This window comes from Calypte anna, chromosome 4A, assembly GCF_003957555.1.
Source record: "Calypte anna isolate BGI_N300 chromosome 4A, bCalAnn1_v1.p, whole genome shotgun sequence".
Lineage (NCBI taxonomy): Eukaryota > Metazoa > Chordata > Aves > Apodiformes > Trochilidae > Calypte > Calypte anna.
The window spans coordinates 43490410-43630939 of record NC_044248.1 but is presented as its reverse complement, the minus strand read 5'-3'; the positions used below and the strand labels follow the sequence as shown (position 1 = coordinate 43630939).

Sequence of the window (140530 nt, the reverse complement as noted above, 5' to 3'; positions counted from 1 at the left end):
ATTTGATGCTCTTTCACTAGTTTAGATTTAGAACTAGAACAAAGGAGTTTGTGGACATCCTTATCCTAAACATCAGAGATTTCTATCAGCTTAACAATGGAAAAACCCAATCTGTTCCTGTATAACACCTCAACCCAGGGTAAGAAATCAAGGCAAAGAGCAGGATCTGTCCCATCAGTCTTTTGCTGGCAATTACATTTTGAATTTATCTAAAGGTGGTTTTTTTAAAACAAAATCACAGAGTATGTGAGTTAGTAAGTTCTAAACCACTAAGCTTGTTTTTTTTTCCAAACAGGGCACACTACTGGACCAAGCTTAAATAATGACAAGCTATACAAATTTGCTTACTCAGCTGAAGTGTATGTTGATCAGGTGAAAGCATCACTGCAGAGAAGTGCAGGCTACCGGATTGCTGCTGCTGTGGATGTCAACCTCCTGTGGAGAAACCCCAACAATGATGATGACCAGTTGGTCAAAGTTACAGTAAGCAATGCCATCAGACAGCTTCTCACATGCCCAAGCTTTTCTGCATTTATCTAACTGCTAACCTAAGCTGGAACTTGTTTCCAGGAGATGAGCTACATCTTCTGTTCTCCTCTGGTCTCCACCTAACACCAGCTTCTTCAACAAAGTGATTCTTACAGAACAGGACTTCACAAGAGCATATCTAACATCATAAGCCAGAAGCTCAGGATATCTCCTCTATTTTGAAACTGCTTCATGGAGCTTGTATAGCTTCAGATTGGTGTGTAAGAGTCTACTTGAGGGGCAGTTTGCTGTCTGAAGTGCTTGGCTCTAGCTGACAATCATGACATTTGCTAAATACAAACTGGCCTTGGTACTTAGCTTTACTGTGAGGTTTTCTGCCACTCATTTCCCTGGTGGTGAGTGCTGGGTTCTTTTGCAAACATGGACATGGCAGTCATGGAGGATTAATGATCAGAACCCAAACCAAAGAAATAAAAAAGCTGTACTAGGTGATTTAGTCTACCCATTCTACCCCAGGTCAATGCTAAACTGCTCTCTACATGATTTTTTTCTGCTTTTACTTTTCTAGATAAGAGATGTGCAAGTGGAAAACATGAATGAACGTCCAGCTGCTAAAAACATCTTCAAAGGAAAAAGCACAGAAAAGCTCATTGGGAAAGAATACCTGGAAGCTTTAAGGAGACCCATGGTTCTTGAGTTAGTCCGTGGGAAAGTAAGTCCCTGCCTTCTCAAATTCAGTGGCTGAGGAGACCAGAGACAAACCTTTTCTCACAGGCTTGGAGAATTTACCAGTTCTCTATCAGTGTTCTTAACATGCCCCCATGTCCTGTCTGTCTGCACAACAGGCAATGGTTTAGAACAGGCTGTCATTTACCTGCACAAGGGGCCCTTCCAGCTGAAGAGTCCCACGAGTGGAGAACTCCATCCAGTGTCAAACCAGACTGCAGCTCAGCCACAACTGTGTGGGCACACATGCAAGGAGAGGCACAGCTGCTCTGTGGGATTTGTGCTCTTGACTTCAGTGGGGCCCAGATTTTATCCATGATCTGAAAGCAGAAAAAGAGACACTCTGTTGTGAGGGAGGTTATACCAAGCCTGTCAGTTAATAATCTCAAACCTCCAGCAGGTCACCTGCAGTTTCAGGAGTCCCAAGGCAAGGAGCTTGATATTGAGACAGCTTTTCCAGGTGTTCCTCTGCTGTCTCTAAATATCAGAGGAGAAGGGACAGTGAGCAGGCATGTCTCATTCCATGCTGGGCTTAATAGCTTGCCCTGAGAAAGCAACAAAGCACTGTCCTTCTGCTGGAGCATCCAAGCTCAATTGCAGCTCTCAGAGTCCAAGGAAAATACCAAGGAAATAGCTCTCCCCCTCTTTTTTTAAGCCCCTTGTTTTCTTTCACTTGTGCCCCTACACTCAGCCTGCTGCTTTGGTCAGGCAAGTCTTGAGCCATGGCTGCTCCTGCCTCCTCCCCACACTTCCTCACCCTCTTGTTGCTTGAGGCCAGCAGCATCAGCCCAAGAGCCTTGCAGCCCTCTCTGCAGCCAGAGCAACTAGGCAGGTGAGAGATGTGGGCAGAGGGGCAGTGAGAAAGGAGAAAGGTTGAAGGTCACACTCCCTTTCTCTTCTGCAAGGGCTGTGACACCCTATCCCAGCAGGATCTTTACCTCCTGCTGTAAATAGGCACTGAGCACGTAGCCTGGCTGCCAGCTCAGCCCACTGCAGTGCAGCTGCCAGCAGCCCTGCTCAGGAACCTTCAGACTCAGCCTTGTCACCAGCTTCACACAGCATGAAAAGAAACAGGACAGCACTGGCTCCCAGTTGTACACATCCCTAAAGGAAGATTGATTCTTCCAATCAGAAGAACACAGTCAAAATACATCTGCTCTTAAAACACTGAGCAGTTCAAATGCCAAGACTGAGATGCAGGATTAAAAACTTGGGCTTTTTCTCATGTAACAGGGTCTGTACACTCCCTGAAAGATTTCTCTGTGGTCTGATCCTTTCATCCCTGGCACAGTGATTTCACTTGTCAGGCTTACCCCAAGATAACTGATTGTACTTTCAGTGCCTGGAAACAGTGCACTTTTAAAGCACTTTGAATGCAAAATGGAGGTGCAAAGTCTTGTTACTAGAGGAGAAGCTTAAGCACAACAGTAGAGCCACGAAGTGCAAAGGTTGTGATGTGTCTGCCACATCACTTGAGTAATTCTGTGATCTATCTATGATTCACTCTGGGTTTTGATGACCTAGGGTTTAAGTGCAACAGATATTATGCCCTGTGAGGAGAGATGAGCTGGGGGTTACATAGAAAAATGAGTTACTTGTGAAATCATGTAAAGTTTCCCATTTTCCTTCTGAATTCTAATTAACAGGAGGAAGGATGCTCACTGCACTGACACTGTATTAGCTTCAGCTTAAGCCCCAAACCTGCTTGTACTGCTACTGGCAGGCCCTGCAGCCCCTGAGTTTGCTTAAATAAGGTCTAAATTCAGCTTCCCAACCACAAAAATGTAAAGACTTTTTCTAGAGAGGATCCACACTATTCCTTTCTCATTTAACCAGAATTGCTCTGTGCTTGTTTTTCATTCCAACAGGTCAAAAACTTCTATTCACATCAAAATGATCCTGCTTTTACTCAAAATATTAAGAGAGGTCTGGCTAGCCTTTTCCAGCTGCAGCTGCACTCCGGCACTGCCAGTGAGGTAGGATGCTAAATCTGGTAAGATTATCATCATCAGAGAAAGAAGCAGAGCCTGCTCTGTTCTGAAAGGCAAGAGCTGTGGCTCCTGCTGACTTCAGAGGGCATCCACTGTGACAGAAATCTGTATTTGAGGTTGGGAATGTAAAAAGAGTCCTCTGAATATTTCATGGCACAAGTCAAGCTGCTGCAGTGAATGCAGAGAATTGGTGAAATCTATTTGACTTCAAAAGCAAACTTTGCTAATAAACCAACTTAAGCCAGGTCACTCTAAAAGATATTATACTGATGTTTCAAGGTGGTTGATTCCCTTCTATGATTCTAGGACTATAAGCTCAATTAAAATCAAACAGTATCTACACCAAGCAATTGCTTAGCCACATCCATTTACCCTGCATTACCCTGTTAAGCTTCTACATCCACCCACAGGAGTAAAGCTGGAGTTAAGCTTGAATATCATGCCAACTGCTTTGTGTTTCCTAAATTTTTTGTTCAAACAAACATTGTTGCTTTCCTTCAGAGCCATCTAATGAGAAAGTACCCCTGCCTAGCCAGAGCAGGAGTTAGAAACACCAGTGTCTTCCAAATGGGTAAATGAGACCAAACTCTGGAGTGGCTCGGGATTCAAATAAAAAAGAGATAAAGTAGTTTGTCTTTGGAAGGTGTTCTGGGGTCCCAAGGGTAAATTCAAGAAAATGTCCTATTTTAAATGTCCTATTCTAACTCTTTTTCCAAGGTGGATGTATCTGGGAAATGTAACACGACTTACCATGTGAGGCAAAATCAGGTGACTAAAGTAAAAGCCCTGGAGTCCTGTGAAATAGAGAAACAAGGATTTAGCAGCCACAACCAGGTAAGGTTTATTTAACAACATAAAACCTGTTCTGCTTATTTAAAAATACATTCTTGGTAGCTATTGCTCATTTTCTCCAAAGCCCTTTCTTGCATTATAGAAAGGAAATTCTACATGCACATTTTGCAGTACTACTGGTAGCCAGGCAGACAAGAGGGAATGGGTTCTCCTCTGGTGTCAACCACCTTGCCTGAGCTGCCACTGAGTACAGCACACCAACCTATGATTTTTTCATCTCATCCACAGTGTATTTTAGTTTCTCTGCAGGCTTAGACAAATCGTCCTGGCTGTACTGAAGTTTTAAGTGCTGTAAGGATTTTTTTTTTTTCTTTTTTCTCTGGAGGAAAATACTAGAGATGGTCACAGTCAAAGTGACAAGGGACCTTTTTCCCAGCTTGTAAGTCACAGCATCAGTATATGCAACAAATGCCAGGCACAACGCTGACTCCTGAATGGAGCCCAGTCAGGCTGGCCTGGAAAGTCAAAGGCTTCCCTAATTCACAGGTGTAAAGCAGGAGATGTGCTGTAGGGGTAAGTGAAGCCTTACTGGTCCTCCACCACTAATAAACACCCTTCTGAGTGGTTACTGGTGAGTGCAGGCTGGAGGCATGGTGCACTGGGCATCCCTGTCAGCAGCTGACCTTGTCCAGCTGAGAGCTGAACAAAGGCAGCACACACACTTAAACAAACTGCCTTAGCACTAGGATTTAATTCCTGCTTTTCACACGTGCTGCTAAGATGCGTGCTGTTTACAAACAGATGAAGCAAGGTGGCTGGCTTTGCTTCCTGGCTGTGAACATGACAATCTCATGTGCAAGACATTTCCCTGGAAAAGCTTCTCATCTTACCTAAAGCACACTTCAACTAAGTGTAGCAGCAGGCATTTTCTCAGTTGCTCCATGACTTACTCCTCTTTTTTTTTCCCCCTTGGTATACAATGAATTTGAAACATGATGCAGAAGAGAGTGGCTTTTGGTTGCAGAAGGAACTCTAGAGAACCTGGTTCATAGGCTTAGCTTGAGATGTTGCCAAGCCTCATGCCCCTTCCTCATTTGGCTCTGTGTCATTACCAGTTTTGCCCCGATATGGAAGCGTGAGCTCTTTTCTTACTCTGTTGATTATTCATCAGCTCTCTTTATGGTTTGTTTTTTAATGATTTTCAGATTTTAGACGTTGGTAGAAAAGCCACATCTGCCACTGTTTATGTGCTGGAAGACAGTTTCATTAAATCCATTAAGGCAGAAGAAAATTACGTTTTTGTCCTGAATTCCCGACGAAAAACAGGTGCCAAAATAGTATCCAAGTAAGTTGGGCAGTGGGACTGTCATTCCTGGTTGCAAGGAGAGCTGTTAAGTCAGGTTCCAGGTGTATTACTTACAGCACCAAACTCTTCATGTAAAGATTTAGGTCTCTTTTGCCTCCATATGGTACCCAGTCCAACTTTGATTAAGGGCTCTACCATACTGCAAATAATAAATAACAGAATTCATAAGAGATTCATTTGTAAAAAGCTGGAATTGGCCAAAAACCATCTGAAGCAACACATTACTTCAGTAGGTGTTCTGCTTCTGCATTCTCTCTTTTTTTTTTTGAGGAATGCTTCCAATGGATCTCCATTTCTAGTATGTAAAAGTTCAGAAGTTTAGAATGTAAAATCTGCTGCACAGAAAGGAAACCACAGCAAAACCTAGATCTGTGTTGGGCTCCAGATTCTAAACCACTGAAAGACTGGAGATAGAGATAAATCACTCAGGTGTTTCCTCAGTATTATATTAACAAAAGGCACACTGAAATCTCACTTTCCAGATCTTCTTACAAACAAATATGTGAAACACATCAGAATGTATCCAGTCACTGAAGGCTGCTTACCAGGTGCTATAGATGTATGCTTTAGAAGGGCTGTTACTCAGGTATTTATGTCATGTACCTCTAGCAGTAATTCTGCTGGCATCAGATACTTCTGTTATCTTTAAAAAGTCACTTGTTTTAAAATAAAGCTTCAGTAAGTCCATGTTCTAACTATTTGTTCTGTGGAGGGTTTTTTTTGTTTGTTTGTTGTGGCCATGATTTCTGCACATCTGCTGCAGTGGTTGAGCTGTAACAGTGCTTCCTTCTCTGTGTACCCAGGCAGAAACTGGAACTGAAGTCAGTGCAAGCTGGCCCTGGACTGATTGCTGGGAAGCAAGTTGCTGGTGTCATCAAAACCTTGGGCTCCAGTTATGTTCCTGTGCCACTAGTAGCAGAGACAGCCAAATCTGAATGCAAGAAGTGTCCTTCAGTAAGTACAAAAAGGCTCCTGGGATGGTCAGCAGGACAAGTGTGGGACAGCTTTGTGTGCAGGCAGCCCCCAGGAGAGGTGCAATGCAGAGGTGTAACACTCCAGAGTGGGGAGCATGTGATGGGATGGCACCCAGCACACCAGGGTGTTTTAACATCTGCCTCTAAAATACCAACTTTCTTCCTCTGTTTCAAAGACTGACCGTGGTGGTTCTGAAGAACACCAGGAAATACACCACCATTTTGCTGTCCCATCTTTGCCAGCCTTGAGTTTAACCTCAGGCAGCCCCCAGGAGAGGTGTAATGCAGAGGTGAAACACACCCCAGAGTGGGGAGCATGTGATGGGATGGTACCCAGCACACCAGGGTGTTTTAACATCTGCCTCCAAAATACCAACTTTCTTCCTCTGTTTCAAAAACTGTGGTGGTTCTGAAGAACACCAGGAAATACACCACCATTTTGCTGTCCCATCTTTGCCAGCCTTGAGTTTAACCTCAGGCAGCCCCCAGGAGAGGTGTAATGCAGAGGTGTAACACTCCAGAGTGGGGAGCATGTGATGGGATGGCACCCAGCACACCAGGGTGTTTTAACATCTGCCTCTAAAATACCAACTTTCTTCCTCTGTTTCAAAGACTGACCGTGGTGGTTCTGAAGAACACCAGGAAATACACCACCATTTTGCTGTCCCATCTTTGCCAGCCTTGAGTTTAACCTCAGGCAGCCCCCAGGAGAGGTGTAATGCAGAGGTGAAACACACCCCAGAGTGGGGAGCATGGCAGTGATGGGATGGTACCCAGCACACCAGGGTGTTTTAACATCTGCCTCTAAAATACCAACTTTCTTCCTCTGTTTCAAAAACTGTGGTGGTTCTGAAGAACACCAGGAAATACACCACCATTTTGCTGTCCCATCTTTGCCAGCCTTGAGTTTAACATCAGGCAGCCCCCAGGAGAGGTGTAATGCAGAGGTGAAACACACCCCAGAGTGGGGAGCATGGCAGTGATGGGATGGTACCCAGCACACCAGGGTGTTTTAACATCTGCCTCCAAAATACCAACTTTCTTCCTCTGTTTCAAAAACTGTGGTGGTTCTGAAGAACACCAGGAAATACACCACCATTTTGCTGTCCCATCTTTGCCAGCCTTGAGTTTAACCTCAGGGTAATGGAGCAGGTAATGACTTTTAAGAGGGCTGACCAGTGTTAATAAACAATTCTGTCCTGGAGAGCTGAACTACTAGAAATTAAAGCTAGTTGGCCATTCCTTAGGTAGGATAAACTTCTGTTGGGAATTTACCTAGCCTGCTCTTACTGCCTGATCCTGAGGGAAAGCTTTTAAATAAAAGACTTTATTGGTATTTTTAATTAGAAAATGGACCTTTAGTATTCTTTCCAAGTCCAATACTGTTCTCATTTTCCCCTGGAAAAACCCCCACCTTTTTTAAATTTAAGATATCTAAAAATTACTAATAGCTTGGTACTGTAAACCCATCCTCTTTTGTTTCACTGGTGACATTCATCATTAACTAATATACATGGCTACAGTTACTTCTAGCAAACATTCCTAAGGCTACTACCTAAATTAGCAGTGAATGAGAACATCAATTTAAAGGTTGTTATTCTGTCAGTTTTTGATAAGCAAGATAGGCTTCTAGTCAGCATACATAATTTTAATCCTCCAGAAATACTCCTTATGAGCATAAATACCTTACTGTATTTGAACCTGTGCGAGTTATTTGGAAGTAGCATTGCACAGCAATCATTTATCTTGCCTAATGCTTGCTGATCTGCAGAGAAGATAAAAGAAATGTTAGGGGAAGTGAAATAGAAACAATGCTGCCAGAACAGCTCTGAGCAGGGAACATCAAGGGATCTTAAGCAGAACAAGGAGAGATGCTTTTTCCCTCACTCTGGGTATGTGCTGACCTATTTGTCACTTGGAGCCAAGTTTGTCATAATAGCTGCAATGCTAATTTCCAGCCCAAGATAACAAAGGGAAGGTGTAATTGCAGAGCTCTGCCTGGGGACTGAGCTTTGCCATTGCAAACCTAATGGCAGGATGAGAATGAAACCCTCCTTTCTCACTCTGCTCTGCAGTAACTGCTCTGAAAAGGTGGGGGACTATAACCAGAAGGCTGTATCCAAAGCAGCAACCTAACATTTGGTACTTAGATATCACATTAATGCCATGCTGACATGGGATGCCCCACAGTTTTATGGCTTCAAAGCACCTTTAAAATCATAATGGGCCTTATCTCTGTCTCCAGGAATTTGATAATATAACCATTACTATCCTCACTTCACAGATGTAGCAGTGGCTTCTGTGAGGTTATGGCCCAACATTTACGTTTAAATTTCAGCCTCATTTCAGTGTTTAGACATCACAAAGCATGCTCCTTTCAGAAGAGCACATTTCTCATGGTTCCTACAAGAATGGATGCTTGTGCCTTCTGAATCTGGGTTTGTTCTGCCTTGTGCAGCCAACCTGTGTAAGTTGGTAAAGCACAACCTGACATTCACACCCAACTTCTGCTCAGTGCAGGACACCTGTTGGTTTGGGTTGAATTTTCCTAGAGTGCCCACAAGGCCTCTGTTCTGACCTTGCTATCAGAGATAGGTTTGTGTCCAAGCTCAGATGAGGTGCCCTGTGGAAGTGGCTGTATCTGTGCCTGAATCCTTGGGGTACTCCTCTGCCTGACACTCACATCAGGAGACAGAGGCCCCTCACTACAGCCAGGTGTGAATGCTGTTTCTTGAAGTCATGCTCACTGCAGGAGGCAGCAGATGCTCCCTGTAGCAGCTGAATGCTAAGAGCAGTCCCACAAAGAAGAAGAATTGATCTCCACTGCCTTTTGACAGAGGTGGCCCCAGCTGACATCTCCCACCTTGCCTGCCTCTAGGGCATGGGCTATGATGGCCCAGAGCAGCCCACACAGCTGGGTTCTGCACAGGAGAAAAATAAAAGATTAAAGATATTTTTTGCCAGGCTATGGCACAGCTTCAGCAGGGGGAACAGAAAGCACCCCATATGTTCATCCAATTTCAGCTTGGAATAGCCCCAGCAACCTTGGTGCTAAGCATTAATAACCCACTGAGGTTAAGAGCCATTTGTGTCTCAGAACATGAGCTCCTTCCAGCTGGTCATTAATCCCCAGGAAATATCCTATGTCTCAATCATTGTTGCCTAATTATTGTTTGTTACAGTTGATGGAAACTGCCCTCTGTACCCCTGTTTGCCAGCAGGTTCAAGTGTTATTGCCTAATGCTAACACTGCCATGAAGAGGGGAAGTATCTCAGTAAAGGTCAAATGGGTGCTGGTGTTATTTCCCACTTGGGAAAACTGCAGTAAACATTCCTGCAAGGAACAGCTGAATTTTCACCAAGGAATGTTCTTGATAGTTTGAGATAACAGAGGGAAAGGCACAATAGAAGAAAGGTCACAATACCTACACCAGTTTCTTATGGGAGTGTAACTGGGGGGACAGGTGTGGGTGCTCTGGTACCATGTTGGCTCATTCAGGGCAAAAATGTGGTGTGTGGAATAAAGACAGCAACAACAAATGAAGCCAATACCTGCTCTAATACCATCTTGCCCACAGCTTCCTACAATAACCACGAATCCCTCCCTATCTTATGCAGGTTTATGAGTGAGAAATGGCAATTATTTATGGGACATTTACTCCTCCTGTTCTAAACCAACCACTTTAAAAAATTACCATTTTCTAAGAAAAGAAAATGTATTTATGAGTTGGGGATTGCTCATCTCCCACTTTAAAAAAAAACCTGACTAAGAAAATAGAAACAATAAGGTAAACATTGTATTCAGCAGAAGGCACAATAAATTTGCAAGAGAAGAGAATTCACCTTATTCCAGTTCCAGTATGAATAACTGTAATTTTTCCAAATTAGATTGAATAGAAGGCAATGTACCCTATTAGGAAAATACTGAAGTGCTGGAAGAGAGACAGAAAGAAAAGTTGCAAAGATATTTTTGTTGGATTGCCATAAATTAAACAATACTTAGCTAAAGGATCAGCAATCCTTTGTATTACAGCTAATTTAAGTAATAGCTGCCCCACACCTGGGCATTTACTAAGTCTGATTTGAGAACTGAAACCCCAATCAGAGGTTTGATATAATGTGATTTTTTTTTTTGCAGCTTTCTGAACACTGGCAGAGCATCAGAGAATATCTGCATCCTGAAAAACTTTCCAAAGCTGAAGCAGCAAGAAGCTTTTTGTCCTTCATTCAGAACGTCAGGAAAGCCACAAAAGAGGAGATACTGCAGATTATGAGAAGGGAAAATAAAGAAATTCTGTAAGTCACTGTGATCAAGCTTTCAAAGGGCTCAAGTTGCTTAGAACTGCAGAAGGGCAAATTATATGCAAACAAATTCAGTTCTGCTGGTGATGTTCTAGCAATGCAAAACCAGTATTCAGGGCTGTCTTCAGGAACAGGATTCTTTTTTTAAAGCTGTGTCTGTTCTAGCACACTGTTCAGCCACCAAGATTTTATCTGCAATGCAAAGCAAACATACTTTGTCACTTACCCAAAGGTTCTTATCCCAACTGCTTCTTCTGAAACACTCTGTAACTCTTCTTGCCTTGCCCATTTGTTCCCTTCAAATGGAAATACAGAAAATAAGGGGATGGTTCATGCCCAGATATTGTCCTAAATTAGAGTCTGAGTATGAGCAGTGTGCACATCTAGACTTGGGAGTTGGAAAGAATGCCCAGGTCCCACTGCACAGTCAGAAGCTTTCAAACAAACCACAGCAGCTGTTAAACCTGAAAGTAACTCAGGTATCACAGAAGCCTGTTTCCTAGTTGCCACTGTGAATGTAAAAATAAACCTTTCTTTTTTTATAATTTACAGACTTGTCCTCTAAACTTTAGGATACTCTGGACAGTTCTGTTTTTTTAATACTTCTTTGGTCTGATCTTTGCTTAAATGCAAATATTATTACCCATGGACACAAACAACTTCTAGAGTTCTACTATTTTGATGTGGAAGACTTCAGGGATGCATTTTTTCCCAACAAGAGTAAAAAATTCTCTCTCTTACCTGCAATGAAGAGATCTTTCAGCACATAACTTCTTTCTTTCTATATGCAGCAATATATCTAGCTCATTACAATGCTGTGTTCATTTCCACTTCTTTGTAGCCCACAAATAGTAGATGCTGTAACCTTTGCTCAGACCCCAGCATCACTGGAGGCCATGCTGGAGTTCCTTGACTTTAAGGATGAAAGCACTTCTGTCCTGCAGGAGAGATTCCTCTACGCCTGTGGATTTGCATCTCACCCCAGTGAGCACCTCCTCAAATCTTTAACTGTAAGTCAAAGGACACAACAAAACAGAGTTAATTCTCTTGAGCCTCATCCTTGTCAATGGTAAAGGGAAGAAGAAATTACTGCTTCTGTTTCCAGTTTTTCTTTATCCTTTCCAGGGTTTCCTTTAAGTTTTCCAGTAGTATATAGCCTGAAAAGATAAAAAATGTGTACATCCAGACTGAAAATTTATATACTTTGTAAATGTTATCAATATCTACTATTTGGGAAACAGACATAATTCCCAGTGACAACAAGACAGTTTCAGGACTATTTTGGTTGTTGCCTTATCAAAGTCCTGCAACTATTTAATACTTTTTTTTTTTTAATCAAGCATAGCTTCAAAATGAATCTGCTACTTGTGAGGCTGAATGTACCTAAGGAAAAGGCAGTCAGTTACAGGAGATACCAAGAGAGCAGTGCTCTGCTCAGCCTCAGCCCAGGCCATGGTGGCCATGGCTGCTTTGGCATTCCCAGGAAGAGAGGGAGGGCAGGCAGCCCACTCCAGGATGTGGAGCATCATACTTGGAGAGACTCACAGCACTGTTCCTGTGTTCCAGGCTAAGTTCAAGGATGACATTGCAAATGAAGAAATCAGAGAAACTCTTGTCATTGTCATGGGAGCACTCATCAGAAAGCTGTGTGACAGAGAAGGCTGCAAGCTTCCAGTGAGTATCTGCTCTTTGCTACTGGTCTGCAACACCTGTGAATGACCCTTGCTGATGGTGCTGGGAGATCATGAGACATACAGGAAGCAAATTCCCTCCTGATTTAAAATACACCCACAAACTTCTATAGATAAAGTTAGAGTGAGGATTTTTTCTTTTTTATGGCATCTACTTTGTCAGCTTTAGGCTTTAATCTGGCCTCTTCCCATTTCTGTGGATGGCTGACAGAACTTTTTCTCACTGCCTAGCCTGTCAGCTGCAGCAGTACTTGTGCTCTCTTGTCCCACAGCTCTGCATAACCTCAGAGAAACACTGACAAACTCAGGATATATTTAATATTTGCAATCACCTTAGGCTCTGGCAGCTCTGTGAAGAAAATTCATTGGTTCAAGTACTCAGCTCTGCCCCAAACCTGCCAGAAGACCTCAGGAAAAAGGCTATCACTATGACCATGGACTGAGCAGATGCTGATGGCAGAGGATGAGGATGATCAGGCAAGGCACTGCTGTTTGCTGTTTGGGATGGCAGCACACTGCTGAAAAGACACAGAGCACCTGAATGGCCCTTAGAAATCCCTTTTTACATCCCTGGCTCATTGCCAATCACTCTTACCACATTCTGTTATGAAGAGTCCACTAAAGAGTACTTGCCCTTGACTTTTTCATGGGGGGTATGTCACCCCCACAAGTAAGACCTCTGATGTCCCTGGATCATGGCAGGAGCAGTTAGCAAATGATATATTTGTGCCTACAGCCACTTTGGTTATGCTTGCAGGAAGCCACTGACACACAGTTTATGGATGACACCTTTGCTACCCTGTGCAGTGATGCCTTGAAACAAAAGCTTGCTAGAACCAAGGCTCCTCTCCTGCTTCTGTGTAAATACATGATCACCAGTTAAACGTGCTGTTGAATGTCTTTAGGCTGTTGCAGAAGCCAAAAGGATGATTCTGAACAGACTGGAGAAGGCTAAGAAAGGTGACAATGTGAGGATGTACCTGCTGGCACTGAAGAATGCACTCCTTCCTGAGGCAATTCCACTGCTCCTGAAATACGCCGAGTCAGAAGAAGGGCACATCAGCAACCTTGCTGCCACTGCCTTGCAGAGATACAATCCTGCTTTTCTCACCAAAGAGGTAAGAAAACACACTGCCCAAGAAAAGAAGTGCAAGAGACTGCATGTAGTTCATTTATCAGTCCCACTCTTTTTAAAGATGTGTGGGGTTTTTTACCTCCAGGAAATTATTAAACTCCCTTTGGTCCCAGCCAGAAAACTCAGAACATTCCTGCCTCTCAAACCCCTGCTCCCAGTGGGATTTGGTGCTGGTCAAGCTTTGGTGGCAGCTCTGGTGTTGTCAGGGTGCTGCTCTGCAAGGAAGGTGCCAGAGGCCATCCTGTCAGTGGAGCTACATGGCTGTCCATGGACATAGCTGTAACAAAGATGGTGTCACAACCTTCTCAGGGACGTGAGGCCACCACAGGCACTACCAAAAAAATTCAGATAGCAAGATTTTTTTATTTTTTTCAAGTATGTATTCCTTTAGCAATCAAGGAAATCTTGATCTTAACACTGCTACAGTATTTTGATCTTAGTGCTCCTACTTACAGTCCTGCTGTGAAAATCAGTGAGGAAGGCTGTATGTGGACTGTGACTGAGAACACAACAGATGTCCCCCTTGCCCATGCGGTCACTGAGCTATACATGTCCCATACATTCCAGAAGGACCATTAAAACCAGGGTGCTGAAAAGATATCCTTGTGTCTTAGCCTTAGTTAGGGAGGTAGCTTAAGCTGATATTATAAACGAGATTCCAGTCTGTAGTCTGCTCAGTCCTCTGTGTGAGCACTGACTGAATCAGCTGTTTCCTGACCAGGTGAAGAAAACAATGAACAGGATATACCACCAGAACAGGAGAGTCCATGAAAAGACAGTAAGGACCACTGCAGCTGCTATCATCCTGAACAGCAACCCATCCCACATGGAAGTGAGAAACATCCTGCTCTCCATTGGAGAACTGCCTCTGGAAATGAACAAGTACATGCTCTCCATGATCCAGGATATAATCCGCTTTGAAATGCCTTCAAGGTACATTAAGTTCATACAGCCCCTCCTTACTTCTTTGCAGAAACCCTAAGAACACATAGGTTCTCACTAATTAATACTACTGTAAAATTGAAGGAGTCTTGAGTTTTGTAGCATTTTAAGAGTTGTATTTCATAAAAAATCTCTGCATTTCGATGGCATTCATTTAACAACTACTCACCTTTTCAGAGGTACAAATAGGAATCAGATATCTCCCTTGTACTACTGTAAGAACTGCCATCTCTTGGTCTTCATCCTCTCACTGGGGCCCTTGCTTTTATACTTCAAGAACCATTGAACCTGAAAAGCCTTAAAACATCATAGAATTAGAATGCAAGACAAGAGGCTATGGTCTCAAGTTGTGCCAGGGGAGGTTTAGGTTGGAGATGAGAAAGAATTTCTTTCTGGAGAGGGTGATCAGACATTGGAATGGGCTGCCCAGGGAAGTAGTGGATTCTCCGTGTCTGGAGATCTTTCCAAAGAGCCTGGATGTGGCACTGAGTGCCATGGGCTGGGAACTGCAGTGGGAGTGGATCAAGGGTTGGACTTGATGAGCTCTGAGGTCCCTTCCAACCCAGCCAATTCTATAAATTCTATGAAATAACAAAAAACATTACTTTTGATTAATATTATTAATAATAATATTCAAGCAATGCCTTTGCTTACCTTTCCCCCTATGACTGCAGGGAGTAGCTGAAATTGGGAAAGAGCCTTTAGGCTAAGGGCAGATTTTTAGAGGGAAAACACCAGTGTTCTGAAGACCCTCTTTCCCACTGGAAAATTCACCCTCTGTCAGACTGATATTCCTGCAGGACATGATATGTTTCTGCCCCTGGGTGTTGTTTGGTTTTCATGTGTTTGTTTTGAACCACCACAGCAAAACAGTTCGCCAGGTTCTGAAGGACATGCGTGCTCATAACTACGACCGCTTCTCCAAGACGGGCTCCTCCTCTGCCTACTCTGGCTACATGACACGTGTGTAACCATCAGACTGCCCTCCAGCCTCCTCTGCAGCCCCAAACACTGGCTTAACCCACTAGTTTAGTCACAGGGCCCTTCTTTCTCTTCCAATTAAGGTGGTCCTGATGTCACATCCACATACAGCCTTGACATCCTCTACTCGGGCTCTGGGATTTTAAGGAGAAGTAACATGAACATCCAGCTTTTCAGTAAAAATGCTCAACTTCATGCCAGCCAGGTAACTGCCACCCTGCACATAGCAAATGGAGTCAGTATGTTGGACTTTTCTTCATGTTGGCAAATACCATCAGTATCACCATCGTCCTGCATTGCCACAGGACAAAACATCTTGAAGTGTTCCTCCCACCTCTCCGTGGAAAATAGAATAAAGGAAAACTTTTCTGAAAGAAAAGGAGGCTTGGGATTGTGAGCTGCATGTGGGCAAAGTCTGCCTGCATCTAAGGAGAAAAAACATGCCATGAGATTACTTAGTTTTCCCATTTTTCTGCTTTGCCTAGTTCTCTTAAGTCTTAACCTCATACTTTTTCATCTACAACCACATAAATGAGAGATCAGCTCCCTAAGGAAATGTGTAGGGTTGATAACAGACTGTGTCAGGCAGAGTTTGGGCACTGATGCTGTACCACTCTTGCTTCTTAGGTGGTGATTGAAGCTCAAGGTCTGGAGTCCATCATAGCTGCAACTCCTGATGAAGGAGAGGAAAACCTGGACTCCTTTGCTGGCATGTCAGCCATTCTGTTTGATGTTCAGCTCAGGCCAGTGACATTTTTCCAAGGGTATGGTGATCTGATGTCTAAAATGCTCTCAGCAACTGGAGACCCCATTAACGTGGTGAAAGGACTTATCCTCCTGACAGACTACTCACAGGTACTGTTAGCACACTCTTTGCTGCTCTGTCTCTTAAGCACAGATGCTCCCTGCCCCACACTGTTACTGCATGAGACCTTATTTTCTTTCTTTTCAATGCTGATAAGCCAGATGCATGTCACATAGGCTCATCTCACTATGAGAGCAACAGAAAAATCACAAGTATTAAAAAACCAGAATGAAGTAACATTAAAAGCTAACTAGAACAAAGGTCAGAGCACCTATTGATCTAGAAAACAAACACTGAATACAAGTAAACTCAACTGAGTTTCCTGTAGAAAACTCATCCTGCTATCAGGTATGGCCTCCCCTCCCACATCTTCTTGTAATACACTATTGTCCCCATGTCACCACCTGAGTTTTCCTCTTCACAAGCTGTCCAGAGACCTCACATCCAACTCAGTAAGAGCTGTGGGGAGGACAAATCAGTGACTGAATCACTGATACTCGAATCTCCCCAGATAACAAGCCTTCAAAGAACAATGTTAATATGTCCAAATTCCAAATTCTCAGTGCTTGGCAAAATCAAGAATTAAAATGTGGATTACACAGTTTTTATGCAATTGTCACCCCAAGCAGCCTGCTATTTTTATGCTTAAATATGGACTCAGACAAATAGAACCAGCTGCAACCTGTATTATTGGAGGACTAAAAATCAAGACATGTCTCTGAAAGTGCAGTGCCAAAATTTGGCTTGATACTTTTAGTTCTTCCTGAGCAAGGATTTCCTTAGAACCTGTGGATTTAGCAGCACCACTCAGCTCATGAAACATCTGCAGGCTCAAGCTTTACTTTTGACTTTTTCCCCTTTGAGTGTGGGCAAAAGAAAACACCAAAAGCAGGTGATGAGAAAATCCACTCTGATCAAACTTGCACAGAAACACCTCCTGTACATGACAGCTGTCCCCATCCTGAACCCAGCTCAGGGTTTATGGCATTATAAGCCCAGAGGCTTCCCATGCAGTTCACACAGTGGTTAAGTGAAGCTCATTCCAACAATGCTTTACAGTTCACACGCAGATTATGGGCAAAAATGTTACCATGACCTATATTTATCAGACAGGCTGCAGAGGTGAAAAAGGTAATCATCTCCAGTCCTCAGCATGCAAGCATGGTGTTTACAGAACTGAGTATTTCCAGCTGCTGTGCATGTGCCAAGCTCCATGCATACCCTGGCTCAATCAACTGGCCAGCCACCCGCAGAGCTCTGCCAGCCAGCAGATTCTCCAATCCTCATCTTTACAGAACCTCACACAAGTCTGGGACTACATGCAGTTTTTAACAAGATGAGGGTGTAGCACTTTAATTCACTTACAGGGAGCCTGGGCAGCAGTGTGATGAGATGGGATCCCACCCTGCTTTCTCTCCTGGGTTGCCACTGGTACAGTTCCTGCCTAAGCTCCTTAGGACTCAAGCAGTGGACACCACCAAAAATGTGTGTTCCCAACCCAAAGGCACTCCTCCTTCTTACCTCTGCATGTCACAAAGGCAAAAGTCATGTAAAGGACTGTTCAGCACAGCTTCAGGCTGAGCTGTGTTTTAAACACAGCACAGTTTTTCTAAGAATGCATTTACAGCAATGTTTCAGATCAACAGCAACAATCCCTATGGTCTGGGCACTGCCACATAACCCAGTTAAGCTTCATTAGAAAGGTTTTCAGCCTGTCACAGTCCTGAACTATGATTACAACTGTGCCAAAAACCACTGACAAGATGGAAGTGGGAGTGGCATAACACTGGAACTGAGGAAAAGCAGTGCAAGGGAGTCATAATTAATTAATCTAGCTTCACCCTGGCCAGCACAAACAGACCCTATAATCCCCTTCACAAACTCAGACTGTAGACACCCCAGCCAAACATGGATTCAGCTTCTTTCAAATAAAAGCAGGCACTGGAAACAGTGCCCATCCTGTGACAGCAACACTCAGTGTGCTGCAGCTGGCTGCAGTGTGATTGCAGAGCAGGTGAAAAACAAACATTAGCCAGGCAGTGCAGCTGAGGTCAAACATCAAAAGGGTGACTTGGAAGCCAAGACTGGAACTTAAGAAATGGGGCAACTGAGTTGTCAGAAAGGAACTTATGTAATATTTGGGTTGCAAGTTTTGCATTGGTGCAGCTTGATTTTGAGAAAAGTGATTTTTAAGTATTAGAAAACTTCTGCTCCCTGTTACAGTTTATAAAGATGACTTTGCACAGAAAAACCAAAACTGAGTCATATTCAAAGTGCTGCCAGATCTACCAAATTATTTCCCCCCCCTGGAAAATAGCTTCCTTTCATTAACTTTACAATCACAGTAATCACAATGGTCACATTTTGGAGCTTAGAGTCCTGCCCCCCTGCAAGGTCTTTTCTTACACAGTTCCACAACCTGAACTCAGAGCATATTTTGCAGCCATTGCCAGCTCTCACAGTGCTGTTTGAGGGCTAGGAATAACCACCCAGAAGTTCTAACTCCCCTCTATAAAATAAAAAGTTCTTATAACACTATTTTTGAGACCCCTAAGTCACCTGCATTAAAGTTCAGCAGTGTTAATATTTCTCCTAGGCAACAAGCTTGCCAGAAGCACAAAGAAATTATATGCTGTATTATTAGGTAAGAGGAACCATTTGAAAGGCAGACCCCAGTGGAAGATGGGCAGTTCCCAAAGAACTGTCCAACTGTTCCAGCTGTCTCTGCCTTGCATTACTGTAGTGCTGTCAGTGCCAAACACACACAGACACTTTAAAAAAGGGAAACACAGCATTTTAAACAGTGACAAATTACCAATTCTGATCTTCAGGATGTCATTCTCCACTGCAAATGACACACAAAGCTTAAAATAGGGAGGGAAAGGAAAATATTGCTCCTGAGGAGGCCGAGTCCCTGTGATTTACACTTCCTGTCAGCCTGGACTGGATTTGCACAAGGCAAGGGAGAGGACTGGGCTCTAAATAAGGAAATAGATGAGCTGGTAAACCACAAGACAAGTGCTCCTTAGCTTCTCTGCTGGTTTCAGTAACAAAACTTCATTCTGGGTAGCCTTTAAAGATCTAAACTGTGCAGCTATTACACTCCAGTATTATTAGGTGCAATCTGACAATGCATCTAAAAATACCTGTTCCTCTGGTTGCATGTGCATGTCAGTGCCAGAATGTATACTGTTACCTCCTCACTCATTAACAGCCACCCACCAGTTCTGTCCCAAGCAAAAGCAAAGCCAGCAGAGCCTCTGTGAGGTCTGTGTGGTAACTCCTGGAGACAGAGGCCATGATCCTCCTTGCAGTGATACTCCTTTCAGAAATCATGCCAGCTGGCATGCAGGGGAGAGCTGAAGGATGCCTCAGCTGCACCCACTTTCCTAGGGAGTGAGGTACACTAAGGGTGCTGTGTCCACCCTTTCAGAAAAGCCCTCCAATCCTTTTTGTTCCTGAAAAATGACAAGTGGCATGATGACAGTACAAAAGGGGATAAGGAGAGCCCTGAGGTCTGCAGTCAGTGACAGGACATGTTACCTCTGCTTTCTGGTGGCTCTAGGAGATCCAGCTGCAGTCTGGGCCAAGGGCCAGCACGGAGTTCCTGGGTGGCCTGGCCATTGACATCTCAGGAGGGATGGAGTTCAGCCTGTGGTACAGGGAATCCAAAACCAACGTCAAGAACAGGTGAGATACTTCTGGAGTGCACTGTAGCTGCAGAGAGCTTTGTCTCCCCAGCCCTGCAGTCCCAATGAAAAGAATTTAAATGCAAAAGACCTCACAGGTGTGTCACAAATAAGTATCAGTGGGAGAACATTTGTACTTCACTTTCCCTTCCTAGTGGATAATACCAGTTCCCACCAGCCTCATCTAACTTTATATACCTTTACCTCAAGAACAGGCTTCTTTGGGGGCAGCTTTTATATCTTGGTGGTTGGTCTGGCTGCAATTTAATTTTTTCTTTCTCGGTGTGTTTTGAATTAATTGTAATGCCTGAATTTGTCTGCAGGGTAGCCATGTTTACAGGTGGTAACGTTGAGGTGGATTCCTTCTTCATAAAAGCTGGCATGGAAACCACTTTGGAAGCAGAAACAACATTAGACTTCATCTCCACCGTGCAGTTTTCACAGTACCCATTTTTAGTCTGTATGCAGATGGAGAAAGTTGAGTCTCCGTTCAGGTAAGAACTAAAAGCAAACAATTTCTGAGGCATCCTGAGCCATTTCTGAGCCTGAATCTGGAATGTTTGGTGTTCATGGCCATGAGAGATGAACGACAGAGGCCAGGTTTCAGCCTAACACAATCAGGTGGCTGTTGGACACACCAACCTCTCTGCTAACCCATTCTTCCCCCTTCCTCACCCCTGAGAGTCAGAAGAGCATTTTGAAGATCAGAGCTCACTCTGAATGTGCACTTCAGTCCCATTTTCTAATTCAGGCTGCAAGTAAACTGAAGTGGCATGACACAGGTCCCCTCACCTACCATCAGTTCTGATGGTGCCCTGAAACTTTGCCAGCTGGAGTTCTAGTCCCCTGTTGAGAGGAAGTGCATAGCCATGCACAAGCTGAGGTGAAAACTTTCCTCATCATCTGCTATTTACTAATGTCAACAAAAGGCCCTGGTGTGTTAAGCTCTTGCAATTGTTGTGTTCCTGAGGCACTAATTCAGCTGAAATCTAAACACCTGCACAGTAAGGGACAAAGGATGCTTCCCAGTAGCCAAATACTAGAAACTGAGTTGCCATGGGAGAAGCTGGGTTTACAGCTCCCCCCCGATTCCTGATTTGCTAGGACCTGAGAGTGGTAACATCTGCAGAGCCTCTGACAGGTTTCCATTAAGGCTTTTCTGATCCAAAAGATGGTAAGCCTGAGGGAAATTAAAGAAACCAAGGAACTCCAGGAAATCATAGGAAAACAATAGATGTTATTCTGCAAATACCAAAACACCTGCTTACACCTACACACTGTGGAAGCATGACCTCATCTATATATCAAATCTTTGTCTCCAGCTTCTACTGGAGCCCTGGAGCTTCTGCTCTGCCCTGGTGAGGCTGCATCTGGAATAGGGTGTTCAGTTCTGGGCTCCTCAGTTCCAGAAGGACAGGGAAATGCCTGGCTGAGTCCAGAGCAGAGACTCCAAGATGCTGAAGGAAGTGGTGAGGAAAGGCTGAGGGAGCTGAGGGGCTCTGCAGCTTGGAAGAGAGGAGAGTGAGGGGTGAGCTCAGTGGTGTTTATAAATATGGAAAGGGTGAGTACCAGGAGGATGGAGCCAGGATCTTCCCAGTGATGCCCAGTGACAGGACAAGGGGCAGTGGGTGCAAGCTGGAGTACAGGGAGTTCCACAGAAATATGAGGAAGAATTTTTTCCCTGTGAGGGTGAGAGAGCAGAGCAGAGGCTGCCCAGGGAGGTTGTGGAGTCTCCTTCCTTGGAGACATCCAAATCCCACCTGGGTGTGTTCTGTGTGACTGCTCTGGCAAGGGGCTGGACTCCATCATCTCTCCAGGTCCCTTCCAAGCCCTAACATTCCCTGATTTCACCCCCAGGGTAGAGATTTGGCACAAATTTTCTGATGCCAGGTGCCCACGTTGTGTCTCTGCAGGCGCCAAGTGACCAAGTATGAGAGCCTTCCCTCTGGGAGGAGGTACACTGCCAGGAGAGGGAGAGCACAGCTGCTGCCAGGGAATGAATTCCCTCTCCATCAGGAAAACTCCAACATGTGCAAGAAGGTGTTTGGGGAAAAGGATGATTCCTCCAGCAACTGGTTCTGAAACCAGCACCTGACCTTCTGCTTCCCTGAACCCATGGCTCCCTCAATGACTTAGGATGCAGGTACCCAACCAACGTGGAGCTTGACCTTGGGCTGCTGCAGTTAGTGGGAAAGTTGCCATTGATTTCAACAGGTCAGGATCAAACCCTCGGTGCGTGCACAGTGTTTACATATTAACCTGTATTTAAGACTTTTGTTAAAAAGAAAAAAAAAGCTCAGGCAAATAAAGACCAATTTGGTAGTATTCCACGCACCCCCCTAAGGGTGTTGCTAGTGCTTCATTTTTACTTTTTGGTGCCAAAAGCTAAAATGATCCCTCATTTTTCTTTCTTGGGGAATACAGAAGGAAGTCTGTTTTTGACATGCAGCAAGAACAATTATGATGTATAAAGAATGAGTATTTATGAAAATATTTTAAAGTATTTAGGTGTTCTAGGCCTATGACCAATCCTCATTCAAGTGCAATTAACATCTAAATGAGCCTACGAATTCCTGCTTACTCGATGTAGCCTGTCCACAAAGCAGCAGGTTTTATTTTACATTATTTTAAAGGATTTTCCCATTTTTTAAGTAGTCAGAGCTTGATTATTATTATTATTTATCTTTTTTTTTTTTAATTATTAACTGCTATAGTTAAAGGCAAACTGATTAAAAATGTGGAGTAAGATTTCCAGAAGTACTTACAGTTGCCTTAGTTCTGTTCCCATTGAAATTATCCCACTCATTTCTCCACCAGGAACAGTTAAGCCAACACTGGTTGCTCTCCCAGGTCACCTCTGGAAAATCGGGGTCCCTGTGTGTAACCAAAGGAGGTGCAGTTCCAAAAATGAGCACCACCTAACCTAAGGCAATTCTCAACTGGGATGAAGGAAAAGGTCCTGAAAGAAATCTATTCTGATTGCACAGTCTAGCAATACCTGTGCAAAGTACATTTTTTCTAGGTAATTTAGGCTCATCTTTCAATGCAAAAAAGTAATCACTGCTCATACCAGTCCTCCAATTAAAATGTCTTATACCTTTTGTGCTCATTCAAGCAGTGCCTTCATAAGAACTGGGTAAAAAAAAAAAAAGAGTTTTTACATTTACAATGGTATTGCATATTAAGAAAGAATGTACCTCACCCCAGCTCTGCTGATCTCTGACATGATCCATCTGATTTAATTTTTATAGGATAAGGTGGGTGAGCACTGGTCACAAGGAAGTAAAATAAAAAGCCAGGAATAATTCCTTTTCAAAAAAACAAGAACAGGCAGGAAAAACTCATAGATTGTCATGAAACAAGAACATGTATTACAAGAATTAAAAAACATTCCCATTTCTTTTGTGTTGTAAAAGAACAAGAGTGCAGAAATCTGCAAAAATCAAACTGTCAAACAGGGTGGAACAGTCTGCTTGTTGCCTTTCCTGAAAATGCTGACACCCTTTTAGTCAAAGCATAAATAAACCAGGTAAAAATACAGTGTGAAAAATTTGTTCTGTTCTCAGCCTTGTTTTTTGTCTGTCTTCTGGGTTTGGAAGGACCCTGGCTGGGTAAGGAATGGTGTTGTCAGGGGCCAGAGGAACCATTTAATTCACCACCACAAAGGAACCAGTAACTCATGCTGGATACCCACTTATCCTGGGATCATTCTGCTCCTCAGCCTTCAGTGCTCTTTCACTCCTCTGCTGAAGATTTCACAGAACACTCCATCCCCAGGCACTCCTCCTCTCTCAACAAAGAACAGTTTCTCCTTCCTTCTTTCCAGACCTCCCCTCCTTCCTCCTCAAAGCTGTCTCTTCCCCTCATTATCTACCCTCAAAGTCTGCACCCTCTATTTTGCAGACACTGTTTGAGGAGCTGAAGACAAGCCTTAACATTTGTTATTACTTCCTGCTATTTGTGCCATAGATCAGAGCCACGTATTCACACACCCAGGAAGAGGCAGGCTCCTCCTGCAGAGATCTGACACCCTAAACAAAGAGGGTGGCCAAAGAGTGGCACAAAGAAATAGACAGCATCACTATTTCACTTGCAGAGAGAGAACTGAGATACCAAAAGATGCCAACCTCAACTCCACATCCTCCTCTGCATCAGCAAGCAGCCAGGCTGACTTCACCACACAAAAGCTGAATAAAAAGGTTCTGGACAACGCAATTTGTATCTGTAGGATCCGTGCCTGCTATCAGCAACCCCACTGCAAGCCTTACCTCCTCTCCCATTTATCACAGCTAAGAACCTTTCCAATGTCAGCCTGTAAAACAGAGCACTTCCACACATAAAATCACATCAGTGCTCACTTGTAAAAAAGCATAAGGTATTTTCTGATTACAAAAAAGAAACTGCTAATGACAATTACCTGGCCCACGACACCAGGTGTGCTTCTCCTTCAAGGTGTGTTTAGCATCAAGTGTCTTTGGCTTTTCTGGTTACTCATCAAGGCCTGGCACAGCTTGCTGCAGGAGAACCATGTGCCCACCTGCACTGCACTGACCCATTTCTTCAGAGGGGCACAACCAGCCTGTAAGGGTGACCTGGGGGCTTCCACAGCAGCCCCTGGAAGGAAACCAGAGTCTCTGAGACCCATCTTGCTGCTTCAGAAGTGCTGAGTGTCCTCATGGACACCCCCTGATGCATCTGAAGCCAGCTGGCCTAACAGCTGGACATAATGGGGATTCCAGGAGGGGCTCAGTCCAGCAGCTGGGTAATGGAAGGCCAGGGCTCCTCATGTGGGCTCCATAGCTACAGAAACAACAAAACTGACAATCTTCTAAAAATAAGGGGGAATTAATACACTGCTTAAGTCGGCATTTGAAGGGAAAACACACTTAGGGTTACAAACACAGCAAACCCTGGGAGTGGTCAGCAAAACAGTGGGGGTTCACGACCATCATGCAACACAAATCCTCAACAAGGGCTATTGTGGGTACTTTTAAATAATTAGCAATGGTAGCAACTAAACAGTAATTCACACGTGAAGTTTAGAGAGGCAAATTAATGCTCAGTCCTTCCTAAAGCCACAGAATGAACAGGACAATGGTAACTCAGACAAGTCCAAAACATAACCCACTTGCAAAAGAGATTTTGAAATTTTCCCCTTAAACTTTCAAGCAGTGCTAATTTGTCAAGAGCATCCTCATGGACTCTTCAACAAAACATTCAAATGCCAGGACTCATTTTCTCACTCCACCTCTAAACACACCCTGGTGCAGAAAGAACAGGGAAATACAAAGACCACCAGTTTGGGAGGCAGACCTGCTCACAAGGTTATGAATTAAGCCCTCAAAGGTTATCAGATCTGTGGCCTAAACACAACGACTTTTGCAAACTATTGACCATAAATAACTGCTGGTAAAATACAATCTTCCCTACCAATACTGGGTTCCACCCAGGGCTGCACAGGTGTAAATCAGCAAGGTCTCAGGACAGCCTGCAATTGCACTAACAGCATCACCAGCCTTTCTCTTGGTTAGAGGCAACAATATGGTATCATATCATTATGATACTATATCATCATTATTTTACCTTTAATAAAATAATGGATACTTGGTGAATGGTGCTAGGGTTAACAGAGATGCAACAACTGGTAAAATACTTAGCCCAGATATCCAATAAATGTATATTGTCACCTAAAATGAGTCAACTATGACTTACTGAGAGCATCTGGTAGAGAGAATGTCTGGCTACACAGCACAGAAGAAACTTCAGTCCTTAAGCACAGACACATTTTGCATTCTGCAATCATACCTTAAGACACAGGAGGATTTCTTAGCAATAGCAAAATAAACCCAAGTCCTGAATGAGCAAGGCTTTTAACCACTTTTTCAAAGTGAACTGTGTGCCTTGTCCAGAAGAGGTCAATGGGAAGTGGGGCAGTGGCAGAGCTGGCAGGCTCTGTCCTGCAGCATCAGGTTCCAATTTGATAACTATATGATAGGTACCTCAAAAACAGACCAGCTGGGTAGACTAGGGATACAGCTGGGATTTGGCAAGCAGATTACTTGTTCTCAATGGCAACAATCTCAGCTGAAATAAATTACAAAATAGGTGTCTTTTTTTTTTATTTTATTGCTTTATTTTTTCCTGGATAGCTTGCTTAGTCCTGACATTAGGGAATTATCTGCTTCTGACCTCACTTTGCTCCTACTTCTGGCAGAAAGCACTGTGTTTCTACTTATTGGTCTCCTCATTCCTGTTTTAAAGACTATTTAGAAACTGGTAAGATGTTCTGCACCAATCCTGGAAATCCCAGACATATTTCACCTGACATTTCAGTTTAATTTAAGGCACTGAAAGAAACACTCATTTTAATTTCAGTGGGTACTTGTAGCATGACACACATTGCAGCTGGACAAACACTGGCTGCAAGACTCAGCCCCTTAGGAATAGGTTAGTTTATGTCCCTCCGCATTATTTACTTTTCAACTCTTTTGCAGAGGTTTCAGCTTAGCAGGTCTCTATCATAAGAACCCAGCAGCCCTGTGAGGAGCTTGTTACAGAACTCCACTGAAATCAGGCTCCAGGAGTCCTAGGAGTGAAGGAGCAATGCTCACATCTTCCTGTTGACAACCCCAGATCCCTTTGCAATTCCAAACTCCTCTCATTTGAACACTCATCTGTCACAGTTTTTGGCCAATAATTAGGTGACAGATACTCTCTGTCATTTACCCATTACCAGGATAAGGGAAAAAGACTTCAATATTGGAAGAAAAAAAATGGGACAGGTTTAATGAAGCACCAATAAAAATGGTGAGCTACATATATATATAAGTAAATGTCCCTGCCCATGCAGGGAGGTTGGAACTAGATTATTTTTAACCATAAAATGTTTTAGGTTGGAAAAGCCCCTTGGGATCATGGAGTCTCTGCAAAGTTCTACTATAAACCACATCCCCCAACACCACATCCAAAGGACCCTTAAACCCCTCCAGGGATGGGGACTCCACCACCTCCCTGGGCAGCCTATTCCCCTGTCTCACCACTCTTGCTCTCAACATTTCTTTCCTCCTTTCCAGTCTAACCCTTCCCTGGTGCAGCTGGAAGCCATTCCCTCTTCTTCTATCCCCGATTCCCTGGGAGAGAGACCAGCACCAACCTCTCCACCATGGCCTTTCAGGTGGTTACACAGAGCCAGGAGGTCTCCCCTCAGCCTCCTCTCCCTCAGACTGAACATTCCCAGCTCCTCACTCCTTCTCCATAGGATTTATCCTCCAGGTCCTTGCAGAAGAAACACAGTCCCCAGCACCTCAGTATCTCTCTTACACTGAGGTACACATATTGTACACAACCCCTGAGGTGAGGCCTCCCCATCACAGGGGGACAACCCCCTCCCCACACACACACGGGGATGCCCAGGGCTCCCTCATCAGGCCCATCTCCTCAGCCGCCATCACCCCCGACCACCACCCGCCCACAATGGACTCACCAATGGGTGGGGACAGCCTGCAACACCCAAACTGAACCTTCCTGGGAGGGCAGGAGACACAGCAACCTGTCCCCGTGTGTAGAGCCGGGGTGGCAGCCGCACGGAACCGGCATTGGGCCGGGTCAGACCCCAGCAGAGGACCCTCTCGGCAGCCATTTTGTGTGGGGCCCATCCCCTCACCACACAGGTGCAAGCTCATGGCGGGCGGGGCTTATAGCCTGCTGCCCTATAACTGGGGCACTTCTCTCTGCTCTGCACACCTGCGATTAATTGGGGTCGGGTTTGCTCTCCCATCGTCACACATTTCAGCTCCTTAGCCTCCTTTTCTGGTCCTTCAACATCTCATCTCATTAGGGTTTGATTCTAATTAATACCATTTAGCTCTCCCGCCCTCTTCAGTTCACCCGTTTGTCTCTCTGCAGAGGGATCTGTGCCCAGGCACTGAAGGCCCTGGTGACACCCATCCCAAATGAAGTGCTGAGCTCCACATCTCATCACGGAATCACAGAAAGAATCCCACAAAAGTGAGGGTTTGGAAGGGAGCTGGAGAGATGATGGAGTCCAGTCCCCTGCCAGAGCAGGGTCACCTCCAGCAGTCACACAGAACACACCCAGGTGGGATTTGGATGTCTCCAGGGAAGGAGACTCCACAACCTCCCTGGGCAGCCTCTGCTCTGCTCTCTCACCCTCACAGGGAAAAAAATCTTCCTCATATTTCTATGGAACTCCCTGTGCTCCAGCTTGCACCCACTGCCCCTTGTCCTGTCACTGGGCATCACTGGGAAGATCCTGGCTCCATCCTCCTGGCACTCACCCTTTCCATATTTATAAACACCACTGAGCTCACCCCTCACTCTCCTCTCCTCCAAGCTGCAGAGCCCCTCAGCTCCCTCAGCCTTTCCTCACCACTCCCTTCAGCATCTTGCAGGCTCTGCTCTGGACTCAACCAGGCATTTCCCTGTCCTTCTGGAACTGAGAAATTTCAAAGAATAGAGAAAGTCATGAACACCAACCCCCTGTTTTACCACTAAATCTGTGCTTCCAGCGAGGCAGTGTAGGGATGGCTGTCTCTGATACATGACATTCACAGCAGAGGTCTTCCTTCACATGGTGTAACTCCCAGATAAATAATGAGGTGGGATTCTCTTTTCCTTTAAGCACCTAGAGCATGTGATTAAAAGGAAGATCATTATAACATGCCCCTCATCTACTGAAAACTGACAAGTGAGAGTGCTTTCTAAACTCTAAAACGTGTAATTTACTTCCCAAGTTCCAAAATCCATTTGTGATTTTTCAGTGTGTGACTTGTGCTTTTTTTTTTTAAACATTTGGATTTAACATCAGGAAGCTGCTCTACCTTCATCAGCGTAGAAGGATAACAAAAGAAGCATCAAAATGCTTCCATTTGCTCCTTCAGAGCAATAATGCAAGCAGTACTCCTATCCACTAACAATGTGGTTCTATTTTTGATAGCATATTAGACACTGAAAATAACAATCAGCAGAATCAAAAAGTTACTCACCCCACCAATTGCTTTCTCTGAATACAACAACAGGAAAAGATGCAGCCCTTTGGACAACCAAACCCATATACCAGTCAAAGTTAGTCCACTAAAACCAGTAAAACCAATGACTTCTTTGAAAAGTTATATATGATTTAAAAAAAAAAATTATGAAAGAGACCCAACTGAAGCAATGGCCCCAACTTCTCTTTGTCCTACTAGGGCAGAATATACAGCGAGATCAGGGCAGAAAGGGACATCACTGGGACAAATTCAGGGAGGCTCTGAGTGCAGGGTTTTGGAGCTGCTCTCTTTGGAAATCCCCTCTCCTGTCACTCTTTACACATCAAACCTCACAATGCCTCTGTCACCACTTGTTCTGCACCCCAGTGAAGGCAACTTTGCAAACTTGTGACTGAACAGGAAGCTGCAGCCTTACTTGCAGTGTGTCTTTTACTGAAAAATACATTTTATTCATCATAACATTCAAAAAAACACCCCCAAAACAAAAAAACAACAAACAAAACAACAAACAAACCACCCAAACCCCAACATAATAACAAATGCTAACTCATTCAGCTACAAACTTTGGTATAGGGGTTTCAGAGTCCATCCTGGCGTGGTGGTACCGAAGCCTTCCCCGTGCAGCTCTCAGCGTGGCTCTGCTCTCCTCCCCTCCCAGACTCAGGGCATCTTGCAGCAGGAGCACTTCAGGCCTTGCCTACACACTTGCCACGGCATCATCCACATTGAGAGCAGCTCAAAGAGTCCATTTTTCTCCAGTTACACATCTTTGTTTCTATTCCCCCCTCCCCAGTCAACAATCATCAGCATGTTGTGTTCATAGCATTTTCCCCTTTGCCTCATAGCCCACCTCTCTCATCAGACACACCACCCACATCCTCTTAACAATCATTACCTTTACTTCACATTTGCACCTTTAAATATCTTTACACTGATAACCCACCCCCTGAAAAAAAGGGAGGGAAAAGGAAAGATAATAAAAAGAAGAAACAACAAAACAAAACAGAAAATAGGGGAAGAAACACAAGCAATTTTTTGAAGTATGTGTTCTCAGGGAGCCACAAGCTGATGCTAGTTTATAAGTATAAGGAATGACACTTTGGCCATCAGCACTAAAGAGTAAAAGCTCTGAGTAAAAGAGTAAAAGCAGACAAGGGGGGGAGGAAATCCACACAATCCATAAATACATATGAAACCATTCATCAAACGATTCTCCAAGGAATAAATTTAACTGCTTGAGACCAACCCTCCTGCAAAAGAGCAGAACAACATTTGTGCATCACTCCAGCCCCACTTATACCTGGGTTCTGACCCAAAATGCAGGGAAGTGGCTGGCCCCTGGTGGCAGGGCTGGGAGAGGGAACTGGAGTGGTGCACAGGGTTTTGCCCTGCTTGGCACAGAGGGTGAATTTCAGCTGTAATGTACCATGACTGCACCATGAAACACATAATACTAGCAGCTTGTGAACCCTGACGTGGAGGGCTTGACTTGAATCCAAGATATGTGGTTACACATCACCCCATCAGCTGGAGGAACTCACCACTGGGTATACCTGGAGGAGCACCATATGACTGGATTTTTTTTTCTGGCATTCATGAGATGATCTGCTGGGTCCAGCTAGAATCTCAAGGCCAGAGCTCTGTTTTCTCACGTATAAAGTGAAGAGCCCAGGACTCAGTCCAGCAAGGCACTCAGCACTCTGGGCCAAGTTCAGCAAAGCACAGTGTTGATGGAGGAAAAAAAAAAAAAATGATTCCACTTCCACTGAAGTTCCCAGGGATCTGCTTAAGAATTTGAGGCTAGAGATGCACATGAAGGCTTTGCTGGACTGGGTCTGCAAAGCAACAAAACTCCTTGTAAAACACAGAGCATCTTCAGTGCTACACAAAATGAAGCAAACACTGTTTGACATTAGGATTGACACATTCCACTCAAGAATCTCCCCTGAGAAAATAAATAGCTGTTGGCATCACCTCATTTCATTGCTTTTGTCTCCACAGGCAGCTAGGAAAAAAGAAAAAAAGCAACCCTGCAAAGTTTTGCTCCAACAAATACATGCTGAAACCCTGGGCACTTTGTTTTCTATGCATTATTTCTTCCTCTCAAGTACACTGGGTGAAACTGTAAACCCCGAGTTTGTGTGTGCTAACTAACCATATTATAGGGCTAGAATCCTATTTTTTCTTTGGATTTCCACGGTGAGGATGATAAATGGGAAGATGTCTCTTAAATCTCTCACTACATGGACACTTGCAACACATTTCATCCTGAGGGCAATTTCAAATTGTGCTTGTAAACAAATAAATTGCATTGAAATACACTCTCAGGTGTATTGCTAAAGGCAGCTGTAGCTGAATTTGCTTCAGAGTTACTTATGGAAATGAAAACCTCTTTTTTAAGAATGGGAAAGCCTGGAAACCCCTCAGCAGTAGGGAACCTGGAGAACAGGCACAGGAAAATCCTGCCTGTGAGTAAATGCTTTGGTTTTGTATTTCGACTTCCATAGCTTGTCATTTGTATTTTGGACTTTCAACCTGTTGCCCTCAGAAAGCCTTAACATCAATAACTCAGGCTTGATGTTACATTTACTGGCTTCTGAAAGCACTGCACTGAACTGAAAATTTGGGCAGGGAACAGACTGTTGTAGCTTGGTTTTACTGCCATTTGTAACAGTTCTTTTGTTTTAAGACAAACTGATTGCTGGCAACTAAATTACCAGTTCAAGCAAAGTCTGACATATGGACATAAATGTCACTACATTTTAAGTAATTGTATTTTATATTTTCCTGTTCAAAGGAGAAATATTTTCTTAGCCAATAGAGATAGCACAGATGTAGCCCTCAGATAAATCTGTCAAACACTGCTACAGAAATGACTGCTTGTTAGTTGGGTTGTAACATTAAAAAACTCCTCTCTAGGATTGTGTTTTCAGCAATGTTGTAATTTAAGGAAGAAAAGACTGCAGGCTTAAAGAAAAAGAAATGCTGTCCTCTCCTTTAGAACTGGGGTCTAAAATATTACACCCAGTTTCTGGCTTTCCCCTGTTTAAAGGCTGTGGTTATTAAGGCAACTTGTGACATGTAAGGCAGTGCAGAGGAGCAAATCAAAAATGAAAACAATCAAATATGTTCCCTGAAATTTCCATGACCTGTTTCCAACAGTGATGAAAAACAAACACTGAAGATAATTTAAGTAGGACAGGTCTGTCTGCTGTTCCAAGTGTGTAAGGACAGAGGACAAAGCAGACACCTGACCACAAGCTGTGACCAAACCAGCTGGGGAGGGCCCTGATGCACTGCAAGGGGAGAGACCTGAGGGCTTGCTTGCTTTTGAAGAGTTGCAGGGCTGCACTGGACCATCACAACACATTCCAGGGAACTGGATGAAGTTGCTCCACACTGAAACTCGGCTGCATTTACACCTGTAGTGGCACTACTACTGCTGGCCCCCAGCACTAAAGCCTAAAGCCTGCACACTGGCTGCAACACAAAAACAACTGTGCAGAAAAGAGAGCAGTAATTTAGTGTTGCTGGCATAATTATATGTATGCAAACTCCAAAACTGTGAGGGGAGGCAGTATTTAGGAGAAAACAAGAAGCTTACACACATTTTGTATGATGAAGAAAAAAAAAAAAAAAAAAAGAAAAAAGAGAAAACTGTAGAAGCAGTTTTTAGGATTTATCTTTAGAGTTACCAAGTGTATTTCAGATTAAAGGAGTGTGACTCTTCTTCTTTATCCCTGGAAAAAAATAAACAAACATAAAAACATCATTAATAGAAAGCAGATTCTTAGAGAGTTGCCACAAACAACTCTTAAAGAGCAATCTTTACTACTGCAGGGAAGTGCATAGTATCTGCTTCACAGTCACACTACTACTCCTGCTGATTTCCCAAGCTACTGCAAATAACCAGGCAGCAGCACCTGCCTTTTTAAACCAAGTCAGAGATGTGGCAGCCTTATTTTTGAGCAGAGCTGATCCTCTGTGCTTGAGGTGTGAAACGTGGGCAGCCTTATGACCCCACAGGTCTCTGCAAACTGGTCCTGGGGCACCCCCCACACACAGGTAGATAGAGGGCTAAGAGATCCACCTGGGATTCAGGCCATCCACCCACTTCAGCTAAAAACCTGAGCACTTTACTTGAGGCTTCACATCCAGCCTGGCACACATAAGCAAAAGTGAAACAGCCTCTCCTCAGTGTGCTCCAAGATCTGTACATTTACGACTTCACTACTGGCCCAGGAAAGCATCAGGGAGAAGAAGAGTCATTCAGCTCACACTCAGCTTCCACTGGCATCAAGGCTAAGCACTATCCAGAGTTTCCTCTATGGCTATAGATGTGAACACAAGCCAGTGCTAACTTCCCTTTGTAGACTGACTTACTAGATCAAATCCTGAAGCCCTTCTAGTTCTTGGAATATTCCTGTATTTCCCACTAACACTGGGTGAATGCTTTCCTGAATTCTCAGTAAAGGCATCAGCTTAAATAAAACCTACACACCATGTATTTCACTGCAAGTTGACTTTTTGAGTTAACAATGTAGAATATACATTGTGCTGAACAGGGCACAGCTAAGAGTTTAAAAATATCAGTTCATGAGCTTTAAAAAAATCATATATATGTTCTGTTCACCAAAAAAATTACTTTTCAAAGGCAGGCATGGGTTGTCTGATGGCAGGTGGGAAGAAACACAACCAATAAAAGCATACGTGCATACTTTGGTGACAGAACTGCTCACATTTGATTTAGCCTGCTGTCACCACAAAAAAATACATGTCCCATGTATTCCTGTAGCTACAAGGTGGCTGCAGTTTAGGCACATGTTTGAACAGAGCAGGTGTGTAGGTTCAGATGCAAGTTTGCTAGAACTCAAAAGTAGGATCTTTTTTTTTTATCTGCTGGAAGAAGTGCAGCACATAATAACAACACTGCTAAAAGCTCTCCAACTACTGTGAGTGAAGACAGAGGAGGGAGAGAAGTTATGCCATACCTCTCAGAAACATGTACATATTCCCTAATAATTGCTGCACACCAAAAACTTTAGAATTGTTCAGAAATGGTATCTTGGATTTTGCCAGAATCCCAGCTGATAGGAACCATTTTATCCCATGTGGAAAAGAGCCCCAGCCACAGGAAGAAGTGCTGTAAGAGCAGCAGTGTGTGGAAGCTTGGGGACCAAGAGCAGCTGGGGTATCACGCCACCAGCAAAGCTCCCAGGCAGCTCTGCCATGATGATCCCCACAAGGTGACAGAGACCAAGATGGAGCAGTCACTGACACAGGGACACAGCTCCTGAACAAAGATGTGGAGCAAATGGAGTAAGGAAAGAAGGAGAAGATCATGTGTGCTGCAGACAGAAATACAGGAGTGGAAAGAAAGAGCATTCATTCAGCTTCTTGTCAATAGTGGAAAAAAGGGATCTGAGAGGACATTGCTTCATTCAAACCCCACACTTAGGTGATGAAATCTGGCTGTTTTAAAACCAATTTTAGGATCTGCACACCACTGCTGTAATTAAAAAAAACAAACCCTGATATGATATATAAGCAATTGGAATGAAAATATGATTGATGGCTCACCCTCTGATTCATATCAACTTGCTCTCCTGTTCTTAGAGAAAAAGCATTATACCAAGCAAAGAAATGCATTTCATTAGGAAGAGAAAGACAAGAGATACAGGAAAAGAAGAAGCAAAAAAAATAGATAATAAGAGAAGAAGATAAAAAAAATTATCCAATGCCACATGGAAGTTATGTAGGTGAATGAAAATGCTGAGCAGGTGCAAGGCCAGAACAGAGAAATGGAGGAGAAGGTGGCTGGAGATGAGACTCCCCTCTGGCACATACCTTATTTTCCACTGAGAGCTATGTGAATAACCAGAGCCTGATGACAGCCTAACCACATCTTGCAGCATGAAGTTAAAACGACTTTCAGAACAGGTAAAGAAGTAACATCCATTACACCCCAGCAGAGCCGAGAGGGTCATGCCCAGCTGTGTCACACAACATGACAGCATGGACTGTGGCACCAGCAGTGGCAACAGATAAAAGCCTTCCGACTTCTGAATGACCTTCTGTAATAAGCATGCAACAATCCGCACCACTGATCTTCTGGGGCAGCTTTCACACCTGCCTTGCAATGGCAGAGCTCCAACATAATGCCAAAGCCAGAGCAGCCATGCAGTTATTAATGTCAGCATTAAAGGCAGTTTGCTGAGGGCATCATCCCTGGCAGGGATGCACTGCAGGCAAGCCAGCTGCATGGCATGGCAGGATAACCCCAGGGAAACAAGGGGAAATCACACCAGGAAATACCCTGGGCTTCAGTTTTAAAGACTGAACAAAGAATAAGAAGTGACTGCTTTTCATTTAAATAGTTGCTGTAAGACAGAAATATCCACCTCCAAAACAGTGGTTGTCTAAACTGAAATCCCACTGAAATAACTCATTCCTTGTGCTAGTGGTCTAAATCTGCCCTACAGACCAAATGGAAAAGTCAAATAGCTTTTGCTATTTCATCTATTTCATCTGCTCTGTCAAGACTTTGCTGACAAGACTGACTCGGGCAGCAAGGCAGAGCTCAACTTGAATTGGTAGTTTGCCTGTCCTGAGTCACCTCATAAGGGGCAGTGCAAAAAACCTTAAATCTATATCTGGGATAAAAAGATGGTATTTCAGAGATAAAATATTTACAAGCAGATAAGAAGTAAATGTATAGAGCATTTCAGTAAGGCTTCAGTCAACAAATAATCTACTGTATCACAGTAGATGGCACAAATTAAAAGAACTATGAATGCAAAGAAGAAAAGATAACCCAAACACCAGCAGAAAAGGTTTACCTTGAAGCACATGCCTAAACATAACTCAGTGCAACTGAGGGCCAACTCAAACCTCCAGCTGTCACCACTGTTCTCTTGGCCTCTTGATATACACCAAGAACAAAGCCCATGAGATTTCAGTAAACCATCAGAGACTTTAGGAGCTCTGTGAAAGATAAAGATGAGCCGAGACAAAAGCAGGAGTGATACCCACACTGAAGAATCTTTCTTAACATTTCAAGTGCTTTAAGAGATAATGTCACTGTTGTTTGGTTATTTTGTGCAAGGCATCCTGTGCCCTGGTTTCCATGCCTGCCATACACCCAGCTCCTCCCTGCTCTAGACTCAACCTTCCCACAGATGCCTCCCTGAATATGGCCCTGGGTTACAGTCCTAGGTAACTGGGCACGGGTGGGACTGTGGTGGGGCAGGCCCAGAGCAGTTGTGTGAAATCATGATGCCCACAAGCTCTGCTGTGCAGTGCAGGCACCTGCAGACACCCCTGCCCCTCTCAGCAGCCCCATGGCACTGGGGAGCACATCAGGGTCTACCCCATAGATCCTGCTCCCTCATCTTGCTAGGAAGAACTCCACATAGTGAAGTTTGCCTTCACTGCACCCCTCTCCTGCTCTTCCTGAGGAAGGGGAAAAACAGGGGCTCGGGGCAGAGAGACAGATGCTCATCTGCCCTTGGAAGGGAGAGGTGAGGAGTCAGGAATGCACTGCCAAGGGGTGCTTGCCAAGTAGGTCCAGAGGAGGTGCCCAGCCACACTTTCCTCCTCAGGAGCAAGAGGACCCCACTGAGGTCAAGAGGTCCTTAGCAGCAAGAGGTTCCCCCAGCTGCAGGGCTGGAAAAACACAGGCTGTGCGTCAAGCAACTACATGTGCTTATGCCGAGACTGCCTCCAGGCTGGAACAAGGGGGGTACTGACCTGCTCCAAGAGATACCATGTGTGTAACCTTGCTGTTTCTACCTTACATTTGTATTCTAAGCCCCAACACAGGCTTGGCTGCAGCCCTTGGGCCCATCACAAGCCTCAAGAAGCATCTGCAGCACAGCTCTCATGTGGCAGGTAGCTTGGACAACCCTCAACTCTGCTTGGCGACCCCCAGGCCTAACACTCACCCGGCTCTTCACCGGTGCTCCACCACGAAGCGCATGGTGGTACCATCGAAGGAGGGCGGCGCCACGATCCTTGGCCCGGTGGCTGGGGCCGTGATGCTGATGACCGGCTTGGTGTCGGCTGTCCCCCGGCCCGGTGGCGGCGGGCCCTTGCCGGTAGCCACATAGTAGGGGCTCTCGGCGGACGGTGCCTCTGCCGTCGCCGGGCTGCCGGGCTCGGGCGGGGCGCTGGTGTCACTGCCCGGGTGGGACAACGGGCGAGGCAGGGTGCCGGCCGGCAGCATGGCGGCGGCGGGCAGGAGACCGGGGTACAGCATGTAGGTGGCACCGTAGGGCCCGGCGTTGAGGGCCAGGGGCGAGAGGGGCAGGGGGACGGGGGCGACGGCCGGCTGCTGGGGCACCGGCACCTCCACGTACTGCCCGGTTTCGGGGTCGAAGAGGCGCCGCTTGACGGGCTGCTGCACCGGCGTGTCCACCACGTAGTACTGCCCGGTGCTCACGTCCAGCAGCACCTTGCGCTGCGTCTGGGGGAAGGGCTCGGCCGCCGTCCCCGCCGCGGGCACGGAGGGCGAGAAGCAGAGCAGCGACGGCGGCACGGCCCCGGGCAGGGCGGCGAAAGGCAGCGGCGGGTGGAAGAGAGCGGCGGGCAGACCCTCGGCGGGCGGCGGGGCGGCGGAAGCGGCGGGGGTTTGCTCCTCGGCGGGCGGAGGTGCGGGGCTGCCGGGGCGCTTGGCGGTGCCGAAGGGCTGCAAGCCGCACAGCGCCGGCCCCGACACCGGGCTGGGGCGGACGCCGCCGCCGCCCGCCCCCGACAGCGGGGAGGGCGGGGAGCCGGGCTCCTTCAGTGGCAGGGCCAGGTAGTTCCCGCAGTCCGGGCCGCGCTCCGCATCAGCACCGCCCGCCGGCAGCCGGGGGGAGCGCGGAGCCGCCGGGCCCCGCAGGCCGCCCTCGGGGGAGGTTTGCTCGGCGCGGGGGCTGCGGTCCCTCCGGTTGCTCCGCGCAGGGTGAGAAGGGCGCGGGGGGCGGCGGGGGGCTCGGTGCGGGGAGGCGGAGGGCCGCGCTGCCGCTGCCGGGACAGGGTCTCGAAGGCGGCCGCCTTGGCCGAGACTTTGTCGGCGGCGTTGCTGGGGAGGCGGCGGGGCAGCCGGTCTCCCGGCCCCTTGCTCGCCGCCTCCTCTGCTTTATCCGCCGAGGGCGGCGGGGGCAGAGCGGCGGCGGGGGGGATCGGCCGGGTCCCGGCGACCCTCTCCTGGCTGGCGATAAGGGAGAGGACGTGGCTGTCGGTGATGGGCAGCGGGTCGCTCTTGCGCTTCCACTCGCGCTTGTTGAAGCTGTACAGCTCCTCCATGCTCCGCACCGCCGCCGTCAGCTTCTCCAGCGCGTTTTGCACCGGTGCCGCTTTGCTCTCCTCCCGCGGGTCCTCCTCCGGCCCCCGGCCCTTCTCGGCGGGCGGCGGCGGGGGCTGATGCCGCCAGGGCGCGGCGGATTTGGAGACGATCTTCAGCACGGCTGGCTGCCGCGGGTCGCTCTTGTTGGGGGCGATGGTGGCCACCGGCAGCCTCCCCGAGGTGCGGTGCACCAGGACGGTACCCTCCGGAGGGCAGGCCGGTGCCCGGGCCGCCGCCTTTGCCGCCTCGGTGGGCTTGGTGCCGACCGCCTGGCAGGTGATGACCACCGGTGACAGGGACCTGGGGACGCCGGCGATGACCAGCTGCTGCCGGGGTTTCTGCTCCGGACCGCCCTGGTCGGAGGCGACGCTGCCTTTGTCGCTGCTGTTGTCCCCTGAGTCGCAGTTGTAGGAGCTTTTGATGAGCTTCCGCACGTCCCGCACCTGGTGGAGGGGTCCCTGGGCTCTGTGCTTGCTCTCCCTGACGTCGCGCACCAGGAATTGTGGCACCTTGTCGAGGCCGTCCCCAGCCTTGTGCAGCCTGAGCTGCTGGCTCCTGCCCTCCTCCGGCGTCCGTCCCGCAATCTGCGGGGTCAGGAGCTGGGCGATGCTGAAGGCGGCGTCCCGGGGCTGCTGCAGGCTGCCCAGGCTGATCTTGATCTCGGGAGCTTTGGGCTTGGCGTCGGGGGGCGAGAACGAGGCAGCGGCGGCGGCGGCAGCAGAGCACTTCGTCGCTTTCTTGCCGGGTTCCTTCTCCCGGGGGGTGCGTTGGATGGCGGGGACGAATAAGCGGGACATCTTGGTGGATTTGCCGGCGGAGATCTCGCCCAGGTCGGCCCGCCAGTCATGCCTGGGGGACAGTTTAAGTTTTCCGACGGGAGCCCTCTCCTCCTTCCTCTCCGCCTCCCGCTCCTTCCAGGACCTGAAGGCGCTATTCTGGCTGCGGAGGAAAGTGGCCTTGATGGCCTCCGAAGCGCTGCGCTTCACCTCGCACAGCTCCTCCGACAGCGCTCGGTCCAGGTTGCGGTTCCCCTCGCGGGGCGTCGACGCCTTGGAGGCGGGCGACCGGCCACCGCCACCCTCCCCCGCCTCCTCCGCCGTCGCCGGGGTGCTGTCCGAGCCCCCCTCCGAGTGCCGGGAGCTCTGCCGCTGCACTCCCCCCTCCTTCTGCCGCTCCCGGCCGCCGGTGGGCTCTGGCTCCCGGCCGGAGCCCAGCCCGCGGTAGGAGGTGTCGGTGATCTCGCCCCGCTCCATCTTGAACTCGTGCTCCAGCTGCATCTTTTTGGAGATGACGTTTTTGAGGAGGCTGGAGGCGAATCTGGACTTCTTACTGAACCCCACCCCGGCGCCCTCCGCCGCCGCCGGCTCCCCGCCGCCCAGCTCAGGGGGCGGCCCGGCCTCGGAGCCATCGCCGAGGTCTAGCAGGGTCACCACCCGGGAGCCCCCCCGCAGCCGCCGCGGCGCCTCGACGTGAGCGATCTCCCCGTCGAGCTTGCTGACCACGAACTCGAGGGCTCTGGTTTGTGAGCGCCCGGAGCGCAGGAGGCTGGGCTCGGCTCTCGGCCCCAGGCTGCCGCATTTGAGGTCCAGGTAGGTGGACCAGCGGTTGATGCCCAGGGCATTGTCGGGCAGGGAGGCGGAGGAGGCGCGGGAGCCGGGGCGCAGGGTATCGAAGTAGGGGTAAGCCAGGCTGCGGAAAGCCCTGGCCGTCAGGTTTCGCACTTCTTTGTCGGCATCGTCCAGCTCGCTGACAGCGCTGGAGGCGCCGCTCGACTGCTCCCCCGCCCTGCCGGCCCCGCAGCGGGTCTGCAGCCGGGCGGGGACCGCGATGAATTTTTTCGGGTGGTCGCGGACCGCGTCCAGTTTTAAACTCGCATCGCGTTCGGGAGCCGCGGGGACACGGAGGCTCATGTCGCTTTCATGCTTGGCAGCGTAAAAAGTGTTTTGCTTTCCGCGCACGTTGCTAGACTCATTTATAGCCCGGGAAGCGGCTTTGATTGATAGGAGAAGCTGGGCGGCCGGGCTCCCGCCGGGACGGCCGGGCTCCTTGGACCGGCTTTCCCCCGAGCTGTCGCGCTTGTCCCCGCCGGGGGTGTCGTGTTCGGAGGTAAGGCTGACGATCTCGGTGCTGCTGGTGTTGTCGATGCTGTCAGTCTGATTGTTGGGGTCGCTGGTGGTCGTGCTGAGGTAGCAGCTATTCTCCTCCTCTTCCTCCGTCGGCGTGTCCCCGGCGGTCTCGTCGCTCCCGAAGGAGGCGTAGTCCACGAAGGAGTAGATCACGTTGTTGTCCTCGAAGTCCCAGCGGGCGGCCAGCCCGGCATCGAAATCCATGTCGTGATCCACCTCGCTCAGCTGGATCTCCTGCGTGCTGATATAGTGCGCCTCGTCGCGGCCAACGCCGGGGGGGGTGCGCGGGGGGGCTCCGGGGGGGGCCGCTTTGCGCCCCGCGTCCTCGTCCTCCTCGCTTTCGTAGCCGAAGGAGGACGAAGAGGTTTTGCCCTCCGTCGATACCGGGTCGCCCACTGAGGAATTGCCCGCCTTGGCCACAGGCGAAGGGCAGGAGGAGGAGGAGGATTCCGGGCAGGCCCCAGCCTCCGGCGGCTCGCCGCTCCCTGCCGCCTCCCCGGAGTCGGGGCAGGACCGGGCGCCGCATCCCGCCGCAGCTTCCTCGACCGGGGACGCCGGGCGATCCTCCCCCTCGGGGTCCGAGGGTGCCTGTCCCTCCGCCCCGCCCGGCAGCTCGCCGCTAGCCGAGTCGCCGACATCCGCGGTCCCGTCGGCTCCGCTTTCCGCTGCGGGACCGGCCTCTGGCTCCGCACCGCTGGCTGGGGCCAGCTCGGGGGGGGGGCTGGCTGCTCTCCTCGGGTCCCGGCGGCGAGCCGCGGATCTCCACGTACTCCGCTGCCTCCTCCTTCTCCCCCTCCTCGATGGCCGCCTCTGGGCTCGGGCCCCGTTCCGTCGCCGCGCCCTCGGGGGCGTCCGTGGGGCCGGCGAGCGGCTGGCCGGGCGCGTCCATGCCGGGGCCGTCGGGGCGCGGCAGTGTCCCGGGGAGGCGGGCAGGCACGTGCCGACAGGGACGGGGGGGCAACGGGCCGCCCACCCCTGCCCTGCCCTCCCCTTCCTCCTCCCGGCGCCCCGGCTCCCGGCCCGGGGTGGGGGGAGAGCGGGGGTCGGGGCTACCCGGGCTCCGTTCTCCCCGCACCGCGACCAGCCACGGGACAGCGGAGAGCCCTTTGGCCACCGGAGGGAGGTGGCCGGTCGCCCTCCGGAAGGTCCCAATACGGGCTCGGGTGGCTCCTGGTTTTGGCATGATGGGCGTCACTTGGCCGGTCCCAGGCGCGGACTATACATAGAGCCGGCGTCACGTAACGGCGGTTCAACAAAATCCTATTTTAAACGTCTGGGTTTGACGGAATAAAGGCGCCTGGACACCCTTCGGAAGGGAAGAGCCACCCCTGCCTGCAGAGATGCGGCTGCTGCTCGGCACCCAGTGCACCCACGTCACACGCAGCAGTGGCCAAGCTGCTCTTTTCCTTCCCGAAACTACCCCCTGCACGCCGTGTCCCCAGCCACAGGAGCTGCTTTGCAGAGCAGTGTCCTGTGAATGCCAGCCTGGCCCTGCTCCGTGGGACAGAGAGCTACCAGCCAAGGGACACCAGATGCATTGATCCAGGAAAACAACCAGCATCTAAGACCTATAAATACAAGCATTTCTGTGGCACACCTCACCCTCAGTGGCCGAGGGCTTTACTGAAAGGTCCCTAAGATGCCACACCAAAAATCACTCCAGAAGGAAAAGGTGGGTTGTAAAACACCGAGGAGGAGAAATGGAGCAAATGAGCAACATGGAACAGCAGCCCTCAAACATACCATGCAGATAACAGCTTAAATTTACAGATTAAAACCAAATAAGCACCCACGTGGTTGGGTGAGCAAGCTGGCATTAGGCTGGCAACATCAGACATTAGGTTGTGAATCCCCCAAAACAAGTACCAGGATCTGGATGCAGTGTCAGGAGGGACATGGTGCATAGCTCTGCCAGGGATGCTGCAGGGATGCAGGGACCAAGAGGTGAGGTGGACACCATCCTCAGCACCATCCACATCAACACAAAGGTTTCCCAGTGCTCCCAGCTCCTCACCCCAACCCACAGCCAGGCTGCTCTGCTGCCATCCTCCCCGTGGGGCTGAAGTGTCACTGATGCCTCCAGGAAAAGTGGCCTCTCTCCTTTACTGACCCAAGTGGTGGGTTGTGAGGGTCCCTGCAGCAGTGACAGGCTTCATATCCTGTTTCAGCTAAAGATCTCTCTGCTGTCTAGAGGAAAACCAAGGGAGGAGGCTCCAGCTTTTAGTACCCTACATGTTTTGTTCTTAGGCTGCAGAGTGACAGCATGAAAACTACTGCTAGAAGCACCACCAGGTAATATTTTAACATCAAGACACATTGTCCAAACTCTGAGGGTTTGGAGCAAGTCAGGCGACACACAGTGAGGCTGTCCCCATGCAGCAGGGACAGCTGGTTCCCATCCCTGCTGAGCCTGTCCTGCCTCCCGTGGGCTTCTCATGAGAAGCTGGGCACCACCTCTCAGAAGTGCTGTGCCTGCTCAGCCTCAATCTTTCCTTGGACGAAGCTCACGTAGCTCCTCCTCCCCTTGTGCAGGCAAAGACTGGGCAGTCCTCCCCTGAGCCATGCTAAATGGCATCAGCATTCCCAAAACACAGCTTCAGGAGCTTATGTGGCTCCTCCACACACATTTTAGACCTGCCCCTCTGTCTCAAGCAGCCATAATGAAAACGTAACTAGAGAAAGAACATTTTAGCACCTTATTATACAGACATCTTAGTTTTAGTTGTCAGCCAGGCCAGCAGATCCTCAAATACAGTCCTTTCCAACCAGATGCAGAGGGATACCATGATTTAAACCCTTACATTCATTTGGTGAGTGCTCCCAGCAGTAGCATCCCTGCACCCTGCTCTGCCTCTTTTACCAAATGCCTCCTCTCAGACAAGATCTCTACTCCACACTCTCCCTGTCCCCACCCTCTGAGCTGTCAAACCAAGCTCCAGGGTGTCAGTCTCTCACACCTTACTCCCATCTCTCCTATTTGGTTTTCCTGCATTAAGAACATACAATAAATCAGATCTTTGCTCCCCAAACCTGCACAATTAAGTGCTGGTGGTTTAAGTTGTTCATATACTCCTGCCAAGATCACCAGACAAGATTCCTACCAAAACAAGCATCGAAACTTGACTCTTTTATCTATTTCCACACTCCAGTTCCCGGTCATGGTCTGGAGATGTTTCTTTTGCTATTTTCCTTTGGTGGTGTCTTGAACTGAATCTACTCAGTCTTAGAAAACCAGTGGCTGGCTCTCACAGCTGAGGCTGATACCATAATGGCACTTGGACATGTATGTTTATAACATATGTGTGTCTCCACCACAGGGGATTTATACCCCTGATGACAAAAATACATAAATATAAAATCCACACCTGTTCTTCCTCCCTCTCAGCTCTGGCTAGCCCTGTGGAGGCACTCACATCACTGTATTCCTGTGGCACCCAGGGCTTGCTGCACTGCACAGAGCCACCCACATCCTCACCCCCTTTGACAAAAAGTGCATCTGTAACACCCACCTCTCCTCACTGTGTTCGCTTTAGAGGAGAGGGAAAAATGAGAAGTGTTTCCTCCTCTTTTTTTTTAATATCAGAAATGTTTGCCATGATATGCTGCCAGCCCCTTAGAGATGCTTTGTTGGGAGTCTGGCCCGGAGCAAAGTGTAAAATTCCTGAAGGGTTGAGGCTTAATTCCTTCTCCTCAGCCTTTCCTCCCAGCTACCTCACTGGTGGCTTTTGCAGAGCCCATTTCAGAGGTGCCTAACAAACCTCAGGCATCACATCCAAAGCTTGGGTGCACAGCTTGGAAACAGGGACTGACTTCCCAGCACTACATCCATGGTGTAGATGATTTGGTTTTTCTTCCAAGGTCTCCTATATCTATTACTGTTACCAATCAAACCCTATAGCAAGCAAAAGTGTTTCCAAGTGCTACCCAATATATTAAAAGGAAATACAATACTCACACATGCACTTTGGGATGGAAACTCCCTAACAAACCCAAGTGGAAATTAAATCAGATTTTTGTTATTCACACTGAACTGGTGTCTCCTCTGAGGGTTGGGCAAGGGTCTGCCTGGCACAGGACTGAGTCTTGAGGAAAAACAACACCTGGATGGGTCAGACCCTTCTCACACAGAGAAAACTGAGCCCCTGGGAGAAGCAGTGGATGAAGTGCTTGTCAAATGACCAAAAAAAAAAAAAGACCCCTGTGGCTCTCTCCAGCCCTTGCTAGAAGCAGCTCCTGTTGGATACCTTACAAGGTCTGCAGAAGATGTATATATTTTTAAAACAGATCCTCCCCCTTGCTACCCATCCTTCTCTTCCAGACCCCAAAATCTCGTGCCAAAACAAACAGGCAGGAATGTAATCCCAGAACAAGCTTAGGTTTCTTTGCTACTTCTCAGTCGTGCCACAAATGCAGTCTAAATATGAGTTCATGTGGGGAGTCTGCTACTCAGACAAAAGAAATACTTGCTGAATTTTCCATGTGTCAGCTTAAATGCTGCCTTTGGTACAAAAGAATCTCCTGGTGGCTAGTGCAGGTAGACAGCAATAGGACACCCAGACTGTGGGAACATGTTGAAAAAAAGTATTTATAAACCCTTTATTGCCAACATCCTGACAGGTCCTGCCCAGCCTATCCTGACACATCTTGCTTCCCAAGGCTTGACAGCTTCCCAAGGCCACCCACCCTGGCACCTGGTTATCCACTGCCATCAGAAAGATGGTCCTCATGTCCTTCTGACTTCTCCCTGTCCCCACAGCCATCATTTCTGCCACAGGGGGAAAAAGAGATGATTTCCATGCTCTGTGCTGAAGCTTTTTGCATATCCAAGGGTGACCAGTCTGTCTCCTTCACTCTCCATCTTTTCACTCAGCCTACCAGCCCTGATTCACTTCACCTTTACTGGGGGCCAGATCCCCCATCACTGCTCTCTGGGCTTTCTTTCACACTTCTGCATGAGCAGTGCCAAGATGTGGCCACAAGATAGAAGGTGGAGCCTCACTCCAGGTGGAAAGAGGGAAGGGATGCCTTGGTGTCATGCTCACAACCCCCTGAGCAACATCTGCCATCCTCACATCTGCATTACCCTGGCCTGCAGCTCAGGACCTACTATTGCAACCACCCTCCAGTCCCTAGTGAGAACACTGAACACATGCAACCATGCTGGCTCCCACAAGGTCACTGCTAATCCAAATGATGCAGTTTGGAACCAACCTTCAAGCACGATCTGAGCAGTGACTTCTCACCTGCACAGTGCTTCCCTAGCTGGATAAGAGTGCCATGTGCTATCAAAGCCAAATGTTATTTCTGCTCTCTCCACAAAACCCACTGCCCTGTTCCAGAAGGAATTCTGAGGGGCTCTTCAAGAACAAACCCTATCAAACTTTCACTGGCTGTTCTTTACCTGCTCCTTATCACTTAAAGGCCTGCAGATAGTACCTGCCTGCCAGGATTTCTCCAGGAACTGAAGTTACACCCACTGATCTCAACTTTGCTGCTCCTTCCCCTGGGCCTCTCCAGCTCCCTCTTCCCTGGGACTACTTCTCCCAGGCTGCTGGGGCTGCTCCAGTCTTCCACCATGGGCCTGCCTTTGGAAAGGCATTTCCTACAGTGACCCTGTTCTTTGTACAGTATTATCAGGTAACCTGAGAACTGCAGATGTATCTGATTATTGCAGCTGTGGAGATGATTGCCACAACACTCGAAACCGTGACCTTTCCTTGAGGTGTTATCAGCCAAGAGGGTAGGGGGACAAGGCAGATGATTTATGACCATTCATTAAATTTACATGAAACTGATTATTTATAGAAGTAGAGCTGAGCTGAGAAGTTCAGCCTCAAAACCTGTCTTCTGAATAGTCTGGGGTCTTCTGAAATGGGAAGACAAGGAATGATCTCTTGATGCAATGTAGCTGGATTACACTTTAGGGTATTGCTATTATATTTTTTATTATATTTCTAAAATATTTTTCTTCTATGTTTTTAATAATTTATTAGCTTGTTACAGAATATTAGCTTATTATTTTTTATTAATAGGTTTAATGAGACATTTATAATTTTAATCTATTTTTAAGGAAATTTCTAATTTTAACTCACCAGGAGCTATCACATGAAAACACCAAGTGGTCCCACTGTTTGTCCCTTGCTTTAGAAGCAGGAACACAAGCAGCCAGGCTGGATTTTATGTTGGATAAATCCATCCCTTTACTCCACCAGCTGCTCCACAGAGGGGTTTTGAATTCTGGCAAGACTGTTGATGCAGAAGATCTCCTACAGAGGGACGTGCACCCAAGCAAGCAGTGAACTGCATATCTGGTATTGTGAGACTGTAAGATGAAATTGCCAGGCTTTGGAGGGCAGCCAGCATCGGATTGGGATTAATTTGCTCTCAGTGTTCAATAAATAATGTTTGGGGGGCCAGGTGAAAAGTGATCCCTGTGGGTTATGCACACCCCTCTACAGAGGGCCTATGTTTGGTCACCAAGTTGGGGCAGCAAACGTCTCGGGGCTATTTCTCCCTGGGCTTTAGAGTCCAAGCCAGCTAAAGTGCCTCCCACACTGCCTCCTGATGAAAAGGAGGATCAAGCAGCCCTGGGAGTGAAGCCTCTCCAGGGCTGGAGTTACTATATATAGGGGAGCTCAATAAACACCATTATGAGCTGCATATGATCCACCTGCCCAGAATTAAGGTCACATGCATGCTTTTGTGGATGTTTCTCCACTGGCTGGCTTTACTCACAAATTAAAAGAATTCCAGGTGAGAATGATGGCTATATAATGTGCAATTAGAATTCCAGCCAGCTCCCAGCCAAGAAATCTCTGCAGCCAGGGCATGAGGCAACTGCTGGGGGAAGTAAGATGGAGATTTTCAAACCCAGGTGTAAAATCCATTGTAAAGGTCAGGTTTATAAGGAGAGCATCCCCAAACGCTAATGACATGACAGTTTTATGAGGCTGGAAAATGATAGCTTGGCTGAAGCCAAGTAATACTAGAGCAAGGGATTTATTTCAATTGGACTACTTCTTTATTTTTCATTTTATTTTGAAGTTTGTCCTTGATCCTGCCACATCTCACCGAGATGAGGAATCCTGCCTTGTGTAAGTAGCTGCCCACATTCAGCTGAGGTAAGGAAAGGTTATTTAATATTAAAGTGAGGTGCTGTTCTGTCATCTTAACTTCCAAAAGCTTGCCACAGTTTTCTGAAAACTGAGAAGCTACGCAAATATTAACATCTATATTCTGAAAAAATAAAAAAGCCACAAGTAAATCCTGCCTGCTGTGGAGACCACTCTGCCCGATCCTGATGGATTTGCCCATGTTCATAGAATCACAGAATCATAGAAAGTGAGAGGTTAGAAGCTGGAGAGATGATGGAGTCCAACCCCCTGCCAGAGCAGGGTCACCTCCAGCAGTCACACAGAACACATCCAGGTGGGATTTGGATGTCTCCAGGGAAGGAGACTCCACAACCTCTCTGGGCAGCCTCTGCTCTGCTCTCTCATCCTCACAGGGAAAAAATTCTTCCTCATATTTATCTGGAACCACACATTGGCACATAGCTCCTCAGCAAACAGGGCTTGGATAGCAACGTGCTGGGGTGATGGACTTCCTGTCCAGCCCAGCTGGATACCACAGGGTGTTCTGCTTCCCTCTGGGCCACTCTCCTCCTCCAAACAGCCTCTCTCTTGCAGTTGTCAAGTGGCTTCCAATTCCCCCCCCACTGCCACACCATGGTCAGGGAACTGCACACCTGAGAACATCGTCCAGCTTTGGGTAGAACTGCAGGGTGAGTGAAATCAGAAGGAAAGGCTTCCCTCTCCTGTCTGGGAATGGTTTCCAAGCCTCCCTGGGAAATGAGGCTGGGAAACAAAACCAATCCAAAAGCATCAGGAAATAAAAACATTACCAACTCTTTCTACTTGTCTTTTCCCAACTTCAACTACCTACTGAATTTACCCCAAATGACTAAATAGGTCTGGAGGGTTCAGTAAACAAGCAACCAGCTGGCAATTTCATTTGGCCACACTGTAGCTGTTTTCTGTCCTATGAGTACAAGGCCAGACCCCAGGGAAGATGGCTACAGTGACAGGAGGTACAAGTGTATTAGGCTGTTGTATCCCCCACAGCAGTGAGATGGATGAGCCAGCTGGAAACAGGCTGGGATGCTTCCTGCAGCTGCACAGAGTTCAGCTGCACTGGGACCTCAGGCCTTTAGCTCTCCTTGTCTGAAGGTTTTATGGCCTCATCACCACATCACAGTCCCCCCCACAACAGGTCAAACCCAACAACTTGCTCCTTGTCAGAGAGGAGGTTAGGTTTAGTATTTGTGATACAGAAAAGATCTAAAACAAACCTAAAGAAAAGATCTAGAAGAAACCAAACCCCCCTAGAATTCTTTTCACAAAAATCTCTCACCTGTTGCTCTCTGTTTTAAAAGACTGGAAGGCAGAAACTTTATCTGAGTTTTATCCCTTTTACAATTACTTTATGTATTTTCATTCCTGTTTCCTGACCCAACCAAGGAGAGGCACAGATGGGAGAAAAAACTTCTAGAAAGAGACTTTTCCCCTAGACTTGAAGACAGAAACCAAAACCAAAATCCCCAGCCACCTCTCCAGCCTCCTACATCCAAAATAACCCAATACAAACCAAACAGACAACATACCCTTACAAACCTCTCAGCCTCATTTTTGAGGCTGGAAAGGCTCCAGGGGAGACTTCTTCATTTTAATGTCTCTCTGGCCAAATGTTGAGGTTTACCAATCTGTAATTCATCCCACTGGGTGCCAGGAATTTGGTTGAGCTGCTCAGACTGGGAGTGCAGGCTCCTTGTATAGCCAGCAGAGGGGAAATTCAACCCACCTATACTGCCAGGTGCTCTGTCATTAGCACACAGTAATTAGCTGCTTAATTAAAGACAAGTCCTTTTGGTGCATGGAGACATGTAACACACACTTCCCCACCTGGCCATAACCACCTGGCTTCCCACTGACAGTCAAATGGGGTTTCTAGAGGGACTGCTGTCCTGACGGAGGTGTGAGGTGTGCCCACTGCTGGTTTTCACTGGAAGATCTGCCAGCTGGGCAGCTCCATCTAAACTGGGACCAGTGGTCTCACCCAGCCCATCTGGTCAAAGGGAAAGGACATGAAAACCAGGTGGTGTTTTGTGAATGGTGTCAAACCATCCAAGTGGGTCTGTCTGGAAAAAGGTAGTCATATGTACAAGCTTAGTGCCTGACACCTAGGACAGCACTGCAATGATATATTTAGCCTGAATGAACTCAAGAGCCCGGGCTCAAATGTGTTCAAGTAGTGCCTGTTCCTCTCCCTGCTGGAAAAAGGAGTCTGTGAAGGTCCTTATTCTGGTACTCCAGCAGCCCAAGCCAGGTGACTGTGCACTGAGTCACATCAAGTGAACATGAAGCAGGCAGAGAATACAACATGAACAATTTGCTGTCACTGGCTGATAAAAGGAAGCACATCCTGATCTTTTTTTGGCAAATCACTGCTCTCAGCTGAAGCCTCCATATGTACATGGAATATATATATTGCAGAGGGGGGGGCACTTAAAGTGACCTGTGCTGAAGCTGAGCACCACTTGACAATGAAGCCCCAACTAACACGGGTCCTGTTTGGTCTGCAAGGCTGCTTTCAGTGATCAGATATAGCAAAGAGGAGTTACAGGGATAGGATGGCAACTGGAGAAGATGTGTGCAGCCACAGAGAGAGTATAGCCCATGGACTGAGCTGAGGAGATCAAGGCTGATCCCTAATGCCGGCAGCCAGGCTCTCGGGTTACAGGAGTGAGTCCCCTGCTTCCCAGGAGCAATAGCACTAATCACGTATGTGAGGGGGAAAGGCACGATTTAGCAGATCCTAACCCAGAGGTTCATGTTCTCTCTCTTTACCCAGAAAAGATGGTCATCCAAGGTTACAGGAGAAGTAGCTGAGAGATCAGCATGCAAAAACTTTGATGGCAGCTGCCTTCGTCTGTTAGGCAGGCTTTTCCACCCCAGAGCAGATGGCTTTGAAGTTGGCACAAAAGGCAAAGGGACAAGCCACGGATACATGCACAAAAGCTGTCTCACCCCCCCGGGCATTCATGCCCTCTGCAGACAAGCCACAGCAGGCTTCCACGGAGAGGAAGGACCCCGGGTACAAGCCGGGAGGACGCTCTTTACATTCTCCTTCCTAAGCAATTAGCCTGGGTCCCCAGCTTTGTTACTCAGGAAGTGATTGGGCAGCTGAAAACTCAGTCCTGGCACGGCAAGCTGCTGCAGGAGATGCACTCATCCTTCTCTGCTCCATTCTGCACGGCTTTTATTTTCAAATATTGCCTTTATAAATCTAACTACTCGAAGCAGTGAAAAAATACTCAGTGAGAACATATTGAAAATGCACCTGTGTTAAAAGAGCATCTCAAAAAGGAAAACACAAAGTTCAAGAAACAGCTTTTTCTTTTGTCCTTTTCTGAGGATAATAAAGTATATGTCTCAAGTCAAATACCATGGCTGTGTTTTAGTGGGAAATCCACCCCACCACTAGCACTAAGAAAAGTCAGCAGAGCTATTAATGTTCCTGATAATGCTTTACAAAATTTTCTGCAATCATATCACCTTACTGCTGTTCCTGAGCAGCACGTTTCCCTGGCTATGAATAGTAATAACCACTGAGAGGCTGAGACTGTAATTTCCTTACTGATCAACTGACCTACCAGAATATGGATTATCTGCTCTTGGAGGTAAAGTGGTTGTTGGCACTTTATGGCTGTAAACACCTGGTTAGTAAGGCAGAAGAGCAGGCTTGTAGATAAAAAATAACATACAGTTGGTTGCATGCATTGAAGTAAAACACAAAGAGAGAAGGCAACATTTTTGTGGCAAAAAGTTTGTCTGATTCCTAACTTGGAAAACTAGAGAAGCAAGACTGGGGACTGGGCTCTTATCTGAGCTCTCCCTTGTGATCTGTGCCCCTGACACAAGGCACAGTTCAGTACAAGGCACAGCTTCTCCCCTTCTGCCCCCAGGAGCAGCTGGCCTGCTGACTTTACAGCATATCTCCAGATTTACACCAGTGTAAAAGCAGAACCAAATCTCAGTCCACCTGCTGAACAACCTGCACTGCTGCTCCAGTGATGAAGGCACATAATTTTCACCAGGCACATCATGGAGATTTCCTCCCAGCTGGGAGTTATCTGACCTCCCTAAAGCAGAAAAGGATTTCAGATTTATTAATCAAAGAGCATGGCAACATACCAGACTGGATTTGTGCTGATTGTATTTTAACAGCTCAGCTCAGCCTGCTCTGAAGTGCAGTGTACCACAGCAATTATTCCCACCATCTCTCTTATCCTGGACAGGACTAAAACTCTTCTCATCAGAAGACAGGAAGGTAAAGTGAGCCATCCAAAACTTTCTGCCTCAGAACCTGGTATCTTCCACAGACACTTCTTTTTTGGTCATGTTAATGCTGACACATGCAACAAGACAAGGATGCAATAGCTGCACTGGCTATTTATAGAGGCACTGTATAAGGAGCAACAGATGTACTTCAAATCATCATCTGCAAAAAGTTCCATTAGGGAAGTTGGAGCATTAGAAAAAACCTGTAATGCTGACACTCAAACATAAAGCCCTGAATTGCTGAGGTTTTCTAGAGGATCCACCAGCCATGAGACTAATTGCTGTTCCAGACCAACTGCTAGGGGCTGCCTCTGTCTTTGATCAATACTGACTGAAAACATGGAGTGTGGAAGCAGCAAGCCAGAGGGCATGATGCTGACAGTAACTCACAGCAATACCTCAAACAAGGTGCATTTTAAGTTCTTGGCAGCACTAAATCAAAAGGTAACTGAATTTTAAATATTTGGGACTGACAACACAAAGCTATGCAGATTTTTTAAAGCAGCAATGTAGATATTTTTACTGGTTTGAAGCCTCCATTAGTCACTCTCAAAGTCTACTATTAAATCACAGGTAGCTTCTTAATAAAAGCTGACACTGAAAAATAACCCACATACCAGAACACAACACCCATTCTACCACCATCATGCAAAGTTACACAGCAGCTGTGGGGGTTTGCTGAAAGGCACAGGAAGTACAAAGTAGAAGAAAAGGCTCTGGGGTGATCTTAGAGCAGCTTCCCAGCCTACAGGAAAGCTGGGGAGGGACTTTTTACAAGGGCTTTTTACACCTGGCAAGTTATCAGACCCCTGAAATGAAGCAGAACACATACCCTGCTGTGCTTGGCTTTGCCCATAATGTGCTCCCTCCCAAAGCTCAGGACAAGGTCCCAGCTGGGCTAAGTGCTGTACAACCAAGAGTCCAAACCTCACAGAAGAGCTCCAGCAGAAGTTCTGAGAGGCTGAAATGGAGGTGGCAGGGAAAGAAAGTGACATGAGTGGCAAACAACCTGCTAGACTGCAGACATCAAACAGGCAGCTCTGAGGACATCTCATCTTTAATTTGGCTTTAATCTACCTGACCCAGTTCCTCCCTTGGTAATGTTCTATTAAGCCTCTAAGAAAAAAACAAAAAAAAAAAAGAAAGTTTTGTTTCAACCACTCAAAGAAAATAAGCCTTTGTCTGCTGCTCAAATCAGCAGCAATGTGTTGTAGTCAGGCAAAATACAATTTTCTCAGAATCTGAAGCTTCCTTCAAATTTCCATGATGAAGTATTTCCTCAAGAACAACCCATCTGCACCTCTGAGCAGCAACAGGACCTGTTTCAATACAGACAGGGCAGGGGAGATGCCTGTGCTCCCTAGCAGTGGTGCAACCACCAGAGGTAGTCCTGGTTCTGGATTTGGATGAGGACTGTGAGCTTGGCTGGCCTGGTTCCCTCAGCTGAACATGGTCAGCTCTCCTTGGGTCCTTTGTGACACAGAATTGGGGCCCATGAAGTATTTCTAGCTAGAAGGTTCCAGTGAAGCTTCAGAAGCCTTCATCAGCCAGTCACTAGCCTGGTCTGCTGGTCCTAATTTAGGGCTGTCTTTTGGTTGCTTTGAAATTTTTCAGACAACAAGCTGGCCCCATGGGAAGTCCCAGAGGAACTCGGGTTGTTGCAGCTGCCCCCAGCACCTTCTTGTCTCCCAGCTGTAACTAAGGGGTTACCTTCGGTTTAGGTTTTGCCTTTCACAGGAGAGTTCTTGCACTAGTGCACACTGCAAGCACATTTTACACAAGCCAATGCCCAGCTGCAGAGCTCCAGCAGCTCTCTGAGATGAGACAGTGTCTGCAGGGACCTTGCAGAGTCCCCTGCTAAATGGCAACAAGGGAGATGCACTTGGGGGCACGCAAGGGGTGGACTGGCACCTGTGGGACAGAAGGGACATCTGTTGTGCCCATATTTTAGCAGCACTAATCCATGTCAGGAAGAGCAGGTTTGAAGCCCTCAGGGTTTAAGTCAATCACATTGAAATGCTGTGCCCAGGGGGATCAGGGTGGTAGATATCTAATCGAGGTCTAGATGGGTCACATTCACTCAAGGCAGAAGAGATTTGGGAATTTTAAGGAGAGCTAAACTCCTGCCAGCCGTGCCTCGCTGCCATAGGTGGCAAAGGAGAGAGGAGCTGCAGCTGTCCTGTCCCAGCAGAGGAGCAGAGGGTGCATGCATGGCTCTTGGGGAGCTATTTGAGAGGCTCTGGCTTGGGACACCAGAGCAGCGTGCATGACGAGAGGTATGCAAGGACACCCAGAACATGCTCACCCCCCTGATGCTTACAGATACCTCCACCTCACAGCCTTTCTGTACAGCAGCACAGACCCCAGAAACAAGGACTGTATCTGTGTCTGTTCAGCCTGGAGAAGAGAGGGCTGAGAGACCTTCTGACCATGTTCAGCCCGTCCAGGGCAGCTCCAAAGCAGATGGAGACTCACTCCCTGTGTACACGGAGTCCCGTGGACAAGACGAGGGGCAATGGGCACAAAGTGGCTCCTGGGGAGATTCCCATTGCACACCAGAGGAAAATTTTTCACTCAGACACTGGAATGGTCTCCCAGGGGAAAGGGAGGATTTCCCCCCCTCTGGAAAGTTTTAAGTCTGAGCTCCATGGGATGCTGGGACATCTCATATAAACAATAATACCAGAAGGGCTGGAGCAGATGATCCCTGAGGTCCCTTCCAGCCTGGCAGTCTGTAAGTGCCCATCTCAGCCCAGGCTGCTCCCCCCAGCACAGTGCAGCAGCACAGTGGCTGCATTGCTTCTGACTCAGTCAGCTTATCTGGTGTTAACTTTAGCACCCTGACACCTTCCTTGCTCCCTTGCATATGTGCTCTTCACTCACAGGGAACCTGGAATTCACTGTCAATGCAAACAGCCACAGAGAGGCACACAAACATACTGACTTTATGCAGCTTTCTCCCCTATAGCCTGGGAAACCCTGCCACACCATGAGTAAATGCTGTTGTAGTGCCTGCTGTATGGTGCTGTTCACATCCAAACACATTGAGCAATATAAAGCTTCTGCAGCTCTGAGTAGAGACACTTCTGATCCCTATAGGTCTCTGTTGTAAACAATTGCTGAAGATGGTGAAATGCATGCAGAAAGAATTAAAGACTAAATTATGGCTGCAAAGCCTCTGGCAGTTTGGGGAATAATGTAACACATGTAAGTCCTCTCCAAGTAACAGGGCAGCTTCTGCCACGTTTGTGATGCAAAAAGCTTCTGTGTCTTTGTACAGCAAGATCCTTTCCCTGCTCTGCTAGCTCATGGATGTGATCACATTTCATTCATTTCCTTTACACACCACAGGGTGGCAAAGATCCCGTGAGAAGCTGGGAAGCCAGGTCTGCAGGACCCACAGGGGTACAAAGCACCCACTGCCCCTGAGGGAACAGGAACTGCAGCCCCAGCAGCATCACTCCATCCTCTGGATACACGGGTTGTGTCCCCTAAACATGCCAGAGATGCAGGGCAAAGAACAAACCAAAGGCTCAGATGTTACAGCAGAAGAGGGGTTTCCAGGTGGAGTCCATAAAAGGCCATCTCTTGGGCTGTTCCAGGTCTCCAGAGCCTAACATGGACTGGTGGCACTTCAAGGCCCTGCTGATGATTCACACTACAAATAAACCTCAGAAGGCAGCAGGTGCCAGCACTCACCAGAGGACCAAGCACAATTGTTTTCTAGTGATCAAGACTAATTTGAAAAGCATTTCTGCCCTCTTGCCAAAACCATGAAGGGTGCCACATTTATATTTAGATCGAGATATCCCTCTGGGAAGGAACCACACACCAGTTATGTCACACACAGATCAGAGCTACCTGCTGATGCCATCACAGAGCTCACTACACTGCTTTTTTAAATGGATAAATACACAGATCCAAGGCTCCATTTTTCACTGCCACATGGCAAGCTGTGAGGCACTATCAGGCATCCAGACTGGAATTCACATCTCCAACCACTCACTTTGTCAGGGAGCAAAATGCTTACTGGGATAGAGGTCTTGAGCAGGGAAGAGAAAACAGGAGAGTGGGTCTGTAGCCCTCTCCTCCTCATCCCTGCATGGGCAGGGACACCTCCCACCAGCCCAGGTTGCTCCAAGCCCCATCCAACCTTGGACACTGCCAGGGATGGGGCAGCCACAGCTTCCCTGGGAAACCTGGGACAGGGGCTCAGCACCCTCACAGGAAGGAATTTCTTCCTCATGTCCAACCTCAATCCCCCCTCTCCAAGTTTTAACCCATTTCCCTTGTCCTCTCCCTAACCCCCCCGTGTCCAAAGCCCTCCCCCAGCTTTCTTGTAGCCCCTTCAGATATTGGGAGGTTGCTCTGAGCTCACCTGGGAGCCTCCTCTGCTCCAGGCTGAACAACCCCAATCCCTTAGCCTGGCTTCACAGGGTGGTGATGTTGTATATCAGTTTTCCCCAGTGCTATCTCAAAGCACAGACCAACTGCAAAACTTTTCTACACAACAGGTTGAGATCTAGATGTATTTTTACGTATTTTAAAGTAACAAGGAACCAAATACTTTTCTCATGCTTAATTTAAAAATAAACTGCCATTGTCTGCATTTTTCTTTAAGTAACAATTTTTCTTCACTTCTGCTTTAAGTGGATGTACTAAAAGTAGTTAAGATATAGTGAAAGAGTTGGTTATGAAGTTAAAAAATTAGAAAAAGGAGTGTTTGGAAGAGCAGTTGCTGCCCTAACCTCCTTGGCTTCCTCTCATGCCACTCTTAGTACCACAGAAATGCTCAAAGGCTTTGGGTTTTTTTGTTGTTTTCATGCTGCACATCCACACAAGCCAAAGAGAACACCTTCCTCTTTCAAAAGGCCTGGACACTGGGAACAGTTAAAGTGTGGCTGGTTTTAAAGATAGTGGCACCTTTAAAAGGTAGTGGTCTTGACAAAGTGTTAGCCCTCAGGGCAAGCAGCAGAACCAGTGGGAAGGCATTTGGAGGAAAATATTTCAATTAAAAAAAAAAAGTCTCCATGTTTCTCAGCTAGGGGAAAAGACTGATTTTTTTAACAGCTAGAATTAGAAGCCATAAAAATGTTAATTTTTTTTTTTTAATCAAAAGATGCATTCTGCTGCAGAGCAGTGACTGAGCTGAGAAGTCTGACTCCAGTTCTCCCTGCCCAAACACACAGCCTTTCAGCCAACTCCACTGCCTCCTGGGCTCTCCCTGTAGGTGCCAACCCACAAAACCTTTACCAAGAGGCAAGGGAAAGAGAGAGGCTCCTGAGAGCCTCACTGATCAGCAGGAAGCAATGTGGAGAATCCCAGGCTGGCACCCCCTCCCTGCTCTTTCCTGGACACCCTCCTGAAATGCCTGCCAGGTAATTTCTTCTGAGAAAATTTATGTGCAAGACAGCAAGGCACTTCCCCTGCCCTCAGAGAGCTTGAGCTGTTTTCAACAAGCATCCTGAGGATGGCTTGACTTGCAAGTTGCTCCACGTTGCTCTACCTTCAAGGAGAAGGGACACAGCCTGGTGCCAACAGGGCTGCTCATCGTGAATTAAACAGGCAAACCACAAGTCCCTGGCTCCTCCCCAAGGGATGGTGTGATGCTCCGAGCCTTTCTCTCTTCCCCTTCACCTCTGCCACCCTGAAGCCAGGACAATTCAATTTTTCCAGTCCTCTGGCTTCAGATTATCATGTGTTACCCCCAGATGTAGAAATTTAAATCAATGGTTTTGAAATTGAGGTGACAGGACACCTTCATGGCTCATCTGGACAGCTGCAAGGCTATCCCAAGTGGAAGGGAGAGAATTCAGAGCAACTACTCAGCAGATTAGCCTTTGGATAACACCTGGGAAAGTTTCAGAACCTTTTCATACCCTTCACAAAATTGTAAACTGTCACTGCTACTTCTATTCTCTGTCCCTTCTCTTCAGACTTATTTCTGAATTTATTTCTTATTTTCTAAATTTTCTGAATTTTTTTTCTTATTTCTTCAGACTTATTCCTTCCACAAAACTACATTACAATTATATTCAGGATCACCCACAAAGCAGTAAGGGCCTTCTATGCAAGAAAAAAACCTTTATGAAGAAAAAAAAAAATCTATTCATCAGCCTGACAATACAAGTGTTCCCCAAAGCCATGGGGGTTGATCATAAAAGAGCTGATGCTGCTTTAATTTCCTTGCAGTTCCTTTAGTGCCCACTCCTGTACGGATCTGCTGTGTGGTGACAGGCAGGACCTGACAGTACCCACTGTAACAGGACTCCTCCTGGGCAAGATTTCCTCTCTGCCCCACTGCTGCTGTTAGCACCATGTGTGATTGTGCTCAGACAGCCCCTTGACAGTTCTGCTTCAAGGTTTTGTGTGTCTATACATTCCTAATGATAGAGAAAAATAGAATTTAAGAGCAGGACAGGAAAAATGAGGCATTTTCTGGTGTCAGGCTGCTTAATGTGCAATGAGTTTACACTCCCTGTACATCAGATACTAAAGGAAACTTTTAGTACTTAACTGCAGGCTGGTAGCACACGGCAGCCAGCAGTGCTCTGCAGAACCCAGTGCTCATAAAAATCATAACCCTCAAAACCAGTTTTCACCTTGCATCCCACCCAATAAGAAAGAATTTTTTAAGTGCTCACAGGGCTGCTGCTGCCCAGGTTATTTCTTGGACTGTGACAGCAGACAAAGAGTCCAAATGACATTTTCCTTCTTGGCATCAACTAAGCTGCCCCCACCTCCACCCCCACATCTGACTCCACAGGATTTTTTCTGGAGATGCTGAGTGTGATCCCTATTTGTGAGCTGATGAGACACCTCCAAGGTATGCTGGATCTGCAGCTCTCCTCTGGCCAACCTGTCTGTCAATACACCTCTGTTACTAACACTATTGTTATCACTTGGAAACCATGCCACAGATGAAACACTCCCCAGCTTCTCAGGGCTATACTTTATGTTAAATCCAGAATGAACTGCTACAAATTGTTTGTCTGCATCTCTGCAAAAAACACTGCGATGTGACTTGCAGCCAATACAGAAGTCAAAATAGTTCTCACTACCTGAGGCAGATAAACATTTTTTTTCTACTTGGAGATCTTTACATTGATTTTGCATTTCTTATCAGAATGGTTTTGTTCAGGGGACTTTTCATTTATAGAGCTTCAATTTATTTCTGTCAGCCCCGGGATGGCAATTAAACTTGCACTAAAACAACTATAAATTTCAGCAGCATTTCCTAAGTGACTGGCCTTAATTCTAGCATTTTAAAAATAGTTTCAGTCTCATTAATAATTTTCACTGCCATACAGTTTCCTTCCCAGGAGCCAGTGATTTGCAGACTTTCACTAGTGATGCAGAAGGGAATTAATCTGGAAAGCAGCTGGGTTCATCAGAACTTTGGGTCATCAGAAATAGGGTAACAGGGTTAGGACAGGCTGGACCTTCAAGATCTTGAAGGTCTTTTCCAGCCTGAAAAATTCTCTGATTCTATGATTCTGCTCCCAGCTGTGGAACAGCTTGCTTGGCCTGCAGGGCTAACCCTGCAGAGCTAAGCCAGACTTGTGACTCTCTTGTCTCCAGTATTTGGTGTGATTTGATGCAGTTTTGAACCACGCCAGAAGTACAAAGCTCACAGAGTTCTGCCTGGCACTGGCACACCCTGACACATTTCTGGGTCTATTCAGTAAACCATTTCTTTCTCCTCAACCAGAAAAATCATCACTGCTTTATTCTCAGGTCACAGGCACTTTGTGCAACGACAGCTTACATTTCACTCATCCCTGTCTCAGGGTACAACCACCTTTTAATTAGTTTTGCCTGTCTGCAATGAAATCAGATCCATGCCTATACTTGGAGCACATCCCCGGCACGCTGACAAAGTCTGAGCTACACCAACTTTGCAAGAGACAAACAGGAGTGAACCCTGCTCTGCTGTAAGGCAGTGCAAAGATGACAACCACTCCTCTGCAGATACACCCTACAGTACTCCTTCCTTGCACAGCGGAGCCTTCCATGGGGGAAAACACTTTTTTCCCCTGCAAAGTGAAACCACGACACAAAAGCTGCTGTTTCACTCAAAACAGAGCAGGACCACTGTCCTGCTGACAAGGACACCTCACACCCAACCTCCCCGGCCCTTTGCTACCTTACTTGTTTGTGTCAATCAGTTTCAGGAGTTTTAACATTTGCGTTGTGTTTATCTGGGCTGGTTTTCCAGGTCTAATTATAACATGTGGAGTGGGGTGAGGTGGCTGCTATGCAAGTTGCAGTATAAATAAGAAGGCTGGAGGGGCTGACTGAGGTGCTGGCACAGACCTGCATGTATGTCACATGGGAAGCCAGGGCAGCTGCTGGAGTCCGGGGCACAATAAATAACTATGGGGAAGCAGCACGGGCACACGGGATTTTTTAACACCATCCACTGTGCTACTTGGCCGAAGGCACTTGCTCTGTTAAAAAAACAAAACCAAACCAACCACAAAGCCAAGCAATAACAGCAGCTGAAATGCAGCAAAGTGCCAGCCAGTCCTGGCAGAACAAGGAGAAGACAACAGTACTGTTTCCTGCCTCCCCTGCCCCATCCTCCTTTTGCACAGCCCTCCAAAGACACCCCAAGCAGAGCACAGAGGGTGCTGGGCACAGCAAGGGGCACAGCCTCTCCTCCTCTGGCAGGGCAGAGCTGCTCCAGCCTCCCAGCTGCGGGCAGGCCAGGATGAGGCCAGGCAGGGCTGTGTCTCAGGTAAAACCAGGCTTCTGGGGAGGGTGTCTATTTATATAACCCAGGACCAGGAGAGGTGGCTGCTCCTGGGTGCTAATGTGACAAAGGATTGGTTTTTAGAGTCGCTGAAATGCCCCGACAGAGAGGGGAAGCTGAAACCACTGCTGGCTTTGCAAATGGTCACTCCTGCCATGTGCCCTCAGTTCTGGGCCTGCACAGCACACTGAGCACCAACTGAACTGCTCAGGGGCCATCAAATTGTAATTATAGAGCATCGGCCTCCTTTCTAAGACTAGGTTCTGGCCCTTTTTAGAAAAAAAAAAATCACCCTGCCGTGGGGCATATGTAGTTTTAAATTAGCAGCTGGCAATGAACTGAGCTTTTGACAAGGCTCTGGAAAATGCCTGGCATCCATAATTCCATCAAGATGCCTTCTGGGTTTCTATTACACAGATGTGAGCAGCATATCAACCCCTGTTTCCCCAGGATGGAACAGGCCCTGCAATTGCAATCATTATCCTCACAAAGTAATTGACAGCCTCCTTTTGACCCAGCTTCTCAGCACCCTGCTTCTGCAGCCAGGGTGCCATCCCATGCCAAATGATGCCATGTCCCAGGTTTGCTGAGCTACTGACATACCATCATTTCACTTGGGTAAAATATTTCCCCTGGCTCCTTTCTATTTAGCTCTCAGTGTTACACCAAGTTTGTCACTGTGTCCATAAACAGTTGCATAAAGGGGAAGGGCTCTCAAGTTTCATAGTGCACCCATACATCTTATATGTTATTTGAACCTAGACTTTGAAGCTGCAAAAAGCCAGTGGCAAGTCTCGAAATGAAAATAAAATCTTATGTACATGAGCTGTAATAAGATCACACAAGAAACCAAATTTCTCAAACCAGCAAGTAAAATTATTATCATTTTTTTCCCCCAACTTCTTTTCTACTTTAAACAGTTTAATTCTGTATTTCAAGATACTTTTACCAAAGAGCACATGCTACATCTTCATCTGTTTTTTCTTTCTGCTGTGGTAACGTAGTCAACAGCAAAATACTTGAAACTAACACTCTGTTTTGGATGCTTTCTGACAAGTCCAGTGTTGATGCTGTGAATTTACAGGCTCTAATCCCTGTTTTCCATTTGCCAACAGTGGGAACACTGGTGTTGTAAGGCTTTGGGACTAAGAAAGACACAGCAGAGACCTGCTCCAGAGCCACCACTTGGCCCACAAGTAAAGCTGCCTGGCTCCATCCCTGCTCCTCACACGGGTCTTTGGCAAAAAGATCTGCTCTCCTTTGCCTTCTGTGCTGTCACTAGCAGCCACTGAAACACTTATTTTTCTCATTTCAAGACAATTTCCAGATGTTTGGATTTATTTCCTGAGGTTTGGCTGCATAGAAGAAGCATTTGCAACATGCACTATCTATTTATAAAGAACAACATTGCTTTAAGGTGGGAAATTTTAAAGAGACTTTGTGTGTGCAGAGAAAGCTTCAAGTGCACATGTGTTAAAGAGTGGGCTGAGAAAGTTCCTAGAAAGTTTTCCTTCTAGAACTGAAACTGGGAACACATAATCTTCACATCATTATCCAGGTTATTAAATCTGTGAAAACTGAACCGCATACAATAACACAGCTGTTCTGACTAGAAGCATTTAATCTCCCACTATCATCTCAAAATATACATGCTTCAGCTCTTTACTTCATGCACAGCAAGCAAGGACTAGAAAAAAAAATAACAAGCATCAAGGGAAACTTCCTGTACTGATTTTCATGTCCCTGTTTAAGTTCACAAAGCAGAAAGAAATCCTTCTTTGCTTACTCCTAAAGGGGTATCTGGTGTTCCTAGAGCTGAACAAACAAAAGGAGAAGGTGTTACACAGTGAGAGATCCTAACTATGTTTGGTTCCAAAAGTCACACACACATATATATATATATACACGAAGTGAGAGTATTTTTACCAAGAGCAGAGTTCAGAGACTTAAAAAACTGAATGATTAAAAAAAAAAATCTATCTGCGATCCCATATGTAACCATATTCAGAGGTGACGTGGCTGAGCCCATCCTACTTGGCAGGAAACTACAAAGGCTTGGAAGGACATGGGTGTTGCACAGTTTTAAGCAATTGCTCTGTAAAAACTTGAAAACCTGGAAAAACCACTGTAGTGCAGGGCCCTGACCACCTGCAGGACATACACAGTATAACCTGGCCTAGTGATCACAAAATCTCTGTCCAAACAGAGGCACATCACCTCCAAATGCACTGTCCCAACAGAAAGCACCTGCTAGTCTGTGAGTCCTGCAATGGAAAGCAGTTATTGGAGTCTGCTGCTAATTATAACATTCACTAATAACCTACTGAGACAGGGAAGGCAAAGGATAATGACTTATGTATCAATCATCATTGGTCTGCACTTCCCCATTTTGAGGACCACAGTTTACCTTCTATGTATTCATGACCTGAAGTGAAGGCCATAGGGTTTGGAATTGGTTTGTGGGGTTATGGGTTTTTTGTTGTTTTTTTTTTTTCATTAGATGGGGTAGTTATCAAGCAAGATTTCAAGACTTTTTTTCTTCTTTAAATTAAATTACATTTTTGTTTCTGATGACTGACAGGCGTGAGGAAATGAGAACAAACCCAAACCATCCAGTGGTTTCTAGAAAGGCACCTTATTCTGCAGTACCCTAAGGAGTGCTCTGTGCTGAGCAGCAAGTGCTAGAGCACTGCTGCTATCTACAGGTCTCCTCTGTGCAGAGCTCAAACCAGACACAAAAATGGGGAAAGAGACCAAATGCATGGGAAAGAGACCAAAACCCTGCCAGTAAAAAGTATGTTAGCTGTCAGGAAATGCAAGCTGGCAACCTGCAACCTTTCTGTAATATGGCTGACGTTATGTTAGAGAACCAAAATAAAGTAGACTGCATTATGGGGAAGGCTGATTCATGCTGCACAAAAGTAGAATTTCTGCTTTTACTTTCTGTGCACCAAGAGGAAACGCTGCACTCTCGGGTGCAGAGAAAGATGGGATCCCTCTCCTACCACAACACACTGGAAAACACCTTTAAGCCTGCAGTGATGAACTTTTAAGGCAATTTGTGATGTAATTAGAATCCAGTGCAATTTAGTTGTGGCTCTTCACTGTTTGGAATTTTTCTTCTCTGTTTTTCCACAGTAAAAACTTCTTTTCTGTGCCTTTCAGTAACACGGAGAGATAAGATAACCTTGAATGGGTTCAGCACTGCTGAAGACAAAGGAGCTTTCAAAACAGGAGAACAATAATAAATAAAACCACTCAGCAAAACCAAGCAAATTGTCAAAAGCACCTATTTCACCCGAGGTTACCAATTTCAGGATCAGGTTATCAAGGGCAGTGTCAGATCACAAACTTTCACTAAGCAGTAGAGGAAGGGACAAACTCAGAAAGATTTTTGTTTTTTCATTGGTAAAAAAGAAAATAAAATTTCCTAGTAAGGAAAAAACCCACCCAGCTTCCCTGGGAAACCTGGGCCAGGGGCTCACACTAAAGAATTTATTCCTAACGTCTAACCTAAATCTATGCTCTCCCTGTTTAAAACCATTACCCTATGGCCCTGTCGCTACACTCCCTTACAAAACATCCCTGCCCAGCTTGCCTGCAGGTCCTTTCAGGTACTGGGAGGTGCTCTGAGGTCTCCTTGGAGCCTCCTCTTCTCCAGGCTGCACAACCCCAGCTCTCAGCGTAGCTCCTCAGGTGCCTCAAGTCCCCTGAGCGGCCTCCTGTGCCTCCTCTGGACACACTCCTAAAGTTCCATGTCCTTATCCTGGGGGCTCCAGAACCCCACACCGGCTGAGGTCCCACAAGAGTAGAGGGGGAAGAATAAAAAAAAAAACAAAAAACCAGACGGGGCGGGGGGAACAAAACATTCCCAGTATGAGAGACACGTTGTCGCACAAGCACCACCAGCTTACCCCGTGGGACTTTTGGCCGCCCGCACTTCAGGCTCCCCAGAAAAAGCCCCGGGGCCGGGTCTCTCCCTCACCGGGACGGGGCGGGCGCTACCCGGGGCTGGGGCCGCCGCCCGGGCCGCGCACTTCCTCAGCGTCCCCCGGCGGTACGGAGCGGGGAGACATCCGCGGAGGGACGATGACCCAGCGACGGGAGCACGGAGCCACCGAGCCGCTGGACAGGGAACTGGAGGCCTTGGGGTAAGCGGGGGTCCCTCCGGGAAATGGCGGCCCCCGCCCAGCCCCGGGGCTGCTGAGGGGCGCGGGGGTCCCTGCGCAAAATGGCGGCCCCATCCCCGGGGCTGCTGAGGGGCGCGGGGGTCCCTGCGCGAAATGGCGGCCCCAGCCCCGGGGCTGCTGAGGGGCGCGGGGGTCCCTGCGCGAAATGGCGGCCCCAGCCCCGGGGCTGCTGAGGGGCGCGGGGGTCTCTGCGCGAAATGGCGCCGCTCGGGGGGTGGTGTAGGTGCTGGTGTAGGTGGTCAGACGGGGTGGGAGCTGCTGGGTGGGGTAACGAGGTGTGATTGCTGCGGGGGAAGGAGGTAAAGGGGGGTGAGGAAGAACGCAGCCTGTGTTTTAGTGATTAATTCGCTGGGGGAAAAGATTGAGGGACAGAGGGACTTGGAATGACTGCCTCCACACTGCTGAGCGTAGCATCAGTGTTAGTAGGGTCCTGATTTAAAGTCATTTAGCATTGGCTGTGTCTACAGATTAAATATAAATATGAAAAGTTGGGGTTGTTCAGCCTGGAGAAGAGGAGGCTCCCAGGGGAGCTCAGAGCAACCTCCCAATATCTGAAGGGGCTACAAGAAAGCTGGGGGAGGGCTTTGGACACGGGGGGGTAGGGAGAGGACAAGGGAAATGGGTTAAAACTTGGAGAGAAAGGGGAGATTGAGGTTGGAGATGGGGGAGAAGCTCTTTGAGGTGAGGGTGCTGAGCCCCTGTCCCAGGTTTCCCAGGGAAGCTGTGGCTGCCCCATCCCTGGCAGTGTCCAAGGTTGGATGGGGCTTGGAGCAACCTGGGCTGGTGGGAGGTGTCCCTGACCATGCAGGGGGACTGGGTGAGCTTTAAGGTCCCTTCCAACCCAAACCATTCTGTGATCCTTTCCCCAATTCAGAGGAACCTGTTAATCAAATTCCTGTTACAGGATTCTCTAATAACTGTGAAATGCAGTCACTTCGTGGTGGCACACGGAGTACATGGTACATCCTTTTCCATCTGTCACATTACACTCATCCTTAAAAAAATATCTACAGAAATCCATAAAAAAAACCACAACCCAGTACCACTTTTTCATTCAGAATACATGGCCTGAGTTGATTTATGCCAGCAACCTCTCCTTGTGTGCATCCTTTCTGCTTGGCAAGGAGTTTGTCCTCAGAGATGATGGTGTAGGACCATAGCCTGGTGTGGTTCCAGTGAAAAGGAACTACTACAGACCTGCCTTTTCAAAGCTGTAGCATCCCCCTCTGCTACATTTCCACTTCAATGGAAAAGCTGAACTTTGCATCCCACCACAAAATAAATAACCCCACCACAAAATAGTAAGCATCCCTTCAGGAAGGTGTGCTGAGTTAAATGTAGAGAGGTGAAGGAGCACAGTCCAAAAGCTGCTTTAATGTCAATACTTTTTCAGCTGTGAGGAGTAGGTGTGTCACCCTCCATAACACTGAATTCTCAGACACCACAAGGATTTTTTTTTACCCCAGATTTAGCCCCAGGTGGTGTCACAGTGCTGAGTTCCACTGACACCTGACACTGTACCTAGCACAAGTAAGATGTGAGTCTGGTGGTGAGTAGATGTCAGTGCCTTAGAGAAGGCAAACAGAAGCAAGGGTCATGCAAATGAGGAACACTGTGACAGTCACATACCTTTGGGGACAGGGTGGGGGAGATTTCAAAGTAGTTAATTTTAGAGCTTCTGCTTTACTGGCCAACAGTCAAAGAAGTCACAGGTTTGAAGAAGTATGAAATGGGAAGGACTTTTCATTTATTTTTGAAGAGAAGGGAGATTTGTTACTGAGATACCCGTGTAGTTTACCCAGTCAGATGGTCAAAGGGGAAATTTGTCAGCAAGGTAGATGGGTGGACAGGTAAAACCTGTCTTAACTTTCTGCTAGGTTTGGAGGACCTGTTCTAACATTCCTCTAATTACACTGAGAATATTGGAGCTGGTGAGGGAAAAGCAACAGGGAGGAAAAAAAAAAATCAATCAGTATGTACAACATCTATCCTCATTTTAACCCTGCTCTAGAGGCATCCCATCTGACACACACACACACAAAATACAAAATCAAGAAATAAGACTTGACAAGTATAGTCACTGAAAAATCTCTGTCTATCTACAGCTATTTATCAGGATGGATTTTGTTTTCCAGAGCCTCAGTATTTGTAAAGATAGACTTTGTTCTGTTACATCACAGGATAAGAAAGCAAGACTGATGGCTTTGACTTTTTTTTGCATATTAAATAAATCTGCAGTCTAAGACAGATGATATCTGGTATTTGGAGACTTTGGATGGTCAAACAACCAGGAGTCCAAAGGGAAAATTCAGCTTACTGCCAGCTTAACTCTCCAGGTGTTTATGGGTAGAACTAATGTCCAAGGAACAGGAAGATAAAAGTCAAAGCATGTTGTTATAAACAGTTTACCTTCCTCATTAACTTACTCCCTTAGTCTACCAAAATACTTAAAAGGGAGCACTAAAGTTTGTCAGGAGACACAAGCATGCTGGTTTTAAGGAAAAGGGAATAGAGGGAGGGATGGTTCTTTGGGGGAGTGTCTGGCTGTTTCTGGCCAGCCCTTTCTGTGTACTGCAGTGTGAAAGTCCTGCACCTGATCACCTTTGATGGGAGGCTGGGGAATTCCACATTGCATCTCACTCTTACTTGCACAAGAGATGAGAATGTGGAGTGTGTTGTCACCAGAATAATTACAGGCTGGTTGGTAATTCTGTCACAGCACAGCTTGGGCAACAGTGTTTGTCTTCTGGAGGTAAAAGGAATGGGGCCAGAGGAGACAAGGTTTTAGTAATAATTTTTTTTTTTTTGCATTTGCAGTCTGAGCCATTTTTTCCCTGCCTTGCAGCACAGCTTTTATGTTCCTCTAGCTCCAGGTTTGACAATAAGGTGACAGGTGGCAACTGGAAAACAGAACAATACACTTCCTTCAGGCTTACTTTTACTAAGAGGGGATAAAATCAGATCACAATCCTAGATCAGATGATGATAAAAATGGAGAATTGAGGCAGTCATACAACTGGGACAGCACCTGTGATTGTAAAAATTCCTTTATCTGCATTTCTGATGCAAATAAGGGCAAAATTACAACAGCTGGAAAGTGGGCTGAAGAATTGGGTAAAATTCAGAACAAAGGCAGTTGAGAGAAGAGGGCGAGAATAATGAAGTGAAAAGCAGAAGCTGAACTAGTGAAGGCCTACATTTAGAATACATGGAATTTAAGACTGGATAACACTGATGTTGCTTCCTTACTCAGTGCTTTCCTGCTCACTCCATCAAGCACTACACTGTACTTATTATTCCTTTAAGCCAAGAATGGGAATATGCCTTTGAAACTAGTATATAGTTGCAAAGTATAGGAAAATTCAGCTCAGTGTGGTTAGAAGATCCTTTTATAATATGAAAAACGGTGCAAAACCTGCCAACATCTAATACCACAAACAAACAACCCACAAACCAGCCCTCTTCCCCCAAATAAACAAGCAAACAAAACCCAGGGTAAAAAACTCCTCTGTATGACCCTGCTGGTGTAGTGAGAGCACATCTGGACCATCTCCCCCTAATGTTCCCTCTCAGAGATGGAAGAGCTGGCTTTGGTGGGCTCCAGGTGCTTCCCAGAGGGATGGTCACCCACCCACCAGGGAGTACAAGCAGTGGTACAGGAATCCTCTGTGGTAGGGAAGAGAGGTTTCCCAGCTGGACAGCGGGAACCTCCTTCCTGCTTCAGAGAAGGAACTTGGAATTGCCTGACCCTTTACAAACACCAGCCAAACACACCCACAGTTTCTAACTCTATCCAGGTTATAACTGAGAAAGTGATCTGATAGGGATGCAAAAACTAAACGTGACCTGTGCCCATTCTGCTTATCTGATAGCTGGGCACACCTCAGAGTTATTCCTGCAGACACTAGAAATTACTGGCAGGCAGATTTCCCTGCAGGGCTCTCTTCTGGTGCTGGCTCTTTCATTTTTATGAGGAAGAAAAGCAAGTGTTTCTGCTGGGTGTTACACAGTCTGAAAACAGAAGTGGCTGAGAAATGAATTACCCAAGTCACTCAGCGTTCATCCTCAGGTTAACTGTGGCTGAGTCTTTGTGTTCCCGGTGTATTGTGACAGATGTAAAAAGTTAATCCCCTGCTGCCAGCTCCAGGCTGGTTGCCCAGCCCCAGGCACAGATGCTGACACTGCCCTTGGTCATGTTGGGACAGACCTGGCCTTTGACTCTTGGGCAGTTAATCCCAAAGCAGATTTTGGCTGACAGGATGATGACACTTCAGTCTCTAAACATGCACTAGTTTATCCTACTGCATAGATCATCCATAGAGCACTGCCTAGAGCCAGCACAGCAATGCTCTGCCTATCCTGAGGCTCACATGGCTCTTGTCTTCCAAAGGGCTGACTCTCTGGAGTGTGTTGTGAAGCAGTTTATCAGCCAGCTGGCCCTGCAGATAGGCAGACATCTAAATTAAAAGTTAAAACTTGGTGTGAGACACCAGGTTTCGTGGCAACTTGCAACGATCAAGGTACAGAGAAAGAGTCTTCCAAGTGAAATGAGGTTTGACTGCCATGACACAAAGTCTGGAAAGTGCAGTGATCATGCTTCTGCTTCCAGTCAAGCTGTATTTCCCTGCCTGACACAGGAATAGACTTTGACCCCCAGTGCTGCCAGCACACACAGTTCAAAGGGACTCAGCACCTCTCCTCACACAGACAAGAGGACCCTGTGCCCTGGGTACAGTGTCCCCTCCTCCTGCTGCACCAGAGGGTCTGCTGGGCAAATGTCACCATCATTAATTCTGTATACAGCAGCTCCTACAGGACTGGCACTCCAGCCTTCTATAGCTCTGTCTCTTCTTTTGTGTTTGGTCTCAAAATAATTTCTAACGAGATCCTTTTTCATCAAAAGAAACAAAGTGTTCCTGTTGGGAATCGTGCTGGGTAGAAACAAAGCTGTAAACATTTAATGCTCTTCTTTGCAGGATTTTTTCCTGTGGATTTGGTGTGGAATCTTTCCATAAAGGGAGAAATTAATGAAGTTAGTTTTAATCAAAGTTAAATGAACAGGCAACAGGGTGTTGTCCTCCATTACTCAACAACGGCAAGATGCCCTAAAATTTTTGTTCATGAAATTAATTTTGGTCTCTTCTCCCAAGAAGGTTATCCTTCAAGTGAAAAATTTAAGTTTAGACAAATACACTTAATTGCAGATCTTAGCAGTGCAGATGAACTGAGCTGTGGGAAATAGAGAGTATGGGAAGGGTTTAAGTGTTGCGTTTTTGCCCCAAAAGAGGAAGTGTACCAAAGTGTGTCGGTATGTCAGGAAGCACAGGCTCTGAAAATAGATACAAGGATCCTGTGTACCTCCCAAAATTGCTGTCACCTTGTCTACATAGACCTGGGTCATTTGTTGCTCATGCAAGTAGAATTTTCAGGGTTTGTACACAGCTTTGTCAGTCACAACAAATAGAACAGTTTTCTGAGTGTGTCAAAGGAGGCTGCTGCATGGGAAAGGTGGTGAGAAAAGGTGCCTATGGGAAAGCTGCTCTCTCCAAATGTTATCCATGTTAGCTGCATCCTCTTTTCTCCCAGTGTCTGTAACCCAGCTGGAGCTGTCAGTTCAGAGCTTTGTCCCTCTGTGTCTCCTCAGGTGGTACCATGATAACCTCACCAGACATGCAGCAGAGGCACTGCTGCTTTCCAATGGGCAGGATGGAAGCTATCTCCTGAGGAAAAGCCAGGAAAGGGAAGATCTGTACTCCCTCTCTGTAAGGTAGAGTATGGGCAGAAATGATTTCACCTAATGCTGCACAACTAACAGTTAAAAAAACCTTCACTTCCCCTTACATTTGTTTGCATGCCTCATGCACTGAGATGTCCTGCAGAACTATTTATTTCCTAGGGCTCAAACTATTTTAATATATACTCCTAGTGGTGTAAATCCTGCTGAATGATGTTTTGTTAGAAGAATAAAAAAATTGGCTTGGATATGAAAATTACTCTCAGACTATCTTGTTGGTAAAACACATCATCCTGTGGATTGCTTGTAGACTTTCAGTCTGCATGTACGTCAGTTACAAGAGTTTAGGAAACAGCTGATGGGAGAAGAAGAGCTTTATGGTGAGGATAGTAGTATATCATACCAGTAATGCCAGTTAGCAAGTGCTAACTTCACCAGTTTCTCCATCACTCTATAGGAACCATAATTTCTAAGGGATGATTTAGTGGTTGAGTAGATGGTTCTACACCTCTGTCCTGGTCTGAGTGCTCAGAGGTGACTGGTTTGAGCAGCATTTCACAAGTGACAGAGGTCAAGCCCTTGAAGTCAGTCCCAGTAATTCACATCAGTTCTGAATCACTGCTAAAGAAGAGTGAATCATTCCCAAGAAGAGTGAAACCACAGTATGTTAGGAAGGGAGCATGACACAGGTGTGCAGGAGACACACAAGGCAGACCCTGTGTGGCAGCTGAGTGGAGCTCACCAGCCCTGAATATTTTCTTAGCCTTTGCCAGCTGCATGAGACATTAAGCTCCCAGAGTGAGATTTTTAACTAGTGCTTTGAAACTCATTTCTGCCTCACACTGAGCCTCTGAATGATTAGTGACTGCAGCTCAGTTGAGTCACAGGGACTTCTTAAGCTGCAGTCACCTGGGTCAGTATCGTGGTGCCAGCTACTCAGAACCCCAGCAGATAGGAGCACAGCCCTTTGAAATCCAGAATTTCTACATATTTAGTACCAGGGGCTCTTTCTAGTTTGGAACTGCAGTCCCTGGAAAAGCAAGGGAAGTGCAGTTTGCACATACCCTGTTCCCCAGAGGTCTTTCAAGCCTGTGGGAACTCCTTCACTTGTCTCTGCCAGCAGACCCAGGAACAAAGGTGCCTGGACCAGAGCTGCTGAAATCACTGCCACTGGGGGATATCCATTTCTATGCCCTAGGGGCAGGAAGGGGAGGTTACAAAATCAGTATTATTCAAAGTAACAAGTTTTAGTGACAAAAAGTAGAAGTTACAAAGTAACAAGACTCTAAGAGTAGTGTTTTAAGTAATAACTTTCCCTAAAAACAAACAAATCAAAGTAATTTTAAAAGAATCATTGTCTTGATGGTTCATATTTTTAAGATGAAAAGTAGCATTATTTGAGGTAACCTGACTTTTTTTTTCAAGAAAAAAATGATGTATCTTGAAGCTAGTTTTAAAGGGCACTCAGAAAACAAATTACTGTGATAAAAGGTAAGCAGTTTTTTAATAGGGAAAAAAAGCTTAAATGTTAATGAAAATAAATTTTCTGCTGTAACAAATTCTAGCCTTAGAAAGTCTACTTCAGGCCAATTCCAGACTCTCATTCAGCTCCCCAAGAAGGAACAAGACTTTCTGCATTACCACATGAACTGAATAGCCCAGACTGGAATCTGATCTTTTACTCTGTTACATGATTTTTTGGTGGGACAGCTCCCTTGAAATATTGTTTTTTATTTTAAAACATTTTAATAGTTTCCTGTTGCTTGTTTGTAGCTAAGTTGTTCTTTCACATTTTTGACTAATATTAAAACTTAATTTTAGAATAAGTAATTCAGTTTTTGGGGGATACACTTTTGTAGAAAGAAGAACTTCAGCAATTCTGGCTGTCATTTTCTTTCTCTCCTACAATGCATTCTATAGCTTTTACTTCACTTTCTGCTTCAGAAGGAACTTCAGTCATTTTCATAGTTTGCTTTAAGTGGAAGCAATGCTTAAACATCCCTTGAGGTTTTATTGACAGCTCTAAGAGAGATCATACATTGCCTGAAATCTCCTCCCCCAGCTAGATTGGCCAACTTTAAAAAGGAACTAGGAAATACAGTAGAAGCTGCTCACATTGCAACATTATATTTCCTGTGAAATTAAATTAAAATATGAAAGCCCTATGACTGCAGCAGTCACAGCAGCACAACACACCTGGCTGCATGCATCATGGCTCAGCTGAGTGTAGTGCAAAACATGGGAGGTACCACCAGTACTGTTCAACTGTAAATACTTATTTAAATACCTGTTTGATATTATAATATCAGGTGGGAGTGGCAATGAACAATGGAAAAAATAGTATGGATTCCTTTCCTCCCCATGTTTTCAGTATAGTTGCCACATACTTTTTTCCTGAGATGAAGTTTTCTCTGGTCTGTTTTGAATGCCATGAAGAGAAGTAACTTTTTCACAGAAGAGATGTTTGCAATAAATGCTTCACTTTTGTCTGCAGTCAAAACAGTTGCCTGCCTGGGGAATGAAGCCTTGCACACTTCTCTAGATACCATCAGCCTCCATAAACAAGTGCTGTTACTGCCCCAAGAAAGAACCTCAGCTCAGGTTTGACACCCTTAGAGCAGCCAGCCACTCATCTGAGTACAAAGCAGACAAACCCTAAAGCCCTAAGTACCTGCAGTCAGATCATTAAATCTCTGTTCAGGTACAAAGAGGAGGCAGCCTGCTATTGAGAGAGAAGCAGAAGGCATTTTTAGTGAGCCTGGGTAGGCACAGCAGCAAGAAGTGAAGGGATGGCATCCTGGTTAGACAGAAGGGTGGAAACCTCATTCGTGGGTCTTCTCACTGATTTTTCTCCATAGATCTCAGTCTCAGATGTGTTGCATAAGGTGTGAGGGTGCTGAGCCCATGTCCCAGGTTTCCCAGGGAAGCTGTGGCTGCCCCCTCCCTGGCAGTGTCCAAGGTTGGATGGGGCTTGGAGCAACCTGGGCTGGTGGGAGGTGTCCCTGCCCATGCAGGGGGTTGGAGCTGGGTGAGCTTTAGGGTCCCTTCCAACCCAAACCATCCTGTGATTCTATGAGGGACAGGAAAGGCAGCAGTATTGCTGCCAGGCCAGTTATGGTCAGCCTGTGATCTGGGCCCAGTTTCCTTTAGTTGAAGCTGCTGTTTAAGGGCTGTACATGACAAATACCTTTGGCATTTATGCCTTGACAAGTTTTCCCTTTTTATTTTAGGGGAAAAGATTCTGTGAAACACTTCCATATTGAACATACAGGAACTTCGTTCAAATTTGGATTTAATGAGTTTCCTAGCTTGAAGGAATTAGTCATGCACTTTGCAAATCAGCCTTTAATTGGGAGTGAAACAGGTAAGGAGAGCTGTACCTTTGTATGGACACATTTGTAGTGTTGCTTCACACAGACCTATAGTAAAAACAGCTTCTAGTGTGTTACCAAGTAGATCTACTGCTAAAACATTTGTATTAACCTCTGGTGTGTAAGCTGTTCCTCTTCAAACACTTTCAAGTACTCTGAAGACACAGCACATGAGAGCTTTCTGGGTTTTTAGCTAACCAGGGACATGAGCACTTTTTGGTTTCTCAGAGAGAGAAGCAAACAGCTCAAAATACACGTCCTGGAAGGACAAAACCTTCTCACAGAGAACAGAACCAAAACAAGGTGTTTAGTGAGGGAATGGGTTGAGGCAAGGTCCAGGAGCCCAAGGTATTGAGGACTCTGAGCAACCCAGCAGAGCCAAGGAAGTGTGGCTGGAGAAGTGCATCCAACAAGTGCCCCTAGATGGGTTTTTGTACAAAATACCCCTCACACAGCCTAAAATATTCAGATGACACATCTTAGAAATACTAGCCTGGTTTTATTGGCTTGGGAGGGTCATTTATGGCATCTCATGTGTGTGTGGCCTGAGTCCTGCTCGTTCCCAAGGAAAAGCCCTTCCAGGGAGTGCTGCAGAGACCTCGGGGAGGTTGGTGCCTCTTACACTTTTTAATTTTAGGAAAAGGTAAAGTCAGCTCTGCCACAGAGAGGCAGCTACTGCCAGATATTTTCCAAGGCTGCCTTGCCAGCTGACTGCCTCCTGCTTTTCTCCTCTGCAGGAACTCTCATTGTCCTGAAGCATCCCTACCCCCGGGCAGTGGAGGAGCCTGCCATCTACGAGTCTGTGCGGGTGCACACAGCCATGCAGACAGGCAGGACAGAAAGGGACCTGGTTCCCAATGCTCCCTCAGTAAGTTCTGCTCTGCTGAGCTTCTCCTGCCTCTACTTTAGTGTGGTTGGAGTGAGCTATGGGTAATTCATGGGTAATTCATCCCTTCAGGGGGGTGTAAAAACAGGAAGCCTTTTCCAGCGAGACAAAAGAATCCCAGACTTGTTCAGTCCCATGCCAAGTACAGCCTAGCCATGGCCCTCCAAACAAGGAACCTACCAAAGGTTTTCATTCTCCTGTTACCTTCCTTTTAGAACGCTGTCCTACAAAACCAAACCAATGAACAAACCACAGAACCCAACAAACACCACCCTAACCAAACACAACACTTCTGCCAGCTTGCTGACCACACTCATGAGGCCAGATGCAGCAGTACCTACAGCAGGTTGTAAGCCCTCATTCTGCTGAACATTCTTTACAGCCAGGGGGAAGTTTCTTTTTCTCTCTCCCCCCCACAAAACGGCAAAACCAAGCCACAGCTAAAGGAGTTACCATATTTTGTTTTACTTGGTCAACACAAGGATTAGGTGACAAGAACCCAATAGTAGTCCTAACAAACTCATTGCTGCTTATGATCTTTGCAGCCTTTAGCATGCCAGAATTACCTTTCCCAGTTAGCCATATACAGCCCTAACTGGGAGGAAGGAAGGATCATCACTTGCCTCTAAGTCAATTAAAAAAGGTCCAAGACAGACAGAAACACATTTGAAAAAGAAAACCCCAAACTGAAAGGCAGTACAAGCAAGTTAAGAGCATCTACATCCCAATAAGTATGTTAACTCAAAATCCCTTTTTTTGGCATTTTCACTCGGGTTTTATTACTTGAGAACCACCTTGCCTCAAAGCAGGAAGGCAGCTTGCTGTATCCTGACCCAGACTTAAACCCAAAACAGAATGATAGGAGAGGAGAGCCTCCACCCTCTGAGTGCAGCAACAGGCTGGGCCACATTCAACACTGTGCTGAGCTGTGCTGTGCTGCTGGGAGGTACAAGAGAACATCCTCTTGTCCACCTGGGACACCTGCTCTGACATCTGACTCATTTGGGCACTCATCAGGGACTTTATATCCCCAGTAACTCAGATGTAACTGAGACACATGGTTTGTCCTGAGCAGTATTGCTCAGAATGGAAAGAATTGTATACTGTATTTTTTTTTTTTTTTGAGAAAAGGAGGAAGTAGTACATTAACACGGGCTAATAAAGTTGATAAAAGAACCACTTCTGAAGTATCTCACAACTTCCTGGCCAAGTACCCCTTTAGCTTCCAGGGGAACTTCATTTCCACATACAACCCATAAAAAGGCAGTATTTTTTCAAGAGCAAGTAGTAATTAGCTTGGCAAGAATTAGGTTTTCAGAGGTCTGCACTCCCCCAACATGGTTGCTACACAGAGTTTCCATATCTGAAAAGTCACAGAATCCCAGTGTCACTCATGGTGGCAGAGAAACAGCTCAAAAACCAGTTTTTCAGTAAGCACATGCACTCAACAGGTTTTGCTTCTCAAAAAGGTGGGAAACAGAAGCAGAGGTCAGGCTCTAACCCAAATCCCTTTCCTTGTTATTTCACAGCTCGGTACTAAAGAAGGATATTTGATAAAACAAGGCAAAATAGTCAAGGTAAGAAGAACACTTCCTCCTTGCTTTCATTCTGCAATCACCTCCAGAAGCTGGGCAATGTGGAGCTGAAATAATTCCCCTACACTCCCCAGCAAAGATGAGCAACTCATATTTTGAGCAACACCTGTACACCAGAGCATGGGAACAGCTTTAGAGGTTTTCCTTCCCTTAGAAGCATTACATTAAATTCTCACAAGACAATTACCATCCATTCTTCATCTTTCAGAACTGGAAGACAAGGTGGTTTACACTGCACAGGAATGAACTTAAGTATTTCAAAGACCAGACAGTAAGTAGCAAACACCAGTTGTACTCTCTAAACCTCTGCAGCCTCCTCATAGCTCTGCCTTCTTGCATCTGTACCACAGCTTCCCAAGCTAAAGCTTCCCACACTGGCAGAGCCCTCAGATCTTTCAAATAAAATCCAGGTTTTGCTGATAACTTCAACAAGTTAATAGGTTTTATAGCTGGAAAAGATTCACTGTGCTCTGTCAGTCTTAGAGCTGCTGTTTTGGTTGCTTTTTGCAGTGGATTTTAAGCCACACAACCTAGCAGACAGCAGTGCTATGAAACCAGTTCTGAAGACCCTAGCAGTATACTTTGCATCCCTTGATTTCTTGCTTGATTTCAAGTGGTCACACAATGTACACAGAAAACCATTCTTTTAAAAGGAGTCTCCCTTCCTAGCACTCTGCTGCATCTGGGAAAAAGCATGCCCTTACAGTTTGTTGTTCCATTTCTATCTTAAATTGCATAAAACCAAGAAAACACCTCTACAGTTTCACCACCCTTGTATTCCTTCATAACCACAGCCACACTGCAAGCCTGTTTCATGTTTCCTTCACATATTACAACCCAAGAGCAGACCCAAGTACTCTCTCTCTCAGCAAACATCACCACTTCTAAACCCTGGCATTATTTGTAGCACCTTCCATCACTTTTCAGTTCAGTTCAAGACAACATGAATTGAGTTTCCAGGGTAACATTTCCAAGTGCAAACTTTTGTGTAGCATCAGTGACTTACCAGGCAGGAAGGTGTCTTTGTCAGGAACGTGGCCTCTGGTGCTCCCCTGGTTTCTGCAGACACCTCCAGGCAAGGAACTCGCTGGTGGCCCAGAGCTGGCATTTCTTTTCTTGGCTTCCTTCCAGTGCTCTGCATCCCCAGCAGCCACTGAGCCAGAGGGAAACGGAAGGAAAGCAACAAACACCTCAATACCACTGATGGAGGAGCAGAGGAACAGCCCAGGGTGTTCTGGCAGAGAGAGCAGGCTGGGTCTACTTCAGCTGCCTCCTCCAGAGTGCTCAGCAGACTCAGGCTGAACCAAACTAAAAGGTTTCCACCTGGGGAGAATTAAACTCTTAAGGAGAGTGCTGAATCATGGCACCTGGACACTGCTCACACAGCCAGACTCACCACTCTGCTCTGTCTGCATTTCTCCCTGCCCAGCTTCATCCTTTTAAAGCACTTAGGAATTAATTACACATCCAGCAGCTCGTTAGGCCTGATTAGCCCTGTAACCACCCCCTGCTCTCTGTAAACCTTAGCTGGACATGACACCAGATTTGCTGCTGTGTCATTTATGTTACAATGCCCCAACCAAACCCTCAGCAGTCTGCATCCAGTCCCAGCTTCCCTCCAACAGGGATCTCTGCTCCATGTCTCCATGGGATCTGACTCTCCTCTCCTTTTATACCTGGCTTAGTTCATCTCACAGCACCACTGGTGTTACATTCCCTAATTTGGGATTACAGTATTACAGCTGTTGTACCTGTGCCTGGAAAAGCCTGGTGTACCTGGGAAGGTCTGGAGGCACTGCAGATGAACCCTCTTGCCTTACCCTCTCTTTTCACGTGCTCACATTTTAAAAACCATTTTATTTTCAAGGCCACAGAACCAATTCGGGCACTGGACTTAACTGAATGCTCAGCTGTGCAGTTTGACTATTCCCAGGAGAGAGTCAATTGTTTCTGGTAAGTTGCTGGCTGCTTTCTGCACCCTGCTGGGAAGCCCAAAATCACCAAGGAAGTTTGAAATGTAAGCACTGGGTGCCTCTGCAAGCTCCCATGCTGACTGTGACCCCCCTTTTCCTCTAACTCAGGAGTCTGACAACCAACCTGCATGGCTTTGCCAAATTTCTGCTGGCAAAAGGGTTTTTTCTTGGGGAAGGGAAGAGGCCTGCATGTACTTGGGCATTTCTTTTCCTAATTCTGTGTTTACAGCTGTTGCCCAGAGCCATGGAAGGTGGGTACAGTCCTGGTGTTGGTTCAGATGTGGCTGCAGGTCTCAGAGTGACAGCCTCTGTGTCCCAGTGTGGGTCCCTTGTCCCTGTGGGGCTGGGTGGCATCTCCCCAAGCTGTAAATGACTGGAAAGCATTGCTGGCTGGAAAGCTGGTGTCTGCAGAGGGGCTGAGCCTCCCTGCCCTGCTCTGCCTTATCAACTCTTGGTGTAGGCCAGCTGGGTTCAGTTCTAGGAAGAACTGCCTGTTGTGACAGCAACTTAGGGAATATTTCTTGCTGTTTACTTGCAGCTTAGTGTTCCCACTGAGGACATACTACCTGTGTGCAAAAACTGGAGTGGAGGCTGATGAGTGGATGAAAATACTGCGCTGGAAACTGGTAAGGGGGTGTGGGGGGCTGTGCCTCAGGCTGCCCTTGGCACTGCCACCATCAGTCCCAGTACTGTGCCACCCACCTGCCACAGCTCCCAGTGCCTGCCAGAGGGGAGGATCTGTTCATATGGGAATACATAGGTTACATGGGATGTCTATCCCTGCACACCCACTTGGGCAGTCTTGGGATGCCCTTTTAACACACACAGGCATTGGGAGGGAGAGGTTATTTCCATCTTTAAGGATGTAATCAAGTAGACAGTAAATAATATGGAGCATCAGCACAGACCACACGTGTTGGGTCAAGAAGGAAGCAATGAGAAGACAATAAAAAGGCTTGAAAGTGTTATATGCTTAAAAATTACCAATATTTGGGTTGTTCACCCACCTACCTGCAGACAAAGAGTAACGTGTGTGTTTTTTTTTTTCCTGTTGCAGTCACAAATCCGGAAGCAGGTGGAGCAGCACAGTGCCCCCCTCAGTTCCTAGCTGTACCTCCAGCTGGCAGCACTCTGCCCAGGGGAAGGCACCACTGACAAGAGGAGGGTTTCACATCTCCCAGTGACACCTGCCACGTGTCTGTGCCTGCACAGGGACTCTGGCTCTCAGCTCTGCAACTGGGTGCTCTCGGGCTGGGCAGTCACTGGTGGAGACAGTTGTAAGATCAGAGTGTTGGTTTGGGTGTGCACAGTGCACACCGAGTTCACAGCAGCCACCCTGTCACACTTCTCTGGCTGTTTGAGGCACTCTCTTTGATAATTGATTGCAAGATCCATCTCAATTATCCATCAGCAGCATCTTCTGCAACCTGGAGCCTGTCACTTAAAGCCACTCCTTTCTGGAAACATTAACTCTGTCTTTTGTTCAGGCTCTTAAAAGAAGAATGAGAGAGGTAATGACATTTTTTGTAAACAGTACCCTGTATTACAACCCAGAGAGTATCCCAGCACCCTTTTGAAGGTGATGGATGAGTTCTGCTGCAGTCCAGGTGTGTGTGGCTCATGATGTGATGGCTGCAGGTGAAGAGCTGTTTCCCACAGCACTTGTGGGTGAGGGTAAGCAGCATCCTGCCATAGCTCCTGGTCACAAACTGGGATGATGAGAAACAGGCAGCAGGTTCCCAGCAGCTCTGCCACCTAAGCACAGGTGACAGGCCTGTGCAAGAAGCCTTTGTTACTAAAATTATGTGTTGGCCCCCTTAAAAATGGGCTGGATTTGGTACTTTTGGCTCATGCAGAAAACTCAATACAAGGTTTTGCCCAGAACTGTGTTCTAGAATCAAGTGCTGCTTGCTTTATAGTAAAGAAGATCAGCCACAGAAAAAGCACCACGTACAGTCAAAGTACACATTTAAAAGAACCCATCCAGCTGATGGAAATTCCCACCTGCATCTGGAGGACTTGCAGAGATACCATGGGGTTGGGGCTCCCTAACAGAGCTGTGAAGTGGAAGCACAGAACTTTGGTGCTGTAGTCAAAATAAACCTTACGTTTTGAAGCAAATTTTGATGCAGCTGCAGGGCCTGGTCTCACAGCTGACAGAGCTGCAAGACCCCCGCAGGATCCTGCTCCTCCCCCAGGGATGAGGAAAGGGGAGGGGGACACATCCCCCTAGGTAATGGTCACATTTCTACCAGAAGTGCCTTCACACCTTCTGCTGTGCAGAGTGCTGTGGCACTGGGCTTCCTGCTGCTGACACAGCAGCTCAGTGGCCATCAGATGCCTTTACTGTGAAAGGACTTCAGAAAAGGGGGGGAACATACTGCAAGAAAAAAGTATAGATTTGGACATAGCAATTGGGGTTTATTTCAACTTAGAAATTCAAAATACTTGGAAGTATTTTTATACAGATTTTTTTCTGAATAAAATGTCATTATAGAACTCCAGGTCTTCTGTATTCTTGTACTGTATTATTAAAGCTTTGTCATCCTTTTTGCCTCAAAGAAGTGGTATAAAAGCTGGCAGCCCCCATTCTGTTAAGAAGCTTGGATGAGTTAGTGTAAGACAGCAGCAGCACAAGGGGGAGTGCAAGGCAGCAGTCTGCAGCAGCATCACTGCTCTGAGAACAGCTTGGAAAGGAAGCTGGAAGCATCACCACTAAAGCAGCCTTCCCTTTCTCACATCTACACCTGCATTAACACATCAGAAGCAAGTGTGTCACAAACTACAGACAGGAAAAGAACTGGCACTTGGCTGGCCTGGGAAGCAGAGCCACAAGGGGCAGGGTGAGCAGGAGGAAACAGCAAGAATCAACCTAGAGGTAAGAGAAATGCTTTTTGCCAGAAATACAGACACAGAGATGACCTGGGGCTCAGCTGCCTCTGTAATGAGCAGCATGGAAAGCTCAAGGCAGGAGCTCAGCATAACCAGAAAGAGGTTGGCTGAGGAGTTTTAATGTCCAAGAGAGATTTTTGAGCCAGGAATTTCCAGTTTTCATTTCCAGCACCAGAGTTTCCCCCATCCTGCCTGGTGCTGAGGGTGGGTGAGGTGTAAATGGGGGAGCAGAGTCACCACCTTCCCAAGCCTGAGGCAGAGACTGCCAAGAGTTCTCCCTCAGGCCAGCAGTCCTTGTCTCCACTGCTGGAACCCTACATAGCAGCCATAAAAGGGGAATCTGGGGGGGATAAGGCAGGAAAAAGTGCATGGGATGAAACCTCAGCAAGAGGAGAGTCAGCAGTAGCATCTGCAGAGGCAAAGGACTCTGAGCATCACCCCACTGACACACACACTGGTTGGTTTTCAGCCTGTAAGCTCCTGGATTTTGTGTATTAGCAAACAATGAAAAGATGCCTGTTTGCCTCCTCAGAAAAGCTGATGTACTGCAGTGGATTAACAGGTCAATAGAAGAGTGGACGAGGCTCTGTCATTTAAAAATACTGTATTTTATTTATATTTATTTACTTAGGAAAACCTAAGGGTAAATGAGCCAAGAGTGTCACTGGTGATGAACCCACACAAAGACCATGAGAACTTCACAAGCTTTTTACACAAGAACCCCATGAAGAAGTGAGACATTGTTGAGGTGCTTTTATCTGGGCATCAGGAAAACCCCTAAAGCAACATCTTTCACAGAAATAGCTTTCTCCTTAGTGGAAGCAGGATGCAGCCAGCATCCAGATTAGTAGCACTTCCTTGCCAAAGGATCACCTGCCTGAGCAAGCTGGGATATTTACTGATTGTACCAGGAAACTTCTCTCACAATACTCTTCCAGCCACCCCTTGGAGCAGTTGTGCAGTGTTACCATCACCCTGGGGATAAACCCCACCATGTGCACAGTTCCCTGTGCAGCAAGAGAGCTGTGGTTGCTCCTGTGAGCCAACAGCATCCTGCTGACCTGGCTCAGCTGCCTGAGCTCAACTCCATGGGAGCTATTTTGGTGGTCTCTGCAGGACTGCACAACCTAAGAAGTGTGGCCTAAAGTAACATCCACCTACAAGACAGGAGCAGATGGTTTCAGCACTATGTACAATTTACTCTTACTTAGTATCCTAAGGAGCTCTGTGGTATTTCTTCTAAGACGTGTTATTTGGTTGAGGGTTATTGGATCTCTTGTCCACTGGGCTGCAGAGGGATGCTGCACTCTAGCTATGCCAGCAGGTTAAGAAACTTCAACCACCTGCCTCAGCTCTTCAAACAGGGGTGTGAGCTCCTTCTCTAAACTTACAATCAGCCCTGAAAGAGAGGAAAAAAAGACAAAAAAAGGCAGAATATCTCATCAAACGACATAACCAAGCAGCCCCTCTCCAATCCCTGCAGCTCCCTCCCCTCCCAGGACACAGGCAGTGTTTCTCCAGAGCAGACAACGTGCCTGGCTGCTTCCCACTGCCCCTGAGGCTGTGTGACCCTTCTGTGTGACCCTGAGGCTGTGTGTCACCCTTCTGGTGACACCCTCCTTTCCCCAGTGTCCCCAGGGGCAAGGACAGGTGCCTGACTGAAGGACCTCTCCACAAAGCTGAAGCCACAAAGGTTACTTCAGAAAGGAACTTGGAACTGCTGGGAAGAAACTGCTGGTTTGTACTGTGCAATCCCTCCTGGTGCACAAGCACTCTGACACAGCAGCAAAGCTATGGCTGATGACAGGAGAAACCTGCTTCACACAGAGTGACTCCTCCACAAAGCCACTCAAAACCTAGGAATTTTTGCTTACACCTTCCCCTTTCTTTGCTTCACAATACGCTGACAGCAAAACTCACAGCAGGAGCAGGGCTGAGACAACCCTGAAGTACATTTGGGTAACTTGTGTTCAGTTATTTAAAGACACTGTAAGGTGCCATTTCCCCACTGGTGTGCAGACCTACCCGTGTTGGCACTGCTGCTGGCAATGAAGCTGACTACCAGAGGCAAGCGATTGAACTGCACCACCTGCAGGCAGAGAGAGAGCAGCACGGTCAGACAGCACCTCCCATGGCACAGCTGTGCCTCACAAACCCCCTCTGCCAGCAGCAGCCCCCCCAGTGTGACAGCCAGCAGCCACAGAGATGGTTTTTCAGCACATCCAGACTCAGGGTCACAAACACCAACACAACAGAGTACCAAGAGGTGCAGGTGGGGAGCTTGGCATTCCCCTGCCTCTCACCCACCTGAAACCCAACCCACTGCCAGTCCTGCAGAGGACACCACAGACACCACACTCCCCACAGCTAACAAGGGGGCAGGCAGCCTCAAAATACTGTCCAGTGTACAGCAGCACCTCCTCTGCCATTCCAGGGAACTGGAATCTTCAGCTCAACAATGAGCTCCTAGCAGCAAGAGCATCAATCAGTGTGTGTAAACTAACCCAGCCACCCACTTATTTCCCAGCCCAGGGCAGATCATGCAGGCCAAAGTTGGGCAGTTTACTGCAATCATCATAAAAAGCTCTCAGGACCACTAGAATCTGAGAAGGGGCAGAAAATTAATAGACAGGTTTCAAGACAGGGGTAACCCAAAGCCTGCCACACTGGGGTTACTCACCTGGTACGTGTTGTAATAGCAGATGATACTTTTGTTTTTGGAAAGCCCTAATTTACTGCCCTGATCTGTGGCAAGGGCAAAGGTGGACAGAAAGCCAGGTCGCAGAGCATGTTCTGGAGCATTGTCATTGGCAACTGAAACATAAGGGAAGCGAGACATTTCAGAAGCAGAGCCAGCACTGAGGAACACCAAACACATCTTACCCACTGCCCCAACATGGATGGGACCATCTCCAGTGCATCACTCCAGATCCATTCATACCAGATACAATAAAAATACAGCACCAAAAGCCAAGAAAATCAAGTAATGTGTGTAAAAGTAGCAGTGCTTTTGAGCACAGACCAGCCACATCAACAAAATATTGATAAAAGCTCTTCCTCCTGCTCTGCATGGGACTAGGAGTGAAGACACCAGCACCTTACAGAGCTCCTGCTCTACTCACCAAGGGAAATTCTTGTGGCCTACAATATCGAGGGCATTGCAGACACACACACACAAAGATTCAGTGTAGGAGATGCATAACCAAATGCTGAACTTGAAGTAGAAGTTTTAATTTCATTTTCAATTCTGAGTATTTTGGTCGTGGGTGTTACCAGAGAAGGTTCTGCTGTGCTTTCCCCCCCTGCTGTTCAGTCAGGATTCCAGCAGCAGCACCCAGTGAGAAGCAGAAGTTACCTTTGATAACAGGCACACCATCTCTATCTGAGACCACAATGGCATGGAGACCTTCAACGCTGCAAAACAACAGAGAAAAAACCACACCATTTAAAACAAACACAGGAAACCTAGGGAAGATCTTTTTTTTTTTTCCTGAACGACTGTATAAGGAAGGGGGAAAGCATGGGAACATGTGATGCCTTCATTAATGCAGCATTTTACTGAAAGGGTGTTTTTTACAGACACATTTTACTGTGTCTGTCTAGTCCAGACAGTCCCTCAGAGCAGTGTCAAGAGAAACACCAAATGGAACTGCTGCACCCTGCAGGGAACCCTGAGCTCATCAGAAGGGCTGATGCTGCAGCTTCATCAGAGGTGAGAGCCTCTGCTCGCTGTCCCTGTCCCCTGTGCTGCTCCGTGCTGCTGGCAGTACCGAACCGGGATGACTCTGGGTCAGCCAGCCCACTCCAGAGAAGCGTTTGCTGCCCTCTTGGCCGCGGCTCCATGGGCAGCCTGGAGTTTTTTGGGAAGCAGGGAGCACACGGCTAGGCGCCTTTCCAGCCCGGTGAAACCCCCGCGGGACAGGACCGGACCGGTTCGGTTCGGCTGCCGCTCCGCCCCCACCGCAGCCGTGGGGCTGGCAGCTCCCTGCTCCCCGCCGGGCTCAGAACGGCGCCTTCGCAGATGGAACGCGAACGCAGGGCCCTGTCCGGTTCGGTCTCCTGGGCCTCCTCGTCAGTTACCTCGGCAGCTTCTTGTAGAGGAACCGCTTCAGGTCCTGCGGGCACAGACGGGGACACGTTACCCCTCTGCCCCCTCCCACAGACACCAGGACAGCCCCACAGAACCCCTCGCGACAGCCCCACAGATCCCACGGGGACAGCCCCACAGATCCCACGGGGACAGCCCCACAGATCCCACGGGGACAGCCCCGCAGAACCCCACGGGGACAGCCCCGCAGAACCCCACCGGGACAGCCCCGCAGAACCCCACCGGGACAGCCCCGCAGAACCCCACCGGGACAGCCCCGCAGAACCCCACCGGGACAGCCCCACAGATCCCACGGGGACAGCCCCACAGATCCCACGGGGACAGCCCCGCAGAACCCCACGGGGACAGCCCCGCAGAACCCCACGGGGACAGCCCCGCAGAACCCCACCGGGACAGCCCCGCAGAACCCCACCGGGACAGCCCCGCAGAACCCCACCGGGACAGCCCCGCAGATCCCACGGGGACAGCCCCACAGATCCCACGGGGACAGCCCCGCAGAACCCCCGGGACAGCACCGCAGATCCCACGGGGACAGCACCGCAGATCCCACGGGGACAGCCCCGCAGATCCCACGGGGACAGCCCCGCAGAACCCCCCGGGACAGCCCCACAGAACCCCTCGCGACAGCCCCGCAGAACCCCCCGGGACAGCCCCGCAGAACCCCCCGGGACAGCCCCACAGAACCCCACCGGCCCCGAACCCGCCCCGACACCGGCACCCGCTGCCGCGCCGCCCCGCCCCGGGGCCTCCGTCCGAGCCCCGACCACCGCCCCGCGGATCCGCACTCACGTCGGCCATGGCTGGGTCCCTCCTGGCGCTGCCTCCGCCGACCTGCGGGACGGAAAGACGGCGGCTCAGCTAGGGCGAGCGGCGGGAGCTGCCCCAGCCCGGGGGGAACCGCGGGGGGATCCGCTCCCTCCCTGCGGCCCGGACACCGCCTCCCCCTGCCCCGCGGCCATGGGAGAGGCCGCCCCGACACCCGCCGGGGGAGGGAGAGCGGTGGGGACGAGACCACCGCACCTGGGGAGGGGGGAAGGGGGGACAGAGAGGCCGGGTGGTCCCGCCGGTACCGCCCCGTTCTACCTTGGGCCCGGCCGGGCCGCCCTGCGCTGCCGCCCCCCGCACGGCTCCGGTTCCGGTTCCCCTTTAAGGCCGTGTCAGGTGACGGCGCGGGGCGCTCCCAACCCCGCCCGGACAGAGCCGGATTGGGCCGGCGGCAGAACCGGTACCGCCCCTGCGCAGGCGCCGCTACGGAATGGCGGCGGGGCCAAGAAGGGGGGAGAAGAACGGGAAGGCAGGCTGGGGGCTGTGGCAGGACCTGGGGTGGGGTGTAGTGGGTGCCCATCTCCCATCTTGAGTTTAAAGGCAAAAAGCTGCTCGTCTGGCGCGGCTCTAGAAAAGGCTGAATCAGGCAGAATAACCCACTGCTTCTGCAAGCGACAGAGGAGCTCACTCCAAGAGGGCAAATCTGTTTACCCACTGACCATCCATCCATCCATCCATCCATCCTTCCCTCATCATCATCAGCTGTGGCAATTTCATAAATTCAGAGAATGGTTTGGGTGGGAAGGGACCTTAAAGCTCATCCAGTTCCAACCCCCTGCATGGGCAGGGACACCTCCCACCAGCCCAGGTTGCTCCAAGCCCCATCCAACCTTGGACACTGCCAGGGATGGGGCAGCCACAGCTTCCCTGGGAAACCTGGGACAGGGGCTCAGCACCCTCACAGGACAGAATTTCTTCCTGATGTCTAATACAAATTTCCCCTCTTCCAGCTTGAAGCCATTCCTCCTCATCCCATCACTGCAAGCCTTTGGGAAGTCCCTTCCCAGCTTCCCTGCAGTCCCTCCAGGTACTGCAAGGTCTCCCCCAGCCTTCTCCAGGCTGCACCACCCCAATATTCTCAGCCCCTTTTCCCAGAAAAAGTGCTCCAGCCCTCTTACCACCTCCACAGCCCTCCTCTGGACTTGCTCCAACAGCTCCATGTCCTCCTTACTGTGCTGAGGGCTCCAGAACCAGACCCATTTGATGAGGACTTGGCCGCTGCAGGGAGGTGCTTAAAGCAGAAAGGAAAATCCTCAGAGCTGAGCTCCAGGTAACATTTTGAAAACACTACCTGGGATCACCTCAGTCCACCCTTCTGTTAAAATATCCCCTACCATACACTGAAAACATTTAAAAGACGCAGCTGGCCTTTCTAACTCCCTGAGCATGATGCCAAGTGCTGGCTTCTCCTCATCTGTCACCCTGCTCAGGACAGAGCTGTGCAACAGCAGCACCTGTGAGAGCTCTGAGGTTGAATTCAGCCTCCAGACCCAGGGACAGCCTCTCTCCTAAACCAGGAACAGGTCAAGTATCTTCTATTTTAATATTATTTCTCAAAAAGCCAGAGAAACCTGGCACTGACCACTTTTTGAAGTAACAGCTTCAAGGATTGGTGTATTAACTGATCTTGTTAAAACCAAGTGTTTCATTTGACTGTGACATTTTCCTTCTGCTCTCTTTGACAGATCTAGAAGGAGTAACAACTTTTTAAGGAATGAATGAAATCTATGGAACAAACAACCTTAAAAAACGTTCTTGCCCTCCCATATTAATCCTTTAATACAAGATTATATTGTAAATGTATATAATTTAAAGTTGTCTCCTTGCCTATTGTAATGTATCTTACATTTTAGTGACTATAATGTTCTACCTTTTCTTGCAAACTTGTAGAAGGATCAAGATTGTTTTAAATAAAAAGAAAAAAAAGTAAAAAATTCAAATGTAATCTTTTTTTACCTGAGCAGTTAGAGAACTTGTAGGAAAATGTTCATCAGATGTGAACATGGAATGGGCTTGTGACTCAGGATGCTCCATAAATAGAACACATACTGATGCTGTACTTAGCAGATGCAAATCATCTCCTTTTTCATTCTGTGTCCAACTGTCATGCCAAGGTTTTCACTTTTTGCAGGACTTTTCCTGCTTGCTCTTTTAAAGGAGAAATCAAGAACCCATACTTGTGCTATCTTTAGTGATGACCTCTATTTAATCTAGAATTAGAAAGAGTAAGGAGTTAATTCTGGGTAGGTAGGAAAGTCAGGGTTTTTTTTCAGTCAGGCTGTTCAAAGCCAGTTTCTGTTTTCCCTTCTCTTTCCAGTATTTTATTTTAATAAGAACTTCACCTTCTGCAGAAAGGTCACCTGAAAAGACTCAGATTACTTCACTCTCTTCAATTAGCATCTTGCTCACAGGAAAATTTGTCCTAAACTGTCCAGCATATTATCCTCCCTGGTTTTGTTGAAGGAATGGTATTTCTGAAGAAAAAAAAAAAACAACTTTCAGACTCAAGGAAAAAAAGTGAGAGTCACGAGGAGAGGAACACCCACTAAGAACAAGAAAAGAATGTTTGCAGACCATACTTAAGGCAGGGAAGGAACAGCATCCTTCTGCACAGCACTGCCTGTTTCAAAGTGAGCAGCTGTTTCATCTGTTCAGTGCTGAGCAGCATTTCCCCACCAGCACCAACAGAGTGTTTGCTCCGTGCTTTGGAAATGGCAGAGGATAATCCAGTGCAGGATGGCAGCCTAGATCCCACTTCCAAACTGCTGCCAGAGGCACTGCTCTACCCCAGTTTGCAATCCCACATCACTCAGCTCAACACCCCCCCGTTTACCTGTTGGTTCTGAGCTGGAGCAGAGGTCACTGCAGGGCAGACAAAGCCCTCCTCTGCCCATCTCATTTTATAAAGCAGCTTTGCTGAGACCACCTCTTCATTCTGACTTCACCATCCTGGTATTTCAGCAAGGTGTGACACGTCCTTTTTCCTTCCCACTGAGAGATCACCTAAAAAGCTCAGACTGGTGTACCTGTTAAAGCCCTTGGAACAGTTTTCTTCTATGAAGAAGACACAGGAGTACCAGTATGTACTTGGATAGTTTGTTTTCATTATTATAATTACAATACATTCTGAACAGTTACAAAACCCGGGGAATCACGTTTTCTCCATAAATTTCTCTTGCAAACTCCAAACATTTGGGTGCCTTTCCATGACTTCTGCACACTTTCCCTGTAATCCCAGTGAAGGCACCCAGTACAGCAACCCATCTGTCGTTGTTTCAGCAGCTTTCAGCTCTCCTCAGCCTTTGTTCACCTTGCACAGAGGTTTAGCTGCTAAGGTAAAAGCCTGCAGCCAGTCCCCTCCTGGCACAGCAGGCCAGCAGGGGACATTGCCAGGGGGACAGCTCAGAAAGGGTGTGTATGCAAAATGACTTCTGGGTCACTCAGAGCAGCAGCATTTGGTGTGATTGCTGAAGTCAAATCCTGCTCTAGATCAGAAGGAATTCCAACTGAGACATTCAAGTATTTTTCAGCTTTCAATTTCAGAGGAGAATTTAGCTCCACCTAAACTGACAGCATTGCTCAAAGATAGCAGCTTTGTCTAATAAAAAAAACAAACAGAACCAACCAAGAAAAAAGCCCCAAAAAACCCCAAAGAAAACCAACAAAAAACCAGTGCCCTTCTCACAAGCCATCAGGCACTCTCAAATGCAAGAAACATCCTCCTGCCCAGCACTGTGAAAATGATAAAACTCCAGCTACTGAACCTAAACACATTTTTCAACCCACTTTTGATAAACTTCAAGTACATTGTACTCAGCTGCATCAAAACACCTCTTTGCACCAGCAGGTGTGGCCACACAGAGTTTCCACCTCCAGGCCACTGAGTTACACCCTGCTGTGTGCAGGAGCCAGACCAGTATGTTGGCTGGTTTCTGGGAAGCCAGTCCAGCAACATCCTGCTCCAGAGAAATGCATGCCCTGGCACACAAGTGATCTGGCTCTGACCACAGGAGCACACTGCAAACCAGCAAAGCATCTGAGCAGTTGGCAAAAGAGTTGAAAGGCACATAGCTTGCCCTTAGCAATTATTTCCTTGTTCCACTTGTGGTGCCCATTGAGGGATCGGTGTTGGGAACGAGCTTGAAATAAAAAAAAATAAAAATAAATAAATTAAAAAAAAAAGCAGTAAGAATATGGAAGCCTCCCAGGAAAAAAAATATTTATATAGGTTGCCTTTTTTTTTTTTTTCTTTTTAGCTTTACAATTTGAATATTGCACGTTTTCCTCTGCCTTTTCAGTGAAAATCAAGGAAGCTATGAATGCAAGTTAACTGCACGGATGGAGTTACCACAACTGGAATACCAAATGGCAGAGCTGCTGTAAACTTGCTAGGACTAAAAGCAATGCCTGCAATGGTCTGTACAGCATTTGCAAATATTGACTTTGAAAAGAGATCAGTGTAGTTCTTAGTTTTCTCAGCATTGCTCAGAAATGCTAAGAAACTACAACAGCTACCTGCTACTCTACACCAGCTCAATATACCCCAACAGATATTTAGGAATATATGTCATTATATTTAAAAATACCAAGCTCCTCTAAGCTGGTAAACCTAGAAGATTTTACATAGAGTTAAAGGTAAAATATTAAAAATTCTTGTTTCAACTCCACACACTTGACATCTGAATAGGAGTGATGTAATCATACTATTTATTCCATCAGTGAGACAAAATGTTGTATGGAACTAAATCTCTTGAGATTTTAAATAGAAAGTCATTTAACTCGTATATACACAAAGTGTTCTTTCCACAGATATTTACATGGCAAATATGTTAGAGGAGAACCACTATGACTAAGTCTCTACAAGGATAGCATCCTTTCTGAGCTATTCTCTCTGCTGAAAGAATTCACAGAAGCTTTGAAGTAAAACCTAGACAATTAAAAGTTACCTATATTTCACAGTAGGTAAAGAAGCCATTAAATGATATTTCAGCATAAGGTTTCTGGAAACAGCTACACAGTAGAGTTTGACATCCAACCCTTCTTTTCCAGCATTCCTGTGTGAAACTAAATCTCATCTCACTTTACCAGAGAGGTAAGGGCCCGGGCAGAGGTGTGGGTGTGCAGGGGCAACTCAGCCCCCCCGGTAGAGGCTGGTCAGCCGCTCCAGCTCCTTGCAGTTGTCCATGGACATGGAATCTGCTTTCTTGCGGAGACGGTCGTCCCGGTACACCTTAGCTGCATACAGCAGGTCTGTTTCTGCAGGGGGAAAAGGAAAAAAACCAAAAAAGAGATTTTTCAGGTTAAAAAACTCAACCCATTCGCAGGTCCTTCTCGGCGCCGTCTCGAGGTTTGATCCTCGCCTGTTTTCCTGCTGTTCTAACTACCCACAAACACCACAGCTTCTCTTTGCTGGCTCTTCACTAACATTTCATCTCTTTGAGCAGCAAAGAGCCTCCCAGCACCCCCATATTTCATACACAGCAGTGCCTGATTAAAAACAAAAACCCCACAACAAAATATAACCAAACCCCAAGCCAAACAAACCCACCCACCCCCACCTCTGGCTTCTGTCACATCTCATTAAACACCACAAACACAGGCTGCACTCTGTGACCTCCCAGATTACTGACACCTCTGGTGTCCTCTCTTTGCCCCAAACCCATTCTGAATGTGAAGCCCATTCCTTCAGCTGATGCTGTTTCATGCTGCCAGTGTGCAGAGATATTAATAAAAGAGGTCTCTATTATACTGGTATTCAATAGCTTAACCTTGCTGAGCATTTTAATTCCATTACATCAGCTCATCAACTCCAAATGGATTAGAAAGGCATTTTAAAATGTCAAACAACACTGGAAAGATTTTTAACTGTCAAGGAGATCCACACACAGCAGGTATTTTTAATCCTTAAAACCAGAGAAACAGCCATTTCTATAAAGAGAGAAAATCTATTAGGGGCTGCTTTCTCAAAACCAGTGTGGGTAGTTCTCACTGCCTGAAAAGCCACAAATAGCAAACAACATCCCACTCACTGCTTGCAAGTTAATTTTGCTTCTTGATACTAGGATCAGGGATTTTCTCCAGCCATCACTTTTTTCCCTGGCACATATATATATATGTATATATATATGGGATAATGGGCCTCTGTGTTGTCAGCACTCTGCTCATGCTTATAGAAGTAAGCACATCAGGAATAAATGCTGAAAAGTGGGGAAAGGATTCTTTCCTCTCTTTCCCTCCCCAATAGGAAAGTGCATCTATTAAATGAGCCTTTTCAAATACATGTAGACAGTAAATATATCAGAGGAGACACAAATATAACATGTCAGTAAATCTGTGTAAAAGCAAGCTAGCCTTCCAGCTCTACACTCTGCTGAAGAAAATGGACAAGTGTGTTTAAGGTCTGATGTGGCCAAAGTACCAAATGAGGGGGGAAAACCCCATCAGCACTGGCAGAAGATGAAGCACTGATCTACAGCTCAGGATGTTTTACAGGACATGCTGCATGTCCTTGGTCACCTGGCTTGTATGTACTGTGTTCCAAGGTGAGTCATTTTTTTTTTCCTTCCTTGCAAACACCTAAACAAACTTTTGGTTTATTTACTTACTTATTTGTGTATTTATGCAAAAGCACCTAGGGCAATGAAATGCTGCCAGGACAAAACAGTGTGGAAGACAAGAGAATTCTTAGCTTTCATCCCTCCCTGACAGCAATTTCTCTCTCTCATTTTCAGTTCAATGTAGTCTTTAATTTTGAGACATGACCACAAATAGTGGAGTAGCATCTTAAAACTGCTGCTGATTTGCAGATAGTGGTCAGTTCACTGAGTAAAACACAGAAATTAGGGGACATTGGGGACAATTTGAGGTGCTAGAACAGTAGGGAACCTTACATTTGCCTTTTCCTTCAGATATTTTAATAACACAAGCACTTCATTCTTAACTAAGACAATCTTTTTTTTTTTAATAGTAATGCATAATTCCATGAAAAGATACATATCAGCAAACTTACTTTGTTGCCTCTCCTTCCAGCAGTTATTACGAATGTTGGATACATAATCCTCTTCCACACTCTTCTCCACTTTCTGTAATGAGACTCCTTTGTATTCATTTTTAAAGTCCTTGTTGACATAATAAACAACACCCAGGTTTTCTGTCTGCATTTTTATGGTTTGCCCTGTACTTCTGCAAAAACAGAGGGAGAGGGGAGAGACAGAACAGACATTTACTTGATTCTGTTTTACACCACAAATACAATTTAAAAAAATAACACCATTGCAGAAGAACATCACTGCATTTGAGATTTCAAGACAAGCAATGAAGCAAATGGCTGCAGAATCTGCCAGATAATAAAATTACTATTTGCCTGAATACTGAAATTCTGCTGCTTCCATCTTGGAAAAGAAAAACCAAACCCAGCCCAGCCCAAACCAGCACACTGACCTCTTTCCTCCACCACATTCTCACAAACTTTCAGGTTTTGTTCTGCTTTGTCTATGCCTTCTCTTTCCTTTCACACTGTGAAAATCAAGGACCAACTACACAGAAAGCTCTCTAAAATGCTTTTAAGTAGGAGAGGGTGATTCCAACACCCTCTTCTCTGTTTCAAGCTAATGTAATGGAGCATTACTTACGTTCTTGGGTATAAGGCATAAGGAGGGTTAGATACCATCAGCTGGCTCAACAAGGAGACAAGGATCAACACAATAATAGGCATCAGCTGAATGAACATGGAGAAACCTCCCTGAGGAACAAAACAGAGGCAGGTATTTCATACAAGTGCATCAAAGGTCAATTTAACAAGATTTAGTGATAAGTGTGACTGTCTGCTTTAAGCATCAAAAGCTTCTAGGAGAACTTTAACTCCAAACCTGCAAACTTGTGGTGTTATTGTAACTTTCCAGTGCATGCACAATATCCATCAAGCCCTCCAGCTGCAGTGGGTCAGCAGTAGCCACAAGCAATTACCACACAGCTGGGTTCAGTTACTTTGGACACCAGGATTTGGCCTCACCTATACAGTGATACATACTTACACAGGACTCTATTTGATTCCTACAGATTCATATTGAGCCTTTAAGCACAAATCTTACCTTGGCCCAAATACATTTTTAAATGTAGACAAGGATTACTGACCAGAATAAGTCACATGTTTAGACTAATCCTACCAGTCACTAGGGAAGACAGTGACATACAAAAACAGATTTACAAAACCAGGCTATAAACTTCTCAACCTGGCATGTCCACCTACCAATGGGTAAGACTACCACCTGGCAAAGCTTTAGAATATGTGCCTCCTAAGTACAAAGTCTCCTCTACAGTACAGAGCTCCTGTACAGCCACATCACTGGAAGTGACTGTCAGCAAAACTTGACAATCCACAGTTGAAAATCAATGGTGCTGAAACATACATCACCCCTCTCTTCCTCCCTCTCATGGCCACTCTGACGGTGCTGATTGGGGTGACTGTAGCCAGCACGACCATTAGAAAATGAATGTACACTACCTAAGGAAAGAAACAGCCACATTCAAATTGTGTAAAAAGACCCAAACAACAACCAAAACTGCATAGAGGTCAATACAGAAGCAACAGCATAAAGCATTTAACATCACTGCACCATGACATAAGGTATTTGAGACTCTCAAAGCTGTTCTAAAGAAATATTTTAAGCTCTAAGACAAGTCATTTGTTATCTCACGTGCCACAGAAACACCACAGGAACTCCAAAGAACTCAACTTAGGGGAAAACATTGGCATTGGAATGGGCTGCCCAGGGAAGTAGTGGATTCTCTGTGTCTGGAGATACTTAAAAAGAGCCTGGATGTGGCACTCAGTGCCATGGGCTGGGAACTGCAGCAGTAGTGGATCAAGGGTTGGACTTGATGATCTCTGAGGTCCCTTCCAACCCAGCCAATTCTATGATTCCATGAAAACAACACTTAGGGGAAAATTAAGCTGTGAGGCAGACCAAAGAGTTAGGATCTGAAGCAGGTTGGAACAACCACACTGTGTCTGGCCAGAACCAGCGCATCCTGATGAAGATCCTGATCTGTACAAATACCTGTTGGAAAGGCCCCTCCAAAAAACATGTTGAACAGATCCTCTGGAGTAATGTCTGCCTCACAGCCTCTGTGGAAGTTGAATCTGCTGTTGCTGGGGTGACTGCAGGTCTGCTCCTCACTGCCTGTGAAGTCGTACTGCTTCCGCTTCTCGGGGTTGCTCAGCACAGCGTAGGCATTCCCGATCTCTGCAGCAAGGAACAACAGACACCTCCCATAAATTACATGTATAAATTAAATATACCATATAAATGCCATTTATTGAAATGTCATTTCACAGATTTTTGCAGCAATTAGGGATTTGGGGAGCCACAGATCAGAAGGCTGCACATGGAGTGAAGACACCACCCTCTCAGTGTCATGGCCAGCAATCTTGTGTGACCATTTGGTTTTTGCTTCTTGATGCCACTTGACACCACTTGATTAAAATATAATTTCATTGAAATAAAGGACAGAAAAATGAAAAAACAAAACAAAACAAAACACCACCAAAAATACATACTGAAAATTTTCTAAGGAAGGTTTTTTAATGAAGTTGATAGGAGATTCCAAGAGATGCAAAGCTTTTCCCAAACTATTTTCCTCGTGCAGGGCTGATTTTGGCAGACTTAGATCAGATCAAGTCAGGCTCTAAATATGACCTAGAAAGTGGTCAAAGGCAACTATTATAAGTTGGCCATGTTTGAACACACATTTTGGTGAGGGAAAAGCAGTAAACCTACAAATACCAAGAGATGATAAGGAAAAGGTAACCTCGCATGGCTCTTGATTAAAAAAAAAAATCATTTTGCCATTAAGAATTACATCTTTATTTTCCAAACTATAGTAAAAATAGTATAGTATAAATAGTATAGTAAAAATTCAGGACAGTAAGATTCACTTGACTGTGTTAAGTCAACAACAAAGTGCAACTGAGTTTCACATATCAACTATTTGCTTCCTTTACCTGAAAATTAGAGTCAGTGCTCTGAAACTGACCCCTGTTGCAAAGCTCACATTATTTATCTGTAGTTCTGGTTAGAAATAAAGGTCAACTGTTTTCTTAGATAAAAATGTCAGTTTGATATTGCCTACAAGACACCATGCTGACAGCTTTGTAAAAAGACAAGTGATCAATGCAGATGGATTTCTTTTAATCTAACAAAGTTTAATCATAAAATCAATTCCAAGTAAATATGGTATTTTACTTTTAAAAGCCTCTGTTGCTCCAGGTGCATGGTTTTTGTCTGGGTGGAATTTCAAAGCAAGTTTCCTATAAGCCTTCTTCAGGTCTTCTTCTCCTGCATCCTTTGACACCCCAAGGACTTCATAATAATTTTCACATTTCTTTATACTGCAGAAGAAAATGAAATGTTGTAAACAAAACGGTGCAGAAGTAGTCATAAAAGTAGTTATAGCTGCAAATGAGGTAACACACTGCACTGATGCAATACATTTCCCACTTCCAAAACTAACTCTTAAAAGATGCAACTCCAGAAACAAACCCCACCATTTTTCACAGTAAAACTGAACTACTGAGCAGATAAACTATTGTAGTAAAAATTACTTACTACATGCATTTATTTTACCTCTTCTACTGTAGAACTACAGCTGTAAGGAAAGGTTTCAGTTGGCAATTATGTTTTCTCATCCCTGACTATGTGAATGTGGCTCTGAATGCATAAAACGAAGATCACAGACTGAGTCTGCAGAGCTGGGGAAGCTCAGTTTTGCCTGCAGAACCACAGGAAGGCCCATTTGGACTCAACAAAAAACGCACTTGGGTTTGCATGATCTAAATCAAACCAAACAATACCTCCCTTCCTCCTAACAGAAGTCCTAGCACCACTGAAGCATTCACTTTTTGGGGAAATAAGTCATGTGAAAATACCTCTGGCTGCTGGAAAGGCACCTGGAGCTTAGCAAACTTTCTGTGTTTACATGAACTCAAAGAAGCAAGAACAGCTCCAGCAGTTATGGATTCAGTGCACCTCAGATGTTCAACCCAGCATTTTTCTAAACTGAAAACTTGGAAATATTCTTCCTGTAGGCAGTAAAAGCAGAACCTGGAAATGGTGTTATGATTTGGTGTGCTTTACAGCACTCAGAAGAGAGAAAGAGCAGTTACAGAGGACAGAGACAACATTAATTTTATATGGGCAGGCAGAAGACCTAAGTGAACCAATGAATACATCCAGGTTACCTGGGTAAGAATGCAGAAAATTAGAAAAATAAGGCCAAAACAGACCTGAAATAATGAGGCACACTGACATTTGGAGCATACCAAAAGAGCTGATCTGAGCAAGAAATAGAAATTACATCCAGAAATACTACAAAAGCTCCATGTAAGTCTCTTCACGTGGCTGTAACTGAGCCCAAATTCTCTTAAATGCACAGATTTCTGCACAAATATGGGTGTAGTGTTACACAGACTATACCCAGGGCAGCCAAGTGGGAAAACAGGGGGGGAAGCAAACCTTTGGGATTTTCTTGAAAGAAGAATGGGTGGGCTGCAAGTAAGGGACCATCAGAAGTACAAGCACAGTGTGATGGGGGGTCCAAAATCAAATTCCATGTGAGGGAAGCCTTTTCCTGTGCTCAGCTGACAGGAGCTGCAATGGCAGGCTGGGTGTCACGCTCCCAGCAGCACTGAATGGAGGGTGTGCTGGCAGCTCCAGCACCAACCTCTTCTGAAACAAATTTAGCTCATTATACTGAAGTAGCATTTAATCAGCTCCTGTTAGGAAGCTGATAAGCTAACTGAAAAGAAAAAAAACCAAAACCTCAGTAAATTCATCATCAAGAAAGAATAGAAAGAAAACACATTAAACTCTTTACTACTAGAAACTGTTGCTTGTTGATTTGTACAATACAAAAAAAAAATAATTGGTAATGTTCAGATCCTTAGCCTCAAAACCTGGATTACTGAAGAGCTGTATCAAGAACAATTGCTTTACTTAGAAGTGTTACAGTATCAAATGAAGTTTATTTCAATAACTTGCTATCTCAGCTTCCAATCCAAGGTCTTGTCAATAACTCAGTATGTGAAATATCAATTTGTGGACCAGACTCTCCAGAAGCAAAGAGACTGGTTTTATATAAGAAATGTATATGGTTTTAAAAATATATGGTTTATGGAAAAGTATGTGATTTTATACAAGTCTGGTTTTATAGGAGAGTTTTCTATCAACCCTTTAGTTGATATTAAATCAGGTAATGAGTCATCAGTGTTTAGCAACCTTATTTTTTTTAGCCTTAAACATTTGTTCAAGTGCTTTTAAGCATTGTGCATCCTCACCAAGTTTCTCCCTCGGCAGCACATAGCAATTTCTCATGGAAGTAATAAACAGGAATAAAACACAGATCCAAAACTTGACTTCTTTGCAGACCTGACATGCATTTATTTCACAGCTCCAGGATGCAGGGAAGAGAAAAATGGAATAAAAAGAACCCCCAAAACGCCAATCTGTTCTTCTAACCCTCAAAAACTTAGCCCTGAGCTTCTGTTTACAACCAGGGAGAGTCCTCCAGGGGGAAACCCTCCTGGGACAAGGATTTATGGTGGGTATCCATTGGAAGATGTTCAGGTTCAGCACACAACTCACAAGTTTCTGACAGCACCATCTGGTTAGAGCCAGAGCATAAACCAGTGTTTCCTGCTGAGAAATGGCAGGGAGAGAGCTGCCTGCTGGGTGCCAGCCTTCCCAAGGGCTGCAAGTCATCACCTCCCTGCATCACCCCCCCTGCACCTCAGACACCAGTGAGCTACTGGTGCTTATCAGGAAACAAGTGTTCAGCTCAGCTTCCCACTTCTTTTTTCCTCCTATTCCTACTTTCTTTTAGCAAGTCTTTGCGGGTGACTGCATTGTTGAACAAACAAAAAAAAATAATCACAATTACACAAGCATCTCTCTTCCAACACTCATGATTCTGCACAAAGGGATGGTTTAATAACTGAGGATTTGAGGCACATCTTCTATCAGCCCACTCTCCTGCCCTGCTTCCTGAGGCTGCATGGCCAGTCCCAAAGAAAGAAACCTTTGTCACCTTGTGACAGCCACCCCTGATTCCATCCTCTTTTCCATGGTCCTGTCCCAGCCACCCTGCCTGCAACAGACCTGTAGCCCATCCCCCAGATCATTTATTTACACTGCCCTCCTTTCTCCTGTCCAGGATCACTGCTGAGATATGGAAGCCCTGATCACTGACCAGCCTGCTGGCATCTTCACAGCTCAGCCAAGTCAGTGACAAAACTGACAAACCCCAGCCAGCATCAGAAGCTGCAAAGTGCTCTAGGGACAGGCAGCCTCAGGAGCACTGCTGCAGTGACTTTGGGGGGAATTACATGGAATATGCACACATGTATTTCTCCAGCAATTTCTCAGCTTAGCAGGGCTTTGGATTAGGAGGGAAATCAAGCTATAAAGCTGAAATGCGCTCACAGGGGAAGCCTGGAATCCTGAGCAAAGACCTTGTGCTATGAAGCCCTTGCTACACCCTGCCATTAGACAACAGTTTATGCCATTGCTTTGCTGCTTCCTGGCACAGGGAACCTGCAGGGAGGGCATTAGGGGCTTTTGCCAGGAGTTAAGCACAATTCAGGGCAATCACAAAAGGCTAAGGGCTTGGTTTTGCCTTCCTGTGCCAAGTCCATGTCCTCAAAGGCAAAGGAAGCCTTTCAGGTCCTGAAATGTCTGCTCTCACCTGCCAAAATTTGTGGGGCTACCCCTGGTGCTTCTCCTGTGACCACAGCATGATGTGATCCTACTGCTGTGCTGCTTCCCTTTTCACATCTCCAATTCAGATCAGGGCAGTGGGGACAGCTTTGCTCAGGTCAACACACACAACCCATGGGAGGTGCTTGCATTTCTGTATCAAATACCTGCACTGATCCATAATCATGAAGTGTAACCAGGTACTTCAGAGGGCCTTCCAAAGCCCTACCTGCACAGGGATGGCCCAAAACCCAAACCATTCCATTGCCATCTCCAAAAGCTTACATTGGCAGTCACAATTATTTCTGAGCTGGGGGAGCAGCCATGCAGATGTCAGCAGCAAAGAACTGAGAAGACAAAGTCATGCTGGCTTCTGATCCCAGAGTGGAGCAGAAAAAACCCAAAACAGTAAAATGCAGACCAATTTCTGCATAGGTTGAATTTGCAATGATGCCAGAGGAAAATGGCACCTTGCAGCTGAGCTGGGAATGCACTTGGATGACATAAGTGTGATCTGCAGAGAGCTTAGGAAGAGAGGGTCCATAGCATCCTACTCCTGGATTCTGCAATGAATGCCCCAGAAGGTTCAGAGCTGTGTTTTACTGCTATGCTCAGCAACACTTCAGGGTGCCTCTCTAACCATTCTGCTCTTGGATGGACCTGGTCAGTTTGGCTTTCCTATGTGTATCACATGGAACCCTCAAGACTGTGTTTACCTTAGCAAACCTTCCCCCAGATTTTGTTTAGATTTTTACTTTAAATGTAGATTAAAGGCAGGAGCTTTCTGACAAAAGTCCCCCATATCTTCTGTGCCCCTTTTCCATGATGGGCTGTGTGACTGGGATTCCCACCTTGATTTCTCAACCATCCAAGTGGAGGGTTCAACAATTCACAATACTTCTAGCAGCCTAATTTAAGGCATGCCCTGATTTCCTTGCTTTGTGCATTTTTCCCTTCCATTTCAGCACGTGTTGATTGCTCTTCTCATTTCACTCTCAGTTAATTATCTTCTTGACCCCATGATAAAAAAGTAACCATCTCTCTCTTTTTGCTGATTTTGCTGAAATTTCAACACAAGGCCTGGAAAAGTCAGTCACACAGCTTACAGTTCTAGTTTGAGCCACGAAATGTGCAGAAGCAATTTCTGGGTAAACTCCATGAATTCAAACTGCTATTATTCCCAAGCACTACCAGCTGACATTTAATCCTGCCCTGCAAGGTTCCTACAGACCTCCTGCCTCACTGCTGGTTTGCTTTGGTTCTAGCTCAAAGACCCAAGCACAAAATTTCACCCATGTGCTTTTTTCCAAGGGCAGGGCAGGAAAAGCATTATTCTGCTGCACTTACCCATGACAGCAACCCAGCTTCAGCATACTGTTAATCATGACAGTTACCTTTCAGATGTCAAAAAGACAACAAGGAATACAGGCTGCAGCTTATCTACTAAACAAGAGACATTAAACACCATATGAATTTTAAGATCCCTTAAAGGGAGTCTTTATAAAGTCTATGACCAAACTGTAGCTTCAAAACTACTTTTTCAAATCATGTGGTCCACAGATAATACACTCTTCACAGCATAAAAAGAAATGGGAAAAAATAACATACAGAAGGTGTATTGTTTTTTTCAGTCTCATCCTAGTCCACCCCACCTTTCCTAAAGGGTCTCACACTTGGTATGATCAGGCAGACGTGACAACAGAATCTGCTTGAAATTAAGAATTCTGATACCTGTAATCCTGATCAGCACTTTATGTTTTAAGTGAACTGGAAAAAATAAGTTTACATTTTCTCACACAATAGTTTCTTTCACTTCTTTATCTCAGAAAAAAAAAAAACACAAAATAAAGCCAGTAACCTACATCAGTGACAGAACTGCTTTAAAGCAATGACCACAGAATGCAAAAGCAAATTTTCCCTCTTTTCTGTTGTGCACTTGGTTCTCATGCATTTATCTTAAGCTGACAAAGCTCGTGTAGCTTTTAACTGCCTGGAGACTCCTGGGGTACTTGCTCTAAAAAGACACAAGTCTCCTCTGGGTCCTAACATATTTCTGCTCCTCTCCTGTCAGCACCTTTAACAGCCAGGTTACCTAAAGTGTTAAGGCAACCTGATGCAGCCCTCAGTGACAAGATAACTATCACTAATAAAAAGATGCACAGTACTACAGGTGCATTTTCAAGGCATTTCCACTCAAAAGTAAGAAAATGCTTTCAGATATCTCAAGGCTCAAACTGTCACACTGAAAGAACAAGGAGCATTCCCACAAAGGGCAGAGAATCACACAGCACTTATGCAATCAGTGGAAATACAAAGCACCTTGGTGCTTCTCCACATCAAGCAACTTGTTTTCAAGCTCCTGTGAGAAGTGTTATGGCAGCCTGCTAAAGATCAGTGTCCCCTGGGAATGTGGAATAAATAAACCCAGCAGGGAGCTGCTTATTTCTGCTCTTAGGCACCCACATTACTAAAGTAACCCTGATGAAAATTCATGCAGTTAAATTACACTGGTTCAAGTTGTGTCTGCAGTGTGCTCCTTAAACCTATTGTCACAAGGAAACTCGAGGCAGCTGCACAACTCCAGGAGCCCTGAGCAGTGATCCAAGGCAGAGCTCAGAGCCAGTGCCCCTGGCACAGCTCACAAAAAAAGGGCTGGAAATGCCACGTGTGGTTAAATCACTAACAGTCTATACTCAGTTACTGCTACAGAACCAAACACTCCTAGAGGGAAGAATCCTTGGGGATAATGACCACCTTTTGTTGCATAAGCATACAAAATAACTTAGTTTGACAGAGTCAAATTCATGGCAAGGTTCAGAATTCATTAAAAATTGAAGATTCTGCTTTCTTGCCACCCAGAAATTTCTTTCCCTATAGGTAAAAAAAGAGAAAAATCAGGCACAGAACACTTTCTAAACCCACCTCTTTTCACACAGCTTTTCTTTTTTAACCAACTCAAGTATTCAAAAACCATTTCAGTGTGGTATGGCAGAAGCATAAGGTGGTGAAAAGCTCTGCTCTCTGAGGAATACCCTCCCCAGAGGAGCACATTTCATTTAATTGGGAAAGTCTGGGGCTTGACTGCAGCAATAACACATGCAGCCCATCAAGTTTGCATCTGCAAAGCTCACTCTCACTGCGGTTTAACCATGAGCTTGCCCTCAGCTATCATCACTGAATGTGTTATGTTTTTCCATTAAATTTCAGACCACTGTTTGTATTTAATTCTGTTCTCCTTGCCAAGGCACACTCACTTTTTAATGCTTAACCACACATTTTTTAAGTGGTGTGTTGATGTCACTAACCAACAGCATGACAAACTTCTCAAAACTCCCAACAAGAACTAGGGGCTTGCTCTGTTGATTCATGTACATCTAAGCCAATATTCAGCCCCTCTGCAAAGGTTTACAAACTGCTAAGCTAAAGGATGGTGGCATCTCTCAAGATAAGTTCAAGACATTACTTTAACAGCTGATTTTCATAGTAAATAAAATACAAACAAACAGAGATTGTTCTGCAAGTAATTAAAATTGCTTCTTTGCAAAAATCCAAATCTTTTATTCACAAGGCAAATTTTTGAAATAGGTACTAAGAAGCAATGTTCCACCAAGACCATCATCAAGGCACAGATCTCCTGAATGCCCCTAAATCTGGTTCTGATCTCAACAAACTGGACTCATTTCACCTGGTATCCAGTGAATCCCTGCAAGGAAGCAAGACTCAATACCATGAAAGCACACCATGCAGAGAAGTTGGCTGGACAACAAGGAAAAATAGGCACCACTACTTTCTGGTAAAAAAACCCAACAAACCCAACCAAAAACAGTGCTAAAAAAGAACTTGGAGGGAGCCTGATAGAAAGCAGACTGCAGCTCAGAACAGCATGTCACAGGTCAGTGAACACTGGCAGGATTACAGCCTCCCTGTAGCAGCTTTCTAAAAGTGTGTTACATGTCTTAATTTGAGTTAAGCCTTATTTTACAGAGGGCTTCTTTCTGGATGTTTTGTCTCACCCACATCTGCACAAACACATTCATTTTAACTTTTCAAGGCAGCAAGAAATGTACATGCTTAGCCAGGTTTTACTTTAGATGTATCCTGGAGGCCAACACATCACTTAAGCAGAGATGATGGTAAATGAAAAGCTCCACTAAATAGTAACTCCAAGAAAACAACCATTCCAAGGATGCTGCTGTCCTCCCTGCCTGAATGCAGAGCCACTGTACCAACAAAGAAAAGCTGCTATTTCCACACTGGTAGCACAACTAACAAATCTGTGAACTTCAGAAAAAGATCCTAAGATAATATCAACAGCAGCATAGTTTGGCATAAAAAAGTACGTGCAGATTTCTGGTCTGCACAACAGTCTGCCCCATCCACACAAACCAGGAGTCAAGGACCTCTTGATGTCCCTTCTTTGAGCACCACTCAAAAATGGTCCAGGCTTATCTAAAAATACAGGTGTGCAGTTTTACAGTGGCTGTGTCCATACTTCTGTAGCAGAAATCAGGGCACAGATCAAAAAAAATGTTTTTTTTCACTCCTACAGCCAAAAAGTGTGTAATGACAACATGACTTCAGAGTTACTTGCTTCAAAAGGACTTCTGTATTGATCTTTCTGCCTTCCAGCACATCCTCCTTTCCTGATGCTGCCCCATCTTAACACTACCATGCTGCAGAAAGTCCAGACAGAATTTATAATGCAACTCAGACTGTGTGCTTCAGTATTTCTCTATACCTGCACTTCCAGAACAAAGCAGTTTTAACACTAGGCTAAGAGCAGCCTATACAGCAAGATTAGCTTGCAAATAAACTTTAGGAGCAAGCATGTAAAGTAAACTTACTGTATTGTGAGTACTGAACTATTTAAGAGTAGAAAAACTCTCCTGCAAATTGCACTGTAGAATCATAGAATGGTTTCAGTTGGAAGGGACCTTTAAGATCATCCAGTTCCAACCCCCCTGCATCGAGAGGGACACCTACTAGACCAAGTCTTATAACTTCTTCCATTTGACATGAGATCTACTGAGCCATGTTGAATATTTTCTTTTTAAAACATCAAGGCTACTTTATAGAAAGCTGAGCATCATCTTTCTTGCAGAAAGTGAGTGCTTAAACACAAACCTCTCCTCTTCCTTCTAGTTCAGAACAAGTAAAGCCTCTCAGCTAACCTGGAGTTTTCTGTAGCTTCCTTAGACACTGGAGCTGAACGCACAGGGACACGAACACACAGAATGAGAAGCAGTGATGTACTTAAACAAGGCCATACCTGAACACTCCTTCCATTTGGTCTTTGGTGTAGCCTTTCCCACTTTCACCTGCAGCAGATGCATTGCTCTCCTTGGTGCTACTGGCCTTAGTCTGCTCACTGCTACTGGCTGGCTTGCGGCAGTAAGCGCCTCCCCCAGCAGCACTTCCATTCTTCATGATAGCTTCCAACAAAACTACAAAACAACAGGATACCACAGCATCATTACAGGCAGCAGGGGAGCAACAGGGGGCTCTCAAGTGTCTTAAATGGGAGCACCACATACTGGAAGGTTAGCCACGACATGCTGCTTCCTCCTCGTGCATCCCTTTGTATTGGAGAGAATCTGTCCGGGTCTTTAATTTCTATGTAGTTCTGAGAGGCACTGAACCCACTCTTGTGTTCTTGTTCCCCCGAATAAGGACCCATAAACAATGCTCTGTAAAACCTGCAAAGGACTCCCCACAGAGACCAAGCTGACCTCCAGCACATTCCAGTTGTCACAATACACAGCCATTTGTAACCTGAGCCGTTCCTTGGCCCAAACCCATGCTCCAGCTGAAATTCCAACTACTGTTAAATGCCACAGATAAGTCAGGAGCAGAAAACTACACCCAATCCTTGAGACCTGGATCTCGGAATCTAGCATGCTTTTGATGGATCTCAAAAGCCTCTTTCCTTCCATGTCCAAAGAGCTCTCAATTTAAGCACTTTTAATAAATCGTGAGGTTTTTTGTTTTAATTTTCCCCACTTGACTTAAGCCTATGTTTAGGGGGTATTTGTCTTAGCAATCAATCAGGAACAGCACCATTCTCATTTAGGAACTGCACAGGAAGCAAGATGTGGACTGAAGATAATTAAACACTTTTTCCTTAAAAGAGATCCCTTCAGAGCAAGATGGCAAACTGCATAGGCCAATTTGTTTCATAAAACTGAGTTACTATCTGCATAAAAATTGCCCTAATAAAAATCCCCAAAGAAAAATGTCCCACTCATTGTCAAAGCTACACCATGAAAAATCTACCAGAGAAGCTAGTGAGAAGCAACCTGAAACATTTCTCCTAAATCTAATTTTAAAATGTCATCTCTGACCACCATGGTGTCCCTTAAAGCAGCAGCACAACAGGATCCTGTATATCACAGCCTGTATCTTAGAGATGCACAGCAAAGAGAAAGTGGAACTTGGCTCCAAAGAAGAACCAGTTCCCTAAGATGTTTCTAAAACCCCTCCAGGATTTGTTTTGACTTATTCATTCACTTATTACCCACTGGCCACAGGAGTCAGATGACACACTTGGCCTGAACCAGAAAGGCAGCTGATCTCAGTGCTGGTCCTGTGGGCCTCAGCAAGCTTCATCAATGGATCAGATCAGGCTTTTTACTGCAGAAATAAAGAAAAGGCTAACACTGGGATGCTGAGCTATATACCAAGTGGATGCTTTCACTTCAAGAGAGATCCAGTTCTTGAAAAGAGGAGAGCTGCATTATGGATTACAGCTGAAGCACATATCCAAATATTTACAATAGTTTATGGTAACATCATCTGTTGTGGCACTTGAAGTTGTGAGGTGAAGAACTAGCTAGTCCAGCAAGTGAGTGTGTCTGCAGGCTAAGAGCTAATCAAGAACAGAGATGTGAACATGCAGTGCCCTGAGAAGGAAACAGTTTCAGTTGGAATAGGCTCTGGACTTGTGATAACAGAAAATGTTATTCTTTTTCTGTTCTGTGACATTAGATGTTTAACAGTGCTATCACATGGGATCCTACTGAACATGTGACTGACTCACCCTCTGGAAAGAGTTCTTACTTGACAGTTTTGCAAATTCTGCCTTTATATTGCTTCTGCTCTAGAAAACCCCTCTATCTGCACTAATGCTTGTGCAAAACCAGTAGCAGCAATAATGGCAGCCAGACAGGTATAGGTAACAGTTCCCATTTTTACTGCCCAGTGGCTCCTTCACAGCAAGCTTAGCTGGTAAAGTCTTTTTAAGGTTCACCTGCACTATCAACATTACTACTTCCTTATCACCTTCTCAGATCTCACATCTCCATAACAGAGCTCCACTGCTGAGAAGCCAGTACAGGACATTTGCAATGAATAAAAAAAACCCAAATATCTCTAAGTGTTAACTTCTTCAGAGAGCAGGACACAGCATAAACAAACATGCCATTGTTCTACCTTGGAAAAGAAAACCATACAAAGGTTCTGGGGCCATTGTTTTCATCAAACAAAAGATACAGTTCAGATTTCAGAAACAACTTTGACTCTTCTATGAACTGCTGGTGGCAAAACCAGCTGTTAGCACTGCAGTAATCAAGAAAACCTTCACTGTGCATCTGGGTGTTTTAAAAGAGGACACAGGTGGAACCAAAGACTTTGCTAGCAGCTCAGACAATGCATCTTATCTCCAAATGTGTCTGAATGCTCTCCTGTGTGTAGTGTTACCTGCTGCTGCCTGAGAGATCCTTGCATTGCATTTGATTCCACCATGCATTGAACATGACCCCCACCTGCACTGATGGAGGAGCTGCTGAATTCAGAATTCACACTGACATAACACCCCAAGAAACTAAGCTCACCTACTCCTGGAAAGTTTGGTTTTATGGGTAGCATCAGAAATAGTGCAAGAAGTTCTTAAGAAGCACTGAAAAGTAAAGCTGCCCTTGATGTTGTTTTCTACCTTTAAAAAGAATGGCACCTCAGTTTCAAAAGGAGATCTTGCCTTTTGCCAGCTTCAGATCCACTCTTACAAACCTTTTCCAGACAAGCATTTAGCTTCCATTCAGTTGCAAGTCTGAAAGCATGATCAAGTAAAGTAAAAAGCATAATCAAACCGTAAGAATTTATTTACTGAAAGAGTAGTCAGGCCCTGGAACAGGGTGGTGGAGTCACCATCCCTGAAGGTGTTCAAAACCCACCCAGATGTGGCACTTCAGGACATGCTCTAGTAGGCATGGTGGGTTTTCCTGGGTTGATGGCTGGACTTGGTGATCTTGGAGGTCTTTTCCAACCCTGACAACTCTGTGATTCTGAAAATATTTTGAGCAGCTCAATCCTAAAACAGGATTTTCTAGCAAAGAGTGACGTCAACAAAAACACTGCTGCTATGAAGTCATCAGCCAAGTACCACAGACTATGTCCTGAGCTCACATTTCCCCTGGTGAAGCCTCAGAACCGTGCTGCTGCAGTCAGCACATTGCAGCCAGCAGCTTTGTTTAGCAAAACCAAACTCCAGTGCTGACTGAACCAGTGCCAAACCCACTCTGAATGCAGCCCCTGCCACAACCCAACCAGACACAGCATGGTTGCAGAGCCCAAGAGTTAAAACCTGCTCTCTGCCCTTTGCACCACACTTAACACCAGGAGGAGGAAGCCCCCACCACTGCAAGACTCAGCACCACCATCCTGTGGCATCCCACTGATGCACCAAAAGGGTACCCGAGGCACCACCTGGAAGCACTGGTGGCTCCAGTAACAAACTGGCGCAACTCCCTTCTCACGCCCCAAAAGAGAAACCAAAGGAGCACAGTGAGGATGGGGGCTGCACCAGATTGCCCTAGCACCACAGAAACCCAACATGTTATGACTGTAAGATAAGAAGTGGTGTCAGAACTGAGAGAGCCCAGAAAAACCTCAACTATCTCGTTCTCTTGGGTGTGTGCTATGAGACATTTTTAATTCTCTAATGAATTACTGTTGGGGGGCTTCCAGAGGACCCCCACTTCATTCATCTAAAAGATGGCAATGAGACAGTGAAGCAGTCATTTCATTTGTTCTCATCAGTATAAAATGCCAGTTCTAATTTATTGCACACCTCACAGTTCCTGTCCTGAAAACAGGACATTCAGTGTCCTTCAGCTTTCTGCACTTCCAAGAGGGCTATTTAAAAAACACCTCAAATTAAAAAAAAACAACAAAACAAACAATTCAATGAGTTGTTGGTGGTTTTGGAGGAACAGGGATGAGTCCAGAAGAATTACCAAGCTCCACAGCCACAAAAATGAAGCACAGATACACTACAAGTTTATACAGTCTCCTGATTTCTAAGTGCCTCCTTCAAATCAGAGTAGGGCTTGATTTTTTCACTGGTATTAAGAGCACCTGCAATTCTCATTAGCTTCAGATCAAGCTTTACCTGCACACTAGTTCCACAAATCAGGCCCTTGTTTCAAGCTGAACACCTGAAAAATGAGGCACAATCATCCATCACTAATGGAAACCAAGCAACTCATCTAACACCACAGAAAAACTCTATGAAGTGTTTAGCTCCAGCACACAGTTCTTCAGATTAGTTTGCCACCCTCACCACAAAACCATCTTCTTTTTTCTCACCAGATCTGCACCTCATTTGTGACATACTTTGCTAATTTCCACAGTGAATAAAACAAGTGTCCTACAGACAATAGCCTAATTAGACATCTATTTCTTGCTCTGAACACTTTACAATAGTGGTTATGTAGTAGCAGCCCTACTTAGAAGAAAAAAAAAATAATAATCCAACACTCAAAAATGTTTGAGTGTTTTGTTTGTTTTTGTTGCCTGAGAGCTACTGGCACTCTTCTCTTGGAGGCATAAGATGGCAATAAGCTATGTGAGGCAGACAAAGCTATTCACCCTCTTTGGTGGAACCAGCTGAATTGAAACCCTTAGTGTCTGCTGACCAACACAGCTCCCAAAAAGCTGGAAGCACTTCCATGCACATTATCATCTTAAACTCCAGAAATTTAGGGGAATATGGCAAACTTCTGCTTGTTTTTCTTTCAGAGAAGTATATAATGTGGCAAGAATATATACATATATCCTGATTTAAAGCAATGGTTACCTTCTAGGTGATCTATCAGCAACATCCATCCTGTCTTGCAGGTGAAACACCAGCACTTAGCCCAAAACTATACACTATAAAATAGAACAGCACTGATGAGCCCTTCGCTTGTTTGCATATAAAAAAAGCAGTCAGGGGCTAAGAGAGGCCAGAAAAACATTCCCTGAATCTGCTCATCTGTCTTGAGGGCTTGTCTGTGGAATGAAATACAGTACAGAACACAACCAGTCAGGATTTCACCCCAAAGTCATGTTCCAAAAATGGTAAATGCTGAGGGCTTTAAGTCAGTACAGAGCACTGATGTTTGCCCTCTTCCTTCCATGGCACAGACAGTGTGAGCAAGGACCAGAGGAACACAAGCAGCTGCACTCAAAGGTATTTCAGGCTGACTTCTGAGGCTGTATGACAGAGAGACTCCAAGACAGGCAACAGCTCTGCATACAATGAAACCTGACTACTGTTGCTTTTAAAAATAATTACTAAACACTCTTTCCTAGGAGGATGCTAATTATTTCCCAACTTTTACCACATAAGTGCCTCGAGAGGCAATGAAGTCAAACGGGAGACACCGACCCCGCTTTCCCCAGCAAAGTTAAACCCGTGTGCAATTCCTATGCAGCTCCAGGAATGGAAAGGAAATAAAATCAAGAAAACCCAAACCACGAGTATGTGAAGAGGCTGAGGACACACTCCAGTCTGGAGCATCAGCTCTTGCTGCAGGAAGAAATAATCCACAGTGACACAGGAGAAGCCAACTCAGCCTGCCTCGGCCTGGGGCCCCAGCCTGCATGGCTACACAGGGAGCGATGGCTGAGAGGCGAGGAGAGAATCCCTGAGGAGAGGATGGAGCCCCTGAGGAGAGGAGAGAAGCCCTGAGGAGAGGAGGGAGCCCTTCAGGAGAGGAGGGAGCCCTTCAGGAGAGGAGGGAGCCCTTCAGGAGAGGAGAAAACCCCTGAGGTGAGGAGAGAACCCCTGAGGTGAGGAGGGAACCCCTGAGGTGAGGAGGGAACCCCTGAGGTGAGGAGGGAACCCCTGAGGTGAGGAGGGAACCCCTGAGGTGAGGAGGGAACCCCTGAGGTGAGGAGGGAGCCCCTGAGGAGAGAAGAGAGCCCCTGAGGAGAGGAGGGAGCCCATGAGGAGAGGAGAGAGCCCCTGAGGAGAGGAGAGAACCCCTGAGGAGAGGAGAGAACCCCTGAGGAGAGGAGGGAGCCCATGAGGAGAGGAGAGAGCCCCTGAGGTGAGGAGAGAACCCCTGAGGAGAGGAGGGAGCCTCTGAGGAGACGAGGGAGCCCCTGAGGAGGGCGGGAGGTGACCCCGGTGCTCCCCCCGCCTGCCGCCCCAGCCACACACAGAGGGCCTTTCCCTCACACCGCCAGGGCCCGCAGCCCCGCTGGCCCCTCCGGGTCCCCTCAGCGCCGGGGCGAGCAGACAGCCCGGCCTTCCCCCCGGCCCTCCCGCAGGCCCCGGGGGAGCAAGGAGAGGGGAGATGAGGCCGGGGAGGCTCCGAGAGGGCGCAGGACTTCACCTCGGGCCGTCTCGGTGGGGTAGAGCTTCTGGGCCTTGCCGAGGAAGCGGAGGGCGCGGTCGCGGTTCCCGGCCTCCAGCGCCTCCCGCGCGATCCCGATGCATTTCTCGGCCTCATCCCGGTTCCCCTCCATCGGCTTCTCCTTCCGCCGCCTCCGCCCGCCGCAGCGCAGTGAGAAGGGGCCCGAAGCCAGAGCGGAGCCGGGCGAGTCAGCGGGGCAGAGAGAGGAGGGGAGCGTTCCGGAGGAGGCTCACTCCGCACGGCTCATTGCGCCGCCGGTACCCGCAGCCCCAGCGCCGCGCTCGGCCCGGCACCAGCCCGGCCCGCTGCCTGCTTCCGGGACCGCCGTGCGCATGCGCCCCGCCCGCCCTCCCCGCGGCTCCGGCAGCCGCCCCGCCCGCCCCGGGGCTCCGGTAACGGCCCCGCCGGGAGGGCTTTACCGGAGAGGTTAACCGGGGGGCTTACCGGGCGGGGGGGGCCGTGCCGCAACGAGCGCCGGTCTCGTCCCGTGCGGAGGCGCAGGCCCGCGGGGCCCCGCCGCAGCCTAGGAGCGGCCCGAGGGAGCCGGGTGCGATGGAAAAGTACCGGGCGGGCTAGCGCTGCACTGCGGCCCGGGCAGGGCCGCAGCGGCCCCCGGGCCGCCAACGCCGCCTTTCTGCGTTCCGTAGAGAAGCGAGAGGAACCCGCGGCGTCACCGGGCTTGGTCATTGTGCTGTAAGGTGCTGGTTACCACCTGGGAGCCAGCGCTGCAATCAGCCACACGAGTTCCACCCTGCCCACGGCCGCCCTGCTGGCAGGGAAGCACCCAGGGGCTGTTCCCGCAGAGCCCTTGGCTCCAGGGCACCCGTGTCCCTCCTGGAGCCCAACCCCGCATCATCTCAGAGCCTGGCTCAGCACCACCTGAGGGAGGCTATGGAAACACGAGCCTCTTCACAGCAGCAGCATCCTTGTGGGAAGTGTTTCACTGCTGCAGGAGCAGCTCTGCAAGGCCTGCAGCTTCCTATCCCAACAGCACTTTTGCCTCACCCCAAAGGCCAGGTTTCCTTTCCCACAGCTGGCTGTGTGTTAAACATGTGCAGAGCTGGAGGAGCACAACTGAAGGTGTGACAGAGGCTGCTCTAACCTGCTCCTACTGAGGAAAAGTACAGCAAGGCAGAGAGGAGAAGGCTCCATCCTTGACCTCCACACATGTAGCTTGTCCCCTCTCCACTGCAAGGCTTGAGACCCATAGCAAGCTGGTGCTTTCAGGTTCAGAGCCCTGCAGACAGAAGTAAAGCCCACCCAGGACGGAACCACACCAGAAGAGGTTTGCTGTTTTGCAGGAAGAAAGTTTTAAGACTCTTCAAAGTTCCCAAGCTCCAAGCTAGTGGGGGAGGCTGCTTTAAGAGAAATCCAAAACTCCAGTTGATTTTCAACATCCATTGTTTGCTTCTTTCCTTCCCCATGACAGATCTCACCCATCAAGGAACACTGTCCTTCCACCCCACCCAGCCTGCTCAACACAACAACTGTTTCACTGCACTTATCCAGAAGGTCACTTTGCAGCACAAACCCCTCCTGCCATCCATCCATCCACCCACCAGCCTTTCCAGACAGCCACAGCACAGCTGGTGGGACTGTCAGAGCCACTGTGCTGGGAACAACCCTTCCAAGAGCTGGCCAGGCAAGACCAAGTATTTTCCAGTCACTGGACAAGAGACACTCAGTCTTGATATAACATTTATTGAATATTTCCACTCTAGTGGATGAAAAGTCTGTACAAAACCAAACATTTCCTTTACTTCAACCAATCTAAAACCAGTCAAACTCAACCAAAACCCACTGCAAATACAATAGCTTCTCTGAAGCCATGGTAACACTTAAATACGGTTAAGACTTCAATGCAGAAATTTGGTTTGTTAGGAAGCTCCAGACAGCTTCAACTTTCTCAAAGTTACAAAAAGGCAAAATCGTGTTTCACAGATACAGTCCACTGGAATCACCAACACTGGACAATTAAGTACTTCAAATCCTGAGATAACAAGAAGTCCTGGTATCCTTTAGACAGTTTTCTGTTGTCCTTTCTTTCCAATCAGAGACTTGTGGATATGTGGTATTACACCTAAGAAAGGACAACAATTAACACCACATTATTTCTCCTCAACTCCACTACAAACAGAACAACAGTATCAAGCAACCTCTAGGGTTGTTTTTTTTAAGAGTTCTTGCCCCCCAGCTCATCAGAGACAGCAAGGCATTTACATACCACCACCAGCAATTGTTGCCTTAATGAGAGAATCCAACTCTTCATCTCCTCTAATTGCCAGCTGCAAGTGGCGGGGAGTGATACGTTTCACCTTCAAGTCTTTGGAGGCATTTCCTGCCAGCTCAAGAACCTGAGAACAAGGTCATTTTTTGAATTGTGGCACAGATCAAGCAAGACCAACAGCTTTTGTGACACCACGACAACAACCAATGCTTCTGGCCAGGTTTCCTCCTTCTGAGCTCTGCCTTTCCAGTTTCCCTATCCCCAAGGATAAAACGTGCTTAGAGCAGATGCAAGACATTTGTGTAATGGCACATTTTTATTAAAAAACAAACACTTCACGTGTCTTTCCCCTAAGTCACAGCTACTTGACCTGCACAAGACACAGACCCAGAAGTCCCACGCACGTTTCTGTGTCTCCTGATGATGGACACACTTAAGGCTAGCTCAAAACAAGTGAAAAGCTCACTGTGCAGCCCAAACTGCCTCACTAAGCTCTGGCGATGATGCCATTTGAGTTTCCCAGCTTGCCTGCCCCCCTCACAGGAGAGCTTTACCTCAGCTGTCAAGTACTCCAGGATCGCAGCACTATAGACTGCAGCTGTGGCTCCCACACGCCCATGGCTGGTAGTCCTAGACTTCAGGTGCCTGTGGATGCGCCCAACAGGGAACTAGAAAATAACACAAGTGTCAAGAGGCTGGGACAACAGACAGAGAAAGCCACTACGTTAAGCCACGTGCTGGCAACAAAACCCCAGTGGCAGAAGCAGAACTAGTACCAGACTACATTTCAATACCAGAATAACCAGCTAAGGACACAGTACGCCGCATTTACAACTCCACAATTCTAACCACAAGCAGTGCCAACAGCCACTGGGGAATTCTCTCCCGTCCTGCACAGACACGCGAGACATGCAGAAATACTCATGCCAGACACAAACAGAGGTGGGACACAGACAGAACGCACGCAGCCCGTGCGGGTTTCACAGGGCACACCGCAGAGCTGCCCACTCCAGGCCCCATTCCCTGCTCACCTGCAGTCCGGCACGCTGCGAACGGGACACCGCTTTAGTCTTGGTCTTCCCAGAGTCCTTCCCAGCCTTCCCGCCAGCCTGGCAGAGAGCGCTTCAGAACCGGCACCCCCGGAGCCGCTTCCCCCTGCCCTGCCCTCCCCGCAGCCGCCATTCCCGCGCATGCGCTCCCCGCTCCCCCCTCCCCTCCCGCAGCCCCACGGGAGGGGCCCCGACGCGCGTGCGCAGTGCCCGCCACGCCAAGCGGCACGAGACGCTCCCCGCGCGCATGCGCACCCGCCGCTCTCCCCCCCCCCCAACCCTCAGGCCTCCTCCTCCTCCTCAGCCTCACGCCCGCAGCACCTCAGGCCCCGCCGTCACCCCCACGGCGCCGCGGCCGCACCCACGCAACACAGCGACTCCCTCCTCCCTCCCTCCCCACACACACACAATGTTTTGCCTTCCCGGTCCCCCCGAGAGCGCCTCACCATCGCGAACCGGGCCGCAGGGAGGGTCAGAGCCAAAGCACGTCCCGCACAGAGCGATCCCGCAGCGCCAGCACACACCTACCCCGACCCGCCGCGATTCAAACTGCGCCCGCTCCCGCCTTCCCCCGCCGCTTTATAACCGCCGAGCGCGCCTGCATCCGGGAACCCCGGCCTCGCCTCCAGCCAATGGCTGCGGGCGAAGGGCTCTCCGTCTCCCCTAGCGACAACCAATGGCGGGGAGGGGCGGGGCCCGTCTCGCGGTCCGCATCGCCGGGCTGGCCACGCCCCCCTTTAAAGGGCGGGGCGGCGCGGGGATGCCCCGGCAGAGCGGCGGGGGCGGGGGCACCGCGACCCGGGGCACCGAGTGAGGGGTGCGGGGCCTTGCGGGGACATGCGGGGAATGAGGGGCTCTGGGACGGGGCTTCGCTTCGTGTCCGCTGGGCGAGCTGCCCGTCCCGGAGCCGCCGCCCCCAGGCTGCTCTCCGCCGTTATTTGTGGGGAATAGAGGCGCAGTGTCCCGGTGGGGCTGCCCTGACCGCGGGATGCCGGGCGTGGGAATGGCATCACGGATCCCCGGTAGCTGTCTGACTCCTCTGAGAACTGAGTTCTGACTGAGCATTAATAAAATGGAATAAAACAGAGCGGCCGGGGGGAGCGGACACTTCATGCCCAACCTCAATCTCCCCTTTCTCTCCAAGTTTTAACCCATTTCCCTTGTCCTCTCCCTACCCCTCCGTGTCCAAAGCCCTCCCCAGCTCTCTTGTAGCCCCTTCAGATACTGGGAGGTTGCTCTGAGCTCACCTGGGAGCCTCCTCTTCTCCAGGCTGAACAACCCCAATCCCTCAGCCTGGCTTCCCAGGGAGCTGCTCAGCCCTCTGAGCATTTCAGTGGCTCCTCTGGACACCTTCCAGGAGCTCTGTGTCCTCCTGGTGTTGGGGACTCCAGAACTGGACACAGTAAAAAAACAAAAAATTAGTAAAGATTTAAAACTTTTTGGCTCTTCTGCTCCTCCAGCTGACCCCAAGCCCTGTGTCCCCTGCTTACAAAGGACCCTCCTTTGCCCCAGGCAACAAAACCTTCAGGAGCTGAGGTTTGTGCTACCTCTGTGGGGTGTGAGACCTCCTTCCATGTACCCCCCAAGAGGGAAGCACCAAATTACTGCAGGAATCTGGTGCCTTGTTTCTGTCTGCTGGCTCAGCCTGTTTGAAGCATTGGTGGTGTCCTTCAGCAAGCAAGAAGATAAGAGCGTTTGGATAATTTTTATTATTTTTTTTTAAGTTTGAAGACAAAGCTGAAGATTTTACAGAAGCCTACAGAAGGTTTTGTTCCTCTTGCTATTGTACGAATTATTTCTGTCCAAAGTGCCCACAGCAAGGATCCATTTCCCCTTTCCCTTGCAGGGAGGAGAAGCCAAATCACAGGCTATCAAACCCTCTGGGAACAGGGGAGACACAACAGAGGAGAACTGGAGATACAGGCAGGGGAAAAAAAGAATTCTTTTCCTCCCTGGTTTCTCTCCACAGAAGCATTAGACATGAGAAGAGCTCCTAGCAGATGGAGCTAATCCCTGGCACAGATGTTCCCTGCTTCCCACGGGAGCTTCCCCATGGCTCAGGCTCCGTGCTCCCAGCTGCTTGGGGCTGCCAGGCTGATGCTGAAGGTTAAGGTAACACCAGGGCTGTATTTTCCAGACAGATCAGGCTAGGCAAATGTCAGCTAGAGGAGATGTAGGTACCTTCCTTCAGATGCCCCTCTGCTAGCTAACGAGCCTCTCTGACCTGACCAGCACCATCTGAATTCCCCTCTCCCAATATTTAAAGAGAGGAATGAAAAATAACTTGGGTACACCTGGAAAAACCCCAGAGCAGCCTCAGAGCCAGCTGTGAGCACAAACAGCCTCGATCCCAAAGATGCAAAGGGAGCACTCACACCTCCATCTCCCTGATGGAACCAGTAGCAAGGCCACCACCCCACGGGTCTCACCCAGTCTGTATAATGTCACCATCTCCCTAGGGAGAGGGGACATGAGCTTCAAGAGCACAGCAAGCTTAGGGGATTAAGTTTAGAGTGGACAGCTGAGACAGCTCAGGTTTTAATGTACAGTTTTTAACAGGCCTAAGTGTGACCTCACCACCCCTTGGGTGAGTAATTTAGTTATTAATGTGTTGGGGTTTTTTTGGGTTGGGTTGGGGTTTTTTTGTGTGTGTGTGGCTTGGTTTTTTTTTTTTTCTTTTTCTTTTTTCCCCCCCACATCCATAACCACCACTTATATCCCTTCAGACTCTCCCGTTGTGCTGAGATCCATCACATCACAGCCTGTATTTGCCCCTGGGTCCCCTCTCCTAGCAGAGGACACTTCCCTGCTGCCCTTTTGCAGGACCTCTATCAAACACCAGGGTCCTGCTCAGATGATTCGTCCTGGTGGCTGCTTTATTTATTTTTTTTTCTCTTCAGGAGGATCACGGCCTCTCTGGTCCCATTGCTGTGTTCCTGCACAGTGATTAATGGATGCAGCTGTCTGGTTTAGCAGATACATTTATTAACCTGGTGTCTGGAAGCAGCCTCACACATCTCTGTAAGGGATCTGTGGGTAACACTGGCATCCTGATTTCAGAGAGACCTGGGCTGCTCTGCTGGCTCTGGGGTGCTCACTGCACACCCTGGGATCAGCTGTTAATGGTGGGACAATCTCGGAAGAGATCTTTTGTCTTGGTCTTGTTTAGCCAGCTGTGAAAGGAAGCTCTAGCTCTTTGAGCAAAATGAAATGAGTCTCAGAGATGGAAAGCTTTACCCTCATCCTCCCCCAGTGCCCTGATTCTCCCTCTTGCCCAGACCAGATCCATCCAGCACAGTGACTGAAGTGACATTTGTGCAATGGGTTGTCTTGTACTCTAAAGCCACGTGCAAGCACCCACCCCTGCCACCTGCAGCCTGGGGAACTCTGAGCATGGATGGAGGGATGGATGGAGGGCTGGATGGATGGATGGAGGGCTGGATGGAGGGCTGGGTGGAGGGCTAGATGGATGGATGGAGGGCTGGATGAATGGAGGGATGGAGGGAGGGATGGATGGATGGGTGGAGGGAGGGCTGGCTGGATGGATGGAGGGATGGATGGATGAATGGAGGGCTGGATGGATGGAGGGCTGGGTGCTCCCCTCTGACACCTGTGCGCAGGGAACACCATCAGTAAGGAGGGTTATACCCATTTATTTTCCTAAGAAAGCAATCTTTGGGGGATTCTTGCTGCTTCTTGTTTACTCTACCACCACTCCTGGAGTAAGCCTGGGTTGTAAGCACTGTGTGCACCTGAGGTGGTGAAGTCAACAGGAAGATTTATATTGGTTTGAAAGATGTGAGCTGGCAGTGTGCTATCAGTGTGGATCATTTTGGCTTATTCCTTCAATAACAGGTATTGTGTAGTTCTCCTACAGATATTGTGTGGTTCTTCCAAGAAGTGTGTGCTCCTTCAGCCTGCTGACTAAAAGGTTTAAGTTAACTTGGAGCAAAGAACATCAAACATTAAACAACTGAGAAAGAATGAACACCAATCTCACTGAGATTTTATCTTTTTCAAAAAATTATTTGTCCATTCTAGAAATAGCAGCTAAAAAAAAAAATCCCCAAACAACAAACCCAAAGCCCAACTCCTAAGTAGGTATGGGAACTTCAACCACTTTCTTGCCCTTTGCTGCAGTGAAGGTCCTTCTGCTCTGGACTCATTTTAGACATTTCCAAGTTACTTTACATGTCTTAATGCAGAAGTTTGCACTTGGAAGCCACTGATGCTCCAGTCTGGCTATTGATTTCCAATGAAATCTGACAGACTCTGAAAATGATCCACGCTTTGACCAGAGCCATTCAGATCAATCTCTTCAGCTGTAACAGGGCTGTGGCTCAGCAAATGCATTGGACCCAATGGTGGCAGCATAACATAAGGAATAAAACTGAAAAAAGCATGGAGGGGTTTCTGTTCAGTGAGGTTTTTAGGCTGAGTCATGACTAGCAAAAAGGTGGCCTTGTTCTTTGTGAGGGGGGGAGAGCTGCCTTTAAAAGCAAAGCACAGCACTTGTCTCGCTGTAAAACTGGGAAGAAAAACATCTTATTTGTTACTGTCAGGCACCCAGACAAGGTCAGCACTTGGCACAGGATGGACCTTTTCTTACAGCCATCCAGGCAGGATTCTCTGCCATGGCTTCAGGTAACATGCAGCCAGGATCTTGTGTTAGGGAGATGTTTTCTTCCAGAGGTGAAGGCAAACCAGAATTTAATGTCTGAAAGCCACTGGGTGGAGTTACTGCAGATGATTAGAGGCGTAATTAGACACCTATAAAATGACTGCCTTGAAACTCTTTTATAGCTTAAAAAAAAGAAATAAAAATCCTATCCTTTAGAACCTTCTGGAAGTCCTGTGTGTTCTGCTGACTTCCTGAATCCTGACTGCACCTTTTCTAATTTTCTGACCTGCAGCTGGGCCCGTGTGTCCTTGCACTAACCCAAAACCCAACACATCAGAGCTCACGTGCCTGGGGGGGCTGTGCAGTTGAGATAACAAGATCCTGACCATCTGCAGCAGTGGGCAGCAGCAGCAGCAGCATTGCTTCTGAAGAGCTCTCCTTCTCATGTGAAAAGAAGAAGAAAAAAAGAAAAAAAAAAATAAAATCAAGTTTGTTAAGTACAGTGATTTACCATCAGGGGCCTGCAACATCTGGCACATCTCTGGAGGAAGAGGAATACCCAGCAGAGAGTTAAACAGCAAAGGTTTTAATGAGTTTGGGCTGGAGCATCTCCTTTTCTAGGATGCTTCCTGGGGACGTGTATCCATCCCTCTTATCTTACTGCAGCAGCTGGGCTACTGCTCCCATAAATCAGGAGGCAAGGTGATGTGAGAGGCTGCAGGGAGGGCAGCAGCAGTGCTGGGCACAGACAGAGAGCAGGGCAGGCTGGGCTGAGGCACCCAGAGCTGCTGCAGGAGGCAGGGATGAGGGACCCCAAACCTGCAGCCTGGCGGAGAAGGGAAGGAAGGGGCAGTGCTGGGACCTGCCCAGAAAATCCTTCTGCAGCCCGTGGGAGCCTCCATCCTCCTGGCCTGGCGTGGAGCAAGTGGGAGGTAAGCATGGGGATGGGTTAGGGGCAGGAGTGGTGGCACTGGGGGGCTGCTGTGTGACACCCTGGACCCTGCAGCTGGCTGGGCATGGCAGGCAGTGATGCCACCAGCTTCTCCCAGACACCAGAGTCCCCTTTCAGTCCTTTCCTGAGGCTTCAGGCAGCCTTGCAGGGAACATAAAAGAGGAGTCAAAGCTGTGAGGATCTTGCAGCCCCCCAAATCTGTCCCCAGAAAAAGAACCAATGCTGCCTCTTGCAGCATCCTGCACCTGATCTGCTGCAGCCACCTGGGACATTCCCTCCCATATCCCATATCCCATCCCCAGCAGCAGGGATGATGAAACAGCACAGTGACAGCAGGAGGCAGTGCACAGGCACTGTGCAAACCCAGCTGCTTACTGCCCAGCCTTTCCTCTTCCTCAGAAACCCTGCCCTTGCCTTCACCATGGATCTGCTCTCACCTTTGCCTGAGCTGAGCTCTTACCACCACCTGTGTCTCCAGCAAGGAACACTTCTCACTAAGCTTCTAGTCCTGTTTTCTTTTTGGTTTTGTTTTTTCCAGGGTTATCATTTCCTCCTCTTTAAATGCAAACCAAACCTTCCAGCAGTCACTGGCTCAATCTGTGACTTGCATTTCCTCTTGGACTTGCCATTGGCTTTCAGGGGTTTACTTACCCACCAGTGTACTCATCATTTACTTACTCCCAGGCTCTGCAGTCCCTGTTGCATTACAGGAGAGCTGTGTTTGCCAAAGCATCTGGGAATGGGCTGTGAAAACCTTGTGGAATGAGTGGGCTGGATGGATGGTGGGAGGTGTGGATGCCTCCTCAAACAGAACAGCCACATTTCCCCCCTTCCTAAACTCATCTGCCAGGAAACCAAACACATCACCACTGCTTACCAATTTTATCTGCTTAGCCTAATTAGCCATCTAGCTTCATTAATCCTCAGCATGTGCTAATTCCAGTTAGGGATGGGTGTGAAGGAGGAGCTGGGTCCCCATCAGGAGGTGACAAGCTCCTGGCAGGCTGCTGCCTCCAGCAGTTCCTGGAGCTGGTTGTGGTGTGGGAGTGCAGGAGCAGCAGGGCAGCGTCCATCCCACACCTCTGCTTTTGTCCCTAAGGACTCCTGGGAAATTGGGTGGGCAGGAGGGGCTCCTACAGCCTTTTCCTAACCCTGCTCTCCTCTGCCCAGCCTGGGATCTCAAACCCCTCCAAGCCATGGTTGCTCAAGTTGCCAGCTCCTCTGTCTGGAAGTTTATTAACTTATAGTAACTATAATCACTAATATAACTAATAACTAACTTAAAATAATAACTTATTATACTGGTTATTACCAGTGTTAACTGGGAGTTAATAACCAGCTCACTGAACAAACTCAATCCCATTTGGCATCAAAAAGCAAACAGCCCAGTTCTGGTCTCTCACCTTATTTTCCCCTGCTGGTGCAGTACCTCAGGCTTTCCACTGATTTGTAGCTCAGATACAAGAAGTTTCAGCCCTGAAGTCCCTCTTCTGCCAGGTGTGTGTGTTGGTGACATGTCCCCACTGCAATGTTGGGTGAAAAGGCTTCTAAGCCAGGGAGGTCCAGGAAAGAAGCAGGAGCAGTGATGGGTGAAGGACCTGGCTGCTTGGGAATGAAGCTCCTGGCAAACCTTGATGAATTGCTTGCTAAAGCATGATGCCACCTCATGGCTTTTTTTATTTTATTTTCTTCAAGAGGACCACTAGGGAATGAAGTGATTGGAGTTTCCTTTGCTGTAGCAGAGCTAAAAGGAGATACTAACTCAGGAGCTGATCCACTCCTTCCTGCAGTCACTGGTGCCTTTCCTGCCAGCTCCAGTGGGTGCTGGAACCTGCTCTCCATCAAAGCTGAGGCTGTGTGAGCCCTTCCTCACATCTCTCTGCAGGGAATACCACTGGAAGGCTTTAGAGCTGGGATGAAATACTTGCTGTAGCTGGTCCTAAGCTGCTTTTCCTCCTTGCTCCACGACTGCTTCTCTCTTGCACAGCTGGCAGCAGTGATCACCACAGCCCTCCTGCTGCTCTACATCTTCCTCTGCTGTGAGGACTTCCACTTCCACGTGGCTCATCTGTATGCTCGTCTGGGCTACCCCAGTGCCCAGCACCTCCTGGGACAGAGGTATCTGCAAGGTAAGGTTTCCCCAAGCCATGGCTAACCTCCTGCCAGAGCAGGGAAGGGCATCAGCCTGAAGCAAGAACACACCTCTGGGCTATGGGGTACACTGGAGTTTGGACACTGAGGTTTTAGATCCTTAAAAAACTATATTTCATATAGCTTTTTTTTAAACATTATATATATTTATATAATAAGTATTTTTATAAATTATATTTTATAATTTTATATGTTTTTATGTGACTTTGCTACCTCGTCTCACACCCAGGAGCCGGAGTGGAAAAAAACGAGGCCATGGCCATGCACTGGTTCAGGTGAGGTACCAGAAAACCCTCAACTCCTGCTCTGGGAAGTGGTCCTGCCAGAAAACCCCCAACTCCTGCCCTGGGACATGGTCCTGCCAGCAAAACCCCAACTCCTGGGAAATGATCCTCTCCTGGGGCCAGGCTCCCAGTGCTCAGCCCATGGGAGGGAGGTGCAGAGGGCAGCAGGGAGGGACCAGGAGCTCCCAGCTCCTTGCTTGGTTGCTTCACTCTGCTTTCCCCACCTGCTATTGCTGTGTTGTTTGGTTTGGGTTTTAAATCAGTGGGAAGCAAATAAATATCCTGGCAGCCAGAGTGTGGGGGGATGCTGGTGCTGCTGGACAGCCTTTTGGGGTGGCTTCCTCTGTGTCTTCTCAAGGCATGGAACAGTACCCAGCAGCAGGATTTCTAGGGCTGAAATACCTCTGCCTGTGACAGCAGGGCTGTGATCCAAGAAGGCATCTTTAAGGACATCTGGACACAGGGAAATCCTGAAGCTCTGGCACCTTTTTGAATCAGGATGTTTCCCAAACCAGGGCCTGGAAATTCTAAAGGGGTCACCTTCCAGGAAAGGAATTCCTACATCCCTTTTGCTGCTTCAATTCCCCCTTTATAAAGCATTTGAACTCGGGTTTGCTTCTTTTGTGCTTTCTTACCACCCTCTTTTCTCCTCTCTCCCCCTGCAGGCAGGCTGCAGGGCAGGGCCATCCTCACTCCTCCTTCAACCTGGCACTGGGGGCACTCAGAAACATGAGCCTGGCACTTGAAGAAGGGTAACTTCACCTCTCCTTCTTCCTTCCCATTACAGCTGCACCATTCTCAGATCCTGGCAGAGGGGAACCCAGAGCTGTAGATGCCCCACTCATGAAGCTGCTCCAGCATTCCCGATGCCCTCTGCTTGTGCTGGCAGTAATGGAATGCTACCTGCACCAAGGAAACTGAAAACCCAGTTAGCACCAACAAGAGTTTAAAAATTAGGTGACACAAAATCAAAAATACCTGTGGTCTAACTACATATCTATTTCCTTTGGTGATTTCCCAGGCCAGGCAAGGGACAAGACCCATGGTGGTGCAGAGAGAGCTATTGAAGCCATGTGAATATTTTGCTGTCTTTCTTTAAGGGGTTTTCACTCCTTTGCACTCTCCTTTCCACTCAGTGAGAAGCTTTCTGTTGCCTACCCAGAGGTTGGATTGGAACCATCCAGGACAGGTTTCTGTCCCCAGTTTGCCCCCACACTGCACCCCAGCAGTGCCCACAGCCACAGCAACCTTGCCTTGGGCTTTGTACTGCACCAGCTTGGCCTGGGCTAAGTGGAGATAAAACAACCAAAGAGTTGGGTTTGACTTATTTTAGTTTGAGCTGATGTTCACTCCAACTCTGAAAATTAAAGCTGAGGTAGGAGAGAGCAGTCTTAAGCTACCTGGAACTAAGAAAAGCAACCTTTGGGTAAACCCTGTGACTGGAGACAGTGCATTCTCATTTCAGTCTCTGCTGCACATGGCATGATCAGGCAGACTGAGGCACTGAGTGGTAACAGGAGTGTGTGTTTTAAGAGCTCCAAATCTATCTCCAATTCAGTTCAGACCAGAAAATCAGCAAACCTGAAATACACATGCCCAGACCACAGGGAAAAACAAAACAAAAGAACATCAGATAATTTTCCAAATAGAGTGGAGCTAACTTTACAGGTGTTTTCAGACCTCTGTGGTCCTCTTACAAAAGGCTAAATAAATGAAAAGTAGCTAGGAACCAATCAAAACCCTCTTCCAGATTTTCCTGATGAAGTTTTCCTGTCCTGCAGGGAGGTGGAGAAACTCCTCAGTGTGGCAGCAGCCCAGGGGCTCAGAGAAGCTCAGCAGCTTTTGGAAGCCATCCTCAAGAGCAGAAACATTCCCTGAACAATCCCAGCAACACTGCTGCTCCTCCAGCCTTACCCTCTTCTTCACTGCACTACCCCACTTTCTCCTCCTTGAGCTTCTGGCCTCTTGGCATTAGGATCATTTGTGGGACAAGACATTTGCTTTGCAGGGGATTCCCATGGCCAGACCCATGGCAGGGCTGTGTTGCTGCTCCTTCTCCTCTTGCTCCCTGGCTCACCTCTTCTGCTCAGGGCTGGGAGGGTGGGATGGGGGAGAGAGATGGGTTATAGGGTGACAGGGATGTGAACAGGGATATGAAGTGCTGGCATTGCACCCACTCACCTGCTGGTGCTGACTGAGAGCAGAGATGGATTTGGGTTTGATCAGGGGCAGTTTCTGGGCTGGTGCTCTGTGCATTTCATGCTCTGCTCCTGCAATCAGTGGTCAGCACCAGGCTCTGTCACTATAAGTCAGTGTGACATGCATGCATGGTGGCATTTGTAACAGACATGACAGAGATTTAACTGAAAATGTAAATAATGCCCTCACTTACTAGCTACCATTCCTTATCAATGATACTATTGCCATGCAGCTTCAGGGAAAAGTCATTAAATGTAATGGAAACTGCCTTCATTTTCAGGGTGGTCTCAGTTTAAAACCACACTGGGAGGAATTGCATTTCTGAGCAAAGATCTGCAGCACTTTGCTAGCAATGAACTTCGTTCCCAGGGCTGATTGGTTTTGGGTTTTTTTCCCCTTTTTTCCTACTGTGATTATCCAGCTGCCTTGTTGCATTACCTGAGGTCCTGCACTCCCTCTGGGTGAGCCTGAGGATCCAGGGGTTGGTGCTGCAGGGAGCAAATAGGACAGCAAGCAACAGAGGCCAGGTTTGAGTTTCTGATAATTGCTCTTGTGCCATGACTCACAATTAAAAGCCTGGAGGATTTTGCTCGGGCTCCCATATCCCCATTCCCTCCCAGGTGTGAGCCTCAGGATCCTTCCAGGGTGAACACACAGGGAGCATCCTGCAGAGCTGGAAAATAAACCACAAGCAGCCTTGCGGGTGTTTCAGCAGTGAGAAATAACTGCAGGTTTTGTCAAGCCAGTTATCAAAGAGCAGCAGGGGAAGGCTGTGGCACCTCAGCAAGGTGTGGGGAATTGGGGAAGAAAAGGTGTTCAGTGGTTTCCTGCAGGATCAGCTCCTGCATTTCCAGGCTCCCCTGGGTCAGGAGTGTCTCCCACCCTGACTGATGTTTGCACAACATCCCCCTGGGGGTTTCTCTCAGTCCAACCCCCCAGCAGAGGGGTTAGGAGCCCATAGCCCAGGGTGTGCCTTGTTCCTCCTGCCTGGTTCCCTCTTTCTCCACCCCCCAGCCTCACCAGGGTGGCACTGGCTCCCACTGGGGGGACCCTCCTGTCCCCCCATGTCACTTGTCCCACACAGCACCAGCTGGACCTCCCCAGCAGCTGCCAGCCCTCTCCTTGGCACTGCCTGTACACAGGCAATTAGAAGGGTTTTCTTTCCCAAAACACAGCTCTAATTATAATCTAATTCAGCTTATTTGAAGTACGTTTTGGTAGCATTTCCATTATGCAAATATCAATTTATTATCCTCACATTATGTTTTGACTACAGTTGTGTTGCTAATTAGAGGCAATTTAGCTGCTTTAAAAAAACAACAAAAAACAAAAAACCACCCATCCTTTCCTCTCCATGATCCCTTTACTTCCTCACAAACCACACAGAGCAGACATTTAGCACAGAGTCAGTGATGAAAACCTGCAGTTATCAGCTCCATTTTCATCCCTCTAATTGGCTTGCATTATCTTAGAAGCCACTTTAAAACCACAGAATTTTCTGATTTGCTTGGGTTTGGAGGACGTGAAGAGAGAAGGGTGACTTACCCCAGTGGAATTCCAAACCTTTTCCTGCCCAAACCTCTGGGTGGGTTTGGGGTTGCTGCCCGTGGCAGCCACGCTGCTGCCTCTGCCTGCCAGGGAAAAAACACAATGGTCAGGATGTTGGTCTGGCAGAAGGGATGGGTTCCAGAGATAAGGGGGAAGGAAGCTGACCCCAAGGGTCTGGGACAAAAACCTCTTCAAACAGGCTGTGGCAAAGGGCTTTGTGTGCCCTGCCAGCAGAGGCAATGGAAATTGGGGCAAAGCCCCATGGAAGCAGCAATTCCTGACTGCCCTAAGCAGCACAGTGTGGGATGTCTTGGTGGGGGCTGCCCAGCTCAGTGTAGGTTTAGAGATAGACACTGGGATGGGCTGCCCAGGGAGATGGTGGGGTCACCATCCCTGGAGGGGTTTTAGGGTCCTTTGGATGTGGTGCTGGGGGATGTGGTTTAGGGGAGGACTTTGCAGAGAAGGGATGATGGTTGGACTCCAGGATCCCAAGGGGCTTCTCCAGCCTGAAAGATTCTGTGATTCTGTTCCAAGATGGGCAATGGAGATATTTTTTGGGGAGGAGGTAAGAGAGTCACAACCACGGGGAGGTGTGTGGGAACAGGGGGAGTTTCTGGAGGGCTGAGTGCCTGCCAACCTTCACTGATGTCCTTAAACACTGCACAGGGTAATTCCCCGCACTGTCCTTTACAATGGCCGTGACTTCTGACTGCTTTTCTCATGCAAACTCTTCTGTTGGGCACGCTGGGCTTGTTTGGTAGCAGAGCTCCAGGCTGGGAAGGGTTCTACACATTGCATGGGCAGCACTGAGGTTTCTGCCTTCCAAAGCATCTCCAGGGGCATCCTGGTTTGATGCAGCTGCCATGGATTCTGACTGGGGAAACACTGCGTACCAAACGTCCTGAGGAGCTCTCAGAGCTTCCCAGAAAGATGGCTTCTGATGAGGGGAAGGAAGCGTTATTGCCCACAATAAAACCCCATCCTAAGCAATGACAGCCAGAGAGTGCTGCAGCTCTGGCTCTCAAGTGTCTGCTTCAGCAGCAGCTGAACATTAGGGGTCCCCAGTGGACTTTCAAAAGCTGGACTGGGAGGAAAAAAAAAAAAAAAAGGAAAAACAGCCAAACAAAACTAACTGGAGCCTTCCTGAATTTCTCCACAATCTAAATCCCAATACCCCAACCCACCTACCAGGCAAGCTCTGTTGATACCAGGGGCAAAACAACAGCACTGATGCTCTGACGTAAAGCGAAGGCAGCAGCCACTGGGCTGTGCTTACAGAAGCCTCAGCCTCTTGGGAAGGGCTTTTTCTTCCTGCCCAAAGTCAAGCCTCAGAGCTTTCTGCCCCATTTTGCTCTTAACTGCAAGTGCTCCAAAGGGTTGGTTTTATCTGGCTGCTTTTTCCAATTTTTCCCTGGGGCACTGAAGCAGGCAGGGATGGGGAGTGGTGGGTTTCAGCTGAGAGCTGCAGAGCCCAGCAGCTCATATGAAAGGGCTCTTGTACACCAGCCCCCAAGATCAGAGCTTCACGGAGGGCACAGGCCCTGCAGAAGTGCTCTGTATTTGGGGTACCCTGCTTAAAGCCCCCTGTATGGTGATGATGTGACTCTGGCCACTGGGAGGGGAGATGCTACTTCCAGTGCAAACACCTTCAAGGAAGGGGTTTTGTTATGTATCCCACGACTCAATAGCAGCACTTTAAATGAAGGCACCTCCCTGCCAGGGAAGAGAGGGTGGGTTTGTCTTCCCAAGACTGAAATGAGGGTTTGGAGTGGTGTCCAAGAGCCTGAGAGCACTTAGAAGGGCTGCCATTTCAGTGTCCCATGGCTTACAGCTCTGTAATTCAGCTCTTGGAGATCAGCTCATGGGATAACCTTCATCACTTCTCCCCCTAGATGGCAATGGGACAAATACCACATGATATATACCAGTTAGTGCAAGACAGATGCCAGGTGAGCATCTCATACCTTCTCGGGCAGCCTTCTGCCCAGGGTGCTTTCCATCAGCTGTTCTCCTGCACCTGGTTCCTGCTTGGGACCTTCTGCAAACACTGTCTCTGCTAGAACAAAGCTTCTTCCATTGGCAAACCGATTTTCTAACACTGAAAGTGACAAAGGGAGGAGCTGGAGGGAGCCCTGGCAGGAGCCAAGTGGTAGAGGCAGTACTGGAGCCCCAGCCTTGGCAGGAGACTGCAGCTCTTCCCCTGGACATCTTTGAGAGAGAGTTTGGGGTGAGTCAGTCATAAAAACTCAAGGGAAAACTTGAGCAGGCCAGAAAGAGGGGATCCAGGCAAGATATTAGATGCAGGGGCAAGGCAACAAAACCCCAGAACTGATGAGGAAGGGGATGGGTTTCAGCTGTAGTGGTGACTTCCCAAGAGTGATAAGCCACCACAGTTTTCTGTAAGACAATCTCTAGATTTATGAGCTCTGAGTGTTGTCATGGCACAATGAGGACATTTTTTAGGATACCTTTGTGGTACCCTACATTTTTGGCTGTTTTCATCAGTATTTGTTTGCCATACCTCAGTCAGACCTTACTAAGTACAACAGGACTCTATCTCTGTAGTGGCTTCCAAATCCTAGGAAAATTTCCCCAGTTGCCCAAAAGCATAAGCAGGATAATATTCCATGCACTTACACACCCCCAGCCAAATGCCTGTGATCCTGCCCCTCCACAGAAATGTGGAGGAAAAGTTCCACTGGTTTCACTCTCCAGAGAGAGCCAAGGAGATGCAACCTGCACTGACCTGCAACATGGGGACTGTCTCCCAGATGGAACTAAACGTGTCTCTATCCCAGTTTTTGGGGAACCATGTCAGCATTTCATGGTATTTTTACATAAATGTAAATTGTCACAGAAATCCATGGATCCACTCAGAGGTAGAAAATGTTTTTGCAGCATTCAGAAAAAGCAGGTGAATGGGGATGCCAAACCTTCACCTCTTGCCACCCCACAGCTGATACTTCCCCTGCTCCCTGTCAAGTGGCTGCTTCATTAAGGAGCCAGCTCATCAAAATCAGAATAAATGCTGCCAGAGCTTAACACTGACCAGATCCCCTTTTCCTGCCAATTTTCCTTGAAATGAATAGTCAGCCATCCCGGGCTCTACCAGGGCTGCCTCTCCTCTGTTTGCTACTCACACCAGCATGGCCAACTGCCTTAAAAATAGAAAAATCAGCCAATTTCCCCTCCTCCCCCCTCCTCTGTGACTCATCCAGCACAACACTGACTGATCCTCACTTGGTTCTCAGAATGCCTGGGTGCTGGTGTCCAGCTTATCACCAACAGCACTTCTGTGTCATCAGAAAAACATTAGTGGCTTTACCCAAGCTCAGATAAATATCTGCTTCAGATTAACTTAATCAGGCAGATTTTGTCCCAAAGTCCCGATTCAGCAACACACTTAAGTCCACGCTTAAATTATTTTATATTAAATCATTTTATAGAGTGGGATGAACAACTGAGTCAGGGCCTTGGGTCTCTGGCACATTCAGCAGTTCCCAGGCTGGAAGCTTGGTTCACAAAACCCAAGAATGGGAACAACTCAAATCCAGGAGCAGTAACAACTGTAATATAACTCACTGTTTTAGAGCTGGGGGGAAACCCAGGCACACGTATTCTCCTTCCTACATGAGATGGGAACCAGACCAGTAAGTGGTTTCCTGAAGCCATTTGCAAGACATGATTTAGGATATTTCACATATATATATACACACACACACACTGTAAAATGAAAAGGCTCTTATGGACACTCCAGCATTCAGAAAAAGCCAACTGAAATGTATTTCCATCACTCACAGGATGAGTGCTCAGCTTAGGGGCTGAAGGACAGGCTCCATGAATCACAGAATGCCTTTGTCTGGAAGAGACCCTCCAGCCCATCCAGTCCAACCTCTGACCAACACTGGAAGCTCACCACTAAGCCATGGCCCTAAGGGCCAGTTAAATACCTCCAGGGCTGGTGACCCCACCACTGCCCTGGGCACTTCTCCAATGTCTGACAGCCCTTCCAGAGAAAAAATGTTTCCTAATACCCAGCCTCAACCTCCCCTGCTGCAGCCTCCATCCCTTTCCTCTGGTCCTGTCCCATGTCCCCAAGCAGAGGAGGCTGTGTCCTCAGCAGAGCATCCCCAGCAGCCAGTCCCATCCCTTCCCAGCTGTCTTTACACTTGGTTGCATGCAAGGGGCAAGTTTTGTGACCAAACCCCATGTTCACAGCCTGTCAGGCATGCAGTCCAGTGCTCTCTAAGTGCCATTTAATACCTCATAAAATTCAAACTGAAGAGCAGGTTCCTGTTGGTTAGATCAATACGGAGCCACTGGGGTGTGTTTACATGCAAACTTTGCTGGAGTGGTGACAAGTTGTCACTCAGATGTGACCCTGCATGGTCCTTGGGTTTCTTGCCCATATATCATGATGGCACCTGCCTTCCCTCTCCTCTTATTTGCTTTTGGAAAGGCTTGCCTTGAAGCTGCCAAGCACTCAGCTCCCCAGCACTATCAATTCATTGCTGACTTAAAAAGGATCTTTTCAGATATTTCTTCAACATCCATCTTGGCTCCTGAGCATGGAAATTGTCTTAGAATCCCAGAGTGGGTTGGGCTGGAAGGGAGCATCCAACCTGGACCCCTCTCTGTGCAGGGCTCAGGACACAAGTGGAGTTGTGGTGAAGCATGATTTTTCAGGAGGCCTTGTTTATCTTCAGCTTTCCCCTCTCTAAGAGCCAAAAGCATCCCTGGTGTTTTGCTGGAGCCTGCTGAAGTCCCTGACCACAGTTTCTGACAGTATCTTGCAAGTTACAGCCTGTCTCTAGGAAGTGTTCCAGTGCTGAATTATAACAAATGCTGATGCCTTTGGGGGCAATAAAAATAACTCCAGCGTGTGACAGAAAATGAATTATAATTCAGAATAATTCTTGGTAAAAAGCATGCATTTTTTTTAATTACAATCATCACTGCTTTTTGATTCTGAGATAAGAAGTGGTTACCATAGTGACCCAGCCCTTACAGATAATTTTCCCCCAATGTTGCATAAAACCCTATATGATACCTGCCTGCACAGAAAGCAATTTATGAAGATGAGATTTCCAAGTGTTAGGCCTTGGGTAGGAAACAGCACTGGAGGCTACGTGGGGAAAATAATACCCTTCTGGTGACTGCCTGAGAGCCTCCTGGGCACCTTTCCCTGCAAGCACACTCACAGACACTGCCTCACACTTGGTGCAAGCTACAAATCTTCCTCAGGTTTCCAGCCCAGGTAGACTCTGCACAAGAATCCTCCCCTGTGGAGAATGAGGGAAAAAACCAGGGAGAAGAATAGCAGAGAGAGATGTTTGTCCTGCAGAACAAACCATCCAGCTATTGCCTACCACCGGGGGGGGCAAAAAAAAAAGGTTTTTTTCACTTATTTTGAGCAGTCTTAGTATGCCCTTCTCTACTAGACCTTCTCCCAGCACTTCCCTGTGAAGATTTCAGGAGATAAACTTTCAAGTCACAACCATTGCTATCATCAATCAAAGGCACATTTTGGTGCATGAAACTGGATCACAGTCAGCAGGGAGGCAAGTTCAAGTTACTGGTCAATAATCTTATAATATATTATATGTATTTTTATAATAATATAATAAAATAATAATAATATATAATATTTCCCTGCAGCACTGACCCAGCTGGGGGGGGAAGTGAGCTTTCTCATGTCATTGTAGAGTTTCTTGGTATCTGTGATGGCCCTGAAGCAGCACACTTTGGTATCCAATATCCTCTATTAAATTTACCCTGCTGAAATGACTTTATGACATTTGCTTGTAACCCCAGAGCACCCCTTGATTTGGGAGAGTACAGAGGTGACAACCCCTGAACCATGGGTTTCTGCCTTTCTGAGGCGTCTTCTCCTGCCAAGCCTCAGCCACAGTGTGGAAATCCTGATGCTGTGGCTCCAGGTGATTCCTGTACCAACCCAGTCCAGCCTGGGCTCAGCTTAGGCTGTTGGCTTTAATCAACCTTTTCTTCTTGGAAGTGAACAGATGGAAACTTCTCTCCCCCTGAACTGGCAAGGCATGGGGGTGTTGCAGAGGTTTTACACCCTGCTTCAAGGCTCCCTCCTGGGAGGTGATGAAACAGGTATGTGACCTTTCCAGCTGTGACCTGCAGAGAAGCAGGAGGTTTCTCTCTCTCCCACCACAGGGTGATTAATCTTTTCAATAGCAGCTTTAATTAAAAACTGTTGAGCCTTCCAATAAACAAGTCCCAGCCCCCTGGCTCTGAGTGTCTGGCAGCCTTGAGGAAGATCAAGCCTTCAAATTCCTGGTTTAATAAAAGCTGCTCCTCCTCTTCCTCAGTGCTCCCTCCTCCCTGATAATGTGCTCCCTGATAACCTGGGATGCCTGAGACTCCAATAAATTCACTTGTGCTTCAGCTTGGCTTAAATGCTTGTGCTTTCCACAGAATGTTAGGTGCAAACAGCAGAAGCTCAGATAAGAAGAAATCTAAAGGAGATTTAAGGCTTCCTCTAAAAATGCTAAGGAGCTACAGCAATCCCAAATATATTACATGATCTATACTGCATATAAATATACACACACACACACACCAGTCTCTGAATATGAGAAATGAGGGATGCAAATACAACAACAAAAATGAACCTTTGCTTCACTACCTAAACACAAGACCAAGGGAAATGGGACAGCCATCCCCACGTATCCTTAAATACACACTGCTTTGCCAATTAACTGCAAGTACCAGCATTAATAACAGAGAAACCTGTAAGAAATGATCCTCCCTGTGCAGAGCATGAGCTGCCCACAGCACTGGATGAATTCCCACTGTTCTCACCCCCCTCAGGACATGGCTGGTGTTGGGATTGACTCCTATAAAAGCAGAGGTCAGCAAACCCTCTGGTCAATAACCCTATAAGTGACCTGGAGGCAGTGGGACAGTGCTGATAAGCTCCTTGGGGGGATGACACAGTGTCCATGTAATGACACCACTCCCCACCCCACTGCTGTGCCTGTCCCTGCTCAGTACCAAAGCACAGCCAGAATAACCAAGAATAACAATAACCATAATAACCCAGCCTGTGGTGGGTTTGCTTCTAATAACCCCCTGCCCGTTTGGAGAAGCCAAGAGTTGGGCCAGAACCTTCACATCACCACAACCCAAACCCACCCCCAGCACCAGAACCACCCCCAGCTTGACCCAGACATGTATTACAGATAAATAAATAAACACCAGAGTCCCTGCATGGCCACCTCCTGCCTTGGGGACCCACATTTACCCCACAGTTTCCCAGCTCTGGCTCTTGGTGGTTTTACCAGGGAAAGAAATTCCATATTTTCCATCTGAACCAGCCCAAGACTGTCTCATGTCCCTTTTTACTTTTTGTGAAGTGACCAAGGTGAATGTCCTCATTTATCTAGCTGGTGTTTTATGTCACTTCAGGCTATTTTCTCAACACAACATACACAATTAAGAAAATTAACCTGACCAAGATCCCAGACCTGAAGTGCTGTAGGCTCACCTGTCAGGGGCTCTGGGCCATTGCTCTGGGATGCTGCCAGGGAAGTTTCCTCTGTGTAAACACAGACGGGCTGAGACTGCTGCTCTGCATGGAGAGGTTGGGTTTGCACCAGAAGGCTTCACTGTTTCCCTGGGATTTTGTCATGGTGTGCTGGGAACTGCAAGCCAGCCTGACTGAAAATAGATGTGAAATGATGAGAGAGGAGCATGCAAATGGCACAGGAGCTCCTTGGTGTTGGGCTCAGCTCACGCTGGCTCCTGCCCAGCAAACAGGGCAAGGATGCTGGTGAGAGGTGGTGAGAGGAGGTTTGGGAGGGTGACACAGAAACTCAGTGCCAAGGATTGCTGGGAGGCAGCTGGTGGCAAATAGCACCAGGGGAGCTGTAAACACCATGTGGGGGTGAACCATTTGGAGGGGAAAAAATAGAAATAAAAAGAGAGCAGTTGACATCACCCTAATATTATCCTTTAAAAAGACAACCAGCAGTGGCAGCTTCCCTTGATCTCTCTTGCACTTGCAACACTTCAGCCTGAAATGAATTTTCCTGGGTTTTAACCCTGCAGAGCAGGAGCAGGGCCCATGTGAGCCCTGGTGAGCTGCTGCCTCCATCCCCTCTGCAGACACAGGCCAGGCTTCAGCACTGGGGGGTGCTTGCACCCTCAGTTCTGCTGATGTGGGAATAATGTTCCTCAGTCTCAGTTAGAAAACACAGACTCAAAGCATTAACCTGCTCCATCTGAAAGGGATCCCTGAGAGTCTAGGAATGATTTTATCTATAATAGTTAGGGTTTCTCTTTCCCTGCACACAGCCTTGAATACTTGGACTGCTCCTTGCAGTAATTAGGCCCATTATCTTCTCCTTATTTTGCTCCATCGGGTATGCTGCTTGTATTCTACACTAATTCCTCCTCTTTCCAGCACACAGAGGCAAAATAGATAATTTTATTTGCCAGACCCAGCTATGGAAGATAAAAAACCCCCAAGCCATACGTGCCTAAGGACTGAGGCTCAGCTAAAGTTAGTGCATTGCCTTTGCATTGCAGCTCAGCCCTAATGATTGTGTTCCTAAAAGCAGCACAGTAAACGAGCTCCCCCATTTAATGGGGAAGAAAACAAAACAAAACAAAAAACACAGAAAAAGTCTGGAATATTTTAAATCCAGTATTTCTGGTCCTAGAAGTCACCTTGCAATCCACAGCAAGCCTCAGAAAGCTGCAGTTTTCCAGGTAGTTTTTGCAAATGCAAGAAAACAAAAATCTTCCTCTCCCTTTTCCAAATCCCAGCCCTGCCTTGCAGTGGTTTCTGTCCTTCTTGGCCCTCAGAGAGGGATCGGATATTATCAGATCACCTGGCTCAGAGCAAGCAAATACATAGGGACAAGCACTTGGATTTTCAACTCCCAGGGCATGCAGAGGGACAGAAATACCCCCACACTTGCCCCGAGGACACAGCAGTGGCTTTTTCACTGTCAGGATTTCTCCTCCTGGTACTTGGGGTTTCATTTATGACCTGAGTGGGGATGGAAAACTGAGGATGTGGACAAAGCTGTAGAGGACCTGCCCTGGTATGGGTGAGCAAAGCTGCCCACAGAAAGGCAGGGCTGTGTTTGCCAGCCTAGAAGGGGCACAGAGAAGCCTGGCACAAACTCCTGTGTTCCCAAACAGTGTATGGTACACACACCACCAGGGGCACCATCCCCAACCCTAAGCACAGGGAAAAAGGTTTGTTTGAAACACTGGAAGCCCAGAGCAGAGAGACAGCTTAGTTCTGGTAGTCAGTGATCAAAAGCTACCCCTTACCTTTGTCTGGAGCAGCAGCCCAAAGCCCTTCTTGCCTGCCAGGCTCCTGCTTCTGCTGCTCCTTCCATGTCCCTGGATGCTGGAGAGAGGGAACTCCTCATCACCTCTGCTGGGCCATGCTCCTGCACACACTACTGACACAGGACAGCACAGCTGCAAATGCTAAAATGCAGTTAAAAGTCTCAAAAAAACATTTAAAAACAATTATGAGCTTTGAGAAGCCATCTGAAAGGAGCAAGCATCACTCTGTTCCTTCACAGGTTTCAAGGCTGGGTGCACTAGCTGGGCAGTCAGGCTCCAAACTTCACCCTTGAACTTGAAATGGAGATTTTTAACTGGTTTTTTTCTGCTAAACACAGAGGTCAGTGGTGGCCTTGCACAGAGTGAGGGGGTGCCTGACACAAGTAGCTCTTCTTTCAGATGCTTTCATGGCTCTGCAGACAGAGCCTGGAGAGATGCAGGGAATCTTTCCACCCTGTAACACCCCGAGTTTTCAGGTGAGGGCAAAAGCAGACCAGCCACAAGCAGCAGCTCTCAAGAGAGAAGAAACACAGCTCCAGGACCATAACAATTTTCCCCTCACCTGCAGTAGTTTCTCAGAATAACTTTCCAAGTATTCCAGGAACCAAGATGCAGTGCCCAGACCCCCAGCAAACATCTCCTCCAGCCAAGCCCAGGGCCCTAAGTGCACCCAGGTTTTTGGGGGTGGGTGGAAGACACCCCAAAGATTCCATCCTGTGCAAACAGCAACACCTCCACTGCCATGGAGGAGGCAGCAATAAGAAACCTGCCTGGGAGGGAGGTTTCCCTGCTGATCACACAGTGGTGGCACCTGGAGAGAATGATGATGGTGATGGGGAGCAGCTGTGTCTCAGGGCCAGCACCCCCAGGGGGTGAGAACCTTTGCCCAAGCATAGGGAGCCCCCCAGGCTCCTCCTCTCTGCCCTTTGCTGGGGGTCACTGAGCTAAGCCACTTCATCCCAGGAGAAAAGCCTCTCCCCACTGACTTTATTTTATATTTTTTATAGTAGCAGCTCTTTTCTGAGCTCCTTGGTGCTGTGTCTTCTTTGGACAAGTACACATGAGGTTCCCAACAGCAGTCCTGGAAGTGCCTGGCTGGTGTGGGGCACCCAGAGCAAGAAGCTGTGAGCTGAGGGCTGAAGGTTTTGTTTCTCCTGTGGGTTTTGTTTTTTTGTGGGGTGAATGGGGTGGGGTGAGCAAGTTCAGCTCTGGCTCTGACCTCCCCCAGTCATGGGGAGCTCTTCCTCGCCCTTCCTCCCTCCCTTGGCCACCTCATCTCAGACAAGGTGCTGGCACGCAAGCAAAGCTGTGCCAAGGATAAATACCTTTGGAGCAGAGGAGGTAGGAAAGTGTATAGCTGGCAGCCCCCCAGGAGCTGCAGGTAGGTACCTCCCCTCCAACCCACCCCTTGCTCCTGGCTGCACAGCTTGTGGCCAGCTCAGACCCGGGGCACATTAAAAAAAAAGCTCAATTATTGCTTCTTAGGAAAATCAAATCATCTCCTGGAGCCGGGGACTGACAGCCACCCAGTCATGCAGGGCTGAATGCTCTGCCGGGTTGTTCTCTGCCCCTCTGCCCTGCCTGTAATTGCATTGCATTTTAATTGTTCAGCAGAGGCAGAGCTCCAGCCCCGGGGGCAGAGGAGGTGGGCAGAGCTCCACACATCAAATCCCTGCCCAAAGAGCAAGCAGACCAAAAGCAGAGTGAGGAGGGAGGGGGCAAGGCCAATGAACCATGGTCAAAAGAAGAAGAGAAGCCCTGGCCAGGGGAGCATCCTACTGCTGCAATAAGAATGCTGAAAATTGTTAATAATAGTAAAGAGCACAAGAACACAGCTGCTTTGCTATCAGAAAGCTCCACATCTGGAAGAATTTAATTTGCTTGGAGAGCAGAAACCAGCAAAATGCCCCCATAGCCCTGTCTTCCCTCACAACTTGATTTTGTGGGTTTTGGGGGGGGGGTTTGGGTTTGTTTTTTTTTTTTTTTGCAGGGCTGAGTCCTGTGGTTGCACTGCTCAGGGGTGTTCCCTGGGGGGCTACAACGAGACCCCAGAAGGTGCCATTTCTGCTCTCAAGGCACATTTCCTGCTGGCAGGCTCATGTTTTGTCCCTGGGCAGCTAGAAGTCCTGACACTGCTCCTTTTGCTTCCCAAAAAGATGCTGCAGGTGCAAATCCCTGGGGAAAGAGCAATTCCCAGGGCTGTCCCCCAGCAGTGGCAGGGCAGAGGCAAAACCCAAGGGGTAGGATGGGTGGTACACGGCCCCTGTGCTTGCACAAGTTGGGCAGAAAGTGCATCTCCTTTATCCTCCTCTGGAAAGCCTGCCTGTGGGGACCAAAAGGGTTGGATGAAGAGCTTGGATCATGTGCTGTTGATAAAAGAAACAAATTTTGGCCCCTGTGAACATCCTGATGCACATCAGAGCCCCTGTCAGGGCTGCCCTGCTGAGCACTGCTGCAGTTTAACCTCAAATAATGAACTCTGTGCAGCCCCTGGAGCTGCTTAATACCCTTCAGTGCCAGGAGACCCTTCCAGGGAACAGAGGGAACGCCCAGCCACAGCCTGGTTACCTGCAGACACCTGAAGGTCCCAGCAGAACCTTCTTGTTGTCCTGTGCAGCCCATCAGAAAGGCTCCTGTGGGGCTTTCTCCTGGCTACCTGCAAAGCCCTGGGTGGGAAGCAAAGAGATGGACACATCACCAAGGAATAGCTGGGGCTTCCAGCAAGGAAAATGTTGGTTTCTGCCCCTGGCCCTGGTGGAGAAGTGCCTCCAGCACAGCTCTTCTAACAGGGGGGTGTGCAGTGTGGAAAAGAAAGAGGCTGAGCAGATCCTGCAGCTGCCCATGCTGAATATTTTGAAGGTAATGGCATTTCACATCAGTGGCATTCACCAGGGTTAATTAAAGCCTGTGTTTTATGGATTGCCCTCAGCTATAAACTGAGAAGCTGCCTCAATTGGGAATCAATAGAGTAATCTTTAAGCTCATTTATTTTATTAGATACAGAGTACTAATTTGAAGAAATTGAAGGGCTGTAATTAATGGTGCCAGAGAGGTCCTGAGATACATGTCCAAAACTTCCTGAGGAGAACGTGTTGCCTGGAGGCTGCCATGTGCTGGAAGTGCCCAGGGAGCAGCAGTGGGGCTGGGGGATGCTCTAATGTTGCACAAGTCCAGCAGCCACCATGCTGCACCACAGCCTCACCCCAAAACTGGAGGGGTTTTGGTTGTCACCACACTGCCACAGCAGGAAAACCAGATCCTGGGGTCAGCAGCCAGCTGCTGGCCACCAAGCTGTCCCAGAGATGCTGCAAACCCCTTGTCCATCCTGGCCCTGTGAGACTTAGGTGCTTCGTGCCCTTCTCCAAGTCTCCTGCGTGCTGGTCTGGGGTTCAGTGGTTCACCCCCATGTTGAGTGGGCTGAGTGTTCAGTGACTCCAAAAACACAAAAACCTTTGGGGGGTTTTGGAGGATGAAGTATCCAGCAGGCAGGACACCTTTCCCACCCCAAACAGGTGGTCCCTGAGGAATATTTTTTAGTCAGACACCATTCTAAGTGGTGGCAGAAGCAGTCTGTAAATAGTCATGGCTGCAGACCCTGGGCTGTCAGAGCCTGGAATGGTTCCTGTGAGGTTCCAGTGAGCAGAAAAACAAACAGAAGACTGACCCAGTCATGAGCAGCCCACAAGAGGCCCTCACCAAACATCAGAAACAATTATTTAAGTACTTAGAAAGCTAATAAGCTGCTCGTGGCAATTCCAAAAGCACTTAATGCCCACCTCTTCAGTCCCTACTTCTTAGAAATAATTATCTTTGTTTTTCTCTGTTTTCTCATTTCTAGACCTTTTCCTGTAAATAATGATCAAATTCTTTCTATTTCTGGTATATGTTATGTACTTCAAGTAAGCTGCTTGATACAGCCTCTTGGAAAAGAAAGCCAATAGTCAACATACCTTTTTTTGGTCAACATTCCTTTTTGGGTTGTTTGTTTGCTGCAACTGGTCACGCCCCAAATATTGCAAGGCTTTTAACTGACCAGGGTTAGGACTTTGGAAGGTGCTCAGGGAAACTTTTCTGTCCTTGGAGAAAGGGATTAACTTGAGCCTGAAGTGCACAGTGGTGAGAACAACTTCCTCCTGCCCATCCTCAGCCCTGCAGGTTTTACTGCCCATGACTTACAATCCTCCAGACCCTGCAGCCAGTTATGTTATTTAGATCAGAATCCTGTGCTTGACCTGAAACCTTGTTTAACCAGTAACTCCTCAGCTGAACTAGTCTGCTATTCCTCACTGGAGTGGATGTTCTGTAGCACATTGTGACAGGGAAGCTGAGGAACCCTGAGTTTAGCTGGGGCTGGCCACAGGAGGTTTATTCAGCCTTCAGTGGGAAGTGTTTATAAAGGTAGCTCCAGTTTTCTGGGTATCCTCATACAGACCAGCTTCACACGTGGAGCAGCAGCTCTTCCTCTGGGGGATTTTAGTGGTGCTAGTGACTAGAACAACTTGAGCTGATCTTTTAGACAGGTCTCTGTTGAGCCAGACACCTGGGATTGATTTTTCATTTCTTTGTCATCTGCCTGAGCCATTGCATGGAAATTCTCTTCCTTACTAACCAGGTTCTCCCTCAAGGCAGTTCATTACCTCCCATTAAAGCTAACTCCAGAATCTTTGCAGAAGAAAGAGCCCCAAATATTCTTTCAGATCCCTTCTGTGCTTCACAGGTAT

At 47.3% G+C, this 140530-nt stretch overlaps 6 protein-coding genes across 10 annotated transcripts in view; 2 read left to right on the top strand and 4 right to left on the bottom strand.

Moving 5' to 3' along the window:
• The window catches only part of MTTP (microsomal triglyceride transfer protein), a 28064-nt gene extending 4631 nt beyond the window's left edge, over window positions 1–23433 (top strand). Inside the window, exons 2-18 of the mRNA XM_008502348.2 lie at window positions 296–483; window positions 1058–1201; window positions 3084–3191; window positions 3924–4040; window positions 5204–5343; window positions 6168–6318; window positions 10477–10634; window positions 11482–11650; window positions 12207–12314; window positions 13237–13449; window positions 14188–14399; window positions 15274–15371; window positions 15473–15594; window positions 16017–16244; window positions 19760–19884; window positions 20207–20377; window positions 21797–23433. Of these exons, the coding sequence (XP_008500570.2) occupies window positions 296–483; window positions 1058–1201; window positions 3084–3191; window positions 3924–4040; window positions 5204–5343; window positions 6168–6318; window positions 10477–10634; window positions 11482–11650; window positions 12207–12314; window positions 13237–13449; window positions 14188–14399; window positions 15274–15371; window positions 15473–15594; window positions 16017–16244; window positions 19760–19884; window positions 20207–20377; window positions 21797–21965 (2621 nt within the window). The 3' untranslated portion in view covers window positions 21966–23433. The remainder of the gene's footprint in view (window positions 1–295; window positions 484–1057; window positions 1202–3083; window positions 3192–3923; window positions 4041–5203; window positions 5344–6167; window positions 6319–10476; window positions 10635–11481; window positions 11651–12206; window positions 12315–13236; window positions 13450–14187; window positions 14400–15273; window positions 15372–15472; window positions 15595–16016; window positions 16245–19759; window positions 19885–20206; window positions 20378–21796) is intronic.
• A 6226-nt stretch (window positions 23434–29659) lies between these two features.
• C4AH4orf54 (chromosome 4A C4orf54 homolog) lies at window positions 29660–42242 on the bottom strand. Its single transcript, XM_030450324.1, has 4 exons — window positions 42212–42242; window positions 37826–41481; window positions 36835–37778; window positions 29660–32631 (listed from the first exon to the last, which is right to left on the bottom strand). The coding sequence occupies exons 1-3, from the start codon at window positions 42240–42242 to the stop codon at window positions 36843–36845; spliced, it is 4623 nt and encodes a 1540-aa protein (XP_030306184.1). The 3' UTR covers window positions 29660–32631; window positions 36835–36842.
• Window positions 42243–64460: 22218 nt separating this feature from the next.
• On the top strand, window positions 64461–80680 carry DAPP1 (dual adaptor of phosphotyrosine and 3-phosphoinositides 1). The gene is made up of 9 exons (XM_030449527.1): window positions 64461–64650; window positions 70334–70456; window positions 73654–73787; window positions 74532–74662; window positions 76210–76257; window positions 76484–76546; window positions 78143–78228; window positions 78787–78874; window positions 79306–80680. Exons 1-9 carry the CDS (start codon window positions 64589–64591, stop codon window positions 79354–79356), a joined length of 786 nt encoding a protein of 261 aa, XP_030305387.1. The 5' UTR covers window positions 64461–64588; the 3' UTR covers window positions 79357–80680.
• Window positions 80681–81352: 672 nt separating this feature from the next.
• Window positions 81353–86404, bottom strand: LAMTOR3 (late endosomal/lysosomal adaptor, MAPK and MTOR activator 3). 2 transcript variants are annotated; one of them, XM_030449529.1, is made up of 7 exons: window positions 86333–86404; window positions 86038–86081; window positions 85221–85255; window positions 84496–84554; window positions 83821–83954; window positions 83166–83229; window positions 81353–82539 (listed from the first exon to the last, which is right to left on the bottom strand). In XM_030449529.1, the coding sequence occupies exons 2-7, from the start codon at window positions 86044–86046 to the stop codon at window positions 82466–82468; spliced, it is 375 nt and encodes a 124-aa protein (XP_030305389.1). In that variant the 5' UTR covers window positions 86047–86081; window positions 86333–86404; the 3' UTR covers window positions 81353–82465. The 2 variants fall into 2 exon arrangements, with proteins under 2 accessions (XP_030305389.1, XP_030305388.1); XM_030449528.1 differs by lacking the exon at window positions 86333–86404 and adding an exon at window positions 86269–86329 and having other exon boundaries at window positions 86038–86079.
• Window positions 86405–89157: 2753 nt separating this feature from the next.
• DNAJB14 (DnaJ heat shock protein family (Hsp40) member B14) lies at window positions 89158–111780 on the bottom strand. Of its 4 annotated transcripts, none has more exons than XM_030449965.1 (8): window positions 111422–111780; window positions 105094–105268; window positions 96318–96463; window positions 95133–95318; window positions 94482–94576; window positions 93705–93814; window positions 93083–93255; window positions 89158–91329 (listed from the first exon to the last, which is right to left on the bottom strand). In XM_030449965.1, exons 1-8 carry the CDS (start codon window positions 111552–111554, stop codon window positions 91205–91207), a joined length of 1143 nt encoding a protein of 380 aa, XP_030305825.1. In that variant the 5' UTR covers window positions 111555–111780; the 3' UTR covers window positions 89158–91204. The 4 variants fall into 4 exon arrangements, 3 of the variants coding, with proteins under 3 accessions (XP_030305825.1, XP_030305827.1, XP_030305826.1); XM_030449966.1 differs by having other exon boundaries at window positions 91138–91329; window positions 93079–93255; window positions 111422–111740; XR_003987531.1 differs by lacking the exon at window positions 94482–94576 and having other exon boundaries at window positions 90758–91329; window positions 111422–111740.
• Window positions 111781–113123: 1343 nt separating this feature from the next.
• LOC103536258 (histone H2A.Z) lies at window positions 113124–115311 on the bottom strand. Its single transcript, XM_030450046.1, has 5 exons — window positions 115165–115311; window positions 114701–114778; window positions 114224–114337; window positions 113667–113796; window positions 113124–113522 (listed from the first exon to the last, which is right to left on the bottom strand). Exons 1-5 carry the CDS (start codon window positions 115165–115167, stop codon window positions 113461–113463), a joined length of 387 nt encoding a protein of 128 aa, XP_030305906.1. The 5' UTR covers window positions 115168–115311; the 3' UTR covers window positions 113124–113460.
• Between the last annotated feature and the right edge of the window lie 25219 nt (window positions 115312–140530).

Coding starts and splice junctions, on each gene's coding strand:
- C4AH4orf54 (XM_030450324.1), bottom strand. CDS start 42,242: ATGTCCCTCCTGACACTGCATCCAGATCCTG. Junction 41,482..42,211: donor GACACTGCATCCAGATCCTG/GTACTTGTTTTG, acceptor GACCTTCCGGAG/GGCGACCGGCCACCTCCCTC. Junction 37,779..37,825: donor CCCTTCTCACCCTGCGCGGA/GCAACCGGAGGG, acceptor ACCTCCCCCGAG/GGCGGCCTGCGGGGCCCGGC.
- DAPP1 (XM_030449527.1), top strand. CDS start 64,589: ATGACCCAGCGACGGGAGCACGGAGCCACCGAGCCGCTGGACAGGGAA. Junction 73,788..74,531: donor TTTAATTGGGAGTGAAACAG/GTAAGGAGAGCT, acceptor TCTCCTCTGCAG/GAACTCTCATTGTCCTGAAG. Junction 76,258..76,483: donor AACAAGGCAAAATAGTCAAG/GTAAGAAGAACA, acceptor TTCATCTTTCAG/AACTGGAAGACAAGGTGGTT.
- DNAJB14 (XM_030449965.1), bottom strand. CDS start 111,554: ATGGAGGGGAACCGGGATGAGGCCGAGAAATGCATCGGGATCGCGCGG. Junction 96,464..105,093: donor CAAATGGAAGGAGTGTTCAG/GTATGGCCTTGT, acceptor TTTCTTCTGCAG/TATAAAGAAATGTGAAAATT. Junction 95,319..96,317: donor AGCAACAGAGGCTTTTAAAA/GTAAAATACCAT, acceptor TCCTTGCTGCAG/AGATCGGGAATGCCTACGCT.
- LAMTOR3 (XM_030449529.1), bottom strand. Junction 83,955..84,495: donor TGGTGTGCCTGTTATCAAAG/GTAACTTCTGCT, acceptor CTTATGTTTCAG/TTGCCAATGACAATGCTCCA. Junction 82,540..83,165: donor CAGCAGCAGTGCCAACACGG/GTAGGTCTGCAC, acceptor CCTCTCTTTCAG/GGCTGATTGTAAGTTTAGAG.
- LOC103536258 (XM_030450046.1), bottom strand. Junction 114,338..114,700: donor CGCAGCGTGCCGGACTGCAG/GTGAGCAGGGAA, acceptor GTTATTTTCTAG/TTCCCTGTTGGGCGCATCCA. Junction 113,523..113,666: donor GGCAACAATTGCTGGTGGTG/GTATGTAAATGC, acceptor GTCCTTTCTTAG/GTGTAATACCACATATCCAC.